The sequence below is a fragment of the Odocoileus virginianus genome, chromosome 15 (genome assembly GCF_023699985.2).
Source record: "Odocoileus virginianus isolate 20LAN1187 ecotype Illinois chromosome 15, Ovbor_1.2, whole genome shotgun sequence".
NCBI lineage: Eukaryota > Metazoa > Chordata > Mammalia > Artiodactyla > Cervidae > Odocoileus > Odocoileus virginianus.
Window position 1 is genome coordinate 14812574 of NC_069688.1, and position 144179 is coordinate 14956752.

The following is a 144179-nucleotide window of genomic DNA, read 5'->3' on the forward strand; positions in this document are numbered from 1 at the left end:
CTTCCTTGAAGGCGAATATGAACAGTGCCTGCCATGATGCTGTGCCAGTGCATGAACTGCAGAGATGGGAGGAAGGGCTAGAGCAGCATGTACGCATGCTGGGCCAAGAGATGCGTGGCCTTGAGGAGCCCAGCACCTCGGACTATGAGGTAAGGAGGGACGATGACGGTGAACCTGGTGAGACCGCAGGTCTCCGCTTGTCAGTGAGGCCCCAATTGTGCAGAAAGTGAAGCGCAAGCAACCTATCACCCCCGGGTGGGGGGAGCATCCTCACAGGACCCCCAGTGTGACTGAGTTCACAATGTATCGACCAAATACTCAGGCAGAGTTGGTTGACTTGGGTAAGCAGTTGCGGCAAAAGCAAGGGGAACCCTTGGTAACATGGCTTTTGTGACTCTGGGACGCAGGGGCGGACAGTATCATTTGTTCTGGGGAAGAGAGAGAACAGTTAGCCTCTATAACCACTCACCCCTCATTGAAACAAATGTTGCAGAACGCTAGGCAACTCATGCAAAGGGCACGCCTCACCAAACGCACACCCTGATGGCATGGATTAACACTGCCATCCGCACCACGTGGATGAATGTGGGAGAGCTCCGGGATATCCTGAGTAAATGGTATACCTATGCTGAGTTGACCCAAGTGATGAGAGAACTGGGCATGAAGCAGTTGATGTTTAACCTAAATACCCGAGGCCCAGAAGACCAGCGTTTTACTGGGGGCATGTGAGACTACATTTTGAACAATACCTTGTCCACCTCGTATATACATATATGTGTATATATATACACACATAGGTATAACTGAACCACTTTGCCATACACCTAAAACAGTGTAAATCAGCCAAACTTAAAAAACAGACTAGAGGGAAAAAACACTCACACAGGTGGCACTAGCAGTGAAGAACCTGCCTGCCTATGAAGGAGATGGAAGAGATGCAGGTTCAATCCCTGGGTTGGGAAGATCCCCTGGAGAAGGACACGGCAACCCACTCCAGTATTCTTGACTGGAGAATCCCATGGACAGAGGAGCCTGGTGGGCTACCGTCCATAGGCTCTCAGAGAGTCGGACACGACTGAAGCGACTTAGCACACATATGCACACAAACACTCATATCCATACATACAAAACATTCCCTGGTGGTCCAGCGGTTAGGACTCTGCTCTGTCACTGCAAGCGCCTGGGCTCAATCCCTGGTTGGGGAGCTAGGATCCTATAAGCCGTGTAGCATGACCAAAAGACAAAGAAAACACACATATACTGCAAGTGTGTTCACATCTCCAAACCTCGTTTATCCAAAAAAAAGAAAAAAAAAGGAAAGATTTGACTTATACAGGGAGACAAGATGGATAAGGAAGGAAGAGGAGAATCAAGCACAATGATAAGTATCAATATACATCTGTTTACATACACATGGCCTGCTTTGGATCCTCAACACCTTTGAGATTGCAGTTTTCATCATGTGTTGTCCTTTTCTTTACTTTCCTTAGCTATTCTTTCCCCTTAGTTATTATTTACAATTTAGACATAAGTGTATTATTCAGGTCCAAGATAGTTTCTATTACAGTTTGTATGGAAAAATGTCAGCTAGATAAAGTTATTTGCATATTATTTCTTAAGAGAAAAGACATAATCTTCTAATAACATCCCACAGTCTTTCTAAAATAAACCTTCCTTCTTAGTTATTCCTGAATGGACATCTCGATCTGTTTCATACGAATGTGAAAGTGTTGATACTGATTAAGGAAAAAAACAAAGCACAAGTAATTAGCAAGAATTTAAAATTCTTGCTTGTGTTTGTATGGAGCTTCACAATGAAAGGAAATATGATTTTCCAGGTTTTATTTTATTTAATGACTAAAGCAACCTGTTGGAGAAAGTAGATGAAGTAATATTACAATCCCTGCTTTATAGATAAGAAATGTGAGGCTCATGGGAATTAAGTATCTTACGTAAAGTTACACACTTAGAAAGTGGCTGAGTTCATTTATAGTCCAGATTTCCTGACACTGAATTCCATGCTCTGTTTTGTAAGATTCCTGATATTTGCGATCAACAAATTTATGTGTTCAATACTGAGGTTTATCCAAGTTTACAGTTTTCTGGCAGATATAATAAGTTTCATTTTGCCTGATGGAAAGTTTTTGTTTTTATTTTTTCAGGTGTCAGTGTTAATTTCAGATGTCTGAAAACCTAGTATCTGTTAACATGAATATCAAGTCCTACTCTTTACACCCTTAGCCAGGGCGGCCGGTGAGGAGCCACGTTTCACTTTGATGTTTTAGTGACATCAGCCACACTGTGGCTTGCTTTGTGCATTGTCAGGCCTGCGGACAGGGCAAAAGAAGTGCCAGTGCGACAGGGAAGTACCTTTGTATTCTAAGTTAATTGCTAAAGGGATGTTGCCTATAAGCTTAAATTATACACGTCGGCCCATCTCTGGGAAACTTGCTTCCCAGGGAATAAACATTGAGCTAAAATACCTTTGTTTGGCTCAGTGCCTCCTGACCAGGCCCACCTGTGCATGACTGCAGGGAGGAAGAAATGAACACATGCCCTCTGGGGGCTGATGGCAACCAGGAGGTGTTTGACTTTACTGCCTCCCCTTGTAATATTAAAGGAGCCTGAATTCTAACTCAGGCAAGATGGTTCTTTGGGGCACGAACCCACCATCTCCTCAGTTGGCTTTCCAAATCATCATTCCTTGCCCCAAGAACTTGTTTCTGTGATTTCTGGGCTGTTGAGTGGCGAGCGGTGTGATCTTGGATGCAGTAACACCAGGTGTGCTAGGGAAGGCCACGTGGTGGTACCTGGTTGACAAGTCTGTGGGGACAGAAGGAGGAAGGGATCATTATATCCCTGGAAAGAAGAATTGGGGGTGGCTCCCTGGGGGAGGTGATGCTTGAGGTGGGCTCTTCAGTGTGAGCAATCTTTCCCTGGTGGTCAGGGGTCATAGAGCAGGCATTTCAGGAAGGAAAGCAGGTGTATGGAGGAGGGACACAGTGCCTGGTGGGACTGGACAAAGGGGACAGGGCTGCTCTGAGACAGAGGTGAAGGTCAACCCAGCCAGAATTCAAGGGACCCTCCAGTCTAAGAGCCAGTCCACTTCACAGGAGATTTGTGCAGACCTTCTGGGCCAGTGTTTCTCAATCCAGGTACACATCAGAACCATGCCCATGGTTCTGACTCCTTGGTCTTAGGTGGAGCCTAGGCTTCCTCAGAATTAAAAGACGTGCTCCAGGTGTTATTAACTGTTAAATAATTATTCCAACACTTGTTAAAATGATAAGGGAGACATTTATGACTATTGGGGTGGGATATTGCAACAGGGGAAAGACATGGAGTTCAACTCCAAATATGACATAGACAAATGGGGATTTTTAGACAATATGACAAGGTAAAGAATCTGCCTGCCAGTGCAGCAGATACAGGTTTGACCCCTGGGTCCTGAAGATACCGTGAAGGAGGGCACAGCAACCCACTCCAGTATTCGTGCCTGGGAAACCCCATGGGCAGAGGAGCCTGGCAGGCTGCAGTCCATGGGGTCGCAGAGAGTCAGACAGGACTGAAGCGACTGAGTACGCACATGCCTGCAGCTCATAGGTCACTGGGGCACCACTGGTGACCTTAAGAAGTAGCTGACTTTATTTATTTATTTCATTTAAACAAATTTTTAGACTTCCCTGATGGTGCCGTGGATGGGGAGTCTGCCTGCCACTGCAGGGTCACAGGTTTGATCTCTGATCTGGGAAGATCGCACGTGCTAAGAGAACCCTTGCATTACAACGACTGTGCCTGATCTCTAGGGCCCATGTGCGGCAACTGCTGAGGCCTGAGCACTTAGAGTCTGAGATCTGCGGCAAGAGAAGCCGCGGCGAGAAGCTCCTGCACTGCCTGGAAGAGTAATTCCCGCTCTCTGCAACTGGGGGAAGCCCACGCAAAGCAATGAAGACCCAGCACAGCCAAAAATAAAATAAAAGTTGTTTTAAAAAAAGAGGTAAAATACCTATATTAAAAGTATATGTATTTGGCTGCCCCAGGTCTTAGTTTCGACATGCAGGATCTTAAGTTGTGGCATGTGAACTCTTAGTTGAGGCACGTGGAATCTAGTTCTTTGACCAAGGATTGAACTCAGGCCTCCTGCATTGGAAATGTGGAGATTTAGTCGCTGGACCACCAAGGAATTCCTATGAAGGAGCTGACTTTAAGGTAGGATTCTGAGTAAGGAAGTTCAGAAGACCTCAGTTTCCTATCCTGTACTTATGCTCTGCTCCCTCACCAATAATAACCATGATAATGATAAAATATGTATGATAATGATAAAATATGTTGTGCTTAGTCACTCAGTCATGTCTAACTCTTTGAGACCCCATGGACTATAGACTGCCAGACTCCTCTGTCCATGGGATACTCCAGGCAAGAATACTGGAGTGGGTTGTCATCCCCTCCTCCAGGGGATCTTCTTGACCCAGGGATCAAGCCTGCATCTCCTGCATTGTAGGTAGGTTCTTTACCCCTGGGTGGCTGGGGAAGCCCAATATACTATTTAACATTATTTAAAAAGCAAAATATAAGCAATATTTTGGATGCTGTTGCAGTCATGAAGCCTCTGAGATGTGCATCTACTGGAGAAGAGTAGGATTGTTAAGTACAAGGAGAGGCCATCTGCGGTTGGGTAACATGATTTGACTTATTAACATGATTTCTGATTTGATGCCAGCAAGCTGGTTGGTCCAGAGGTAGACAGTGGGACAACAAATCCATAAGCTTGCCAATAAGCAGAGCAGAATTGTAAACAAAGCACACATTTTGAGGAGGCTGGGAGGATATTACTAAAATGACTGACCGTGGGGGCCTAGATAAAAGGAAAGAGGGAGATTAGGACAAGTTTGAGGGGCTGGGGTCCATGGAATCTGACACTTAAACAGACAGGAGGTCACTGATTGCTCCCAGTAACCTTGTAAGTGGGTAATATTATTATCCTCAATTAATAGATGAGGAAACTGAGGCTCCAAGTAGTTGTATGATTTGCTCTGGCTCTAAAGCTTGGAAGAGGTAGCAGCAGGATAGGGACCCAAGTTTGTTTAACAAGTAAGAACAGTGTTTTTTTCACGGAGAGGGAGAGTGAAGTCATAAAAAGACCCATTGAAGCCAAGGAGGCCAATACCTAGCTAGGCAACCATCGTTACCATGGCACCTTCCCATCCCAGCCCTAGGGAGGCCCAGGGTGCCCTGTCCACGGGCTCTGGAGACTGGCATCAAGTTCTCCTAGTGTCATCTGGATGTGGTCCTGTGTGCCAACATGACAGGTAAAGGGCACGGCTGCAGCGAGGGATTTCCCATCTGTTGAAAACAAGTTCTTCAGCCAACCACTCCAAAATTGAAATGCATGTTTAATAAGCTGGCTCTCTGCAACAAAGCAATTTAACTCACTGATAATTATGCAGGTCCACCTCTTGCTCTCAGGATGCTGGCTTCATTCACAGTGTCCTCGATGTGGCATATTGAAAACCCTTACATCTGTCCTGGGTGCTTAAATTCCCAGAGATGTGATTATTATTTTGGAAATGTCAAGAATTCAGAGTCCCACAAAAGGACCAGCTTTCCACTCGGTTTGGCAGTTAAATATAGGATGCTCAGTTACACTTGAACTTCAGACAATGAAGCTTTTTTTTTTTTTAGTATAAGTAGGTCCCAAATATCACATGGTGTAAATTTTTTTTGTTAAGTATTCAAATTTGATTGGGCATCTTGTACTTTTATTTGCTAAGTCTGGCAGCCATATTTTGCACATTGAATTAAGATTTCTACTCAGTCACAGATTTCAGCTGAATCTTTAACTCCAGAATAGCAGGAACCTTGAGCATGTGAAAGAGCTGTGGAATTAGTGTAGTCCAGTTTGTACTGGCCTTCGTTTTTGGTAGTTGCTCAAAGCAGCCATGTTTATTCCATGGGATCCAGACTCTCAGCAAGAGTCAATTGACTGGCGTGACCATGTGAGTCAAATTGGTCCAATCAGATCTGTTTCTGAGAACTGGGAGTCAGAGAAAGCCAGTTAGTCCTCGCAAGTGGTTGAAACTGAGGGGATGGCTCATGAGATAGCCCATTCATTATTTCTTCCACAAATATTTCCCTTTTCACTGAGTTAAGCTGAGTTTATTTTTGTTGCTTGAAACCAAGGGGGCTCACCTGAGAAAGGGTGGTAATCCTAGGTTGTGTTTAGTAGAAGCACGCAAGAATCCTCTCCTGGGACTGCCATGCTCATCTCATGCCCACTGTCTTAGTTCATTCAGGCTGCTGTAACAGAATATCACAGACTGGGTAGCTTATAAGCAATGGAAAGTAATTTCTCACAGTTCTGAGCCTGGAAGTCCAAGGGCAGGGTGCCAGCATGATTGGGTGAGGGCTCTCTTCTGCGTTGTAGACCTCTTGTGTCCTCACGTGCAGGAAGGGGCTAGAGATCTCTCCAGAGCCTGTTTTATAAGGTCACTAATCCCATTCACAAGGGCTCCCCCCCCACCCTGGTTTAAGCATCTCAGAAAGGCCCCACCTATTAACACCATCCCCTTTAGGGGTTAAGAGGACAACATATGAATTTTAGGGAGACACAAACATTTCAGATGATAGCACCCACTCGCCCAAATGCTACTCATTCTTCAAGACTAGATTAAGTCCCATTTTCTCCATCTTAATCATCCAGCACATTTAAAAAAAACTGATTGATTACCTGGTTATCAAGGTCTACCTGAACTGAAGGGCTTCCCTTGTTGCTCAGACAGTAAAGAAACCACCTGTGATGCAGGAGACCCGGGTTCGATCCCCGGGTCGGGAAGATCCCCTGGAGGGGGAAATGGCAACCCACTCCAGTGTTCTTGCCTGGAGAATGCCATGGACGGAGGAGTCTGCCGGGCTACAGTCCATGGGGACATGACTGACACGACTAAACAGTACACACCTCGACTGAAATGTGAGCACATGAAATTCTATCAGAGAAGCAGGACTTAGTGGAAGCTATAAAGAAGACTTTGAAACCTTTTTCAACCTTTTTATATTTCTCCACTTGAAAACTCCAATACTTTCATTACCTGAGACCTTTCCAGGCTGCACCCTCTCTGAGGCAGGACAGAGAACATTGTATCAGGATGCAGTATATTAACCTTCTGGTTGACTTCCACTTTTTAACTCTTTGTTTTATACTGGGGGCTTCCCTGGTGGCTCAGATAGCAAAAAATCGGCCTGCAATGCAGGAGATGCGAGCCTGGTGGGCTACAGTCCAGGAGGATCTTGGCGGGCTATCGTCCATGGGGTGGCCAAGAGTCGGATATGACCTAGAAACTGAACAACAACAAAGCATCATAAACCACCCTTCCCCCCAAAGAAAGCCTTCTTTCATAAAAACTGGAAAGGGCACAGGGCCTCAGGTCAGGAGGAAATACGGAGTTTCCTTCTTGTTTCCTCAAATCTAGACTGGCTGGAAACCACAGAGCCTTCTCTAAGCCCACTTCCCCACTAGCCCTGTGGGCCAGGCTGGCCGGCTTGCATCACAGACCCAGCGGTGGGCACAGAATCACAGGAAGGGAGCCGGGTCCAGCAGGCTCTGCTCTGTGATGGGGTAACTGGGAAGAGGCTTGTGTTCTCGGGTCCCGGATGTGTGGGGGCTTCATAGGTCCACCCGACAATAAACGTGATCCGAGGATCACTGCAGGCTCTGAGCAGTGACAGGAGCTTGTCCCCTTTCTTGGGCTGAAGTTATTAAGGGAGGGAGTAGCCAAAGACACCACAAGTTGATAAAAAAGATGAAAGTCCCTCTAATCCTATTGTGAGCAAGAAAAAACAGAGAAGGGCAGGAGGGCTGCCCCCCACCCCGCCCCTCCTAAAAATCAGAAAATATTTCTTGAGTGAATGTAAAGATTTTCTATAGTCTTCCCCTCTCCTTACCTAAATCCTGCCTGAATCTTACCTCAAAGGATGGTCAGAGAGCAAGAAACAATATCAAAAAGGACCTAAAGATCAGAGATTAGAAAGCAGTATATACACTGCGTTTCCCTCCCCCTTTTAAAATCTGCTGATAATTTCATAGAATCAACTCCTTTTAATCTTTCTTCAAGCAACATAAATCAGCAGGTAGCCCTATTAGAATGATTCAACTTTGGAGATGGAGAGATTGACTGAGAAAAGCATTTAATTTCCTTCTCTGGTTGCAGGCTGTATCTTCTCAATGGGAAAACCCATGTGATTTTAGAGATGCACATGGCCCAGATGGGCTACTTAGAGGTTAGAGGTAAGCTGATCTCCCAGAGGGGACTGACAGCGGGACCTCTCAGATCAGAGAACAATACACACCCATTTGGACAGGCAGTTAAGTGATGCTCCCACTTCTTGTAGATTCTCTGCTTTGGCAGCCTGGTGCTGTCAAAGCCACCCTTGAACACATGAACACTGTAAAATATTTTGAAAATACTGATAAAAAAAGAAAATTAAAATACAATTCAACCACTCAGCTATTACCACTATCATAATTTTTTTCTTTTTTAAAAAATTTACTTATTTTTAATTGAAAGATAATTGCTTTACAGTATTCTGTTGGTTTCCATCAAACATCAGCATGAATCAGCCATAGGTTTACCCATGTCCCCTCCCACTTGAACATCCCTCCCACCTCCCTCCCCATTCCACCTCTCTAGGTTGTTTCTGAACCCCGGTTTAAGTTCCCTGAGTCTTGCAGCAAATTCCCATTGGCTACCTATTTTACATACGGTCATGTATGTTTCCATGTTACTGTCTTCATACATCCCATCCTCTCCTTCCTCCCCCCACCCTCAGGCATGTCCATAAGTCTCTTCTCTAAATCTAATAGACACAGACTAATTGCTGCTCTGAAAATAGGTTCATCAGTACTATCCTGTCATCATTTTTAATCATTGTCTTTCCGGGTCTCTCTCTCTGTGTATATGTGTGTGTGTGCGCACGTGTGCTTGCTTAACATGACAAACCCTTATTAGGTCATACCATATATATTAGTTTCTGTGTCTATGTATCTGCTTTTAAAAAATGACCAAACAATAGCACGGGCACTTTTCTGTGACATTAAAAACTCTCATACAAAATCACTTTCAGTGGCTTCTGGGTATTTCAGTGTGGGAATGAGCCATCATTTAATTATTCACTATCCTGTTATTGGACATTTAGATGGTGTCCAATTTTTCACTCTTATAAACAATCTTGGGAATGAGAATTCTTTTAGCCATGCTTTTGTTCACATCTGTGATTATTCAGCTAGGATACATCCTTGGAAGCAGAATTGCTAAATCAGATCTTGTAAGATTTTGAGGTTTGGGGGACAGCTATTTGCCACTGAGTTGTGTTAGTTCCCTTTGGCAGCGGTCATTTTCTCCGAAACTCTGTGACTGGGCAGTACTGGGTCTTCAGCATGTCCTTGTCTAATTGGGAGATGAGGCCCTTTCCTGGGGAGCTCTGCAGTGGACAGTGAGCTTCACACCAGGAAGATACCCTTCCTGTGAACACGCTCTTTGTTGGTCTCACTTCCCTGTCTCACTTCTCTTACTTCCTCACTTGTCTTCCTGGGATCATGTCCCAAAGAAACTCCTTGCATCCAAGTCCTTATCTCAGAGTATGATTTTGAGGAAGCCAACCCCAAGTTTGGGCTTCCCTGGTGGCTCAGTGGTAAGGAACCCGCCTGCCCATGCAAGAGATGTCAGTTCAATCCCCTGGTTCAGAAAGGTCAGGAAGATCTCCTGGAGAAGGAAAGGCAACCCACTCCAGTATCATTGCCTGGGAAATCTCACGGACAGAGGAGCCTGACAGGCTACAGTCCATGGGGTCGCAAAAAAGAGCGGGTCATGACTTGGCGACTAAACAATACCACCACCAAGTTGAGGAAACCCAAACTAAGTCACATGGAAACACACCGGAGGCAGGAGGCACTCTTCCCCAGTGTCCTAATCTGCTGTGAGAGAATGCCACAGACTCGATAGCTTATAAACAACGAGAGCTTATTGTTCCCAGTTCTGGAGACTGGGAGTCCAAGATCAAGGGACTGGTAGATTTGGTGTCTGGGCTCGTTTCCTCCTAGAGGGTGCCTCCTCGCTGTAGGGTCAAATGGAGAAAGGGAGTAGGTTTTTCTACAGCCTCTTTTTTTTTTTTTAAACCAACTTTATTTTATTTTTTAATTTTATTATGTTTTTAAATTTTTGACTGCACCCATGGCATGTGGGACCTTAGTACCCCCACCGGAGATTGAACCCATGCCCTCTGTATTGGAAGGCTGAGTCTTAACCCCTGGACTGAGGAAGTCCTTCTTTCCAGCCCTTTTTATAATAAGGGCATTAATCCTATTCATGCGGGCTCCACCTTCAAGGACTAATCACTTCCCCAAAGTGCCACCTCCAAATGCCATTGCACTGGGCATTAGGGCTTAGCATATTAATTTGGGAGCGGCAAACAAACATTCAACCTATGAAGATTGGGTGAATAGTGGCAGTAGTAGCAGTAATTGTAATAATGATGATAGTTATAAAAGAAATAAGTCATGGGGATGTGATGTACAGCACAGGGAACATGGTCAATAATATTGCAACAACTATGTATGGTGACAGATGGTGATCAGACTTACCGTGGTATCTTTTCGAATGTATAAAAATATTGAATCACTATGTTGTACACCTGGAACTAATATAATATTGTAGGTCAACTGTACTTCAATAAAAAAATAAACAGCTTTAAAATAAAATTTTTTAAAGTAGTAGTAATAATAATAATAAAAATATGGAGTAACAATGCTTACTGTGCACTTACTGTGTGCCAGAAACTGTGCTAGGCTCTTCCCATGTATTAGTCCCCCTCGATCATCACAATTCCAGGAGGTGTGTCATATTTATTGGGCTTCCCAGGTGACGGAGTGGTAGAGAATCCACCTGTCAATGCAGGAGGTGCAAGGGACACAGGTTCGATCCCTGGGTCAGGAAGATTCCCCAGAGAAGGGAATGGCAACCCCCTCCAGTATTCTTGCTTTGAGAATTCCATGGACAGAGGAAGAGAAGGGAATGGCAACCCCCTCCAGTATTCTTGCTTTGAGAATTCCATGGACAGAGGAACCTAATGGGCTGCAGTCCACAGGGTCTCAAAGAGTCAGACATGACTGAGGATGCACGCGCACACACACACTATTTGTTATCAACCCTCTGGCTGGATGAGGAAACCAAAGCCTTGGATGGTCAGGGAACTTGCCCCAGAAGCCTGGCAGGAATGGCAGAGCTGGTGAAGTCTAATCCCAGGACCAACTTTGAGGCCTGTCCTCAGAGAAAGGGACATCTGAGCTAGTCCTTTAAGGAGGAGTATGTGAGGTCCACTAACTGGACAAGATAAGGAACCTCCCAGGCAGATGTGGGAGGTACTCTCCAATGGGGTTCACTGCAGACAGACAAGGAAGGAAAGTGTGATGTGTTGGGAAGAGTCTAAATAGAAAAAAGGGTGGAGACTGAAGCATTCGGCTGAGGCCAGGCTGAGATGGACTCCATTTCCTGCTAGGAACTTTGGGCTTGGAGCTATTGGATGGAGCACTCTTTTTATAATTAATTTTTTGGCCATGATGAGCAACATGTGGGATCTTAGTTTTGCAACCAGACAGCAAACCCACATCCCCTGCCTTGGAAGCGTGGAGTCTTAACCGATGGACTGCCAGGGAAGTCCTGGATGGAACACTTTTAAGAACGGAAATAACACACTGAGACCTGTGCAGCAGAGTGGAAAAGGGACAGTAATGGGAGAGGTGGCAGGGAAGCCAATTAGGAAGCGAGTGCGACTTGATTTGCCTCCATCCTGCCGTTTCTCTCACTCGCTCGGTGGAGAGGGACCTGGGCTGACTGGCAAATCAACTGGGCAGCTCCCCTGGGATGATCATTTTAGCAACTGGCGGTTCTTCCTATAGATGAGCCAGGTTTGCAGAGCAGCCTACAGACTGTCCTGATCTATAAATATCTTCCCAGCTCCTTTTGGTTCTCCCCCAAGTGCTCTAGGTAAAAGCCTTTTCTAGAATTCAGACAACCAGAGAAACTGCCAAAGCCTCTGCCTGGGGAAGGAGAGGGTGGAGAGAGGAGCAGTACTCAGGGATACAGGTGGTGGAGCCCTGCATGTTTGAGCTGGTCAGGACTAGAGAGAGGAGACCTCCAAGAGGGGAAACTGAGGCTCAGAGATGAGCCCCTTTCAATCATACGGCCGCACCTTAGGTCCTCTGCTGTTGCTGCTTCTGTTGCCTCATGTTCTTCCCCCAGGGGGTCAATGGGAATGCTGTGCATGTGTGCGTGCTGTCTCTTCCGTCGTGTCTGACTCTCTGAGACCTCATGGACTGTATGTAGTCCACCAGGCTCCTCTGTTCATGGGACTCTTCAGGCAAGAATACTAGAGTCGGTTGCCATGCCCTCCTCCAGAGGATCTTCCCCACCCAGGGATTGACCCTCATCTCTTAAGTCTCCTGCGTGGGCAGACGGGTTCTTTACCACTAGTGCCACCTGGGAAGCCCTGGAGTACTGTGCCCCGCTCTTCAAGTCTGCTTACACTGTCATCTTCTCAGTGAAACCTACCATGACCACTTATTCACCGTGGCACCTGCTCTTCCCTCACCTGCACTTTCTTCTGCCTTTTGCTACTGTACTTCTCACCTCCTAATATACAAGGTCATTAACTGTCTGTTTCCACCCCGTTAGCTTCTCAAGGTAGGACCCATGTCTACTTTGTTTGCTGGTGGTCCCAAGTTTCTAGAAAGTGCCTGGCAACAGCAGATGCTCAATAAATATCACCTGGACTAACCATACTCTCTGTCTTTCTCTTGTCATGACTGCCTTTAATGGCAATTTCCAACTGGTCTCACTGATGTTAAAGACAGGTATAAATATGGCAGAGGGATAATAATGATGATAATATCTTTAACTGAGTCACAATTCAATTAGTAAAGAAGAACTTTAAAACCTGTAAATCCATTCTCAAACATTTAATGAATTACTTCTCTAAAAACATTGGTCCCTAGGCAGCTTTGTCCGATAGAAACATAAAATTTTAAAATATATTTAAAAATAAATTAGAAAATTTTTGTTTTAAAAATTTTAAGTATATGTTTAAAATTTTCCAGTAGCTACCCTAAAAGTAAAAATAAACAGGTGAAATTAACTTTAATAATTATTTTCTTCAATCCAACATAGCAAAATATTATTTCCAAATATAATAAATATGAAAGTAATTGATGAAATAGTTTACATTCTTTTTTTTCTTTTCCCAAGTCTTTGAAAGTCAGTCTGTATTTTATGCTTTCAGCACATTTTGATTTGTACTAGCCATGTTCTTTTTTTTTTTTTTGAAGTATAACTGATTTACAATGTCATGTTAGTTTCTGTTGTACAGCAAAGTGATTCAGTTATACATATATATACCCTTCCTATAATCTATTCCAGTATGGTTTATTACAGGATATTGAATATAGTTCCCTGGGTTATGCAATAGGATCTTGTTGTTAACCTTCTACATATAATAGTCTGCATCTGTGCCACAGCCACATTTGAAGTGCTCAGCGGCCACATGTAACTAGTGGCTACCGACAGGGTAATTTGAGAAGGAAGACATTAGTCCTTTCCCTCTGGGAGTCACATGTGAGCCAATAACTGCAGCTCTGTGGTGTGTCCGTATCCAAGAACAGAGACAGGAACTAGGTACTAAGAGGAGACCAACAAAGAGGTGATTAGTTCTGCTTTAGGGGAGGGAAATTGGCAAAGACATAAAAAGTTAGGTCATATAAGATATATATTAATACTTAGCAGGTACATATGGGAGCATGTGTAGCTTTCTCTACTATCAATGAAATGAATTAAAACAATGACAGAGTTTTATCTGATACAATTAAATTAGTAAAAATGAAGAAACTAAGGAAGCTGATACACTCATGAACCAACCTTCCCTGCTGGCTCAGAGGGTGAGGAATCTGCCTGCCATGCTGGAGAACTGGGTTTGATTCCTGGGTTGGGAGGATCCCCTGGAGAAGGGAATGGCTACTCATTCTAGTATTCTTGCTTGGAGAATTCTGTGGACAGAGGAGCCGGCAGGCTACAGTCCATGGTGTTGTAAACAGTCGGACACCACTGAGCGACTAATACTTCTACTTTTTTTCACACTCATGAATGGCTAGTGGGGGTGACAGCGGCACAGCACTCTTGGAAAGCGTTTTGGGAACATGTCTCAAGCACTGAAAGAGGCCCTTATATCCTTTACTCCATCAAACCCATTTCGGGGAATTCAGCCTTAAAAAGAATTCAGACTGAAGGGGAAAAAGATAATGTGTGATGTTGCTCATTTTAATGTCACTTAAAAAAAGTGGAAGTGACTTAAATGAACAATAAAAGGATGCCCCTATTTGGAAGACTATCTCAGAGAGAATGTACCAACTTTGGAAATGCTAACGATGATAAGGGGAAAAAATTGAAACTAATGTTATATCTATTTCGTGTCTTTAACTCTGTAAATATTACCCAAGCATCCTTAGAAAAACTGCAAGGAAGCATGGAATGATTTTCTTGTATAGTGAGATTGTGGTCATTAAAAATGACCTGTCTACCTCAGGGTCCTCCATGGGGCCCAGTCCATAGGAGGCCCTCAGCTGGGAATCATATCTAACCTTCTTAACAGTGATACAGGGGTGAGAGGCAGGGTAATCATTCCCATTTTACAGATGAAGAAGATGATGCCCTGAAAACTGCCCAAAGTTTTTGGCAGTGAACAGTCAGGTCAGGGCAGACCTCACACCCCCCACCCCCAGGCCAGTGCCTTTCCAGTCCCCATAGGGCTGCTCCGTCAGTACTGCAGACAGAAAGGGGACCGACTCCTCCCCATCCACCCAGTTTCCACCCCATCTCTGGAGACATAGCTGGGGTAAGTGGCCCGCAAATGTCCCAGTCCCAGAATCTGCAAATACATTAGCTCCTGTGAAAGGGAAATTAAGGTGCATGGAATTAAGTTTGCTAATCAGTTGACCTTGAGATCGGGTTATTTTGCTGGATTATCCCAATGGGCCAAGTGTAATCACAAGTCCTTATAAGTGGAAGAGGGAGGCAGGTTAAGAGCAGACTAGCAATGTTAGCATGAGAAAGACTTCTCCCAATGTGGCTGGTTTTGAAGATGGAGGAGGGACTGCCAGCCAAGGAATACTGGTGGCCTCTAGAAACGTGAAAAGGCCAAACAGTGGATTCTCCTCAAGGCCTCTAGAAAGAATTCAGCCCTGCTGACACTTTGATTGTTAGTCCAGTGAGACTCAGTTTGGACTTCTGACTTCTAGGACTGGAAGATAATAAATTTTTGTCTTAAGCAACTAAGTTTGTGGTAATCTGTTATAGCAGCAATGGGAAGCTAATATGGTGACTATTTCTGGGTTCCTGGCTGGCCACCCCTGAAGAGAGAATATTAATGACCCCCTCAGTGAAGGAGATGCGTGGGCAAAGCTCCCTGTTTGTCATTAGTCATCATGCTTGTGTGTGTGTGTGTGTGTGTGTGTGTGTGTGTGTGTGTGCATGCGCTCAGTCATGTCTCCTTGCGACCCCATGTACTGTGGCCCACCAGGCTCCTCTGTCTACGGGATTTCCCAGGCAAGAATAATGGACTGGGTTGCCATTTCCTCTTCCAGGGGATCTTCCTGACCCAGGGATCAAACCCACATCAAACCTTGGTCTCCTGCATTGGCAAGTAGATTCTTTACTACTGCGCCACCTGGGAAGCCCAGTCATCATGCTTAGTTTAGCTATTTACTAAAAATCCAATGAACAACTTACTCTTCAACTGTAATTCCATCACCTTTAAGCCTAAATCTCTTGTTTTAAGGTAAAGTGCCCAGGTAAAGTTCCTAAAGAAGCATTGATGGGAAGGACCCTAAAGAGAAGTCTGATGAAGCCTCCGGACAAGCCTCTTCGATGGGCATTGTATTCCCATTTCACAGATGCAGAAACTGAGGCCTAAGAGGGGAAGGTCCCACACTGTCAATGTGGGACATTGAGTGAATGACACAGCCAGGGCTTGAACCCAGGTCTGCCTTGCCTGTCTGTTTCTCATACAACACACTCTGGCCTGAGCTGCCTTTTTCCTGAATGTGTTTTAGAAGAACTTCATACTCCCTCTGTAGAGACTCACTCCATCACTCCGGTTCTGATGCTAAGTTACCACGCAGGCTTTCTGTATTGCCTGGACATCAGCCTTCATTTCCCCCAGGGAGGCCTTGCCTCCTTAATTAGATCATATACTCTGAGAGGCAGCTCCAACTCCTTCCAAATTCTGCTTGGTGCTGGGAGCCAGCATCAGGGGCTCACAGGATTCCTAGTGGAGAAAAGAATGAAATCTACCAGGACAAAGGAGAGACCCTTTCTTTTATTTTGACTCTGTGGGGAATTCTCATCCTCCTTCTGTGAAATCCTGAACCCACTTTTACAATTGGTCATTGCTGGATATTAGCAAAAGTTGTGTGCATTAATCTAGAAATTCTTTCAGTAGAAGTTTTAAAATTTCAACATCAAAGGCGGGAAATGCTTGGTAGTCTTTGATGTGCATGAGGGAAGTCAGCTAGACTTTTGAGATGGGGGCATGAGCCACACATACTCACACACACTTTTTTTTTTTTTTTTACCAAGTAGGAAAGATTCTCTCTGCTTCCTCCATCTTCAAATATTGGTCAGTTTAATTCCTGGGAGACTCTGGCTATCCTAGGTGGGTGGAGAAAATTTCTTCAGATCTTTTGCTTTACTTACTTAGTAATCCCCTTCAAAGAGAATTCCTGCTTCCCTCGATTGCAAATGGTGCTACAAAAAGGGCTGGCAGAGGTTCTGCAGCGACACGGAACAGCAGAAAATACACTGGCTTCCAAAGCCAGAGAACTAGGGCTTCTCTAAAGTCATGCACCTAATCCGTCACCTCAAATACGCCTTCCTATTTCCATGAAAGTTATACATGTGAGCGCTGAAAGTCCACTTAATTGACAAACTGATGTGTGTCCCAGGGATGGTTTGTGCAACCAACTGCTTGTGAATCTGAGAGGCGAGGGCGTCAGAAGGGCGAGCATCTGAGATATTTTAATATTCAGTATTTCCAGACTCAGCAGGCAGGAGGCTAAATCTGTCTGCTGATGGGCAGGCATGAATTATGAAACCACTCACGTAGGTTGAGAGGTTGCCCGGAGCTGGGGAAGTGTTGCTACCAGTGTCTCTGCAAGTGGGTTGGGGGAGGGGTCGCTCCCTGGTCAGGAGGGAAGATCTGGGGTGGACAGATGGGTGATCACAGTGAGGGTGTGGCCTGCTCACAATGGGACCAGTAAGGGCTTCCCAAAGCCTGGGCCCTAAGACAGGTGGGTGGTGGGATCAGAAAACAGAAGGGGACCCACAGGACAGCCCCCACTTTCTGCAGGGCTGGAGGGAGATACTGCCCCCTAGTAGCTAAAGTTCACAGGGGACTGACCTTTGAGGGGTCCAGGAACTAAATAAGACCTCCTTTCTAACCTGGATCCTGATGCCTCCTGGCAGACTGCAGGATGCCCCAGTGCAAAACTGTGGGCTGGGAATCAAGGTTTAATCATCAGGGGGAGGAAATTGAAGGCTAGGGGCAGGGCAGGAGATGGTGGTGGTGGGTTGCGAGCCAATTATCTGAGATAATATTTAACAAAAACACATCAATAATAAGCCAGTTATTGATGTTCTGTGTCTGTGATGGTGCTAAGCACATTAGACATATTTTCTCAATTCTTCATGACAATCCTGCTCATTAGATATCATTACTCCCACATTTCCAGATGAGAGGTAAAGTGGAAATTCCAGTATCATCATTACCATGTCTTTGGTGGTTAACAGTCATGTAATTCTTCATGTAACACAGGCATTTTATGCACATTATCTCACGTAGTCTTCACACTTAATTTGAGAGGTAAATTTTATTATTCCTACTTTCATTATACCACTGAGAAATATGAGGCTTAGAGTGGGTAGGTGACAGTTATCTTTTCCAACGTAGCAAATCACCCCCAAATTCAGAGGCTTGAGTCAACAATCACTTATTTAGTTTTTAATTCAGTGACTTGGCAGTTTGGGCTGGGATCTGCTGGGTGGTTCTTCTGGTCTTGGCTGGTGCAGGGAGAGCATTGTGCATCTGTGGTCAGATACTGGTCAGCTAGGTGGCTCTGCTTTGAGATCATGATTTGCTGTGGGTTGGGATAATGGTGCAGACTGGTCCATGTGTGTCTCATCAGCCAACAGGCTAGTTGAACTTGTGGCTGGGCAGGAGTTTGAGAGAGAGAGAGAGAAAAAAAAACCATGCAAGGTCTCTTGAAGCTCGAGCTCAAAACTGGTACCACATCACTTCTGAATTTTATTGGCTAAAGCATGTCTATGAGTAGCCCAGAATCAAGGGATGAGGAGTATAGACTCCTGACGGGAGGGGTTGTGTGAAATTCCAGAGCAGAGAGTGAATGTAGGTATAGGGTGGGGGTGGGGAACAGGGGTCATTTTAGCCATATATCACTGGGAGAATATGGGGAATGGGTCCAGGTGAAGTGGGTTTCCGAAGCAGAGAGAACAGAATGAGCAAAGCCCCCTTAAGACTCCTGAGCAGCTAAAAGTATATGTTTTTGAAAAGTAGGCTGATGTGTTTGCAATATAGGAGGAGGTGGTTGGAACAGTTAGGGGTGATAGGCTATTCTCAGCACATCAAGGTTAACTCAGTCCTCACAATAATTCCATAGGTTAGCACTCTGTTTACCTCCCCTCTTTCTAGACAGGGAAACTGAGCCATGGACAATACCACGAGTCACACATTCAGAAGCAGCAGGCTTAGGTTTCCAACTCTAGTCCAGCTAGGAAGCCCACATTCTGAACCACTAGCTGCATGGCTGCCACCACAAAGGTAGAAGAAAGAACTTGGAAAAGATGGGCCTGGTATAGAGTGTGAGGGCCAAATGCTGAAACCACTTTCCTTAGAGACCTAGGGAGAATTCAGTTCAGTCCAGTTGTCAGTTGTGTCCGACTCTTTGGGACTCCATGAACTGCAGCACACCACCAACTCCCAGAGCTTGCTCAAACTCATGTCCATCAAGTCGGTGATGCCATCCAACCATCTCATCCTCTGTCGTCCCCTTCTCCTCCTGCCTTCAATCTTTCCCAGCATCAGGGTCTCTTCCAATGAGTCAGAGATTCCTTGTCACTTTCTATTTGCCCAAGATTAGGACTGTTTATTTCTCCTTAGAGGTGGAAAGGAATGAGTCTTTCTGACTTTATGACCCTACCCATGGGTGTACAGCAGTGTCAAACATATTCTCTAAAAGGCTTTTGTTTTAAAGCAACAGAAACTGATCCTACCTAGCTTAAGTTTAAAATGAAGTATTTCTTAGGAAAGTCCTGGGATAATTCACAGAATGAGGTGACCTTAGAAAGGGCGAGAACAGACAGGCCCCTGGGACCTCAGTGGCAGGAGTTCGTGGGCTCCATTTCCAGTTTGCTGCCAGCCACATGACTCAGTTCTAAAGACTACCCATCACTATGTCTTTCTGTTTACATCCTGACTTCCCATGAGAGAGAATCTGGCACAATCTGGGTCATGTGTTTTTACACTGGATGCATTGGGTCTGGCTAGTGGAATAGTGATGTGACTGTAGCTATGGCCACTGGGGGCATCACTGCAAAGTCATTCCACCCGGAGTCTATGGCTTGGTGACAGGATTAATTCTAAGCAACATTACCTGCCTCTAACCTCACAGTTCCAAGGACACATCTCTTCCCAAGGAAAGCATTAGGCCTTTCTCTCCTAAGGATCCTAAAGTTCCAGAGATTCTGATTAATCTCACATCCTGCAGATATAAATTCTCAGCAAGGGCATTTGAATGTGACTTTATTAATTTATTTACTAATTGCTTTTACTTATTAATTGCATTTTTTGAGTCCAGAAAATTGCTTTAATTAAATTGTAACAATCCAAGGCAAATGAGAACTTTAAGCTCAAACAATTTTGCCATGCAAAGATTATATTTCTATAATTGTGCTTTTCAATCCTGACTTCCTAAGTGATCAGGTTATAAAATATTTATTAGTAGTTCAAGGCATTACTTTTGTGAATTCAATATCTTCTCTAGCATAGATGTCAGGGCAGGCAGTTCTATTTGTTTGATTTCACAATGTGGTGTTCCAAGTGTTTCCTTGAGGGGTGAACCTGAGTGCTATAGATGGTCAGCATTTCGTCTGAGCATTGTGTATGATTTGTTCCAAGACTGAAAAGTCCACTTGCACAGATTAAACAAAATCCAAGTTTCCTAAAAAACTGGCTACTTACATTTCCAGAAGTGAGCTTCTTATCCATGGCACAATTGGCTACCATAGAAATATTTTATAATAGTGATCATTCTGATTCTTGACATAAATAAAATTTTTGTGGGGTAATAGAATTGATTTGGAGGGCATTTGAGTTGGGAATTTAAGACTCAGATACTCAGCAGACCTGGATTTGCCACTAATCATTCCTGATATGACCTTGGACAAACAGCCCAGCATCTCTATACTATATTTATTTCAATACATCAAACTGGGATTGGTAAATATCAGTTAGGAAAGTGTTCAGCTATAAATAATGGAAAACCTGATAGGGGTTTATTTTTCTAACCCAATAAATCAAGAGTCAGGAAGTCTAGAGTTGGTGTGTTGACCAAAGGATGTTATTAGGACCCTGGCCCTGTCTCTATTCCTGTCATCAGCCCATGGCCTTTGTCCCCATTGTGGCAAGATGGTTGCCACACCTTCAGAAGGAAGACGAGACGAAGGGCAAGGGTCAAAGGCAAATGTTAGCTGAGTGTGTTACCCTTGTTTTTAGGGAAGCGACAAATGTCCTAGAAGCCTCCCCAAATAGTCTTATCCTTGTATCCTATTTGCCAGAACTGAAGTATGGCCACCTGAACCTGCAAAGGAATCTGGGAAGGTGATTTTCTAAATCTGGGTGTTTTGAAGCCCTGAATGAAATCAGGAATCTGTTGGTAAAGAAGAAGAATGAATATTAGTTAGGAACCTAACCACGTTCTTTTAATCCCAGAAGAACAGAAGGAAACTGTCATTTTATTGGCTCACTTACTGGTCTTCTGCCAGGTGGCAAACATTGTGTGAAGCCCTTTTCACCACTCGTCTCAATTTTATTTTATTTTGACTCTGCAACATGGCTTGCGGGGTCTTAGTTCCCTGACCAGGGATTGAACCCAGACCCTTGGCAGTGAAATCTTGGAGTCCTAACCATGGAACTGCCAGAGAATCTCTTCAATTCAATTCTTACACATGCATATATGATGGGTCTATAGAGACGAAAAACTGAGGCTCAGAGACTTGATGTGAATTGCTCAAAATTGCAGAGTGGGATGAATTAAAAAAATCTCTCCTCTCTTTGTTGGTTGGGAGGCCTGGAGGGGGTCTCAAAGTTACTCTGAATGTTGTTGGCCTATGGCAGAGGGGCTTAAAGCATTTTTTCCTCCCTTCCCTTTTACTCCACCTCCCCAAGGGAGGGCTAGGACTGGGGGTTGGGAAGGAGCCCCCAGAGGCCCAGAACCTCCCCCATGAGCTCCCATGTGATGTTTGGAGTTCCTGGGGCTCTTGTCCAGATCTGTGATTCCCTGATGACATCATTCATTGTAGGTTTTCTGGAGCAGCGGAAATCACTGTAGATTTCCTGTGGTGGTCTCCATCACCTCCCTACAACATGGGAGCAAGATCACCTGGTCATGGCCTCCCCAGTGCAGACTTCATGCTGGCCACCTGCAGTGATCTGAGGGCAATGGAACAGGATCCAGCTGCTCAAACAAGCAGATAACATTGATTAATTGACTCGCAAAAGGAGTGATATAAATCAGCGGTCCCCAACATTTTTGGCACCAGGGATCAGTTTCATAGAGGACTATTTATCCACAGACTAGGGGAGGGGTGATTCAAGCTCATTACATTTGTTGTGCTGCTGCTGATCAGAAAGCAGGAGGAGCTCAGCCACTAATGAGAGTGATGGGAGCAGCTGTAAATACAGATGAAGCATCGCCTCTGGCTGTGCGGCCTGGCTCCTGGTACAGCCCCAAGACCCAGGGGCTGGGGATCCCTGATGGAAACAGTCCAGCACACGGTGTTGGAAGTAAGGTTGCTGCCTTTGAACCCCTTTGCCACTTGCCAGCTATGAGACTTGCCAGTTACTTGATGACTCTACCCTCAGTTTCCTCATCTGTAAAATAATAATAAGGCCCATGTCATGGAGCTGTTGTGAGACTTTTCATACATAAAGCACTGAAAATAATGCCTACATGAGTGCCTAAGGGAACTCTTCCTAAAGGGCCTCCCTCTCTTTTAGTGATCTTTGTGATTAACCTGCTTTTGTAGATTTATTCTTTTGAATTTTGAAAGTTACATTTCAAGATGGGGTGGTTCTTCAGTTACTATTTGTTTTTAATGAATCCTGTAGTTATCAATGAATGCCTCAGTTCCTGCTGTGAGTGCAGAACAAGAATAATAATAGCTAATATTTGCGCTCTTACTCTTCCACCTTTCTAAAATACAGATGAATGGTACTGTGTGAGTTGGGCCCCCTGGAGTTAAGCAGTATGGTGGCCCTGGGATTAGCCAACTTGGGAAGGATGGCTTGGTAAATAGCGAAGATCACTTTGTTTTCTTCACAGTTGGGGCTAAGCCTGCAGGCTTTAGATCCACTGTTTTCCTTGGCGCCAACCCTAGTTTCTGTACACATTTTTTAGTCATGTGTGTATATATGCACAGGATGGTAAAATTTGCACCTTTCTCAACAGGAATCATCACCTTCAGCATGCCGCTTTCTGCTTGTCCCCAGTTCACAGCTCCTGCCCAATAGAACACCCCATGGGGACAAGAGGTCAAAGCACCCCCATTGCCATGGTAGCAGGTAAGTCACTCCCCCACTTGGGTCTTAGCTTTCCCCTCTAAGGGATGATCTATAGGGTCCCTCTCAGCTCTATACTTTTCCAATATTCACTGAAAGATTCTCTTGGATTTTGGAAGCACAGCCTGCCTGGGAGATTTTAGTTTTGAATTTTTCCTTTTGAGGATTGCCTTAATGGATTAGGCATCTTGGTGTTGCTGAAAGAAACTATTGAGAAAACGAAGACTGAAGCGCCTTTTCCTTCCCCAAATATGATGCTTAAATAAAATTCAGTTTCATGGCAGAAACACACAGAGTTGAAACGGCTGAGGCCTCTGCTATCTTCGAGCAGTCCCAGAGGAGGCTGCAAGCAGCGGGATATCTATTCCACCAGATGGGCTGCTGGGCTTGGAGAGCCAAGCAGACAGAGAATAGAGAAATCAGTTGCAGAAATGAGGAAAGGCTGGTTTGCTGGGTTGTCAGTTTATTCTCTCCACTGAATATAACCAGCCTGGAGGCCACAGAGAAGAGGAAGATCAATCATGCTGAGAGGCTCTCAAATGGGAGCTGGTGGGCTGTGACGTCCCCAGTCACAGTTCAGGGTCTGATGGGAAAATGGTCCATTGAGCTAACTTTGGATGCAAGACCCTGAGGGCAGGGCTAGCCCTGGGGAACTAGGGACAGGGCAGGTTAGCTGGGACCCCATCCCCCTTAGGTGGCATTGCCTCATTCTTCTTGGGACTGTGAACAGCCTTGGCTATCCAGGGCTGCTCACAGCCTCCAGAGCCCCTTCCACCAGGCCTTCCTTAGGCCAGTCTTAATTTTCCCGGTGACACCCTTGATTTCAATTTTTTTTTTCTGCCCCTTTCCTTTCACCATCAATTTTCTTAAAAATTTCCTTGGGAGATAAATACGGTGGAGGAGAAAAAACAATGGATTCAGTCTTGAATAGTAAGCTTGGGGCTTTTGCTTATAATGATGGGAGCTTGGGGGAGTTACTTTATTTCCCTCAGCCTCAGTTTTCTTATCTTTGAGATGGGTACAGTGATATGAAACATATAACAGGGTGGAAAGAATTGAGACACGAAGGTTACCTAAACAAAACGAAACCCCAGGAAGTGTTATTTCTTCCCTCCTGTTCCATCTTATACATCCTACACATTAGAATCTATAGAATTAAAAAAATATATACTGCTGCCTAGGATCTACCCTATTCCCTGCAGGAAATCAGCACTCTTTAATAGCTCTTCAGATGATGGTGTGCAGCCTGGGATGAGACCCACTGCCCTCCGACACTGTTGATTAAGGGTTTGCTACTCTGTACTCAATGCCGATTCTATTCCCATCCCATGGGGCCCGACTCCCAAAGTCAGTCTGTCTTCTGTGTTTTAGTCTGATGAATAGCTGGGAATTAATTGAGGTTTGAGTGCTGGAGCGTTCCTCTGAGTCCTGGACATTTGTTTTCAGTGGCACCCTCACAGGAGCAGAACCATATTCTCTTCGGGCACTAAGAGGAGGGAGACGGTAGATAAAGACTTCCTGAAATGTTGTGGCAGAGATCATCGGCTGAAAAATGAGACCTTCTCTGGGATGTTGACTGAGAATCAGAGGGGCAGGTAGGGCTGGTGAGATGGTTGGGTGGATTTCCTGTTTTCATTCAGCACTGCTGACGTGGGAAACTAGGCGTCCAGGCTGAAATAAACTTGGTACATTTAGAAATCAGGGGACTGATAGTCACAGGGACTCCAAGGTGCTATGGAAGATGAGAGTGTGTCTGATCCTGGCAAGGAAGGCAGGTGTTCATGACTGAAAATGGTTTCCTGAGCTGCTCCTTCTCCCTCCCGGTCACATACAACAGGAGACCTTCGAACTGTATCCTCCTGACCCAGCTGGAGGCCATCTGCAGACAATTCCCATACAGCCCAAATCTTTCTGCATTTCTCTACCTGAGGGTATTCTCCAGCTGTGGGCACTTGGTCCTCACTTGGTGGCAGGTGGATGTATTGGGAAATTAATGGCTTTGGGAACCTGCTTCCAAGGAAGGATGCAGTTGGTGGATGAACATCCCAGTGTCCCTGCCGTTTGGTGTGATGATCCTGAAGCATGTTCTGCAGCTGTTTATCAGCAGGTGTCCGGTCTGACCGAGCCCCAGATGACTCATCAAGAACCCTTTGCTGGCCTTCCTCCCTTCCCCATCTCACTTTCTCACTTCCTCCCTGGCCTTCCTGGGATCATTTCACAAAAAAGCTACTTGGGCTCCCATCTTTGTTTCAAGGTCTACTTCTGTGGGGAAACTAGTATCTTTTATCAGCCTTTTCTTATTCACAGGAGTGTTACATCTCTGTTCACACATCCATTTGGTGAGATGGTTTGGTTGATGTTCTCTGGAGGGACATTATGGAGCTCACCACTTTATGCCTTCACTGTTTTACACATCTTTTCTTCTGGAGTCTTCACGGATAAGGAGAGGAAGGAAACCATGGTAAGTGCAGTGTGCAGGTTCTGACCCAAAAAGGGCTTATGACATCCATTTTCTAAAAATGGAAGGAAATAAGTGTGACATATCAGACTGTACTACACATTGTAAGGGCATATAATGTTAAATGAAAATTTCATTTTGGTCATATGTGAATATACTTACATGTTGGTGAACTATTAATAGATTTTTTAACGTGGATCATGCTCAAAAATGTTGGAAGTCATTGCATTAGTGGGCATCTTTTTTTTTTTTTTTTGCTGTCCCAGGATCAATTCTTCCCATTTTCCTTTAGTAATAGCACCTTGATATTCCACTCAAGAAGGAAAGGAGACTATGCCCCTTAATTGGATATAGTCTTGGTGGGGCTGTCAATGAAGGTTCCATCATTCTTTGGGCAACAGATGGTCACATGACCCACAGCAGGTCAATCAGATGATTGCTCCAGGAACTTGAGCCTAGAAAGGGCATAAGCAAGGGATGAAAATAATTGAAGATGCTTCATTCAAATGGGATATCTCTATTTTTCCTGCTAGCTATATCTTTGAAGTTCATGACTTTTTCTCTTCCAAGATATGGTGGTTCAGTCATTGGGCTGGTTCTGTGAAATATCTGTGGACTACTTCTCTATTTTTTTTTTTAACCACTTAGGTAGACTGAGCTGTTTCCTATTGCTAGAAATGAAAGAAACTTCCCATACCTGAGAGCACTGGAGCTATTGAAACCTAACTCTACTATTTCCTGCCTGTGTTGCTGGAAAATTGCTTAACTTTTCTGTTTCAAGTTCTTCTCCTTTATTGGAGAATATAGATAATATTAATATGGCCACTGATCCTAGACCCTCAATTAGTAGCAACTACTATTGTGGACCAAATTGTAGTCATCTTTGTTTTACTGGTGATGACTTTCCACTTATTAAATGTCTATGGAGTGAATGAGTGAGTGAATCCATAGGACAATGTGGATTTTCATAACTAAAACCCACAAGTTAATTTCTTTGGATAGTTATAACCCCTTGGGTATTAAACATGTGATTTATTGTTCAAAGACTTAATATGAGAAAATCTCCATGACCTGGAGTTAGGCAAAAGAGTCCTTATTAACGATAACAAAGTCATCATTCATAAAAGAAAAAAGCCAATAAATTGGACATCATTAATATTAAAAATTTTTTACTGTGTGAAAGACACTATTAAGAAAATAAAATAACAATCTAGAGACTGGGAGAAACTGTTTTGCAGATCACATATCTTACAAAGAAATTTGTATCTAAAATATATAAAACTTTTATTTATTTATTTTTTCTAAAATATATAAAATTTTAAAGCATAGAATCTAATTTAAAACTGGGCAAAAGACCAAGACATATCACTAAACAGAATACGAGAAAGGCAAATAAGCACACTGAAAGATGCTCAGTATCATTAGTCATCAGGGAAAAACAAATTAAAGCTATAATGAGATACAACTACCTATGTATCAGATGTGCCATGTCACTTTAGTTGTGTCTAACTCTTTGCAAGTTTAAAGACTATAACCCTCCAGGCTCTTTTGTCCATGGGATTCTCCAGGCAAGAATACTGGAGTGGGTTACATATGTATCAGAATGGCTAAGTAAAAATACTGACAATACTAAGTACTGACAGGGATGCAGAGTAACTGGAACCCTTCCACATTGTTGGTGGGAATAAAAAATGGTTCAACTTCTCTGGAAGACATGTTGATAGTTTCTTATGAAGTTAGACATATGACTCAACAATCTCAGTCCTGAGAAATGAAGCAAAAACTTGAGTTCATAGAAAATCTGAACACACACACACACACACACACACACACCTGAACACATGTAACAGCTCTCATCGTAATCATCCCAAACCAGAAACAACTCAAAGGTCCTTCAGCAGTTGAATGAAGATACAATCTGTGGTACATTGGTACAATGTAATAAAACTCGGTAATAAATAGGAATGATACAATAAGGCAGAAATAAATATTGATGCATACAACAAACTTGGATGAGCCTCAAAGGCATTATGTTGAGTAGAAGAAGCTAGTATCGAAAGGTTACATATAGTATGATTGCATTTGTGCAAAGATTAGGGGAGGGTGGGGGGTAACAACAGTAAAGAGATGGCACCCTGGCAGTCCAGTGGTCAAGACTCCATGCTTCTACTGCAGGGGGTGTGGGTTTTGTCTCTGGTTGAGGACCTAAGATCCCACATGCCAAGTGGAAAGGCCAAAAAGTAGAAAAAGTAAAAGAGAGAGACATAACACCAAGGAGTCCTTTGAGGGTGATGGAAGAATAGCTCTGTATTCTAATTATGGTGGTCATCACATGAATCTATACTTGTGTTAAAATTCCTAGACTGCACATCCAAAAAATCACAGATAATGAAAAAAAAAAAAAAAGCCTTTTCATGTAGAGTGAGGTGATATTCATTTGGATATTTTGGTATCCCACAGACCTGCCCCATCCAATACAGTAGCCACCTGCCACATGTGCCTAGGCTGGTCCTAATGGAGGCGTGGAATGAGTGTAAAGTGCATCTGGATTTCAAAGACTTAGAATGAGAAAAAGAACATATGCTATCTCACTAATGTTTTAAGTTGGTTTTATTGGAGTTGGCCCTAAAAGTTCATTCGGGGTCTTATAGAAAAACCCTAATGAACTTTTGGGCCAACTCCAATACATTGAAAAAATACTGTTTTAGATAGATGGGTTCAATAAAACATATCATTAATTTTGGCTCTTTCTTTTTACTTTTAAAAAATGCGGTTACTAGAGAGTTATAATTACAAGGTGTACCTGGGGTTGTGTTTTAACTGAACAGTGCTGCTCCGAATGACATGGTGAGGGGGGAATCGGAGGGGAGCCTGGGTTCTCCCTTCACCTGGATGAGCAGGGCAGGAAAGGGAAGGTAAAGGGCGGCAGACGACCCGCCCGGGCTCCTGCAGCTGGGGGCCAGCCTGGCTGAGAGGTGGCTGCGCTCTCCACATCTGCTCTGCTTCCTGTCTGTCTGGCTCTTCCTAGTCTCTGGAGGAGAAGGAGGGCTGGGTGAGGCACAGTTTCCCAGAGAAGGGGTAGGGCGATGGATTAGATGTGGATGAGATTTGGCTCTTGTCAGTCATGAGCTTGAATTCCATTGCAGCCACTAGTTAGCTGTGTAGCTCGTGTTCTTTCTTAACCCTAGTTTCTTCATGAGCCAGAGAGAATCATCGTTCACCCCTGGGGTTTCCTTGCCTCCTGGGGCTGTGAGGAAGACGGCCAGGGAGCCATGGAAAGCACCCAGTAGGCCTCCAGGTGATGAGAATTCTGCTGTCGCTACCACTGCCTCGCGTGCCGTTTGCTGTCCCACCTCAGGGTCTGCTTTTTTATTTTCTCTCTCTCTCTCAGTTGAACCCCGCAGGCACTCTGCCCAACTTTTCTCCCTGATTCAGCACTGAGAAATGCCGAGGCAAGCTTTCCCATGAAGCTGCTTGTCAGCAAACACCCACTCCTGTCTCTGCATTCCCCCATGTGTCAGAGGCCGGCCTGGACTCCACGCGAGGCCCAGGGTCGTGCCAACACTGGGGCTGACTCACACACACCCTGCCTCCCCGAGACCTCAGGGCTGTGCTCCCAACCTGGGAGATTAGAGACTAGAGACTCCCAAACTGTGCAACAATGCAGGGGGAAAACATCCTCCAACAGGCTACAGGGGGTGCAGCAATTTTCCCAGATTCTGTTTCAAAGGCATCAAAGCCTTGGTTTCAAACATTTAGTCGACGCATGGTCTGCCTTTCCCACTGTGTCCCCTTTACCTTTAGCTTCCATTGAACGTTTACTATGTTATTCGTGTTGCTCGCCTCCCATCGCTCCGTGTCACCATCAAATATTAGGTAGATACAGAGTAGCTTGATCAGCTTCATAGATTTTCATCAAACGAGCTTGTTAAGCTCCTGTCTGGGCATGGCCCAGCGTGGGGCTCCACGGAAGGGAAGTTAAACAGACATGAGTGGTCTCTTGGGGCTTGCACATAATGCTGGTCACGGTCGCTACCTGGTAGGCCTACCTTGATCACCGCCAAGACTTTGAGAGCTGTGAGGCCCTGTCAGATCCCTGGTTCACAGGGCCGTGGTTGAAAAACCTCAGAAGCAGGACTGGGGTGGGACCTCGAGCCACCAAAAGAGGCCCTATTCCAGAGAGTGGCAGCGGTGGTCAGCCACCTGAGTTTTGCAATCTGGCAGCTGTAGGTTTGCGCCTGGGCTGTTCCGCTCAGGAACCTCCAGGGTGCTGGACCTAGTCTTCCTGGGCCTCAGTTTCTCATCTGTGACCTGGGATCACAAAACCAGTCTCCCAGCTGCTTGTAAGAACGTAACACCTGCCATTTTCTGAGCTGCTGCTCTGTGCCAGGTGTGGGGCTAACTGCCCTACAGTTTTTGTTTTTTTTTTTTGCTGTGCTGGGTCTTTGCTGCTGTACAAGGGTTTTCTCTAGTTGCAGAGAAGAGGGCAACTCTCTAGTTGTGGAGCAGGGGCTTCTCATTGTGGTGGCTTCTATTGTTGCAGAGCATGGACTCCAGAGTGTACGGGCTTCAGTAGTTGCGGCACATGGGCTTAGTTGCTCTGTGACATGCAGGATCTTCCCGGACCAGGGATTGAACCCATGTCCCCCGCATTGACAGGCAGACTCCCAAACACTGGACCACCAGGGACATCCCTCTACAGAGGTCTTCTCATTTAATTCTTAGACAATTCCATGAAACAGGTATTGCTTTTACTGTCAGTTTACAGATGAGGAAATGGAGGCTTAGAGAGGTTAAATAATATGCCCAAGATCCCACAGGGGACAAATGTAGAAGAAGGATTTCAATTTGAGCCCGCTGCTCCACGGGGCTTCCCTGGTGGCTTCCCTGGGTCGTGAAGATTCCCTGGAGGAGAGCATGGAAACTCACTTCAGTATTTTCGCCTGGAGAATCCCATGGACAGAGGAGCCTGGTGGGCTACTGTTCATAGGGTCGCAAAGAGTCAGACACGACTGAGCAACTTAGGATGCAGACCCATGCCTCTGCCCCACACGCTGTTCCCACCCAGACCTCCATGCCCGTGCTCAGGAGGGGACAGGGCAGGTAGTCTGGAGCATTCAGGCAGCTGAAGGTCCTCCCCCGGATACAAGGAGGTGGCAGGAGCTGGGGCTCTGTATGAGCTAAGCCTCTAGACTCTCTGAAGCAGGATTTATTGCCCCTTCCGGCTTCACTTATAAAACACAAACTCTAAGGGAAGTTTGATAATTTCAATATGGTGACCAGAGAGCCTGAAATCCCAAGTTTGAGGCGATCTGAGCACTGGGCCCAGCGTGACTGCACTGGTCAGATATTCATGAGACTGGCATTGTTTGAAGTGCTTTTTAAAGGCATGAATTTTTCTACAGTGAGAAATAAATGCCTCCGTTTTTCTTGGCTCTGGCTCTTGGGAGTGGATGTATCTCCATGGACGTGTATTTTAAAACACCCAGCACCAGCCTAGCCCATGTGATTCGGGGAAGATGAGCATCCGGGAAGCCTGCTTTATGTAGCTTCTCTGTGTTCCCTTCAGTGGTCACACTAAGGACTCCTGAGCTTGCAGTACTTCTCCCTGCCCAGTTCAAGGAGTGTTTAATTCACACCTTCCTTGGGAGTAGAATAGAACTGTGGCTAATGATTTTGATTCCAAATACTTGGGTTTCTATTCCTCAAGAAGTTCAGATACTTGGGATGATTGACTAAGCTTCCAACTCTGCCACTTTCTAGCCATTTGACCTTGGGCCAGTTACTTATCCTTTTTGAACCTCAGTTTTGCTATCTGGAAAATAGGAATATGGTACCCATCTCCTGTGACTCTTTGAGGATTATAAGTGACAATGGCATGATAAACACCCAGCACAGTGCCTGACTTGTGTTGACCATTCAATAGCTGTTGACCACTATTCTCATTCCTGAGCTTAAGAACAGCAACAGAACTTAAAAACTGTGTTTGTGTGTTTGTTGATGAATGGATTCTGAATAAATGAAAAGCTTATCATCTAATAATGATGCTTGAGATGTGTTCATCATGTTATGGTTCATAGCCACTTTAGCCCCTTAAGAGGTGGAATATTAAGAAGAGCAAGAAATCTCTTATCCTGCTTTATATTCTGGACAATAGAGACTTAGAGATTAATGACTGCTCATTTATTCAATAGTCATCTATTTATTTTATTTTTGGCTGTGGTGGGTCTTCATTGCTGCACTCGGGCTTTCTCCAGTTGTGGTGAGCGGGGAGCACTCTTCGTTGCAGTGCGTGGGCTTCTCGTTGTGGTGGCTTCTCTTGCTGCGGAGAGCAGGCTCTAGGCTTCCGTAGTTGCAGGACGTGGGCTCTAGAGCACTAGCTCAGTAGCTGTGGCACCCGGGCTCAGCTACTCCGTGGCATGTGGGGTTTTCCCAGATCGGGGATCGAACTGGTGTCTCTTGCAATGCCAGGTGGATTCTTAACCACTGGACCACCAGGGAAGCCCTCAGTAGTCATTTAAAGAACACTTACTATGTGCAAGACACCCTGTTAGGATAAAAACGAGTGATAGTTTTTTCCCCAACCCTTTTGAAGAAAATTACTCTGGGTCAGGATACCTGGAGCAGGGTTGCAGGAAGATGCAAGTGATGGTGCAGAAACAACAACAAGTTTCAGTGGTTTCAAAGCAGAAAGATTCATTCTCATTCATGCTGTTGGTTCATCCTGGGTCAGCTTGTGGCTCTGCTCCACCCAGTTTTCACTCCAAACCAGACAGATGGAGGAATTGTAGGTTGGAACATCACTGATAGTAGTGACAGGAGAAAGGAGCTCTGAGATCAAGAGAATCTCATGCCAGCAATCAAATTCTCCACTCATGAGACAGACTTTTAATATGGCCCCACCCAGCCACACACCTGCCAGTGCATGAGACGCGAAAGACCTGGGTTCAATCCTTAGGTCAGGAAGATCCCCTGGAGCAGGAAATGATAACCCACTCCAGTATTCTTGCCTGGGAAATTCCGTGCACAGAGGAGCCTGGTGGGCTACAGTCCATGGGGTCACAAAGAGTCAGACATGACTGCACATGCATGCACACTTGCATCTACCCAACCACAGAGGGCAGGGCAGGAAAATAAAATTATAGATACCCAGCAGGCAGGGAGCTGGACATGCTTGGTGAACAGATTAATGAACAGATGCCAGCTGGGCAGGCTCTGGATGATGGGTAGGAGTTAGGTGAACACTGGTGGAGGGGGATTGGGTGGGAATAGTAGAAGAAGGATGAAGATGAAGAGAAGAAGTGATGGAAGACGGGGGATGGGAAAGGACAGAAGAGACAGGAGGCATAAGTGGGTGAGGTGTTGGGAGGAAGAATAGTGAGTCTGTCAGTCTGGTTGGAAGAGTTTGATTCAACAGTTTAATAAATACTGACTCAACTTCCTTTCGTGTTTTAAGTGCTGCGGATACAGAGAAGAATAAAACAAGATACCTACCTGGCAGTCTAGTGGGAGAGAGCTTTTGCACAGAGAACCAAGAAAATAAAAATATCAGAAAGAGTAGAGAGTACTTATGTTTGCCAGGCACTCTTCCACGATTGGTATATATCGTAACTCATTTAATCATCACTGTAGCTCCTTGAGGTAATTGCTGTTGGTCTTAGCCATTTTGGAATTCACTGGTGGCTCAGGCAGTAAAGAATCTGCCTGCAATGTAGGAGACTTGGGTTCGATCCCTGGGTTGGGAAGATCTTCTGCAGAAGAAAATGGCAGCCCACTCCAGGATTCTTGCCTGGAGAATTTCATGGCAAGAGGAGCCTGGCAGGCTACAACCCATGGGGTCAAAAAAGAGTTAGACATGACTGAGCAAGCAGCTAACACTTACCCGTTTTACAGGTGGAGAAACTGAGGCATGGCATGGTTGGGCATAGCAAAGGTGGACTTCAAATCTAGGCACTCTGAGTCCAAGGTCCTTGCTTTTGGTTGTCACTTGAAATACTGCTTTTTGCTTGAAAATTTGTGAGCTGGGGCTCTGCCTATAATCTTGGATAGCAAGTAGTTTTGCCTTGAGACCCAAAATGATAGATTGTTATTGGCTGTGTGGAGCTCCATGTTGGGAAGGCTTCCAAGACCAAGCTGGGACTAGGAGAAAAAGAATGATGTGATTAATTAGTAATGCCTGCCGTGGGCATGAGAGGTGGTATTGTCAGCACAATATTTTCAGTAGTCCTGGTTTGTTTAATGCCTACAGCAAAGTGAATTTTATCAATTCATTAACAAACAAAGAAGTCAAAACCAAACTACTAATTCATTGACTGTTTCCCTCACTTTTCAATCTGTTGTGTAACTTTAAGGCTTCATCATATTTTTGGCAGCATAGACACTCCTTGTTTGAAAAGCTAGCTTTCCTTTCTGGAGATTCATTTTTAAAGTATCAAAACTTCAGCCCGCTAGGCAAGCATATACCTTAATTGTCAAAACAATAAAAATATCAGCCACAGTGAATGCTCATACCATTGTGCCCCTGGAGCAACTGTCAGGTGGGATGCTATGGCAGTGATAATATTAAATAAGATTCTAATTGCAGAATCCAAGTTCTGTACAAGGAAGACTCTACAACTAACTTGGGGAATTTAGCTGTAAGAGAAACCAGCTGTAGAGTGTTTCATTAGTGAAATTTCCTGTCCTGAAATGTTGTAGACATTCCTCTGCAGGGAAGGTTCTAGAAACATTGTCTCCCCAACCCCCATCTCCAATCTCTTTCCTTGGCTTTTTTCCCAAAAAAAAGCTGGGCATCACTTCCAGGGAGAAGTCTATGCTTAGACTTTTGCCTCTTTCATATTCTTTCCCCATACATTTCTTGGAATGGAGACTAAATCTAGTTGCACTGAGGTATAGATACCAACTAGGAGCTTAGAGCTCTACTGATGAATAGTCATCCTCTGCTGAGATAGTTTTGATCAATTGCTTGTGCCTACTAAAATGCTGAGTCAAGAAAGTTGTCAATGGACTCAGCCTGAAAGCACACTGGGGTTGATTAGTAATGTCTGCTATAGGTATAGGCTAGGGACAATTATTTACAAAGCCCCCACTGACTTTGCAGCTGTGATGTTAATGAATGAGCTTGGAGTTTGGTCCTAGGGGATGCTAGTTCAAGGCTTCTCCTTTTCTATGTGAATCTTGGATGTATCACCTATGTTCTCTTTGTCTGAACAAAACTTGTATAAAACGAATTCTCCTTATGGAGTGGTTGTAACTATCATAGAGATGATGCACATTCATTCATTTAACCTGTTGAGCACAGTGTGAGGTGCTGGGGATATGCTGGGGGATACACTACGGATGTGGTTTCTGCCCACACAGACCTTACAGGCTACCCCAGGGGATTTATTAGCTTTCTATTGCTGTGTAAAAAGTCACTGCAAGTTTAGAGGCTTGAGACAGCATACACTGTGACACCGCACTTTCTGTGTGTTGGGAGTCTAGGCACAGCTTAGCTGATACATCTGCTCAGGGTCCTAGAAGTTTGCAGTCAAGATGGACACCAAGCTGTGTTCTCATCTGGATGCTCGGCTGGGGAAAAACTGCTTCTAAGCTCATTTAGTTTGTTGGAAGAGTTCACTTTCTTACTGTGATAAGACTGTGGGCTCTGATTTTGGCTGGCTATCAGCTGGATTCTGCCTGTGGGCCCTAGAGACTGCCCATGACACCTAGAGGCCATCTGCATTTCCTTGTCTCATGAGCTTCCTCATGTCCAGTTAAACCTCATCAAGTCAGCAAGGAAGGTCTCTCACTCCAGTCTGCCGAGATCGAGTCTTATGTAACCTAATGTAACTATGGAGGTGACATCCCTCCACCTTGCTCTGTTCTGTTGATTAAGAAGTAAGTCACAGGCTCTGCCCATTCTCAAGGGAAGGGGGTTATTCCAATCCTCTTTCTGTTCTGCTGTGGTTATGATGTCCAAGTCATAGTCTTTGGGGAAAAATGGCAAGTTACCAGTACAATTTTTTATACTCTGCTCCTATTTGTGTAAAAAATATATATACATATATATACACATATATATTGTATTATTATATAATTATATAATTAATAAAATTATTTCTGGAATAATACATAAGAAAGTGATAACCTACTATTGGTTCTGCAGAGGGAAACTGGATGGCTGGGGTACAGAGGAAAATTTTCACTTAATACTCTATGACAGCTGTCACATTTTAAAATACGTGAGTGCTCCAATTCAGTGGTAAGCAAGTGCTGCCTGTTGCTTACCAGGGAAACTCCAAATCCTTGAGCCTGATCTGGCTCAGCCTTTGTTTTCAGACTTATTATTTACTCTTCTTACTATATTCTAAAACTGATGTGATAAACAAAATGATATGCCACTCCCACCCCCAAGATGTCCATGTCCTACTCCCTGGAATCTGTGCATGTTACCTAAAATGGCAAAAGGGACTTTGTAGATGTAATTCAATTAGGATCTTGAGATGGGGTGGTGATCCTGGATTTTTTTTTTTTTTTTTTGGGTCATGTCATTTAGTTTGTGGAATCTCAGTTCCCTGATCAGAGATTGAACCCTGGCCCTTGGCAGTGAGAGTGCAAAGTCCTGACCACTGGACCACCAGGGAATTCCCCATCCTGGGTTATTTGAGTGGATGCAATACAATCAATCCCGAGTCCTAGGAGTGAAAGAGGAAAATGAAAGTGTCAGAGTCAGGTTAGGAGATTTGAGGACAGAAGTGCAGGTTGGAGTGATGTGATTGCTGACTCTGAAGATGAAGGAAGGGGCTATGAGCCAAGAGATGCAGGTGGCCCCTGGAAAAGTCAAGGAAGCAGACTCTCTCCTGGAGCCTCCAAAAACCATACACCTTGATTTTGGCCAAGTGAGATCTGTTTCAGACTTGTGACCTCTAGAAACTGTAAGAGAATACATTTATGTTTTTTTTCAGCCACTACGTTTGTGGTAATTTTTTTACAGCAGTCATAGGAAACGAACTCAGTGGTGCTTCTCAGATGATATTTCAAGAAATTAAGCCTTTTGAGGAAATAGTAATGAAAAAAATTCTCCAAAGTCAAATAAAAAGCAATTATAATTACATTGCTGCTGCTAAGTCACTTCAGTCATGTCCGACTCTGTGCGACCCCATAGACGGCAGCCCATCAGGCTCCCCCGTCCTTGGGATTCTCCAGGCAAGAACACTGGAGTGGGTTGCCATTTCCTTCTCCAATGCATGAAAGTGAAAAGTCAAAAGTGAAGTCTCTCAGTCGTGTCCGACTCTTAGCAACCCCATGAACTGCAGCCTACTAGGCTCCTCCGTCCATGGGATTTTCCAGGCAAGAGGACTGGAGTGGGCTGCCATTGCCTTCTCTGATAATTACATTAAATGAGGTATAATTTACACATAAAAAAATATACATTATGTGTACTGCTCAATGCATTTTGACATATGTATACATCCATATGCCTTCAACCAGAGGATGAAGTGGTTAGATAGCATCACTGACTGAATGGACATGAATCTGAGCAAACTCTGGGAGATAGTGAAGGACAGGGGAGCCTGGGGTGCCGCAGTCTATGGGGTTGCAAAGAGTAGGACACGACTTAGTGGCTGAGCAACAACAATGCATCCATATGTATATGTTGCATACAATCCCAATCAAGGTACAGAATATGTCCGTTAGCCCAAAATGTTTCCTTTTGCCCCTTTGTAGTCAATCCAATCCCCACCTCTAGCCCTAGGCAGCCACGGATTTGCTTTGTGTCACTAGACAAATTATTTTAAACCACAGGGCTTCTCAGGACCTTTACAATATTTAGAGTATTGTGACTGTCCAAGGGTCATTAGTCAAGGTGTGTATCTTCAAGTAGCAGACCATAGCCATTCCCTTGGCTTGGAAAAGGGGCAGGAAACGTCTAGACTGAAGCCATAGTGTGGAAGATAAGCAGGAAAGTCTGAATATCAGGGAGCGGAGACTCAGAGAAGTGAGAAGACTACTTGCTCCAGGGTGCCGGGTAGTGACAGAGTCTGTATTCGAACTCATATAGGTTTCTATTGCGGAATCCCTGAAGCTTGCTCCTGCTTCTGGCAGCCTCCTTTTCCAGGGCCATTTCAACACTCAGGTATTTCTAGTTGCAGGTTTAAGGGGTCAAGAGGGTTAGAAATTTCCTGGTGGCCCAATGGTTAGGACTCCAATCTTTCACTGCAGGGGCCTGGATTTGATCCCTGGTTAGGAAACTAAGATCCCATAAGCCTTGGGGCATGGCCAAAAAGGAAAAAAAAAAGGGTGCTCCATGTTTTCAGGGGAAGGCCACCCTTCCCAGGCCTCCTCCCCCGCTGCCCGCAGTCAAGAGGTAGCAAGCTCTGGTCCTTTCCTGGCCTTTATGTGATGTCAGGAGGAAGTGAAAGGGATGTTTCAGAATTCTCTATGCCACAGGCAAGAGGTCTGTTTCTCTTTCAACACTCACGGTTTCTCCTACCTACTGCTTAGGGACGAACATGATCAATCTTGCTGTGTTATTGCTGTTTACATAAGTTGCCAGGAAGAACCCAGGTTCCCATGATAACCCTTATCTTGCTGATCTTCATCCCCATCCAGCGCTGCATCTCCCCTTACATGAGCTTATTGAATGCTGCTCCCTGTCTCCTGAAAATGTTTTGCTATTGCTCTGGGGCCCATGGTCAGTGATCAACAAAATCTCCTATATTCTCAACAATCTTTGAACAGCTCCTTCACTTTCTTCCTCCTACAGACTGAATCTCACCCAAGGGCATGGCTTTCCCTGTAGCCCTTTCCTGTAATCTTCGAGGCACATTTGGCCTAGATATGGGGTTGTTGTTCAGTTGATAAGTTGTGTCTGACTCTTTGTGACTCCACAAACTATAGCACACCAGGCTTCCCTGTCTTTCATTATCTCCCAGATAATGGGAGAGTTGCTCAAACTCATGTGCATTGAATCAGTGATGCCATCCAACCATCTCATCCTCTGTCGCTTCCTTCTCTTCCTGCCCTCAATCTTTCCCAGCAACAGGGTCTTTTCCAATGAGTCGGCTCTTCACATCAGGTGGCTAAAATGTTGGAGCTTCAACTTCAGCATCAGTCCTTCCAATGAATATTCACAGTAGGTATCATGTCTATCCTAATTGTTGTCCCTGTGGTCCTTCTAGACAATTTGACTGTTTCCTCACTAAAAAAAGCAACCTTTAGTGTTCTCCCTGGAGCAGTTGGAGTGCTGATTGCACTCTAACACCTTAAGGATTTTAGCTCCTGGCTCATTGTTGTGCTCTCCAAAGCTACTCCTGTCCTGGTTCCTGGTGATTTCACTGTCTGTGTAGATGGTCCAGGGCCCTCCAGTGGTCTTCTCATCATCTTACCTGAGCCATGAATGCCCATGACACACCCTAGAACACTGCTGCCCAACAGAACTGTCTGTGTTGATGGAAATATTCTTTATCTGTCTTGTCCAATAAGCCACCAGCCACACATGGCCATTGGGTACTTGAAATGTAGCTAGTGTAATTAAAGAACTAGATTTTAAGCTTTAAAATTTAAATAGTCACCTATAGTTAGTCTCTACCATGTTGGATAACACAACCTGGACCATGGAATCAGCACTAATTGTACCCCCTTCACAATTCCAGTTTTAAGAATCCCATTCTCTCTGGCCATCTAATTTTCCAGTTTAATTCTTCCATTTGTTGACCCTAATGCTTGTTTGAACTGTGGTGTTGGAGAAGACTCTTGAGAGTCCCTTGGATTGCAAGGAGATCAAACCAGTCAATCCTGAAGGAAATCAGTCCTGAATATTCATTGGAAGGACTGATGCTGAAGCTGAAACTCCAGTATTCTGGCCACATGATGCTAAGAACTGACTCATTGGAAAAGACGCTGATGCTGGGAAAGATTGAAGGCAGGAGGGGAAGGGGATGTCAGAGGATGAGATGGTTGGAAAGCATTACCGCCTTGATGGATATGAGTTTGAGCAAATTCGGGGAGTTGATGATGGACAGGGAAGCCTGGCGAGGTGTAGTCCATGGGGTTGCAAAGAGTTGGATATGACTGAGTGACTGAACTGAATGCTTGTTTGACTTCACTGGGACTTGTTATCCAGTGATCCTATTACTTTTTCAAATAAGTCCCTTATTTGTTGTGTCTTTATGTCCTTTTAACTGAGCTTAAATTCCATGATACTTCATAATCATCACTCTTGCATATAGCTGCAACAAATCTGCCGCTTTCTCTTCATTCTAGGTGTCTGGCTAGACCTCAACCCTTGTTAAATCCAACTCTGTTCTCTCCTCGAATCTGAACGTGACCCTGAACATGGCTGGAGAAGAAGGAAGGATGGTGATGTGTCACACGGGTGGAATCAATGTTGCTTAAAAAACATCCCTTTTCTAGACAGCTATTTAAGAGCTTATCCTCTCTCCTCATGCCTCTAAGAGTCTCTGTCCCCTCCCTCTCAGTGGATAAACTTGATTCCTATTTCAAGGAGAAATCTTAAGCAACAGAGTAAACTTCCAAAATTCCCACCACCTTTTCTACCGGTTTACTCATATCTGGTCACGTGTAATCAGTCTTCCTTAATATTATTGGTTGAACTGTTCATGCCCATCTTTTGGGCTGGCTTTTCTTTTATGAGATTTCTATCCCCTTCTGCTTATCAAGGACAACCTGACAATTTCCCCCTCTCCCTCAAGCAGCCATCAAAGACTCATTCTCACCAGTGTACACACATACTACGTACACTGTGAATTCCTGTTCGTCAGGGCTTAGCGTCTGCTCTTCTCTTTACCTACCATTCTGTTCCAGTCAGTACTCACACAACTTGGCTCTTCATTTCCTTTGGGTCTTTGTACAACTACCACCAGCTGAGTGTACTATTTAAAATTGCAAAAGATATCCCTCCCTAATTCATTTTTATTTTTCTTCATGGTACTCGCTACCACCAGCATGCTATAGACTATTCATTGGATCCTCAAGGGCAGAGATTTTTCATCTCTCTTTTTTCATTGCTATATGTCAGCACCTAGAATAGCGTCCGGCACAAACTGGGTCCTGATGAATGTTTGTAGAAAGAGCTGTACAGTGACTTGCCGTCTTTGACATTCCTACCGGTTTGTAGTGATGGTGTCATTTTTTCCTTACAAAGAGGGACAGCTATTCAGAATGCTTACCAGCCACCATTCTCACTCAGAAGTTCTTAGGGCTGAACTTCTCAAGCTTTAATGTGTATTTGAATTACCTGTGGATCTTCTTAAGATAGGGCTTCTGATTCAGCAGGTCTGAGGTGGGGCCTGAGAGTCCGCATTTCTATCAAGTCCCTAGGTCATATAGATGCTTGCTGCTGATCCAGACCGCAGTTTGTGTAGAAGGCTGCTTGAATCATAATAAGCCTTGTTCTGTTTTCTTTTTTAATAAACTAGAGTGAGCATGAATATTTACATGACATATTTACATATTTACAGTGTAAACATGACTCTGAGTTCAAGCAGCTCTGTGGTCAGCATCTCTGTAGCTGCAGGTTACAAGATTTGGATGGAGAGCTTCATCCTTCACTACATATCCTGGGGGAGGAAATGTTGGCTGGTTAGGCTGTTACATGATGATTGTCCATTGTTCTGGGGAGAATTTATTTGTGTGTGTGTTTAAGAGTATTGGGGCTTCCCCAGTGGCTCAGTAGTAAAGGATCTGCCTGCAAAGCAGGAGAGTCAGGAGACATGGATTTGATCCCCAGGTCAGGAAGGTCCCCTGGAGGAGGGCATGGCAACCTACTCCAGTATTTTTGCCTGGAGAATCCTATGGACAGAGGAGCCTGCTGGGCTACAGTCCATAGAGTTGCAAAGAGTTGGACACGACTGAAGCAACTGAGCACATAAGAATATTACTGTTGATTGTAATAAGTTTGCTATCAATTGTCTAATGCAATTTGCCATGTTTTGGCATGAAATCAATGCAAAGACAAGTCCTGCCTTTCTGCTTAGGTTATTATTATTACATCACTCTGCTTCTGTCTAGAAAACAATGTGGAGTGCTTCCTATGATAATTGCCATTATCCGTTACTTTTAAAATCATAGTCAGGGCCTTGCTGTGTGGTTTGTACATGACACGAAGAGGCCCAGCTTGGGGCAGGGGGTCAGGAAGAGACTGGAAACCAGCTAGCACCTCTCTGCCAAGCCAGGTACTCTGGTTAGTTTGCATTGCCTTTTTCACCTAGAGGAGGGCTGTTTTGCAAATTTAATAAGGTACCTGATGTTTGATGGCTCTGGTCATAAAGCTAGGGAGGGCTGCAAAGGAAGTTAGAGAGTGCTGAGCACAGCGCCGTGACTTTAGGGATGTAGATACTGAAGATAGAGTGCTTGTCCCGCTTCTCAGCTAAGTATTATTATTTTCATCCTCATTTATAGACATATAAACTGAGACCTGGAGAGGTTAAGCAGCTTGCTTAGGGTCACAAAGCTATGTTGAGTGTACTTTTCAAAAATGTAAATCATGACTCTCTGGCAAATATTGAATGATCCCACATCACAGATTTTATTTAACTTACTAATTAGTGAGGAAGGAGTAAGATATTAAAATGTATTCAAAGAGCATTATTAGAGTATTTAGGTAGATCAGTCCTGAGTATTCACTGGAAGGACTGATGCTGAAGCTGAAACACCAATATTTTGGCCACATTATGCAAAGAACTGACTCATTGGAAAAGACCCTGATGCTGGGAAAGATTGAAGGCAGGAGGAGAAGGGGATGACAGAGGATGAGATGGTTGGATGGCATCACCAACTCAATGGACATGAGTTTGAGTGAACTCCGGGAGATGGTGATGGACAGGGAGGCCTGGAGTGCTGCAGTCCATGGGGTCGCATGCAGTTGGACACGACTGAGAGACCGAACTGAACTTGTGACTTAACAAATAAATATAAGGAAAGTGTGGTAGCCTGAGTAATAAATAGTTTCCCCAAAGATATCCAGGTCTGGCTCCCTGGGACTTGTCAACATGTGACCTTATGAGTGAATAGGACTTCAAGGGTGTGATTAAGCTAAGGATTTTGAGATGGAGAGATTATTCTGGATTATCTGGGTAGGCCCAATGTAATCACAAGCATTTTTATGAGAGGGAGGCAGAAACGTTAGCGTGAGAGAGATGCAGAGGGAAGCAGAGATTGGAGTGATGTGCTTTGAAGATGGATGAAACGGCTACAGGCTACAGAATGTAGGTGACCCTAGAAGCTGTAAAAATAAAGGAAACAGATCTTCTTCTAGAACCTCCCAAAGGAACCAGACCTGCTGACACCCAACTTTAGCCCAGTGAAACTGATTTTGGACTTCTGACTTCTAGAACTATAAGATAAACTTACATTGTCTTACTGTCTAAGATGTGATCATTGCTTCAGCAATAGTAGGGAATTAACATGGAAAATTACTGAATTAGATAGAAAGCTGGTTAATGTCCAACAGGGCCATAAACCCTAACCCTTGGAACTAACTCTTCTACCAGAGTTAAATTATTTGCATCTTTACTGAACTGAAATTTACAAATTAACCTCATGTTCCTACAGAGATGCAAATTGCACGGTCAGTATAAAATGAGGTCCAGCACTTCACTGAAAGAACACCCAGTAATCTCCTATATATTTGCAAGTTTAGACAGCAAGGAAGTGGAGGAGCTAGGATTTGAATTGGCTCTTGCAAGTGTAGAACTTCTGCACTTAACTCTTAAGGGACATCCCTTCTTACTAGCATTGTTGGTAAACTAGCAAGGCAAACCAGTATAAAGAAGATTAAGTTCTCATAGGAACTAAGAATACAGCTCAAAAATTGCCAGGATGATTCCCTAAACAGGGAACTGTAGGAAAAAACCGTGCCCCTTCTTAAAGCCAGCAATGGAAATTCCTGCTCCAGCTCTTCAAAAACTTGTGTCAAATTTTTAATAGGTTGTTTGGATAGGTTCCTAGTTGGTGTAACTTGAGAACTTGGATGGGAAACTGAAATACCCTTCCCATCCCTCCCCACCTTACTCAGGAGCAAAGCTCCCTGAAAGCCCCTTCTTTAAATACACACTACTTGATTTGGCATCATACTACCCTATCTAGTAAATGCTTGATAAAGGGTTGAATTGCATGTGGTTTAGTGGAAGGGAGAGGTGAAGACTTTGGGGCTGGAAAACAGCCTACAGGAGCAAATGAATGATGACAAGAACTTGTATGGTAGGATTTCCCTTGTGGTCAAATGGTTAGGAATCTACTGGCTAGTGCAGAGGACATGGGTTTGATCCCAGGTCTGGGAAGGTTTCACATGCCAGGTGGCAACTAAGCCCATGTGCCAGAACTATTGAGGCCTGAGCACCTAGAGTCCATGCTCTGCAACAAGAGAAGCCACTGCCATGAGACAAAAGGAAGTTTGTGTGCAGCAACGAGGACCCAATGCAGCCAAACATATATACACATATATATATTAATTAAAAAAAATAAAGAACTAGTGTGACAGTCTTAAGAGATGGTGCAATGAAGGTTCTGATTATAGTTGGGGACTTTCATAGGAAAGTGGGATCTGTGATTGGACAGGCAGAGTGGCTCGAGTGTTGAGGACTGGGGGAATGTAGGTTTATGTTATAGGCTGATCATTCTTGAAACTGAGCTTGAAAATAAGCTGGGGAGAGTTAAGAACAACTAGTGCACAGACCTTGCATTGGTTTGCTAGGGCTGTCAGAACAGAGTACCATAGGATGGGGGGACTTAAACCATAGAAATTTATTTTCCCATGATTCTGAAGGCTAGATGCTCAAGATCAAGGAGTCAGCAGGGTTGATTCCTGATGATGCCTTTCTCCTTGGTTTGTGATGGCCATCTTTCCTTTGTGCCTTCACACGGTCTCCCCTCTGAAACTAAATTTCCTCTTCTTAATAGAACACCAGTCAGATCAGATTAAGGTGCATCTGAAAGAACTCATTTAATTAAACTACCTCTTGAAACCCGACACCGTCTCCTTCGGGGTCTGTGGCCGCGGACTTTGGGCCTCTGGCTGCACCTAAGGCTCTGGGTCTTTGGACAGATGCCTCGGGCCCAACTCAGCCCTTGCTTGGGCTGCCTGCCTGGGCCTGTGTGCCGGTTCTTGCCTGCGGTTCTGACTGACCCAACACGATCCGCCCTGCTGCTTCCAGTCTCTGGCTCACCCAAGGGTGGTGAGGCGAGGCGGTGTGGGTCTTCTGTGCTGTGCACTCCCAGACACGGGCGCCTGGTGGTGGCTGAACGATCCCACCTGGTAGGCTCCATGCCACGCATCAGGCCTTCTCCTCCCAGAGTCGTTGGCCTGCCGCCCCCGAGAGAAGAGCGTGCTGGTGAGGCTGAAGCAGGCCCTTCCTGCGACTATCCTCACCACACCTCCTCTTTGGGATTTTTCCCATTTTCTAAAAAAAATTGATGGTTGCGGGGGTGGGGAGCTTCCCAGACGGTGTTAGTGGTAAAGAATCTGCCTGCCAGTGCAGGAGATGCAAGAGACTTGGGTTTGATCCCTGGGTTGGGAAGATGTCCCGGAGAAGGACATGCCAACCCACCCCAGTATTCCTGCCTGGAAAGTCCCAGGGACAGAGGAGCCTGGACGACTACAGGCCATGGGGTCGCAAAGAGTCAAACACGACTGAGCGCACACACCTCTTTAAACATTCTATCTCCAAATACAGTCATATTCTGAGATACTGGGGCCTAGGACTTCAACAGATGAAAATAGCAGGGAAGGCCCAGTGAGGTCCCTAAGAGACTCCATCCCCAGAGGCTGATTCGAGTGATAAGAAATAGGGCTGAGGCTTTGGTAATGAATGCCCAAGATTGAGAACCACTGCGGTAGGGCCTACAGTGGGCAACTGGGAATGAAACACAAGGATGCTGTGAACAGTGCTGTCAGCTGGGGAAAGCCTTGCCCCTGGCCCTTCCCTGCTCTTACTGGTGGGTGGATTTGGGGAAATTACTCAGATATGTTGAACTTCATCTGTGAGTAAAGACAACGCTCTGCCTGCCTTCAAGCTTGAGGCTTCTTCCAGTTCTAAGATTTCTTATTCTAGAAGTAGTTGTAAGGTCTCAATTTATGGTGGTGATGAGGGTTGCAGCAGACAGGTAGAGAGACAATTTTAGCATGCTATGACAACCACCGCAGGTACCCCAAACCCTGCCATCAGTATCAACCGTTAGCAACATCACCAACACCGCTGGTTCTCTGTTGTCGTAAACATTACCCCATCTCCACTGCGCCCCCATCACCCCTCCCCCAGTGTCATCAGGGTGGGCAGCTGTCATAGCAGAAGCCGCAGCAGCTAGTTCCAGGCCAATAGAGACACAGGCAGTCAGTCACCTTTTAGAACTGGATCACTTAGACCAAATTATTAATTTCAAATGGGTTGAAACTAAAATCCAGAGAGGCCAATAGGCTTATTCCAGGCCACAGAACTCTTAAACAGAAAAGCTAAGTCCAGGATCTTATCCTTTGACCTTACATCAAGGGTCCTTTCTACTAGCCCACCAGACCTCATCATAGCTCATCAGAGGGGAGAAGGTGGGGCTACTGGAGACCCCACTGTCCAAGCTTCCTGTTCCTTCCTGTCAGGAGCACATCACCACGGCAAGCAGCCTCATGAGAGATATGAGAGTGAGAATTTGCTATATGACAGCAGGGAGCTCAAATCCCGTTCTCTGTGACAGCGTGAGGGGGTGGGATGGGAGGGGAGGTGGAAGGGAGGTTCAGAGGGAGTGTGTATATGCATACCTATGACTGATTCATGTTGATACATGGCAGAAACCTACACGACATTGTAAAGCAATTATCCTCCAATTAAAAATAAATTTAACAAAGAAAAGGGATATCATATTCACTCTAGATGGCTTGCTAAAAAAAAATACTTGCATAGGGTTGTCAGGTCAGTTTATTTCTCTTCCTCAGTTCTTGTCTCACTGCTTCAAAAATTTGGAATGACAGACTAAAGGGTTTAAAACAACAGAAAAGTTACAGCTCTGTTCAGCTCAAGCAGACAGATCTTTCCTAGACAGACGTGCCCAAGATATGGGAGAAGACCAACCCCAAAGGAGTCATCATGGCCGTCCCGCTTGGCTTCCCCCTTTTTATACTTCTATCTCCTCCTATGGTTGTGCCCTCTAGGGCTTGTATGAACCACCAATCAAGAAAGGGAACGTAAATGGGCATACGCTCAAGGCCGATTGACAACTGCAAGCTATAGAACAACAGGCTCTGTTATGTGTATCTTTCCATAATTCAGACTGTTATAATCAGACATAGGATATCTACATAAATATATGTAGAATATTTATGAACCCTTAATGGGCTTTTGGCTGCCTAAGGTTACTTGGAGAAGCCCATGTATTAGTTTGTATCCACTGTGTGCCTAGGGCCCATGTGCAGGTGTTGGAAAAGTGTGGTTATTTTTGTAGCATATCTATCAGCTCTCTTGGGAGTGTCAAGATGGGGTTTAGAGATCAACTTGCATCCTTTTTGGCTAGGCCACCCCTCATTGCTCACGCCTAACTTCCTACCTAACAGTGTGTTTCTTAGCAGAACAAGAAAATCCTGCTTATTATTCAGAGGACCATTAGAAACAAAGCTGAAGTTGTAAGTTGCTTCCAGAATTGTCCCTGGGGTCAACATACCCAGGGGTCACTCCGGGCATCACGCTTTGAGGAGTTTATGAAAGGAGAAACAGAGAGAGCCCACAGCTGGCAGATAAAATATGTTGACATCATTATGTAAATGTCTGCCACTTACACCTTTGCATGTTCAGCGTCTCAGTCTGCTATGGCAGCCAGGAAACCTTGGTCCCCGTTGTTTCGTTCTTGGGCACAGCTTCTTAGTTCCTCTGAGAACGGCTGCCCTTCATGTTCATGTTATGCGGATTTCCATTGGTAAAAAGGTACAAGGCAAGAAAGAAGTCTAGAAGAAAAATGCAAACCTCCAAAACTTGTTAGGCAAAAGAGCCTTTTATTGGTCCTAAATTCTAAAAGTTTGTTTCTGTCCATCTTGTACAAAACCTAGGTGGTCAGCAGGAGTGTGTGTACTTTTAGTCATTTCACTACTCAGGGAACCACATGCAGAGGACACATTGCAAGAGGCAAGCTAAATTATTAAGAGGGACCTACATTTGAGCAAGAACACAGAGATGGACTCAGTTATGAAAGACCAAAGCTTTAGAGAAATGATCAAGTCCTGTGAATTTCTGAAGGGCATAGAAAAAGACGCCTATACATAAACTTGTTCATCAAATTCCAATACACCCAAATCAGAGGGGCACCCATGAAATTTCAAAAGGCCAAAAGAATTACAAATATTAAGTGTGAGTGATTTCAAACAACAGTGGCAAACAAATGGAATTCATTACCTTTAGATGTAGGGCTATATCATTGTGCTTTTAATTTGCATTTTCCTAATGGCGACTGCTGTTCAACAACTTTTCTTTTGCTCATTTGCCATCTGTATCTCCACTTTGGTGAAATGTCTGCTTGTATCTTTTGGCCAGTTTCTAACTGGATTGTTTGTTTGCTTTTCTCCTGCTGGGTTTTGGGAAGCCTTTATGTAGTTTTGATACAAGGCGTTTGTCAGATATGAGACTTGCAAATATTTTCTCCTAGCGTGCAGCTCGTCTTTTCATTCTCTAAACAGGATCTTTCACGGGACAAAACAAGTGGAGGTTTTAAATTCCCATATAGAAAAGCCTGACTTTGACTTGAGAGTGCTGAACAGGGCCACTCCATTGGTTGCCGCTCATGAGGGCAGATTACGGGTCTAATGCCTGTTTTGGCTCTGCTCACTCAGCTGTACAATAGCTCACCCCCACCATGGGCTTAACTCTATTCAGTGACCACAGGTCAGTGTTTTTCAGGATATCACAAAAGGATGAGCCGAGAAAGAGCGGTCCACTGCTGAGAGAACAACTTGAAGTCAAGTCCCCACTGATCTGGGAAGTGATCTGTAGCCCTCATCCCCTTCTTAGAAAACTGGAAAATGCACCGTCATCAGTACAGAGGGAAAGACAGCATTCAAAATGCCAGGAGGCTTCTCGGGCCATTTCATCACAAAATAAAGCAACAAACAGACGTGAATTCATCACATGAGTTTAACCAATGCTCAGAGCCAAAACACACATGAAATTCCAAACCAGAAAGAATCTCACATTGGAGGCATACAGAGCCCTTGTCTACACTGATTGCTTTTGCCAGATAAAAGTCAAATCCTCACCATGAGGCAAAGGCTGCCCGGGATCAGCTTGAGGGCCGCTGCCATGGAGACCACAAGAGGGGAGGTTTTTCTAACATGCAACCGGCATGAACAGAATGGATTACAGACAGCTCCATCTTATGTAAATTTCCACTGGGGAGAAAAAGATGGAAAGGAAAATAATCATGCTTTAGTCATTCTCATTTAAGGTAATAAGATCCTTTCATTCCTTCTTGGAAAAAGAGGCAACAGCTGTCCTGTCATAAGTGGTAAGACACTTCACTCGACATTTTGCAGGAACCAAATCTTTAGCTGACACTTTGACCTAATGGCTGCACTGAGTTTATGTTCTTAAGAGGGAGATAGTTTTTCTTTAAACATATGACATAAGCCTATTGGCCCCAGATGTGAAGAATTAAGAACGAATTGTACTAACCTCAATTTCTGAAGTGGACAGAGAAATTTTCTCCTTCCTGCCTCACCATGTCCAGGCCGAGGAGGTCTGAAGAAGGGTGAGATATTAGGTGAACATTATTTCACAGGGTCCTCAAGTGAACGCTGAATGTTTTTGCCTACAGCCTTCATTCTCTTTTCGTTTTGGCTGCAACACCCAACTTTCATGTGGAATGCACCTCGTATCAGTTCTCAGCCCACGTGATCACTGTAAGGAATGGGCATATCTCACTTATGTAGCTCTTTTAGCCTGGTGGGCTATAGTCCACAGCGTCGCAGAGTCGGATACTACTGAACGACTTCACTTTCACTTTGATGTAATTGCTATCATCACCATTAGTATTATCATTATTTATCTATTTATTTTTGGCTGTTTTGGGTCTTCACTGATGCTCTGGCATTTCTCTAGTTGCAGCATGTGGGGGCTTTCTTGTTGTGGAGCACAGGCTCTAGGGTGCATGAGCTTTAGTGGTTGCGGCTCTGGGGCTCTAGAGCGCAGGCTCAGTAGTTGTGGTGTGTGGGCCTGGTTGTCACAGGTCACGTGGGATCCTCCTGGACCGGGGATCGAAACTATGTCCCCTGCATTGCCAGGTGGATTCTTTACCACTTAACCACTAGCGAAGCCCCCATCATTGTTGTTATTGAACTGCTTCTCAGGCAGGGTAACTTGCTCAAAATGTCAAAGCTGGTAAGTGGGAACTCCAGAATCGGAATCCAGGTGGTCTTATTTCAGAATCCACATACTCAAGTCTTCCTGCTCCCTTCTTCTGCTGGGTTGAATGTCCCTCTCTGATCTCCACCTGTCACCCAGAATAATAACTCCTCTCAGTTGTGTTTTTTTTTTTTTCTTCTTCAGGGACACAGCAGAAGTATGAAGTGTTTTTTTAAGTGAATCATCTAGAGAAGTTCATCTTATTTTGGGAATTCTACTGGCAGCTGAGGGTATGGGAAATTTTATTTTTCCCCATCACCCGGAAAGTGAAGTTGCTCAGTCGTGTCCAACTCTTTGCAACCTGGTGGATTGTAGCCTACCAGGCTCCTCTGTCCATGAAATTCTCCAGGCAAGAATACTGGAGTGGGTTGCCATTTCCTTCTCCAGGGGATCTTCCCTACCCAGGGATCGAACCCAGGTCTCCCACATTGGGTGGATGCTTTACCCTCTGAGCCACCAGGGAACCCCAGCCACCCTCTAGGTTCTTTAATAAGGAAGAGAAAAGGATGATGAGGGGGTGAGATAGAAATGATTGTATTCTCTCTTTGCCCAGGTTATGGGTAAGCAGCCTGTAAACTGTGAAGCTGACAGTAATTCAGGCAACCAAACTTCCAGCTGTCAGAGATGGTACCCAGTGTCTAGGTACATCTGCCTATGGGCCCAGAAAGAGCTGGAAGTGGAATGCATAGCTTAAATCTCCAGGAAGGTGGAAGAGCCTGGACTCCTGTATCAAAGACATTTAATACCCCCGAGAGTAGAGGTTTTGTCAGTTTCAATCACTGCTGGCTCACTAGCAGCTTAACTGCTTCCTGGCCAAGTTGTGAATGAATACAGCTGATGCTGGCAGGACTTCAATTTCTTCAGTCATCATGAAAGCGAAGGACATCAAAAATGGAGGATTTAGACATGCCTCAGAAATTTTGATGCTTTTGAACTGTGGTGTTGGAGAAGATTCTTGAGAGTCCCTTGGACTGCAAGGAGATCAAACCAGTCAATCCTAAAGGAAATCAGCTCTGAATATTCATTAGAAGGACTGATGCTGAAGCTGAAGCTCCAATACTTTGGCCACCTGATGTGAAGAGCCAACTCACTGGAAAAGACCCTGATGCTGGGAAAGATGGAGGGCATGAGGAGAAGGGGACGACAGAGGATGAGATGGTTTGATGGCATCATCAACTCGATGCACATGTGTCTGAGCAAACTCTGGGAGAAGTAAAGGACAGGCCTGGTGTGCTGCAGTCCATGGGGTTGCAAAGAGTTAGACAAGACTGAGCAACTGAACAACAGAAATTTTCACCTGCCATGCATCCTGATTGACACTCCTAATTATTGTTATTTAATTCAATCTTTCTTTCTAAAAAGTAACTCCCTTTTCTTTCTTTATCTTCAGGTCCCCATCCCACCTGCTAACTCAAGTTCTTTATAGCCTAAAATGTTTTACTCTGATCCTGTATCTTTGCTTATAACTTATTTCTATTTCTCCTTTCAGCCAAATTTCTTCAATCATCTATAGTTTTGTTTCTCTTTTTCTATGTACTCTTCAAACCCATTGCTAACTCTCCCATCCTCCCACCTAGGCCCCACAACCTCATCAAAGTATTGTTATCAATGTCCAACATTTTTTAGCAACCTAGTGAAGACACTGCAGTTCTTTATAATAAAATGTAATACTTTATAATAAAATATGAGTTCCCTGGTAGGTCAACTGGTAAAGAATCCACCTGCAATGCAGAAGACCCTGGCTTAATCCCTGGGTTGGGAAGATCATCTGGAAGAGGGAATGGCAACCCACTCTAGTATTCTTGCCTGGAGAATTTCCATGGACAGAGGAGCCTGGCGGGCTACTGTCCATGGGGTTGCACAGTGTAGGACACGACTCTCCGTTTAAGATCCTCTGATTGCTCCCTGGAGCCTACTCAGGGAGGCAAACTCAAAAGCCTTAAGGGAACAGGCAGAAGATGTAACTAAGGGAAGCAGGCCAGGTGGAAGATGATAGAAAGGGATGCCCTGCTCCAGCCATTGTATTCAGAATGCAAACACCACATGCCTGCCAAGCACAAGCCTGAAGTTTGGGTTTGGCCTCTAGTCTCCAAGTTTGAAACTTCTGGCCTTTGTTTACAAGTTCAAACTCCTGCACACATCCCAGGAGGAATTTGTGATCAAGCCCCTGATAATGCCCAAGACACATTTTCTGCCACTAGATGCTCTCGTAATACTAAATTGGTGCTGACACTTTTTTTTTATGAATCCATGTTTTTGCTTATGCTGTTCCTTTACCTAGAACCTCATTCCACCCCACCCTTCTATCATCATCTTCATCTTGCTAACTCCAACTTGTTCTTCAGTATTCAACTTAGGAGTTATCAGGTCCAGGGATCCTCCTCTGGATAAGACAGTTGTACTTCCTCCACAGCTCACCACATTCTTCTCTGTCACTGGATCCTATATGTGTGTCAGATTTTGTTGATTTCTGACCCAGAGTCATTGCTTCTCTTGTTTACTTGCTGGAAGAATTTGCCTCTTACAAAGGCTGAAAAAATGTGATATTCTCTCCCAGCCTGCCTTGAAGCTAAGGTCTGGGATGTGATCCAATCCCACTCAAAGGAGTGGATGGGAAATCTACTAAGGGATTCTTTGGAAAAATTTACCTCCCTGACAACAAAGAAGTGATTTGGAGAACACCTGTCTTTTTCATTTCTTCCAATGAATGTAAATAGTTCTATGAGGAGTGATGTTGGTAGCAGCAGCAGCCAACCTGCAACTATGAGGAAAAAGTCAAAGAGAATCACAGAGAGGATGAGGCACATCCCTGAAATCCCTGAGTTGCTGAACCAAACTGAGAACTATCTTTCAGACTTTTTGATATGCGAGATATAATAATAACCACCTGTTGCCCAAGTCACATTTTAGGGGTTGTTCTGTCATTTGCAGAATAAATGATTCAACATATCATGCTTACATTTCTATTGTGTTTTTCTCTTCTATTATCCTGTGAGTTATTTGTGGGGAAGAATGACCTCATATTCATATTTTTATCACTGATGTCTAACAGAGTAGGAACTCAGTAAGTTAAAAAAAATTATTGATTTGCATTTCTCTGATAATGAGTGATGTTGAGCATCTTTTCATGTGTTTGTTAGCCATCTGTATGTCTTCCTTGGAGAAATGTCTGTTGAGTTCTTTGGCCCATTTTTTGATTGGGTCATTTATTTTTCTGGAGTTGAGCTGGAGGAGTTGCTTGTATATTTTGGGATTAATCCTTTGTCTGTTGCTTCGTTTGCTATTATTTTCTCCCAATCTGAGGGCTGTCTTTTCACCTTGCTTATAGTTTCCTTTGTTGTGCAAAAGCTTTTAAGTTTCATTAGGTCCCATTTGTTTATTTTTGCTTTTATTTCTGAGATTCTGGGATGTGGGTCATAGAGGATCCTGCTGTGATTTATGTCGGAGAGTGTTTTGCCTATGTTCTCCTCTAGGAGTTTGATAGTTTCTGGTCTTACATTTAGATCTTTAATCCATTTTGAGTTTATTTTTGTGTATGGTGTTAGAAAGTGTTCTAGTTTCATTCTTTTACAGGTGGTTGACCAGTTTTCCCAGCACCACTTGTTAAAGAGGTTATCTTTTTTCCACTGTATATCCTTGCCTCCTTTGTCGAAGATAAGGTGACCATAGGTTCGTGGATTTATCTCTGGGCTTTCTATTCTGTTCCATTGATCTATATTTCTGTCTTTGTGCCAGTACCATACTGTCTTGATGACTGTGGCTTTGTAGTAGAGTCTGAAGTCAGGCAGATTGATTCCTCCAGTTCCATTCTTCTTTCTCAGGATTACTTTGGCTATTCGAGGTTTTTTGTATTTCCATACAAATTGTGAAATTATTTGTTCTAGTTCTGTGAAAAATACTGTTGGTAGTTTCATAGGGATTGCATTGAATCTATAGATTACTTTGGGTAGTATAGCCATTTTGACAATGCAAATCAAAACCACAATGAGGTACCATTATACGCCAGTCAGGATGGCTGCTATCCAAAAGTCTACAAGCAATAAATGCTGGAGAGGGTGTGGAGAAAAGGGAACCCTCTTACACTGTTGGTGGGAATGCAAATTAGTACAGCCACTATGGAAAACAGTGTGGAGATTTCTTAAAAAGCTGGAAATAGAACTGCCATATGACCCAGCAATCCCACTTCTGGGCATACACACCAAGGAAACCAGATCTGAAAGAGCCACATGCACCCCAATGTTCATCGCAGCACTGTTTATAATAGCCAGGTCATGGAAGCAACCCAGATGCCCATCAGCAGACGAATGGATGAGGAAGCTGTGGTACATATACACCATGGAATATTACTCAGCCATTAAAAAGAATTCATTTGAATCAGTTCTAATGAGATGGATGAAACTGGAGCCCATTATACAGAGCGAAGTAACCCAGAAAGATAAAGACCATTACAGTATACTAACACATATATATGGACTTTAGAAAGATGGTAACGATAACCCTATATGCAAAACAGAAAAAGAGACTCAGATGTATGGAACAGACTTGTGGACTCTGGGAGAAGGCGAGGGTGGGATGTTTCAGGAGAACAGCATTGAAACATGTATATTATCTAGGGTGAAACGGATAACCAGCTCAGGTTGGGTAAATGAGACAAGTGCTCGGGCCTGGTGCACTGGGAAGACCCAGAGGGATCGGGTGGAGAGGGAGGTGGGAGGGGGGACTGGGATGGGGAATACATGTAAATCCATGGCTAATTCATATCAATGTATAACAAAAACTACTGTAATGATGTAAAGTAATTAGCCTCCAACTAATAAAAATTTAAAAAAAAAAAAAAGAAAAAAAAAAAAAATTATTGACATATAAGTTGATTTACGATGCTATGTTAATTTATGCTGTGCAACAAAGTGACTCAGTTATAGATATATGCTTTTTCATCATGACTTTTTGCAGGACATTGAATATAATTCCCTGTACCATACAGTAGGACTTGTTGCTTATCCATCCTATGTATAATGGTTTGCATCTGGTAATCCCAAACTCCCTCCCCTCCCCTCCCTCAGCACCCCCTTCCCTTCGGCAGCCACAAATCTGTTCTCTTTGTCTGTGAGTCTGTTTCTGTTTCATAGATAAGTTCATCTGTGTCATATTTTAGATTCTGCACGTAAGTGATATCATATGGTATTTGTCTTTCTCTGACTTTGCTTGATCTGATAATCTCTAGATCCATCCATGTGTGATGTTTGTTGAAGGATTTATTTTTTCACAATTTTCCCCTAGGAGCTACAGTAAACAGTGTGTGCCAGACAGTGTCTGTCCCATTTAGGAGATAACCCCTCAGTGTTGGGAAGTGGAAATATGTCAGTGAATCTTATGTGGCTAATCCCCTGGGGATTTAAGGGAATGAAGGATCTGGTACAAGTGTTGTGTCATCTCCTTGGAATTGACTAGTGCTATTCACATTGTTTATTCAGATCTTATGAAAGCTTTCTGCAAAGTCTAGCACATAAGTAGCTGAAAGGTGTTTGGGGTGGAGAAGGGAAGGGTGCTGGGTGTTTACAGACCCTTCCTCTGTGCTGGGCCATCTCATCTCCTGTTGTTCTTAAGGCCCCTTTTCTGACCCTATCCCTGGAGCTCAGTGAGACAGAAATGATCGCTTTTTCCATAATCAAATCCATCAAATGCCTTGGACTTCACTTGATCCTTAGCTACTGCCTAAACTCTGTCACTAAAAGTTGGAGTTTGCCCTTAGCTCCTTGGAGGCTTATGAGATTCCATTGTTATGAAAATGTTCAGAGCATTACACTAGCTTTGGCTAAAATTGGGGCAGCAAATAAAAAAAGGCCGAGTTACTTCAGAGAATCCATTTGGCAGCCTCATTTCTCTAAGTCCATACATTTAATTTTATGGTTTGTTACACAAATCAGTTGAATTCATTGAATCAGAGGGAGCCCTGTAAACTAAAAGAGCAGACATTCCTTGGGCTGTTATGTTCTTACTTACAAGGGAGAAGTCACTTTAGATTTCAACATTGACTCACCCAGAAGCCATTCTTCTTTTCTCATTTCCAGAGCCATACTAACTTAAGTCCTAACAGCCTCAGATCTTCTTGGCTCTGAATTTTTAAGAGTGGAGTCAGATCTTCATGGAATCTGAGTCTCAGAGTTTGGAACTTCTGCAGCAGAAAAGTGCCTTATATAACAGTGTTGTTACGGTGGAGAGTTTGAGTGGAGGGTAAGGGTGGAGGCTGCTATGGCCTAGATGGTTATTCCTAGATCATTAATGACCCCACGCACAAGAAGCCCAGCATCTGAGTATGCGTGGGTGTGTGCATTTTCTAAGGAGAGGAGGTAGGTTATGTTTCTGTTGTTTTCACGGCCACCAGTTTGCTACTATTTGATTTCGGAAGAGTAAATTTAAGCCTTCATCCTAGAGGAATGGCAACCCACAGCCAGCAAACTCCCTGCATCTTCAAGCTCTTGGCTGAGTTTCTCTCAGCTTTCCCTGAATCCTGTCTTTTCTCCAAGGAAACAATATTCTTGAATCCCCTCAATTTGCCTGCTTTTCTTCTCCCATATGCCATGTAACTCAGGGTGGGAGGAGACTTTTTGTTTCCTCTTCGATTAACAACACAACTTGGAAGTCTTTGCTTTCCTGGTGGCTCAGACGGTAAAGAACCTGCCTGCAACGCGGGAGACTCGGGTTCGATCCCTGGGTCAGGAAGATCCCCTGGAGGAGGAAATGGCAACCCACTCCAGTATTCTTACCTGGAGAATCCCATGGACAGAGGAGCCTGCTAAGCTAAAGCCCATGGGGTCTCAGAGTCGGGCACAGTTCAGTTCAGTTCAGCTGCTCAGTCGTGTCTGACTCTGCGACTCCATGGACTGCAGCATGCCAGGCCTCCCTGTCCATCACCAACTTCCAGAGTTTACTCAAACTCATGTCCATTGAGTCAGTGATGCCATCCAACCATCTCATCCTCTGTCATCCCCTTCTCCTCCTGCCTTCAATCTTTCCCAGCATCAAGAGTCGGGCACAACAAACACTTTCAGGTCCTTTTCAGCCCATTCCTTCCATCCATCCATCCATCGACTCATCTACACATCCATCCATCCACCCATCCATCTAGTCAACAAATGTTTATTGAGCACTTTCTATCTATTCCACCAGGAGTTTTTCTAGGAGCCGAGGATACAGTAGTGAACAAGCCGAGCGTGTCCCTGGTGTCACAGAGATTACAACAATAAACCAAGAAGCATTAAACACAACGTCAGAGAGTGAAAGTGCTATGAAGAAAAATTGCAGTGGCTATGAGACTAGGCCTCTCGGATCTCCGTCTGCCGCCTGTGTAAGTGACCGAGAGCTCCAGCAGCCGCATTCTGAAATCCAGTGCTGTGTTTTTGCCTGGGACCCTGCTTCTCAGGTCTGTTGTCTGCCAATAGTTGAGCAGGGCAGGACACTAAGACGGAGGCAGGGCTCATTGATGCGGGACTTCGGCTTGAATACTCTCTGAAGGTCTTGTGGAAATTTCCTTTGAAGTCTATTATAGTCTAAGACTTTCCTCCTCCCGCATATTCTCCCTCCCTTCTTCCCTTTGTCCTTCCTTCTTTCCCTTTCTCCTTCACTCATGAGCAGACCTTCATTGCAGCTTTTCCAGTCCATCCCAGTTACCTCCCTTCAATTTCTTATGTTTCCCCTGATCATGTTCGGTAATTCTTATCCCAGCTTGGCATCTTTTTTTCCTAGAGGACCTGGACTAACACAAGACTAAAGCAGCCTGAAAGAAGACTTGGGATGGGGGCTGCTTTAGATAAGTGGCCAGGAAAACACCCCACCCCACCCCACTCCACCCTGCCCATGACAGGGGGAATTTGTTTAGGGACTTGATTGGTGTGAGGGGATGATCCAGGCCAACAGCTCGGGGAGGTGCTCTTCAGGCAGAAGGAAGAAGGGAGAGCACATGTGGAGACTTTGAGCCTTGGCTTTCAAAGGGCTCCCTTAAAACTGCTGAGGGGTGGGGAGCAAGATCGGGCGGATCTCTGGGTTCCCTCCAAACTCACTCTCATTTCGAGTAGTTCTGCCTTTATCTGCTTTGCATATTTGGCTTCTTTAGAGGAATTTTAGATGAACAAAGAGTTCCAGGTTTAAAATATAAGTATTCTGAGAACCACTCTTCTGTATGGGCTCTGTGATCTCTGCCCTGTTCTATCAGCCTGTTGGCCATGGGAAGTGGAAGAAATTGCCTCTATTTGGAAGCCTAATTGTTCCATAGAGATACTGGATTAGTGCGAGCTAGGTGTAGATAAGGGGAATTAGAGTAAGTGATTAAGGAATTTGGTGCATGGAGTCTGATGGAGAGAGCGGGGCTTGAAAATGTGGGGGAATTTCATGCTAAGCTCTGAAGCCCTATGTTGGATGACAGCCGGAGGGAACTGGCGTAGATCAAGTCTGCAGAAGTGGACAAAGGACAGCCAGAAGGGGGTGGGGTTTAAAGGGTTGTCCTCCATGTGCGGTGGTGTTTAGAGGAACAGTGGGCGAAAACAGCTACTCAAGAACTCTGATTTCAAAGTTTAAAACATTAATACTGCCCAGAGGGAAGGTGACAGAATTTACCTGTTGCCAGAAGAGTTGATAACTGAATTTATAAAAATTTCTTGGCACTTTTTTTAGTGTTAAAATTTTGTATTTTCCGCCCCCTGAGTTTTCAGGAGGAAAAGAATCTGGCAGCTGTAATGCAAAGACTGAGCTGGGTGTAAGAGGCATTTTCCCCCTCCAGTCCTGTTTTTTTAAAAGTTGTATAGTTAATTTACAATGTTCTGTTAGTTTCAGGTGTATGGCAAAGTGATTTATATATGTGTGTGTGTATACAATATATTTACTTTTTCAGATTCTTTTCCATTATGTTAGTGTTAGTTGCTCAGTCGTGTCTAACTCTTTGTGACCCCGTGGACTGTAGCCTGTCAGGCTCCTCTGTTCAAGGAGTTCTCCAGGCAAGAATACTGGAGTGGGTTGCCATGCCCTTCTCCAGGGGATCGTCCTGACCCAGGGATTGAACCTGGGTCTCCCGCATTGCAGGTGGGTTCTTCCACCGTCTGAGCTACCAGGGAAGCTCATCACAGGTTATTACAAAATGTTGAGTATAGTTCCCTGTGCTATATAGTAGGTCCTTGCTGTTCACATATTTTAATGTATAGTAATGTATATATGTTAATCTCAAACTTCTAATTCATCTCCCCTCTCCCCACCCTCCACTATCTCTTTGGTAACCAAAGCTTTGTTTTCTACATCCTTGAGTCTATTTCTGCTTTATGAATAAGTTCATTTTAATCATTTTTTAAAACTCCACATACAAGTTATATTATGATATTTGTCTGTCTGACTCTTCACTTAATATGACAATCTCTAGGACCATCTATGTTGCTGCAAATGGCATTATTTCATTCTTTCTTTATGGCTGAGTAATATTTCATTGTATATATACCACATCTTATTTATTCATTCACCTGTCAATAGACATTCAGGTTGCTTCCATGTCTAGCTATTGACAATAGTGCTGCAAAGAACACTAGGGTGCATGTATCCTTTTGAGTTAGAGTTTTCTTCAGATATATGCCCAGGAATAGGATAGCAGGATCATATGGTGATTCTACGTTGAGTTTTTTAAGGAAACTCCATACTGTTTTCCATAGTGGATGTAACAATTTACATTTCCACCAATGGTGCAGGAGGGTTCCTTTGTCTCCACACCCTCTCCAACATTTATTATCTGTAGGCGGCTCGTCCTCCTGAGAACTTCTGCTGTGAGAATTACATGCCAATTTCTTGGGGTTCCTTCAGCCCGTGCTCCAGGATGAAATGCATGGGGCAGACCTGAGCTTGACCCGCAGCTTGAAGCTGAACTGTGACAGCCGTCCCTCAAAGCCATGAGCAACAAATAAATGCTTAATTTGTTTGCCTCACAGATTTGTAATTGCTCATTAGGCAGCATCACTGTAGCGCGTGCATGCGTGCTCAGTCATGTCCAACTCTTTGCCACCCCATGGATTGTAGGCCACCAGGCTCCTCTGTCCATGCTATCTTCCAGGCAAGAATACTGGAGTGGGTTGCCATTTTCTCCTCCAGGGGGTCTTCCTGACCCAGGGAAGTGGTATTCTTACTGCCTGCCCCATTGTAGTAAGAGCCTACTAATACACCTGGTAATTAGATTCCTCTGTATCATCTCACACTGTGAGTGCTAGACAGGGGGGTGTGGCCAGGCCTACCTGTTGGTATACCAGATGGCTCTGGAGATAGTGGGAAGGAAATGCTTCACACAAAATAAGGATATAGGGTTTATCAGGATGTGAATGCTGGCTCTCAGTGAATGCCAGGGTTGGTCTGGCATTCTGAACCTCTGAAATACTGATTTTTGGGGTGTGTGTGTGTGTGTGAGTGAGGCTGTTCTGTGCATAGGAGTTTAGAAGCATTCCTACATATTAGATGCTGGTGGCACATTTTCCCCTAACCTGTGACAATCAAAAATATCTAAAGATACTGCCAAATATCTCTTGGGTGGCAAAATCACTACCAGTTGGGAACCACTGATTTAGCTGACCTGGCTTCAGTTTGTCTGTTAAAATAAGCACAGAAAATGACAATGAATGATACCATTTATCAAGCAATTAGTCCTCCAGACATCCAGTTAAGCACTTTCAGGAATTAATCTAATTTTGTTGTTGTTCAGTTGCTCAGTTGTGTCCAACTCTGTGACTTCATGGACTGCAGCACACCAGGCTTCCCTATCCTTCCCTATCTCTTGGAGTCTGCTGAAACTCATGTCCATTGAGTCAATGATGCCATCCAACCATCTCATCCTCTGTCACTCCTCCTGCCCTCCATCTTTCCCAGCATCAGGGTCTTTTCTGATGAGTTGGCTCAGTTGGCCAAAGCACTGGAGCTTCAGCTTCAGCATCAGTCCTTTCGATGAATATTCAAGGTTGATTTCCTTTAGGGTTGACTGGTTTGATCTCCTTGCTGTCCAAGGGACTCTCAAGCATCTTCTCCAGCACCAGTTTGAAAGCATCAGTTCTTTGGAGCTAAGCCTTCGTTATGGTCCAACTCTCACAGCTATATGTAACTATTGGACCTTTGTCCATAGCAAAGTGATGTCTCTGCTTTTAGAAAGAGTTTTAGTTAGCTAGGGCTTCCATCATAAATTACCACAGGCTAGGTTTCTTACACAACAGAAATTGATTTTCTCACAGTCCTGGAGGCTGGAAGTCTGAGATCATGGTGTCCTCAGGGTTAGTTTCTTCTCAGACCTCTCCCCTTGGTGTGGAGATGGCATCTCCTCAGATGGTCCTTCCTCTTCGTGTGTCTGTATCCTAAGCTTCTCTTCTTATAAGGAGTTTGATCTTACGGGATGAGGACCTACTCAAATGATTTAAACTTCATTACCTCTTCAAAAACCAATGCTCTAAATGAAGTCATATTCTGAGGCACGGAAGATTCAACACATGAATTTTGGCGGACACAGTACAACCCTCAGAGAAAGTTTACAAATGAGGATGCTCAGGACACAGAGGGGAAAGTAAGACTGGCTTGAGGAACACCTTTAGAATGCGGGGGAAGCAAGACTGATCTGTCCAACTCCAGAATCTGTGCTATTGACCACACTTCCCCCAAGAAATATTGCTTCCCCAAGAAATATTGCTTCCCCAAGAAATCAATTCCATGAGGAACTTAGGAAGGTAAGCACTATATGCAAGTATTATGCAATGAGTTTCTCTCTCTCTCTGTTTTATAGTTGGTTTCTTCAAGAGTGATGCTCACTCCCCTTACATACCTGTGCATGGGAAGACCTCCCCAAGAGTAACTTCTCTCTCCTGAGAAAAGCTATTTAGGTTGTAGAAAATTATCAGCTACTGCAGGGCTGGTCTGGACAACTCAATTCACTTACTAAAAACATGTTTCTAGACCTCTTCAATAAGACAGAGAAAAAGCCTTGAAAATTTTTACCCATTAATCTAGCAGTTCCATTCCTTGGAATTTATCCTTAGGAAGGAATTAGATATGTGTACAAAGATTTATGCATAGTATATTTGATTTTAGCATGATTTGCAAGAGCAAACATTGGATAGATATTGGATAAATAAATGACGGTGTGTCCATATGGTGCAATGTTCAACTTGTAGATGAATATTTTCTTCCAAGGGAAAAACTTCATCCTATATTATTCTTTGAGGAAAGAAAAAAGATTGGAATGCTACAGGGAGCATGATTCTGACTTCTGAAAGTGTCACTATCACAGTGGACGAGAAGGGACCTGTAAGATGCAATGGAAGTGAATTGTATCCTTGGTCTCCCGCCGTCCTGTCAAATTTTCTGTAGGTTTTATCTGGCTCCTTGATAAAACTGGACTTCTTTTGTCACTCTTATCTACAAAACAGTCATCCAGTTACTTTTCCACAAAAACTCGGACTCCATTTAGTAATTAATAGGTCCACTCCAGTGTAAGGACTCGACAACCCCAATCTTCATTGTGAGTGACAATTTCTTCCTTCTCCAGCTTGGCTGGCTCCTGGAGTGAGTGAGAGGGGGTGGGGACTTCTGGGTCTCTTTTTCTTCACTTGGTGTTTCTGTTTCCTTCTCATCTTCCCTGAGCCCCTGGTTCCTCCATAACTGGGAAGGGAGAGAGAGGAACAAGTGTCTCAGACGCTTAGTTGTGTCTGACTCTTTGCGGCCCCCATGAACTGTAGCCCGCCAGTCTCCTCTATCCATTGGATGCTCCAGGCAAGTATACTGGAGGATTCCTCCTCCAGGGAATCTTCCCTCCCAGGGATCAGACCTGGGGTCTCCTGCACTGCAGGCAGACTCTTTACCATCTGATCCACCAGCGAAGCCCAGAGAGGAGCAGAAGGGCAGGAAAAGATTTACTGCACTGGTGCTGTTCTAGCCCTCCAGGTCTGACAGTAGACTGATCTCAAGTGTTCCTTCCTGGGTTTTTTGCAGCCAACCCCTCCCTCTTCCCGGGGGCACCTGCAGTTTGCTTGACCGCGCACCAGGTGTCTTCTGTCGGCTCCTGAACAACGTCTTCACCCCGGCATCTGGCAGTCACCTCCTGCAGGGCTGGTTCTGGATCACAGGAAACTCTCCCCTATCCACTGCCTTGACAACTTGGGGAGAGCAGGCCACCTTCCATAGAACTGCTCCTCAGTCCATCCGCAGAGCAGCTAGCCAGCCGGGGCCCTTAGGTTTCCCAGGGTGAGTCAGGCACCAATCTACTGTCTCCTGTGTACTTGCATTCAGCCTTCCAAGAGGTCACCTCAGGCCCTTTGCCTCGGCTTTTAGTGAGACGACGAAGCCCCTTCCCCACAGGGATCATGGACACATGGACTTGACGACTCTCTCCAAAAAACCCCTTCACTTGGTTTTTTTCTTTTTAAAGAATATTTATGTATTTATTTGGCTGCCTTGGGTTTTAGTTGCAGCACGTGGGATCTTGGGATCTTTGCTGCATCATGGGAGATCTTTCATTGCAGCGCATAGATTTTGCTCTGTGGCATGAAGAATCTTAGTTCCCCAACCAGGGATCGAACCTACATCCCCTGTATCGCAAGGCAGATTCTTAACCACTGGACCACCAGGAGAGTCCCTTACCCTTCACTTTGAAATGGTAAACAGCCAGCTCTTGTTCTCTTGGGGGTATGAACTGATACTGAAACAGAAAGAATACATTTTTAACATCCTGTTTTGCATACAATAAAGAAAAGATGGCATGCGCACCTGTCTTGCAGAGGCATCTGGGGGAAAGAAGAGGTCGAGGGTCTGGCTAGAATAATCTTCAGGGTCCTTCTAATTCAGAGATCGCATGGCAGGCTGACAGTGAACAAGAGAAAGTATCAAACAAACTCCCTGTCCTGCTGGAGGGACTAGGCTCCCACAAAGCATCTCAGTTGTAAACTATTGCACACGTTCTTGAGAGTGATAAATGCAGCAACAGAAAGTGTAAATAACCAAGCGTTAAAGCTCAGAACAAACTATGTTTCAGTATAGAGAAGAGTTAGTCCACTGCTGCAGAAATACTGTCTTCCCTCTTGAGAAGAAGAGCGTTAAACTAAACGGGAAAGGAAGATGCACTCCTTTTAGCCTCCACGGCCTCTCCGCCCAGGACCCCAGTTTCCTTGTTCCCCCAGATGCCACCTTGCTAGGATCCCACCCTTCCTGGTTCCTGTAGCTGGAGGTGCACTTGGCCTCCCTCATTCCACTGCCTTTGATTTACGTGCCTGTTTTGCTCTTGCACATGGAGGGAGAGATGGGCAAATGATTACTGCTGTTATTGTTGTTATTTGTATTTCCAAGGCTGGTGGCTCAGACGGTAAAGAATCTGCCTGCAATGCAGGAAACCCAAGTTCGATCCCTGGGTTGGGAAGATCCCCTGGAAAAGGGAATGGCAACCCACTCCAGTATTCTTGCCTGGGGAATTCCATGGGCAGACCAGGGGGTCGCAAAGAGTCGGACACGACAGAGAGACTATTGCTTTTTGTTTACTTTCTTTCTGAGTCAGGATGAGAGCTGGGTTTCTGGGTTTTGACGATCAGGCTCTCCCCACTTTTCAGGCACCAGAAGCCGCCGAAAGAACTTTGCTGGATATTCTGATCCTGCTAGCATTTGTGATGGGGCCTTGTGCTCAAATCCATCTTGTGTGTTTCCAACTTGGAGTCTCCTGGAAGGGGGTGCTTCCCAGGGATAAGAGCGGTCACCGAAAGCTTAACTCCCAGCGTTGGTCCTGCTGGTGTGGGGGGCAGGGGCTGGCACTTCTGTTCCCACAGCCCTCCCTTCTGTGTATCTTTAATGAGTCTTTGGCCTGTGTTTCAAGCAGACCTGGGCTTGGGCGCTGGGCATGGAAATGAACTCCTGAGTTAGCTCTCGGAGAAAAGTCAAGGCCTGGCCTTGGGCCTGATTGGAGCCCTGCTTCTCTGCCAACGCTGCGTAGAGAAAAGAACAGTTGTACTGAATAACTACATTCTTAAGCAGAATCTGTTTGAAGCGTCTTATTTTACAAGATGGAAGCCAAGCCTTGGCAAGGGGCAATGATGCCCAAGTTCATGCATCTGGTTTGGTAGAGCCACTTCATAGGCCAGCTGAAGAGAGGTCTTAATTTCTTCCAGCTTTGCCCCAGAGCCATCTCATCTGGGGTGGGGAAGGGGTTCCCTGCTCCCCCTGGGGCTGAGTCAGAGGATCCTGCATGTACCACGGCTCTTATGCTTGACTGTGGAAACCCTCTCTCCAAAGCCATGTGCTCCTAAAAGGCCAGAACCGTGCATTTATCATCCCTGGGTCTCCAGGAGAGGGTCCACTGAGGGCCTGCAGGGATCCCATTGATGGCATGGGAGTTGGGATGGCGTTGGGAGGGTCCTGGGATGGGTTGGCTTTCCCTTAGGATGTCAGATTCAGACTCAGTTCCACCTGGTATTGCTCCTTCTGCCTCCTTCCAGCACAGCAGGCCTCAGAAAGCTGTGCGATTTCTTCTGAGAACACCACCCTGTTCACACTGGGTGGAATTTCCGGCCAGTTTTCAATGGAAAGGAAAACTGGAGTGGCTTCCCTCGTGGTCCAGTGGTTAAGACGCTGCGCTTCCAAAGCAGGCAGAGTGGGTTTGATCCCTGGTCGGGGAACTAAAATCCCACATGCCGCTCAGCACAGCCAACCCCTCTCCAAGACAAACAAACAAACTGGAAGAGGATCTAGAAGAGTGTTGTTTGCTAAAAAAAAAAAATACCGCTGACCCTTGAACAGCATGGGGGACTAGGGACCTCAACCCTTGAAGCAGTGGGAAATTTGAGTGTAATTTATGATTGGCCCTCCAAATCCATGCTTCCTCTGTATCTGTGGTTCCACCTCTGCAGATACTACCAGCCAAAGACTGTGTAACACTGCAGTATTTACTGTTTAAAAATAAGCATATAAATGACCTGTGCAATTCACCCTGTGTTGTTCAAAGGCCAACTCTTAGGTGAAAAAAGAAACAGGTAAAATTAACTTTAGTAATATAGTTTAACCCGAGATACCCTAAACAGCATATTCACGTGTAATCATATGAACCACTATGAATATGACCGTTTTGTGTTCTTTTTGTTCTATGTGCTCAAAATCTGTTATCTACAGAGCATCTCATCTGGAGTCTTAAATTTTCAATAAAAATACTTGATATGTATTTCGAATTTATAAAATTTACAGTTGAAAAAATATTCATCTTGCCCACATTGTCCCAGGCATAAAGTTTTCCAATAACTGAATTGTTTTTAAATCTAGCTGAATTAAAATAAAACATTCAACTACTCATCACACTAGTCACTTTTCAAGGGCTCTGTAGTCACACCCAGGCTTTGGAAGGCACTGCTCGAGCTTAGGGAATTGGTGACTGAGTCAGAGAAGAAAGCCCAAGGGCTCTAGGGGGTGGTGGCAGCTTCATTCATCATTTCTATGTGTCCAAATTTGCATTTCATTTTTTTCTCCTCAAGACATCAGGGGCTGAAGGCAGGTGGCAGGCATGATGGGAGACATGCTATTGGGTGCCAGCTCCCAATACAGTCTTCATTTTGCTACATTTTCAGCAGAGATGGAGTTTGGACAGTGCTGCCACTGCTGTGGGCCACGGAAGATTGAAACTCTGGGGAGAGTCTTTTAGGTCTACGAACCCTGGAGAATAACTGGAGGCTGTGAAGGTCTCTGGAGCTGATGAAGGGAACAGCTGCTCCCCCTACTGGGAGGCAGAGGAACAGCAGTCCTGCCGGGGGGAGTGAGGAGGGCAGTTCCAGGGCTGAGTCAGCTGGGTTTTTTCTAGACTCACCCTTTGCGGGCAGGAGGCAGTGATGAGTTTGGTGGAGTGTGGTGGGCAGGGCCCAAGGAAAGGCTGCATCCTTTTTGGGTTTCAAATCTCAGAACACTGAGGCTCTTGACTTCGGAAGCATAGAAACACCATTAGTGCAGAAACAAATCTTAGTGTGGATAAGATTATTTAATAAAACTCTGTAGTTTACAAACTCAAAACAAAAATTATTTGTTTTCCTCTAGACTTAGCCACCAACTATTCCACAATCATATGCAGAAAGACCTCACATGTGAAATATACTTTTTCAAAATTGGCATATCAAATCTCTTCGGGGGTCTTTTCTAAGATGTTTATAAGCTGAAGGTAGTAATGTAAACTGGCTTCCCTGGTAACTCAGCAATAAAGAATCCGCCTGCAATACAGGAGATGCAGAAGATGCAGGTTTGATCCCTGGGTGGGGAAGACCCCCCCCCCGAGGAGGGCATAACAACCTATTCCAGCATTCTTGCCTGGAGAATCCCATGGACAGAGGAGCCTCATGGGCTACACTCTATAGAGTCAAATTGCAAAGAGTCAGATATGATTGAAGAGATTTAGCATGCCTGTAATAATATAAAAAAAAAATCAAATTGTACCAAAGGTTATACAATGGAAAACACAAGTCTAATCTTCTCTTGAGACTCTTTCTCAAATTCTCAAAGCACAGATTATAGTAGCTGCTCAATGAATGTTCATTTGCTACTGATGAATGTTGAAGATGGACCAGAAAACTAACAGCAACGAAAGCAGTACTGTTAAATCATGGACCAGCTGGGCAGTGTGTGAGGGATGGGATCAGAGAGCCATAGAAGGGGGTGTGGAATCCAGGTTCAGCAAGACTGGCTTTGAATTTGATAATTTAGAAAGATTAGTCCAGACACTTCCTGAATGGCTCAGAGGTAAAGAATCTGCCTGCCAATGTGGGGGACGCAGGAGAGTCAGGTTCGATCCCTGGGTAGGGAAGATCCCCTGGAGGAGGAAATGGCAACCCCTTTCAGTATTCTTGCTGGAGAATCCCATGGACATAGGAATCTCGTGAGCTGTAGTCCACGGGGTCACCAAGAGTCTGACACAACTGAGAGACTGATCAGGTACACACAATCCAGATATTTCACTGAACATTTAGAGAAGACACTCAGTTATTCTGGGAGGCTCTGGAAGCAGAGAACTCAGGGGTGTGGAGCAGATAGGGACACTGATTTTCAGATGAAGGGCACATGGGGTGTTGTGGCTGGAGTTGGGTGTGACAGACTTGACCCCAGAAAAAGAAGCTTTAACCTGGGTTCTCTCCCTTGCAGAAGGGTTAAGAGACTTTGGGCCAATTCAGTGGATATCCAGGTTAGTGGGTGAGTATTAAAAGGGACTAAAAGACAGTCTTTTAAAATTTATTATTTTTTGTTATGGTAGCATTGGTTTATAGCATGAAATAGATTTCATATGTACAACATTATATTTCTACTTCTGGGTACACTAGACTGTGCTCATCCCCCTAAATTTAGCTTTCATCTGTCATTGTATAGTGGATCCTCTTTACTCATTTTGCCTTTCCCCACCCCTTCCTATCTGGTAACTACTACTCTGTCTTCTGCATTTACATGTTTCTTTTCATTTAATTTGGTTTATTAGTTTATTTTGTTATTATTGTTAGTTTTTTATTTTCTACATATGAATGAAATTATACACTGTCTTTCTCTGTCTGACTTACTTTTTAGTAAGCCTAATTAATACCCTCACTCAAGGTCCTTCCATCTTGTTGCAAATGGCAAGATTTCACCTTTTTGATGACTGAGTAATATTCCATTGTACGCATGTATATACTATCATTCATCTTTTGGTGGGCACTTAGGTGCTTCTGTACCTTAGTTATTGTAAATAATGCTCTGATGAGCATAGGTACGAATATATCTCTTTGAGTTAGTGTTTTTGCATACTTTGGATATATACTCAGAAGTGGAATAGCTGGATCATATGGTAGTTTTAGTCTTAATTTTTTGAGGAATCTCCGTACTGTTTTCCATAGTGGCTGTGCCAGTTTACGTTCCCACCAGTCCTTATCTTCAAGGAATTTGCATCTGGGGGAAGAAAAAAGTATAAACCCCTGGTGGATAATGTAATGTGGAGCATGATGCTAGCTGATGGCAAATTTCCTTGGGGTTCAAGAGCGAGGCCAGCAAAGTACCACCCTGCCATGAAGGCTAACTCCAGCCCACTGTTGGTTTTGGTAAATAAAATTGGGTGGGAGCACAGCATGGCTGGTTTGTTCGTTTCTGTGTTGTCCATGGCTGATTTTGCCCCCTAATGGCAAAGTTGGAAAGTTGGTATCTGGAGACACCAGATGACCCTCAAAGCCTAAACTATTTACTATTCAGCATTTAAAAGGAAAAGTTTGTGAAACCTTGGGTTTAAAAGAAGGAATATTGCTGGAGTGGCTTCTGGGCATAAGGACAAGAAGAAAGGGAATTCCAGGCCCAGACAACAGCCTGGGGAAAGGCACAGTAGCCTGATACCAGAATGCAGGAGCTGGTCAGGCTGGGAGACTTGGATTTCAAGCAGTGCATCATCACCTCTGAGCTGAAAGGAACTGGATCCATTTTTCCACACCTTGTAAGGTGTGAGAGAGAGAGTCAGGGATGGAAGGAGAGAGCGAGAATGAGTGAACTGATGTCTGTAAATGCTTTGAAAATAATATGAGAAAACAGCCATTAATGAAGACATTATATCCATTGTATTGTTAAATGGATGCTAATTTTCCTTTTCTTTCGTTTTTCTTCCCAGCCCTGGCTGCCAAATTTCTTCTTTCCTGTTGCTTAGCCTAGAAAAACAAGACAGAAAACAAAAAACCCCCAGGCATACCACCACAAACCACAATGTGTTTACTTCAAGAAATGTATTTTTGTTCTTTTTCAGATAGGTTCACAAGATCCAAATAGGTCCAAATAGGTTTCACAAGGTCCAGGATTTAAAAGATTTAAAGAGTATAATAAATGCCTCGCTTCCAATCTACTCAGTTCCCTGTTCTCCACTCTGAAGGCAGCTAATAGGACCAGTTTCATATTTTTTTCCTGAGATATTTTGAAAGTGAAGTCGCTCAGTCGTGTCTGATTCTTTGCAACCCCACGGACTGTGTAGCCCACCAGGCTCCTCCGTCCATGGAATTTTCCAGGCAAGAATACTGGAGTCGGTTGCCATTAGGCAGGTGCAGATATTTACACGTGTATTATTTTTTGTTCCTTTTAACACAAGTGATTATCTCCTATATATACTGTTTTGCGCTTTGATTCCCACCCCCTCTTACTAATACCTGGCAGGCAACATACAGTTCATGGGGTCTCAAAGAATCAGACACATTGAAGCAACTTAGCAATGCTTTTTGGAAGGTGTTTCACATCAGAATGGGGCTTCCCAGGTGGCTCAGTGGTAAAGAATCCACCTGTCTATGCAGGAGCTGCAGGAGATTCGGGTTTGATCCTTGGGTGGGGAAGATCCCCTGGAGTAAGAAGTGGCAACCTACTCCAGTATTCTTGCCTGGAGAATCCCATGGAGCCTGGCAGGCTACAGTCCATGGGGTCGAAAGCAGTCAGACACGACTGAGCACAGACGCACAAGTCAAGAAATACAGAATCCTTAATCTCTTTTATTGCTGTGCAGCATCCCATCATGTAGATGTACCAGATTATATTTCAGCATTTTAGTGGTAAATAGGGTCTCCCCTCTTTCCTGCCAGCAAAAAGCCCTGGGTAGCATTGCTGGATTCGGGGGGTGGGTGCCAATAACAGTGACTAGGTACAAGTTGACGGTGCTGATGGCCTTTTATTTAGTTATTTGGCAGCTCCTGGTCTTCGTTGCATTGCCTGGGCTCTTCGATCTTCAATGTGGCATATGGGATCTTTAGCTGCAGCATTCGAAATCTTAGTTGCAGCGCCAGGGATTGAACCTGGGCTGCCTGCATTGGGAGCTTGAAGTCTTAGCCACTGGACTGCCAGGGAAGTCCCCATGGTGCTGATGGCTTTAGACACAGCTGGTCTTTAGTAGCTAGATTCTAGCAATCATGCTGGCAGGAGCTGCTGGTCTGTCTGGGCTGTCTGCAGAATTAACCCTGGCCCAGGGATGCCCTACCTCAGGCTGCAGTGGGAAAAGCGCCCATTGTAACTGGAGATTGAAGTTGCGATTGTCCTGCTGGAGTGGGATCAGGTGGTAGCAGTGGCCTTTGGCAGGTGTATGGGTCATGGCTTTTTTTCCTGAAAGTTGCAAACATCTACCTCCAACTGGCTTAAGCCAAAAAGGAAGATTTGTGGATCTATATAGCCCAGCAAGGCAATTTAGGAGTCGTGGCAGACACCACCCACTGCCTTCCCAGTAGGCATTCCTTGTATCTTCTTATTGTGCCCAACTAACACCCCCTCCAGACTCCCTTGTATCTTATGTGTGGGGGGGGCACAGGACCCTTTTTTGAACACTGGGATGTAAGCTGAGGTATACAGGATGCGCCTGGTGGGAATCCGGACCAAAGGGGACACTTAGCTGGAGAAAAGGGCAGGAGGAGAGGGGGCAGGAGAGGATGAGACGGTTGGATGGCATTGCTGCCTCAGTGGCTATGAACTTGGGCAAACTCCCGGAGACAGTGAGGGACAGGGAGGCTTGGCGTGCTGCAGTCCATGCGGGCGCCAAGAGTCAGACATGACTGAGCGACCGAACAACAACAAGCTGGCATATGCTTTTCATCCTTCTTGTCTGGCATGTGGATACGATGCCCAGAGAGTCAGCAGTCATCCTGGGAGGTGAGAAGGAGAGGTGATAAGGAGGGTGAGGCAGGATGGTGGGAGGAGGTTGGTCTTTGTCATTGTTGTGGAGCCAGCGTTCTAGATTTTGCCTGCTGACATTTGACCACTTGTTACCTGAGAAAAAGAACTCTTTGGTTAAGTCCCAGAGCTGGGCTCTTGTTACACACAGTTAAATACAGGCCTGGCCATAATTCAGTGTAACTGCATTCTGGGATTTGCATCGGGTCACATTTCTCTGCCTCTTTCTCTACAGTTTATCCTCTCAGGATCCTCAAGGGGGCAAGGGAGTTGGCACCAGCAGCTTTGAAATCCACACTGACAGCTTCCAACCCAGAGACAGAAGGAGCGACGCCTCTAACTTCAATGGGAGGGCAAAAAACTCCAGAGAACTGGTCTGATTGGTTTAGAGGATACTCCCTGAACCAGTTACCATGGACAAAAGGAAGAGATAATATGACTGGCCAGCCCACTGGGGAAGGTGAGTAGAGAGCCATTTCCAAAGGAGGAGGGGGTACATTTTCCCAGCAGCAGGGAAAGGTAGGCAGGCAGATGAAAACAATAGATGGCCCTCCAGTAGGCAATGAAGGTTTAAATATATGGTGAGGAGAGAAAAAGGCATTTCAAGGGGATGGTCACCGCCTCCAGGAAGCCTTCTAGGACAGCCTGATTAGCCACGCCTCTTTCCACCCCATTATCTCCCTTGCTTACCCTCAGTGTAGCATACATCACCACCTCACTGTCTGTCTCCTCCCGGTAGCTGCTCAAAGGTGACCATTTCTTCTTACCGATCCCGTATCCTTCCCTCTCATCACCAGTATGTAGCAGTCACATGGTGTTTGTTATAGGATGAGTGAATGAAGGGACAGCAGGAACAATGACATTGAGGAAGGAAGTCATCCTTGGTTTGGTTGGAGTATTCAGTGTATGATTAAAAACAAACACTAATGTCTAAGATAATTAAGGTGGGTTCTGTCTAGATCATTGTAGGGCCTTGGATGCCAGACTAAGGAGCTTGGGTTGTGCAGTGGAAATAGGGACCACTGAAGGCATGTGAGCAGCGGAGTGGCATGATCAGGGCTGCCTCATTCCTGATCCTGGGTCCTTTTGACTGGCTGCTCTGTCCATCCTCTGGCTTCTCCACGATTCTTCATGGCTTTGTGCTTCATGCGTCTCAGCTGCCTTTGGCAAGGTGACTCACCATCGCATCTCCCCTTTTCCATCTCCTTTAGCAGTCAGTCCTGGGCAGATTCTGGCCATCTCTGTGCAGGTGGGGAGGATGGTTTCTCCTGACTGGTGCCCAAGGGGTGACCTTCTGAGGATGACTCCCCCTGAGTGGTTCTTGCCTGCCCTCTCCTGGGCACTGGTGGGTACGGCTCCCTGCTCTTCTGAACTGGATGTCAACTGGTCACAGCCTTCCCTTGTGATGTGGCTTCTGCCTTCTCTGTGTGTGTTCAGTCGCTCAGTAGTGTCTGACTCTTTGCAACCCCATGGACTGCAGCCCGCCAGGTTCCTCGGTCCATGGAATTTTCCCGGCAAGAATGCTGGAGTGGATTGCCGTTTCCTGCTCTAGGGGATCTTCCCGACCCAGGGATTGAACTCACATCTTCTGCGGCTCTTGCATTGGCAGGCAGATTCTTTACAACTGAGCAACCTGGGAAACCACCAGATCTCCCTTAATTACTTACAAATACAGTTAGAAGTTTGCTTTTGAGGGACTACCATGGATGCAGATTTGTCTGATGATAGTTACGTAAGGGAAATACTTCTGACTTCCACTGATCTAGATATTTTTCATTGCAGGATTTAAGTGTTATGTAAATGTTAGAACATTAATTTTTGCTAATTTACATATCCCTTCTATTTATTTGTCTGAACTGAAGTCACTACTTTATTTCAGCCATTGAAGAGGTAATGTATTTGAACTTTATAAAAATTACATATTTATATTCCCTTGAAGAATACTCTCACCAATAAATCACACCCCATACTTTTATTGAAGTACAGAAGTCCACAAACATATTTTTATTTTTATTATTCATGATAAAATCAAGTCAGCCCTAATTAATTCTTTTGCTAAGAGGTAATTGCCGTTTACATGTAATTTGGGCCTGTAACATTGATCAGAAACCTTTCCTGGGTTTTTCTTTTAAAAATCTCATAAAAGGTGATATATACCCTAGCAGGGCACCTGGTTGGATTCTTGGCCTCACTGTGGGTTATGGAATTTTGTTTTTTTTGAATTAGTGGCTTTCCTCTGGCCAAAGGCTAAAACTTTGCCTCTGAACTCTGCTTAGTAGACTTGCATTCTAATGTGTTGGCTCCAGACATGGAAATTTTTTCATGGTGCCAAGACCACATCTTATATAAATGGATCTACATTTTGAATTCCTCCTTTCCCACATCCATTCGTGCGCAGCCCATCTTTCAAGGCCTACTTCTCATCTCTTTCCTCTGAGATCCCTTCTCTGCATCTCGAGTTCTCTTTCTTCTATACAGTAACACTTCTGTACTTTATTTAGTGAAAGTCTTGCATAATCTTGTGACATCTTTTTACTTTTTGATGAAGTATTATTTATAAATTGGTACTGTCATTTAACTTTACAGAAATTTATGCCCCATGTCTTTCCTTGAATAATAACATCTTTAGTGCCAGAAACTTCCACTTGCTTGTTTATTCCACAGAAGGTTGACTATCTGTTGCTATATATTCAATAGATGAGCAGTGAGGCTGTTGATTGATGGGTTGCTGTGTCATTTGCCTATCCTAGCTCTAATTAGTATACTTCCCTGAGAACTATTTACAAAAGACAGATTGGCCCAGGCCATGATTATCACTTCCCTGAAATATTTTCATGCATTTAGATGCTTTGCAAAATGTATTGCCCAAATGGTGCCATGTATCTGTGTGCACACAATGAGGGAAGCCAAATTAAAATCATCCTTTTAATTTATTGTTGATGCATGATCATTTCAAAATTTGGTTTCCATTTTCATCAAAGTTATATACACATAATTTAGGTGTTGTCAATCTGTTTGGGCTGCCATAACAGAATACTATATAGGCGGGGTGGTTTAAGCAACAGATATTTTATTTCTCATGGTTCTGGAGGCCAGGAAGTCCAAGATCAAGGTGCCAGCAGATTTGAAAGTTTCCTGGTGATGACTGCTTCCTGGCTTAGATTCTCTTTTTCTTCTTTCTTTCTGGTTGCGCTGGGTCCTCCTTGCTTTCTCCAGTTGCAGTGAGTGGGCACTAGACTTTGTTGTCGTGTGCGGGCTTCTCTTTGTGGTGGCCTCTCTGGTTGCAGAGCTCAGGCTCTAGGCGCACCAGCTTCAGCGGCTTCAGCGGCATCAGCAATTATGGCTCATGGTCTTAATTGCTCCACAGCATGTGGAATCTTCCCAGACCAGGGATCATATACATGTCCCTGGCATTGGCAGATGGATTCTTATCCACTGGACCTGACTTGGCTTCCTGCTGTGTCACCTAGTGGTGAAGAGAGGAAGAGAGAGAGGGACAGAGAGTGAAGTTTAAGGCTTTCTTCTTCCTTTTTAAGGAAAACTAGAGGCTCACCCTCATGACTCGATCTAAACCAAGTTACTTTCCGAAGGTTCGATTCTTCAACATGCTGTCAGCACGTCTCTGCCTTTTCTTGGAGTGGATAGATTTTTGGCATATTCAAGAAACAGCAACAAAGGAAATGTATTAGTCAAGGTTCCCCAGAGAAACGGAACCAATGTTTTGACTTTGGAGGCTGAGAAACCCCACGATCTGTTGTCTGTAAGCTGGAAACCCAGAGGAGCCTGTGTTGTAATTCAGTCTGAATCTGAAGGCCAGACATTCAGGACTCAGGAGAGCCACTGAGGAGTAAATGCCAGTCTAAGAGAGGAGACCCATGTCCCTGCTCAATCAGCCAAGGAGAGGAGGGCAAATTTTCCCTTCCTCCACTCTTTCTGTTCTTTTCAGTCTTTGAATCAACTGGATGAGGCCCACCCATATTGGCAATGACAATCTGTTTTACATACTCTGCTGATTTAAATGCTAATCTGGAAACATCTTCACAGGCACACCGGGAAATAACCTTCAGCCAAATATCTGGGCATCCTGTGAAACACTCAAGTTGACGTGTAAAATTAACCATCACAGCCAGTGTGGAGCAGAGGAGTGAGCAAGAGGAAGATGGACAAGAGATGCTATCAGAGTGATGGGGAAGGACTCAACCAAAAAGGGGTTATAGAATACAATGAGCAGGTTGGGTTTTAGTCTGAGTTCAGCAGAAGCCTTTGGAGGACTTTGAGTGAGGAACCAACATGATCTGATTTACCTTTTCAAAATGCCCCTCTGTGGAGTGTTTGCTGGCCATGTGGTGGGGGAGGGGGGTGACGTAGAAGTAGGGAGTCAGTGTTGGTAAGTGTGTTGGTCAGGATGGGCTGAGTAAGACCAGAGTAATGATGCTTCATGTCTTATAGCTCTACTCCACATCATCTCCACTCTAGAATATGTGCCTCTGTATGCAACGCTCATTGGTCTCCTGGTAGAGACAAAAACGATGGTGGTGAATCACATACAAATTCTGCACTCTTTCGCCTCAAAGTGACACACATCACATCCTTCACATTTCCTTGACTGAGTGAAGTCTTGTGACTAACCCTGGCATCATTGGAGGTGGGGAAATATAATACTCCACCAAGAGGAACAGTGAATACTTGGAAACTATGGTCCGATCTACCACAGAAGACTTGCAATAATCAAGCCAAATGAAGATAACTAGAGTGGTAGTGGTTGAGGTGGTTGAAAGAGGTCAGATTTGGAGTAAGCTGGGAGGACTTACTGATTGAGTAAATGTAGACAAGTAAATAGGAATGAATGAAGATTTAAGAAAGACTCCAAGGTTTTGGTCTGAACATCTTGGGGAATGGTGGTATCATTTGCTGAGTTGGAGAAGACTGAAAGAAGGCTAGGTTTGAGGGGAAAAATTAGGATACCATTTTGGGTGTGTTGAGTCTGAGATTCCTAGTAAGAGAAATGATGGGTTTGAAGGTAAAATTCAGGAATCAACAGCATACAGTTTGCCTTTGAAGCCTTGGGGTTGGATGATATCACATGCTTGTACGTGTCTGCTCAGTCTTGTCTGACTCTTTGTGACCCCATGGACTGTATGTAGCCCATCAGACTCCTCTGTCCATGGGATTCTCCAGGGAAGAATATTGGAGTGAATTGCCATTTCCTCACAGAGAGGAGACAAAAAGACTGGGATTGAATTGTGGGGTATCCCAACATACAAAGGTCAGGGAAAAAAAAAAAAAGAAACTAGCAAAGGAGAAAGGGACGAGACAGACTGGCAGGAGGGAAACAAAACTGATGGTGCAGAAGCCAAGGGAAATAGTGTTTCATGAAGAGAAGACAGTGTCACTTGCTGTTGAGATATTGAGTAAGACAAGAGCTAAAATCCATCACTGGATTTGGCCAGACACAAGTGCTGGTGATCTTGAAAAGCCACTGGTGATTTGGTTATGCAAGTCTTATTGGAATGGGTGGAGAAGAGCACACAAAAATCACACTTGTGATTTAAAGGCCAATGCTGTCTTTGCTTTGCTACACTGCATAGAAAGTTTTCATGTACAAAATGGAGTTGTTGAAAACCTTATAAAATCAAGGAACTTGTACCTTATTCTTTGACTCACTTAGCCTGGGAGAACAACCCCCTAAAAATGTGAATAAAAACACCTGAGCATAACTTGTTCACTGCCTTGTCCTCTGTGAATATGTGGAATAAAATGTGTGCAGAAATTTCTGTTTCTCTCCATCCAAGCTTCAGGCCAGTCTCCATAAATGACAGGGCATGTTATAAATGTGTGAGCCCTCTTAACCACAGAGATACCAGGGGAGGCAGGAAAGGAGCATGGGGAAAAAGAGAAGCTTCTTGTTTACCATCCAGATTCAAGTACAGGAAATAAAACTTGCTTCCGGGAGCAATGCATTGAATTAAATGAGGTAATTTTACTCCTGAAAATCCTCCAAGGGGCATTCCAAAGTAATAACCCCGACAGCAAAAACAATGAAATAAAGTGAGAAAGAGGTGAGACAAGGAAAGGAAAAGGAAATGTGTGACTTAGTGGGTGCAGTTTTGTTTGGCCTGTGGGGCATGCCTGCTGACAACTGTTTCTAGTTGTGCGTGAGATTTGCATGGAGGTGTGGGTAGACCAGATGGCACTTTTGTGCCTCAGCTTCAGGAACTGATACCTCCAAAGGGATCCAGGTTGGAAAGACTGCAAAAGCAAGGCTGGGGGTGTTTTCTATAAACTTGAAACACTTCCAAATATTTTCCAAAGGTGGTTGTGATTCTTGCCTCTTATAATTGTGTGTTCCCAGTCCAGGGTAGTATTTCAAATATTTAATAACTAATGAAGAAGAGGCCCCAATTATTCTTTTCCTATTTTTGCTTTTGTTATTATTTTTTAATGGGAGAAGAAGGAGAAATTGTTTGGAAGAAGCAATGGGGAGCCAAGAGAATACCGGTTCCACCTTTCCATTGTGAGGCTTAAGAATTATGAAAAAAAAAAAAAAAAAAAAAAGAGAGATTGTTTGGGAGAACTGTGGAAGACTTAGTGTCCCCAGGGGCTGGCTACATTTTAGGTAGTAGAACAAGGTGGCAGGAATGTTCAGAGAAGAGGTTGAGGATGAAAAGGAGAAGGAGTTTGCTGGGGGAAAACCCGAGTTCCAGAGGGTTCTGTGGAAAGGTTTCAAGGGGAGAGAAAGGGTGAGAGATGGCTTTGATTAGGAGATGTACTGCTGCTGCTGCGTCACTTCAGTCGTGTCCGACTCTGTACGACCCCATAGACGGCAGCCCATCAGGCTCCCCCCATCCCTGGGATTCTCCAGGAAAGAACACTGGAGTGGGTTGCCATTTCCTTCTCCAATGCGTGAAACTGAAAAGTGAAAGTGAAGTCGCTTAGTCGTGTCCGACTCGTAGCGACCCCATGGACCGCTGCCTACCAGGCTCCTCCATTCATGGGATTTTCCAGGCAAGAGTACTGGAGGGGGTGCCACTGCCTTCTCCATAGGAGATGAATAGGCAGTATGAAAACAAGTGTTAGGATGGGGACTTCCCTGGAGGGCCGGTGGTTAAGTGTCTGTCTTGCAATGCAGGGGATGTGGGATTCAATGCCAGGTTGGTGAACAAAAATCCCAAATGTTGTGGGGCAACTAAGCCCGCATGACCCAACTAGAGAGAAGTCCAAGCCCACAGTGAAAGATCCCTCGGGCTGCAACTAAAACCTGAACAGCGAAATAAATAAATATTTAAAAAAAGAGGAGTGTCAGGTGATGCTGGGACTTCTATGGTGCCTGAGATGACTTGGGGTTTTATTTTGCCATATTAAATTCTTTTTGCCCTTTTTTAGAAAATTATTTTTTGTACAATTTTTAAAGGTTATAATCCATTTACGGTTATTACAAAATATTGGCTATATCCCCCATGTTGTACCACACATCCTTGTAGCCTATCTCATACCCAATAGTTTGTAACTCACACTCCCCAATTCTTATACTGCTCCTCCCTCCCCCCGGTAACCACTGGTTTGTTCTTTATATCTGAGAGTCTGCTGCTGCTTTTTTTTTTTTTTTGTCATTTTCACTAGTTTGTATTTTTTAGATTCCACATGTAAGTGATATAATACAGCATTTGTCTTTCTCTATCTAACTTATTTCACTCAAAGTCCATCCATGTTGCTTCAAGGGGTAAAATATCATTCTTTTTTTTATGGCTGAGTAGTTATCTATCTATCTATCTATCTATCTATCTATCTATCTATCTATCTACGTCCAAGGAGCGGCGGCTGTGTGGGTGCAGGAGGACCGAGAGGAGCTGCTTCACGTTTGAGGTCAGGAGGGGGGGTCCGTGAGGAGATACCCCTCCTCCAAGGTAAGGAGCAGCGGCTGCACTTTGCTGGAGCAGCCGTGAAGAGATACCCCACGTCCAAGGCAAGAGAAACCCAAGTAAGACGGTAGGTGTTGTGAGAGGGCATCAGAGGGCAGACACACTAAAACCGTAATCACAGAAAACTAGCCAATCTGATCACAGGACCACAGCCTTGTCTAACTCAGTGAAACTAAGCCATGCCGTGTGGGGCCACCCAAGATGATTGGGTCATGGTGGAGAGGTCTGAGAGAATGTGGTCCACTGGAGAAGGGAATGGCAAACCACTTCAGTATTCTTGCCTTGAGAACCCCATGAACAATATGAAAAGGCAAAAAGATAGGACACTGAAAGATGAACTCCCCAGGTCGGTAGGTGCCCAATATGCTACTGGAGATCAGTGGAGAAATAACTCCAGAAAGAATGAAAGGATGGAGCCAAAGCAAAAACCATACCCAGTTGTGGATGGGACTGGTGACAGAAACAAGGTCTGATGCTGTAAAGAGCACTATTGCATAGGAACCTGGAATGTTAGGCCCATGAATCAAGGCAAATTGGAAGTGGTCAAACAGGAGATGGCAAGAGTGAATGTCGACCTTCTAGGAATCAGCGAACTAAAATGGACTGGAATGGGTGAATTTAACTCAGATGACCATTATATCTACTACTGTGTGCAGGAATCCCTTAGAAGAAATGGAGGAGCCATCATGGTCAACAAAAGAGTCCGAAATGCAGTACTTGGATGCAATCTCAAAAACGACAGAATGATCTCTGTTCATTTCCAAGGCAAACCATTCGATATCACGGTAATCCAAGTCTATGCCCCAACCAGTAACGCTGAAGAAGCTGAAGTTTAAATGTTCTATGAAGACCTACAAGACCTTTTAGAATTAATACCCAATAAAGATGTCCTTTTCATTATAGGAGATTGGAATGCAAAAGTAGGAAGTCAAGAAACACCTGGAGTAACAGGAAAATTTGGCCTTGGAGTACAGAATGAAGCAGGGCAAAGGCTAATAAGAGTATTGCCAAGAGAACGCACTGGTGATAGCAAACACCCTCTTCCAACAACACAAAAGAAAACTCTACACAAGGACATCACCAGATGGTCAACACCGAAATCAGATTGATTATATTCTTTGCAGCCAAAGATGGAGAAGCTCTATCTAGTGAACAAAAACAAGACCGGGAGCTGACTGTGGCTCAGATCATGAACTCCTTATTGCCAAATTCAGACTTAAGCTGAAGAAAGTAGGGAAAACCACTAGATCATTCAGGTGTGACCTAAATCAAATCCCTTATGACTATACAGTGGAAGTGAGAAATAGATTTAAGGGACTAGATCTGATAGAGTGCCTGATGAACTATGGACAGAGGTTCATGGCATTGTACAGGAGACAGAGATCAAGACCATCTCCATGGAAAAGAAATGAAAAAAGGCAAAATGGTTGTCTGAGGAGGCCTTACAAATAGCTGTGAAAAGAAGAGAATTGAAAAGCAAAGGAGAAAAGGAAAGATATTCCCATTTAAATGCAGAGTTCCAAAGAATAGCAAGGAAAGATAAGAAAGCCTTCCTCAGTGATCAATGCAAAGAAATAGAGGAAAACAACAGAATGGGAAAGACTAGAGATCTCTTCAAGAAAATTAGAGATACCAAGGGAACATTCCATGCAAAGATGGGTTCAATAAAGGACAAAAATGGTATGAACCTAACAGAAGCAGGCAATATTAAGAAGAGGTGGCAGGAATACACAGAAGAACTGTACAAAAATGATCTTCATGACCCAGATAATCATGACGGTGTGATCACTCACCTAGAGCCAGACATCCTGGAATGTGCAGTCAAGTGGGCCTTAGAAAGCATCACTATGAACAAAGCTAGTGGAGGTGATGGAATTCCAGTTGAGCTATTTCAAATCCTGAAAGATGATGCTGTGAAAGTGCTGCACTCAATATGCCAGCAAATTTGGAAAACTCAGCAGTGGCCACAGGACTGGAAAAGGTCAATTTTCATTCCAATCCCAAAGAATGCTCAAACTACCGCACAATTGCACTCATCTCTCACACTAGTAAAGTAATGCTCAAAATTCTCCAAGCCAGTCTTCAGCAATATGTGAACTGTGAACTTCCAGATGTTCAAGTTGGTTTTGGAAAAGGCAGAGGAACCAGAGATCAAATTGCCAACATCCGCTGGATCATCAAAAAAAGTGAGAGAGTTCCAGCAAAACATTTATTTCTGTTTTATTGACTATGCCAAAGCCTTTGACTGTGTGGATCACAATAAACTGTGGAAAATTCTGAAAGCGATGGGAATACCAGACCACCCGACCTGCCTTTTGAGAAACCTATATGCAGGTCAGGAAGCAACAGTTAGAACTGGACATGGAACGACAGACTGGTTCCAAAAAGGAAAAAAGGAGTATGTCAAGGCTGTGTATTGTTACCCTGCTTGTTTAACTTACATGCAGAATACATCATGAGAAACGCTGGGCTGGAAGAAGCACAAGCTGGAATCAAGATTGCCGGGAGAAATATCAATAACCTCAGATATGCAGATGATACCACCCTTATGGCAGAAAGTGAAGAGGAACTAAGAAGCCTCTTGATGAAAGTGAAAGAGGAGAGTGAAAAAGTTGGCTTAAAGCTCAACATTCAGAAAACCAAGATCATGGCATCTGGTCCCATCACTTCATGGGAAATAGATGGGGAGAGAGTGGAAACAGTGTCAGACTTTATTTTTTTGGACTCCAAAATCGCTGCAGATGGTGACTGCAGCCATGAAATTAAAAGATGCTTACTCCTTGGAAGGAAAGTAATGACCAACCTAGATAGCATATTAAAAAGCAGAGACATTACATTGTCAACAAAGGTCTGTCTGGTCAAGGCTATGGTTTTTCCAGTGGTCGTGTATGGATGTGAGAGTTGGACTGTGAAGAAAGCTGAATGCCGAAAAATTGATGCTTTTGAACTGTGGTGCTGGAGAAGACTCTTGAGAGTCCCTTGGATTGCAAGGAGATCCAACCAGTCCATCCTAAAGGAGCTCAGTCCTGAGTGTTCATTGGAAGGACTGATGCTGAAGCTGAAACTCCAATACTTTGGCCACCTCATGCAAAGAGTTGACTCATTGGAAAAGACCCTGAAGCTGGGAGGGATTGGGGGCAGGAGGAGAAGGGGACGACAGAGGATGAGATGGCTGGATGGCATCACTGACTTGATGGACATGAGTTTGAGCAAACTCCGGGGGTTGGTGATGGACAGGGAGGCCTGGCGTGCTGTGGTTCATGGGGTTGCAAAGAGTCAGACACGACTGAGCAACTGAACTGAACTGATCTATCTGTCTGTCGATGGCTCAGTGGTAAAGAACCTGGCTGCAAAAGTAGGAGACATGAATTCATTCCCTGGGTTGGGAAGATCCCCTGGAGAAAGGTATGGCAACCTACTCCAGTATTCTTGCCTGGAGAATCCCATGAACAGAGGAACCTTGTGAGCTACAGTCCACAGGGTTGCAAAGAGTTGGACAGGACTGAAGTGACTTAGCACACTTGCATATAAAAGATATAAATATATACACACATACATGGAGGAGATACATATATAAAAATATAAATCTAATATTAAGTATATTATATATATTATATATATATATAAAGAATATCTAAATAAGATGGGGTATATGTATCACATTTATTGGGAGGCATTTAGGTGGTAATTGTAAATAATGCTGCTATGAACATTGGGGTGCTTGTATCTTTTAATTACTGCAGTATTGTTTTTTTCAGATACATACCCAGGAGTGGAATTGCCAGGCCATATGGTAGTTCTAGTTTTAGCTTTTTGAGAACCCTCCATACTACTTTCCACAGTGGCTGTACCAAGTTACAGTCTCACCAACAGTGCAAGAGAACTTCCCTTTTCTTTACGTCCTTCCTGATTCTTGTTATTTGTGGTCTCTTTAATGATAGCCATTCTGACAGGTGTGAGATGATACTGAGATGATGGAACAATCCTGAACATCTGGTAGGAGAGGGTGGATAATCAGCTGAAAATATGGCCCAGTGTTTATCTGAGGCCAGGGGGCAGGTGCTTGTTCCTTGGTTCGGGGAGTTAGGATGAGAAGCAGGCAGAGGGACATGACTTAGGTGGCTTTTGAATTGTGGGCAGGACTTGGGCATGACTCATCTTTCCCTTAGCTGGAGGTGTCATCAGGGTGAATACTGAGTAGCAGTAAATTTTTCCTCTGGTGGGAAGGGGGTTGGAGGTCCGGGAGGGGGCAGTTCTCTCTCTTGGTTGGGGTGTGGCGTGGACGAGTTCAGAATGGAAGCAATGGTTTGCCTAAGGCCATGTAGACCTGGAGTAAGTGTCAGACTTGGAGTTCAGATTCAGTTCTTCTCTTTTAGTTCATTTTCACTTTTCATTACATTCCTCTGAGAGGGTGGGGGGTGGTGAGATGGCCCGAATGTAGGGAGGAAAGGTAGCTGGGGAAGGACAGAGAGAATCAGGCAGTTGGAATGTTCGCTAGAAACTCCAGATGAATTTTCAGGCATCTACCAGCAGAAATAACTCTCTTGTCCAGGACGTGCCCTGCATGACCACAAACCTTACAGAAAAATCCAGCTTCATCAAGGTACCTCCTGGTTGGTGGGAAACAGCTGAGAGGGGCTTCTCATTAGATAAGAGGATTTCTGTATGCCTGTAAGTGTGGGGAGGAGTGTGTGTGTGGGGGGGTTCACTAATTCCCAGACAGTCCTTGGAAAGTATACTGGGTTGAAACGTGGACCCCAAAGGTATGTACAAGTCTTAACCCCTCCATTTGTGAATGGAAAAAAAATTTAGAAATAGAGTCTTTGCAGATAAAACCAAGTTAAGGATCTAGCAATTAGATCACAGTGGACAGAGGGCGAGCCCTGTGTGCAATGAGTGGCATCCTGAGGAGAGAGGAGGGGGAGACAGACACAGCGCAGGGTGGAGACGGCCCTGTGCAGACGGAGGCAGACTGGAGTGTGCCAGTCCAGGTCCAGCGAGGGGAGGGCGCCTGAAGGTGGAAGACGGAGGGAAGCAATCTTGCCTTTGAGCCTCCAACTTCGCCAAGAGTGAGGTCCTGCTGACACCTTGATCTTGGATTTCTGGCCTCCAGAACTGTGAGAGGATACATTTCTGTCGTTCTAAGCAACCCAGTTTGTGGAAGTTTACTACGGCGGCCCTAGGAAGTGAATACAGTAGGGGAGTTGGAACTGGAAATAAATAGTGGCTTGTTCAGCACGGGCTTGGGTTCGGGACCTATTAACCCGAGACTTTTCAGCCAGAGGCAAAGCGCCATTACCAGCCTTCAGGAGGTGGTGGTGGCTTATTGCCTCGAAGGTTGGGAGGGGATTCCCTGCGCCTGAGGAGACATCCAGGCTGGGCTCTCGGGCTCCAGCCCAGCCCTGCTCCCTCCCAGGGAAGACTCCCCGGCTCCTCTGGTCACTAGTCAATGTGCCACACAGCAGGCAGGGGAGACAGCCCGGCCGACTGAACATTTCGCTCCCGGTGGCTCAGCCTCAACGATGCTGTTTGCAACTGGAGGAGACCGAGAGCCCTTTAGGTGGTGAGTGCCTGCTCCCTTGAGGAAGAAGCTGGTGAATAAGTTTAGATCAGGTGTCCAAAATAAAACGTTGGCCATCTGGTGGGGTGGGGACGGTCACAGTTTAAATTTGTTGTTGTTCAGTTCCTTAGCCGTGTTCAATCCTGCGACTCCACAGATTGCAGATCGCCAGGAGTTTACTCAAACACCATTTAAGTTACATATATCATGTATGCATACAGTATTTATTAATAATTCATATAAAATATAGTTATTTTTTGATCCACCTGGAAGAAGTCATGGCAACCCACTCCAGTATTCTTGCGTGGAGAATCCCAGGAACAGAGGACCCAGGCAGGTTTCAATCCATGGGGTTGCACAGAGTCGGACATGACTGAAGCGACTTAGCATGCATGCATGCACACAGTCAATTATTTATTTATCACATATGATTGCTATTTATTATTCAATTATCCTTTATTTAATTACTATTAATGAAAGTGTTAGTTGCTCAGTTGTGTCCGACTCTTTGTGACCCAATGGATTGTAGCTCGCCAGATTTCTCTGTCCATGGAATTCTCCAGGCAAGAATATTGGAGTGGGTTGCCATTCCCTTCTCCAGGAGATCTTCCTGACCCAGGGATTGAACTGGGTCTCCTGCATTGCAGGCAGATTTTTTTTACTGTCTGAGCCACCAGGGAAGCCCAGTTATTATTACTATTTAATCAATAATGCTCTTATTATTACTTATTAATGATCATATAACATGTTATTAAATTATTATATAAATCATACAAATCAATACAATATATATATAAATTTGTATAATATAAAATTTATATACAAGATTTAATAATGTGTATATGTAGTGACATAAGTGTGTATCGTGTCTAGTTATATCTATAGTCATTCATATATATCTGACAGTCTCACTCCCATTAACACTGTAATGAGAAGCAAAAGGAATTTCATCCTGGAGCCACGTTTGCAGTCAGTCTCCCAGCGTGTGAAGAAAGCACCCTTAGTTGCCGAAAGGTTATGTGTGGGTTTAGTTGCTAGGCTGTGTGGAATTACTTTCCTAGGCTTGTTAGGGAAAGGGACGAAAGGGAAGACGAGACTAGCAGAGGCTTGGCATTTCTGGGACTTAGGTAAATTATATAATTGTTCTTTGCATTCAAGTCTGGTCCGCTTCCACCTGATATTTTGCTGAGGGGACTAGTGAGATCCCAAAGTTCAGTCCGGCGGAGGGGGCGTGGCTCCCTGGAGGAGAGGGGCGGGGCGAGGAGCGCAGGACTGGGAGCTGGGAGGAGTCCGGCTGACTCAGCCATCCTGGGCAAACGCACGTTCCTTCCAGCTCTCTTCGTCCGTGACCTCTTTTGGGTGGGCAAGGGGAGGACTCCAAACAACTGTGGTTTTTTTTTTTTTTTTTTTACCAAGAAGATGATGTGAAAGAGGGTCATTAGCAACATGATGGAGGGTTTGGCTATGAGATGGCATTTGAATGGCATGTGGGAAATGCTAGTTTGGGGACATATTTCCGTATTTCTGCACATGTGCCCCTCCAAGTCCCAGTGAAATTTGGGGGAAAACCCTGGAGATTGGCTACCGTCCTTCCCCTCCCTCAGTGGCTTTGAGTCTGGCACCTATCAGGTGCTCAGCAAATATTTGTTAAATGAATAAACAAATGAATAGAGTCCAAGGGCTTGGTTTACAGGCGAGAGAATCAAGGTTTAGAGGAATCAAGAGGTTGGTCAAGGTCATGTGTCAAGTGTGTGGGACATTCAGGCCCCTGAGTTCCAGTACACTGATCTCTCAGCGGGGATTTTCCTTCGGTTCCATCTTGCTGCTAGGACACCTGTAGCCACCAAAAGGATGCTTCAGTACTCTTGAAAGTTCAGCTGGATGTTGCTATGATACAGGCTTGCAAAGAGCTGATTGCCCAGTGGCAGGGGCAAGTGCTGTTTATGTTAGGTCAGTTAGAAGAAAGGCCGCCTGGCAGATACCGTTAACTGCCTCTTTAATATTTGTGAGGAGGCTGCATCGATAACATTTTGTGTGCATATGCTGGTAAAGTTTACTTTTTAGGGGCTCTGATACCCTATTGCTATTTCATTTATTTTGATTTTTTTACATATTCAGTGTTTTTATTTAATTTTTTTCAGCAGACAATTTACATACCTCCCCACCCCTTCCTTTAAGTTAGTGTTGACAACGTTCCATAATAAACTACTTAAAGAGAAGCTTTGGTCAAGAATGGAATGAAATTGCAAAACAAAACAAAACAGCCCCCCAAACAAAACCCAAATCACTGCTGCTTTAAAAAAACCAACACTTTCACCAATTATGTTCAAACGAAACACACAAGGAGGTTTGCGCCATGTGCGTCTCCAGTGTTTGCTGGCGGCGGGCTCCCCTCCCCGTGCCCCGGCGCAGCCGGTCCGTCCTCATGCTGGGTCTGGAGGCACGCTCAGCTTCACATTATCCGAAGACCCTGGATGGAAGACTCTAAGGTCTTGAAATCCCAAATGGTCATGGTTCCGTCGATGCCGGTAGTGCAAAATTTGCGACAATCTTGCTTGTCCGCCTCATAAATAGACACTTGGGTGATGCTGTTGTGGTGCAGCGTTTCCAGCGCCGTGTTGCGGTCCTCGGTCGTGGCCCGCTTGTCCATGTTGCGGAAGCTCTCCATGGCCGACATGTTGCGCTGGATGCTCTGTTTAGGGATGTCCAGCTTGGAGACAAAGGTCAAGCAGCCGCGGTCGTCGTAGTTAAAGAGCATGGGGCAGCAATCGTGGCCAGCAGCCACGACGCTGTTCTCTGAGACGAACGACACACTCAGGAGGGGCAGGAACTCCGTCTTCAGAGTTGAGACCTGCACGCTTTTTGAGGCGTCGGCAACAGACACGGTGCTGTCGTGGCTGACCCAGGCCAGGCGGCTGCCGCTGGCCGAGAAGCTGACCCCGTGCACCCAGCCGCCAGTGCCGCTGCCACCGAACTTGGACATCAGCTGACCAAAAGGCATCTTGCTGCCCCAGGGCGTGCTGGCTGGCTTCTCATCCACTTCTTTAATGTAGGCAGAAAACGCTCTGCATTTGAAGTCGCAGGATCCCGCGGCCAGCAAGACGTTGTTGGGATGCCAATCCAAGCTGAGGACCGTGGAGCGGATGGGCTTTTTAATGTGCTTGCTCACCCACCAGTCATTTTCAGACTCGAAGTAACAGACGGAGATGAGTCGTGCTCCGCTACCCACAGCAAACTTGTTCTTTAGCGGGGACCACTTCACGAAAGTGGCCGCCCGGTTAATTCTCAGGATCACCAGGGTTGGCTTCCAGACACCATCCTTCTGACTCTAGACGTAGGCGTTGCGGTCAGCCCCGCAAGTGACGATGCGGTCACTCTTGGGAGCCCAGTCGATACCTGTGATGTGTCCACTGTGTTCCTTGAGTTCATGAGCTTCCACCCACTGGCCCCCGTTCTTCTTATAGATGTGGACTTCGTGATTAATGGGGCTAAGGGCGATCTGTTCCAGGCATGACAGGTGATTGGCTCCAGTAAAAACTGATGCAGGGACATTATTCTTAGTGTTTTCAAAGGATAGAAAGCTGGGATCAGGGCCTTCCGGACGGGCTCGGAGTGTTGAATTCTCGGACTCTGGTCAGTCGACGCGAACAGGCTCCCGCTATTTCATTTAAAAATCCTTTCCTTCATATTTACCTACATGAAGAAAAAAAAGCCAGCAATGGGGCAGGGATGAATATGTATATTAATATTATATTAATATATAATTATATAATATTAATATTATATATTAAAGTATATATTAATCCCTGGCCCCTTGCTGGCTTTTTAAATTTATATATATGTGTGTCTGTGCTTAGTCATTCAGTAATGCCTGACTCTTTGTGACACCATGGACTGTAGCCCACTAGGCACTTCTGTCCATGGGGATTCCTCAGGCAAGAATACTGGTGAGGGTTGCCATGCCCTCCTCCAGGGAATCTTAACAACCCAGGGATCGAACACAGGTCTTCCTCACTGCAGGCAGATTCTTTACCATCTGAGCCACCAGGGAAGCCCATGAATACTGGAGTTGGTAGCCTATGCCTTCTGAAGGGGATCTTCCTGACCCAGGAATTGAACCAGGGTCTCCTACACTGCAGTTGGATTCTTTACCAGCTGAGCTACCAGGGAAGCCTGTATATATTCCAGGACCAACCAGTAGATACCAAAATATGACAATGCTCAAGTCCCTTAGTTGGCCTTCCCCTATCTGTGGGTTCCATATTTGTGAATTCAACCAACCATGGATCATGTAGTACTGTATATATTTATATATATTAAAAAAAATCCGTGTGTAAGTGGACTGGTGCAGTTCAACCCATGTTATTCAAGGGTCAACTATAAAGAGGTTGGAGATGACCATTTGTTGAATCTTTGCTTTCTTCCAGGCCCCATACTAAAACTGTAGACATGTGAAATCTTATTTAATCCGCATGACAACCCTGAAGTGTACTATCACCACCTGTTAGCAGATGATGTCTCTGCCCCACTCATACACTGTCGCCCACTCAGGTGACCAGCAGAAGCTTTAGCAGACAGCTTCCATCTTCCATCCATGGCCAGGGCACCTTAACCCCAGCATGTTTCTTTGACGGGGGGTGTTCCCCAGCCGAAGAAGGGTGCTGGGAGCACTTGTTGGGGGTGGGGAGGCAGGTCAGAAATACCAGAGACTTAATTCCCAGGGGCAGTCATCAAACATAGAGGGAAGGGAATTGGTGGATAGGTGTCCTTGGTTTTTTTTTTTTTTTAAATCCCTGATTCGGGCTCTTCTGAGGTATAGTCGATGGAGGCTTTCAGAGGACACCCAGAAAGATCTGGGTCCAGCTGCCCACCCCTGTCACTCTCTCATTAATGCTCCCTTCCTTGGCCTTCTTCTCTTTCCTGTCTGTCTCTTCTGCCTCTTCACTACATGTCCTAGGTTGTGTTCTCCTGAAATAGAATCTCAAGTGGAGATTTATATGTAGGAGGCTTATTGGAGAATGCATGTTATTCTGACACACATAAGGAGGGGGAAGGCAGGCCTGGGCAGAGAGAAAAGTTCAGTGTGGATAGAGTTGCAAAGGAGCCCTCAATCAATCTGTAGAGAGCTTTGGAGCTCAGAAGGCTTTTCTGAGGCAAGGGAGCCAGGCTTTGGGACACCAGGCATGAACAGTCCTCCTCTCCTTTAGAGAGGGTATAACCTGGGCTCAGCAATTCCCTTAGGCTGAAGACAGGTCCCAGAGAGCGATGTCGTTAGGACCCAGCAGCAGTCAGCTCTCTGGAAGCTGGGGAGTGAGTACCTGGGTCCTGAAGATGGCTTCTGGATCCACCAAAGTGCACCCTTGTTCTTCCATGGCTTCTCTAAGTTCCCAGCAAGTGTATTCCTGAGAACGACTGTCAATGGACTATTCCCACTTCCATCCTTTGGTTCCTGAACCCATGTATTCTATTTGCTGGGTACAGAGCACCAGAGAATGCTCATTGATGTAGGGTACATATCACATCTTGAAGGATAGCACTGCAGGATAATATCTTGAAACCACGCCCTCCCATTGCTCTATGAGGCTGGCATTTCTGGACTTCATGATGTGAGCTATACCTGGTGGGTCCAACAGCCATCTGCCCATTCCTGCACCCCTGTTGCTTTATTTATTTATTTTTATTAATGGTCGTCCTGGGTCTTCATTGCTGTACTCAGGCTCTCTCTAGTTGTGGAGAGAGGGAGCTACTTTCCTTTCGGGCTTGTCATTGCAGTGGCTTTTCCAGTTGCGGAGCAGGGACTCCAGGCATGCAGGTAGGCTTCAGTAGTTTCAGGGCAAGGGATCAGTTGTTCTGGCTCTTGGACTCTAGAGCATGGGCTCTGTAGTTGTGACACAAGGACTTGCTAGCTCCGTGGCATGTGGGATCTTCCTGGGGCAGGGGTTGAACTTGTGTCTCCTGCATTGGTCAGCAGATTCTTAACCGCTGGACTACCAGCAAAGCCTCCTCTGTTCCTTGGACCAAAACGATGTACCATAGAGTCCATTTTGGTGAATCTAAGACTGAAAGCCCTTGGATGGTGGTGTTGGCCACGACCTGAGAGCTGTGATGGCGAATGTGCACCTGCAATGTGTGTTGATTTCATTCAGTGTGAATTCCTGCCCCTTCCTGACCTCCTTTCCCCCAATCTTTTGATCTTTTCCTTCCCAGGCCCCTGGTCAATTAGGCAAGTCTTTTGCCACTGCCCATATGACTGCCTGGGCTGTTTACACACACAGTGGATGACTCTCATTCACAGCTCTGACCATTGAAGGGCTTCTCCTCACTGTCTTTCAGGGCCACGTTTACAGGGGGCTGTAAGTCAGCTGGGCTCCATATTGGCTTGGATACACACTCTGAACCAACCTGTCTGAGGTCAAGCTTGGTGTCTTTTCTACTCCATCATGTGTTATAGGGAAGAACAAAATCTAAGTATTGGAGCTGTTTCTTTTACTTTAACCTTTGCTTCCTGTTGCTTTTGTTCACCTAAAGGATACTGTTTATACCATAATGGCCTTCCTCGGAGAACCCTGTCCCTCTGCCTGTATGCTAAACCAAGTGCCTTTGTTCAGGGAAATATCCTGACCCTGTTCACCTGTGGGTGGCTACAGGAAGGAAGAAATTAACACACCCTCCCACCCTCCCAGGCTGACTATTTTAGGAGAAATTTGCAAGATTAACAATCATTTTGTTTTATTTTCTCATGTCCCCCAATCTGTGTCCTATAAAAGATTCTGGCATCCAGACCTTTATAAGATGGTTACTTTGAAACTTTAGTCTGCAGTCCTCTCTGTTGACCTGTTGTGTGGCAAGCAGCGATAACTATTGTGCCTATAAATTCTTCCTTATTTTGTTGTAGCCACGCATTCCAGGAAACAAACTCACTCAGAAGGACAATGCAGACAGTGGAGTGCAGTTTATTACACCGGGGGGCCCAAGGCAGAGTCTCCTATTAGCCAAGGACCCTGACCAGCATTTGTGAAAACCTTTTATACCCCATGTGTACGTGTCCGAACCCACCACCCCAAATTCCTTGAGACTTACATAAACTAAGGAAGGGTAAATACAATCCCAATAACCCCATCACTCACGTGCCATGTGCTCAGACAGTTAAACAATTAGCCAATAATCAATAAGCACGAGGTTACACTCCGACAGGTACAGAAAAACTTATGGCCTGTCTGGAGGAAGGGGTGATTAGTGTATGTGTTCTCTTAGGCAAGGAGTAACCTGGATACGATCTTCAAGGTTCCCCTGTCCGGAGGGGGTCTTATCCTTCTGTTGTCATTTCCATAGGCACTAAACACAGAGTTCAGAGTCCATTGGAGAGGTGGCCGAGCATGATCAGCATGAACAGGCCTGAGATGGAGTCCAGGCCCTATGAATTCCTTCTTCAATTTGACTTTATTATTATTTTTTAACTTAATACTCTTTTTTTTCTTTGGACAGAATATCCAGTATCTAGTCCTGTACATCGGAGAAGGCAATGGCACCCCACTCCAGTCCTCTTGCCTGGAAAATCCCATGGACGGAGGAGCCTGGTAGGCTGCAGTCCATGGGGTCGCAAAGAGTCGGACATGACTGAGCGACTTCACTTTCACTTTTCACTTTCATGCATTGAAGAAGGAAATGGCAACCCACTCCAGTGTTCTTTCCTGGAGAATCCCAGGGGCGGCGGAGCCTAGTGGGCTGCCATCTATGGGGTCTCACAGAGTCGGACACGACTGAAGCGACTTAGCAGCAGCAGCAGCAGCCCTATACATTCCTTCCTGGATCTTGTTGGTGTGGTTTGGCTCGATCTGGTATCCCCTGTGGCACTTAGGCCTCTTGTAGCAGGTCCAGCACTTCCCTGGGCTGATGATATTGTGACTTGATGTTACTTGTTGTTCTGGTGGCCAAGAGAGGAGGTGGAGTGAGATCCCAGGGTGGGCGTATGTTGTCTGGCAAGATGATGGTCTATGTGATAGGGCCCACATGGGGTCTCATTGATAAGATGGCTTGTTATGTTGACCTTGCAAATGAAGAATAAAATCAGAGTGAGACTGACCAAATAGCCCAAATGGCATCCTGTTATCTCACTGGTGCTTATCTTCTTAAAGCTGCAAGATCACCAGATTCCAGACCTCCGGCTACGTGACCATCCCTTCAGAGAATTTTTCATTTGTGGGGTATAAGAAGGACTCTGTCAGAAAGGGAGAACGCTGGTTCTCCTGAAGAGCCAGTCACCCTCTCTTTTCCCTCTAATAAATTTCCTTTTCTTGCCTGACTGCCCAGCTTGCTCTCTTTTTCTCTGCACTTGCCTTACACTATGCATTCGAGCTGTCTTCAGCAAGGGCTGGGAGCACTAACCTGTAACAAGGAGAAATGGGCTACTTCTTCAGGCTCGTATGGTTTTGGAGGATCTCGTGGTTCAAGGTTTCTTAGTGCACTGACCCTGTTACTACCCATTTTATAATCAATTCCCATTTTCTCCCAATCAGAGCTCTACTCCAGACACAGCAGCCTTGCAGCACTGGGGATTCCAACCTTCTCTGGGGCTTTGCTACCTTGTAATTAAGTCCTGGGCTTGATGCTCAAATTCTGCCTCTGGCTGCAGGAGGTGAGTCTACTTACTGCCAAGGAGGCCCTCTGACTTTTGCTCCTTACCCAGTAACACTGATGAATCACCTCAGCCTTTCATTGTCTTTCTCTAATGCATTTGTAGCTTCCAGCAGCAGTCATTGGGTCCATTGTACTCATAATTACTACATCTCTTTTCGTGCCTCTCAAACGTTTTGTATATTCACCGCCCTGTGCATTTCCTTTTAGAGGTATCTCATCCAGTTCAGAAGAAGTGTTGTAGTGAAAAGGAAAAAAAAGAGGAATCCCCCCCCCCCCCCCCCCCCACCGCGACCCTTTCCTGAGAACAAAGAAGATAAAGAGAACAGTGAGCAGGCCTGAACATTCCTGGTTTTTTTTGCTTTAACTGCTCATAACTCTGAATGTCTGTAACTAAGTTTGCTTTTGCGCCCCCTAACTCTGCAGGAGGTACAAAGCACATTTTTTTCCTTTGACTCTATGCTAAATACAACCTGTATCTGGTGTTTACCCTCGAAACACCCTTCCCCTTGTAGTTAGTTACATATCAGAGAGAACTGAACTGCCAGACTCAGTTACTGGGTTACAGGTTACTGACGCCAGCCTCTGATTGTCTTTGAAACAAGGCAGGAGGAAGAAACCAAAATCCTAACACCTTTGTGTCTCATCACTGACTCCTGACTGCTGATTGTGAGCCCTCAAGTCATATAAGCCCTTGGACGTCTCATGGGGGAGGTGGTGCACAGTTCTTGAGGCATAAGCCTGCTGTTTCCCTCTCTGCTGGCTGAGAATGAAAGCCACCTTTCTATTTCCTCCAAACTCTGTCTCCATAATTTTTTAAAATTTGGTTTGGTGGGCAGAGAAAGCCAAGATTTTGGCCAGCACAACACCATGGACAGAGGAGCCTGGCAGGCTACAGTCCATAAGGTCACAAAGAGTTGGACTGAAGCCACTTAGCACGCACATGTGGGGAGAAATATTCCTCTTAAGCTACTAGACGTGACATGACGTGAAGTTGCTCAGTCGTGTCGGACTCTTTGCCACCCCATGGAACATAGCCTGTGAGGCTCCTCCGTTCATGGGATTTTCCAGGCAAGCTGAGTTTCCATTTATTAAAGCATTTGTTCATTCATTTATTCTTTCCCTCTCCTGTTCATGACCTCATTTGATAGGTAGTTATGCTTAGTGGTAAACACTTCTATGTCACAGACATATTTTAGAATTGAAAGAGGCTTCAGTTTTCATTGTCAGGTGCTTCTACCAATGATGGAAATGAAAACCCAGAGAGGATGAGTCATTTTCTTGAAGATCATAGAGCTCTTCCAGGACAGAGTTAGGATTAGAACCAGGTTCCAGAGGGGGACAAATATGCCGAGGGAGGACAGCCCTACAGTCTTTACTGCAGGAGCAGAAATGTGTGACTCATGTCAATTCGTGCTTTATTAATATGCCTATCAGGCTTCCCTGGTGGGTCAGCTGGTAAAGAACCTACCTGCAATGAGGGAGACCTGGGTCCGATCCCTGGGTTGGGAAGATCCCCTGGAGAAGGGAATGGCTACCCATTTCAGTATGCTGGCCTGGAGAATTCCGTGGACTGCATAGTATATGGGGTTGCAAAGAGTCAGACGCGACTGAGCTACTTTCACTTCAATATGCATCTCATATTCACTCTCTCAGCCATAGCTCAAAAGTACAGAGGTGTAGCCTTTTCCTCTGTCTATAATTCTCTGGACTGGGAGCTTTTGAGCTAGTAGGTCTCATAGTTCTGGCTTTGATTTAATTTGAACCAAGGGAGCTGTTTAGATCCAAGAAGTTCCTCTTCCAGCTGAAATTCAAAGCACAAGAATGCGAATGTTCCCTTATCTTTGGGACATGAAAGCTCTAGCTTGCCATTGAAGCAAATAATCGGTGAAACGACCTGCTTTTCTCAAACATTAAACCAAGCCAACTTTAACTTTTGCCAACCTTAATTGTAAGCAGAGAAACAATGGTCAGGAGTCTGTGAATTGAGATTCTCTTCAGGCTTGAAACCTTGCTTAGAAACCATGTTACTTTCCCACTCCGCCCCAGTCCCTGCACAAACTGAATTTTCTCAGTCTTCTGGGATTGAGGTAGGCACTTAGGATGTCGGCACAGTACTGGGGAGAAATCTGATTTTGCTTTTCCTGACACACAGACCGAGTTTACTCTGCTTAATTCAGATTTGAGTGCTGCCAATTCCCAAGCTTATAATCCTGTTAAGAGTATTATGCTATCATTACCACTGAGGTGCCCTTCCCTGGCATTTGGCTGCTGGCCTCGTGCCAGAGCTTCACATGAACTGCAAGGAAATGGTACCCAGTGCCCAGTAGAGGAAGTTAGAAGACGTTATTACCATAGGAACTGCATCTGCCGGGTTGATCATTGACTCCAAATTTACTGCCAGTGGAGTTAAGCCTAAGCTAATTATATAGTGAATTATATAGTTCTTTTTTTTTTTAATATTTACTTTTGACTGTGCTGGGTGTTTGCTTCTGCTCAGGCTTTTCTCTAGTTGTGACGATCAGGGGCTCCTCTCCAGTTGCAGTGCTCGGGCTTCTCATTGCAGTGGCCTCTCTTGTTGCAGAGCGCGGGCTCTAAGGCGTGTGGGCTCAGTAGATGGGACACGTGGGCTCAGTAGCTGCGGCTCTGGGCTCTAGAGCACAGGCTCAGTGGTAGGGGCGCATGAGCCTAGCTGCTCCTTGGCATGTGGCATCTTCCTGGATCAGGGTTGGAATCTGTGTCTCGTGCACTAGCAGGTGGATTCTTTAACCACTGGGTCACTGGGGAAGCCCCAGGACCCTGTACAGTTGATAAATATTTGTTGAATGAAAGCAAGAATGAAGACACTGCCTTAGAATGTGGCAAGTGTGCAGTGGATCATGTGTTACAGTGGTCTCCCTCCGGGACCCTGGTGCTCTTTCCTTCTTCCTCTAAGTGTTGTTGGCTGCTGCTGGCTCTCAGCTGAGCCCCTCTCTAGGAATTGCCTTTGGTGGGAGAAGGCAGCCTCATTCAAGATCATGTTCCCTTCTCAAGGGCTGCCCTTGACTGGGCAATGGAAGGTATGAAGGCCTGGCCTCTGGGTTTCAAAGTGGGACAAGTCTGAATGGCTAGTTCAGCTCCAGACTTCCTATGGGTGAGTGATAGTCTGTCAGTCGTGTCCAACTCTTTGTGACCCTGTGGACTACAGTCTGCCAGACTCCTCTGTCCATGGGAGTCTCAAGGCAAGAATACTGGAGTGGGTTGCCATTTCTTTCTCCAGAGCTCCTGTAGGGCTGGCGTGAAGCTTTTATGTGACTTTATCACAGTTCAGCTTCTTCCTTGGGCCAGTCCTGCTTCCTTTAAGTACTGATCCTGAGAGCATCCCATGATAATCTTCCTGCATGTGAATTTCCATTCCAATGTCTGTTTCTAGGAATCTGGTTAAAATATAAGTGCAAATGTTACGGGATTATAGGGGAGGGACTATCAGGTGAACCTTGGGCATTTGGTGAAGCAGCGACAGTACTGGGAATAGAGGAGAGGATGGAAGTTTGGGCAAAGGATGGCAGAGGCTTGCTAGAGAAAGTAGGGAATGGTGTGGTTTGGGAGAGGGAGCTGGAGCAGAGTGGGGGTGCAGAGCTCCTGAGACAGGGAAGTCATACCCATTGCTGTGATGAGATAGATGCTTCCCACTTGCTGTTGCTCTCGATTTATACCACCCTGTTCATGGAGGCAGCCCAGCCAGAGAGACGTATGGACAGATGCTTTGGCCCTGGGCTGGAAAGCTGGTGGAGTTTATCCACACCGATGAGGAGGGATAAGTGTAGGGTCAGGGATCTGAGGGCACTGAGAGGGTAGCATGGCATGTGAGTGGGGATTCCTGGGTGGGGAAGACCAGGAGGGCCCACAATGTCGTGGCTGACTCTTGGGAGAGCTGGCTGTCTCTGCATGACTTGGGTAGGGCTTGCTGTAGCTCCTGGGGTCCCCTGACATAATGCCTGGGCATGCACAGCCTGCAGGGAGTGGGGAGGTACCAGGATGTCTGCGGTGGCCAAGCAGGGTTAGCCAGGATAGCATCTGCTCCTTCTCCGCAGGTGCCAGGGCAGGGGGATGAAGCCAGTGAGGAGCAGGCTGCCCAGAGGGCAAATGAGACTGGAAGAGAGAGGCTGAAGGGGAGGGCCCAAGGAGAGGACCAGGCAGAAGCAGGCACCTCTGACATTATTTTCTTGGTTAGTGATACAAAAAGATAGTTCCCCTCTCCTGCTCCCAGAGCTGCAAAAATGAAGAGCAAGTAGCTAGCTTTCTAGATGGCTAAAGTTTTTGATCATGCTCATTGCTTCTACCCAATATAAATTTTGTGAAATTAGAATGGAATTCAAATAACACTGCATAACTAATATATGCCAGAAACTGTGCTAAGCAGCCTGGCTTCATTTGCTAGTAATTATAATCAAAGAAGCAGTTCCTAAAATAATTTAATGAGAGAAGGATAAACAGAAGTGCCATTTGGTTACTGTTCAGTCAATTGTTTTTACCTTGCTGTGGATGTTAGCTCGGTTGGTTCCTCTTTAGCAGTGAATACCTAATATTTCATGAATTTATGAAACAAAGTGTTATTTTGATGTCTTTGTGACAGACACTGTGTCAGGTGCTGGAAATGTACGTGACCAGTAGAGTGAACTGCAAGGAGATGAACCTTTTAACACCCAAGGACAAAATAATTTGTTTTTGGGTATTAATTCTTTCAAATTTGAATAGCTTTTACTTTCAGGAGGATTTACTTTTTCCTAAATTGAAGTACAGTTGATATACACTATTATGTTTCAGGTGTACAACACAGGGATTCAACATTTAAGAACATTATGGAATGATCACCACAGTAAGTCTAGCAAACATTTGTCACTCTAGGAAGTTATTTACATTATTATTGACAGTATTCATTATTCTGTTTATTATATCCCTGTGACATTTATCTTACAACTGGAAGTTCATACCTCTTGATCCTCTTTACCTGTTTCATTCAACCCCACCCCACTTCCCTGTGGCAACCACATTTGTTCTCTGTGTCTATGTATCTGTTTTTGTTTTATTTTGCTTTGTTCATTTGTTGTTTTTAAGATTCCACATAGACTCATGGAATCATACGGCATTTGTCTTTCTGTGTCTCACTTATTCCATTTATCAAATTACCCTCCAGGTTGATCTACGTTGGAAATGGCAAGATTTCACTCTTTTTTAATGACGGAATAATATTCCATTGTGGATAGAATATTCGTTATCTATTCCTCTGTGGATAGGCACTTAGGGTGAGTCCATATCTTGCTTTTTATAAATAACGCTGCAGTGAATATTGGGATGTGTGTATCTTTTCGAATCGGTGTTTTTGTTTACTTCATGTAAATACCCAGAAGTGAAATTGCTTGACTGCGTGGTGGTTTCTTTTTATTTTTTGGGAACTTCCATACTGTTTTCCACAGTGGACGCACCAATTTACATTCCCACCAGCAATGCATTAGGGTTCTCTTTTCTCTACATTCTCACTAACACTTAATTATCTTTTTGATGGTAGCCATTCTGACTGACAAGTGTGAGGTCATATCCCTTTGTGCTTTTGATTTGCATTTCCCTGATGATCAGTGATGTTGAGCATCTTTGCATATTTCTGTTGGCCATCTGTATATCTTTTCTGGAAAAATGTCCAGAATGTTCTTTGCCCATTTTTTAATGCTGTCATTCATATTTTTGGTGTTGAGATGAATGAGTTCTTTATATATTGTGGATATTGACCCTTTATCACATACATCACTAGCAAGTTTCTTCTACCATTCAGTAGGTTGCCTTTTTGTCTTATTGATGATTTCCTTTATTGTGCAGAAGCTTTTTAGTTTGATATTGTCCCATTTGCTTATTTTTGTTTTTAGTGCCCTTGCCTGTGAAGATAGATCCAAGAAATATTACTAATACTAATGTCAGAGTTTACTGTCTATGTTTTTCTTCTAGTTTTATGGTTTCAGGTATTGCATTTAAGTTTTTAATCCACTTTGAGGGTATTTTGTACATGTATATTTTTATGAGTATGCATATTATTATGTGTGTGTGCATTAAGAAAGCACTCCAGTTTTATTCTTTTGCATGTAGTTGTCTAATTTTGCCAACACTGTTCATTAAAGAGGCTATCTTTTCTCCATTGTGTATTCTTGTATCCTTTGTCATAGATTAATCAACTGTATAAATGTGGGTTTATTTCTGGGGTCTCTATTCTACTCCACTGACCTATGTGTGTGTGTTTGTGGCAGTACTATACTGTTATGATTACTATAGCTTTGTAGTATAGTTTGAAATCAGGGAGCATGATACTATCATCTTTGTTTTTTCTCAAGATTACTTTGACTATTTGAGGTCTTTTGTGGTTCCATGCAAATTTTAGAATTGTTTGTTCTAGTTTCGTGAAAAATGTTATTGGTATTTTGATAGGGATTGCACTGAATTTGTGCATAGCTTTGGGTAGTATGGCCATCTTAAAGATATTAATTCTTCTAAACCATGAGCACAATATGTCTTTCCATTTATTTGTGTTGTCTTCAATTTCTTTTGTCAAATCTTATAGTTTCCAAGTAGAAGTTTTTCACCTCCTTGGTTAAATTTATTCTTAAGTATTTTATGCCTTTGATGCAACTGTAAATGGGATTGTTTGCTTAAGTTCTTTCTGATAGATTGTTGTTAGTATACACAAATACAACGTATTTCTGTATATTAATTTTGTGTCCAGCAACTGTACTGAATTCAACAGTTGCAATTGTTTTTTGGTAGAGTCTTTAGTGTCATGTCATCTGGAAACAGTCAGTTTTACTTCTTCCTTTCCAGTTTGGATGCCTTTCATTTCTTGTCTAGGAGGATTTAATGTTTGACTATGTATTTTATTCTAAGAAATTTGATAATGGGCCATCTCTAGGTTATAGTCATTCTGTTATGTGATGTCTGTAAGCAGTTCATTATTAGTGTATTGTAATGTTGTTGTTTAATCTCACTGTTGAATCTTGGATATGCTGCGTTGGACAGAGTGACTGCACATGTTATGATTTGGTAAGTGGAACAGGGAGTGAATTTTTAGCCTTGGGTGTGGAGTCATCCTGGCATTGAGGGAATTTTGTTTCTGTTCTAATGCATTTCAGAGCCTTCTGAAAGCAGTGTCTTAGCCTCCCATTTATTAGTGGCCCTGATACTGTAGGCTCGGCAAAGTTTTCTGGTGACCTCCTATGAGGGCCATGGCCACACTGTGGTTGATGTTGACCATGGACTTAATAATGAAGCTTATTGAGTCCAGAGCAAGAAGCTAAAGAATGATACAGAAGAACATTTTTCCTCATTTCTGATGTTTTCTTCTGTAGTAAAGAAACTCAACTTGACTTTCACTCTTTCTCTTCTCCAGGGGAGGGAGAGTGACTTATCTGATTGGGTGCTGTGGGAGGAACAAGCTGGATGTATCTGGATCATATTCATCTTTCTCCATCATGGGAATGAACAGGGTTCCTCTTGGTTCTTCTAGGGGAAGGCTTGCTATATTTCAACCCAGAACCTGTGTCAGAATGGCCCATGTTTTGTTCTAGCCTGTTTCAGAGACTGCCAGGAGCATAATCCATACTGTCCACCGCAGACTCTTTACTATCTGAGCTACCAGGGAAGTCCCTCTCCAGGGGATCTTCCTGCCCCGGGAACTGAACTGGGGTCTCCTGCATTGCAGGCGGATTCTTTACCAGCTGAGCTACCAGGGAAGCCCACCAGTGTTCTCCGGAGATCCCAAAGGAGCAGAGCCCAGTCAGCAGGTCCATCTGGCTTTTGCAAAAATCCTCATCTTCCTGTCTTTTTATGATAGTAAGAGAGGGAGTATTTTGAAATCTCAGCAAGAACTCCTATTTTCCAGTTTGAATTCAAATGTGGAAAAAATAGAGCTATTTATTGCTCTCTCAAAATCTAGTACCCTAGCCATGCTCAGTGATTGTCTGGGAGCCCCTGTGGGTTTCACGGTATTTGTGGAGGTGGCAGCTGGGGGATGTAGCTATGCTCTCTGCATAGAGCCTCTCAAAGGAGGTCTGAAAGGCAGTTTCCATGGACACCACGGGCTCTTTCAGGGTTGGAACTGGACTTATTCTGTATCCTCCAGGCTTAGATAGTGGGTGGGTCTGGAAGACAAGACACTTGATAAATATATGTTGAAACATTTTCAGGAATATATTGTGGAAGGATTTGAGATTGGATGAGTAACTTGAATTAATTCGAGTGACTTTGAATTAAAGTTATTAAAGGTTTCAGAACAGAATTTCAGAGCTGTACTTAGAGAAAAATGTACAGTGGATTAAAGTATGACTGTCTGACTTTTGTAACAATGTAGGAATGTGACTGGTGGTAGGCACAGGAAGGGAGACAGGGACAACAAAAGATTTTGGATGTGATGTTTTTAAGACTTGGAAACTTATTTGGCCTTGAGGTGAGGCATGCACGACATAGAAGATGACCTTGAGGTTTGCAGCCTCAGACTGATGCGTGGGAACAGAGGATGAAGAGGGTTGAGCATTGCAGGGGAAAATGACGACTCTGTTTACCCAGCCATGGCGGGTGGGGGGAAGTGTAGCGGGAATGAGGCATCATCTCTTTCTCTCAAAGGATTCATAGTTCGGGGGGAGGGGTGTGGAACAAGGTTAATAGCATGCAATAATCAGCAAACACTATACATCATAGCTAATCCTGTCAGATGTGAACAGGAGGTCACTTTTTAATGCCATGGTTCAGAGGGAGATCCTTGGAGTCAGACTGCCTGGGATCCTATTTTGAATCCGCCTGCTTGCTAGCTTAATGACCTTGGGCTAGTTCATTTAACAAATAGGTACTGAGTACCTAATATATGGGCTTTCCAGGTGGCACAGTGGTAAAGAATCTGCCAGCCTATGCAGATGAAAGAGATGCAGATTCCACCCCTAGGTCAGGAAGATCCTCTGGAAGAGGAAAGGGCAACCCACTCTGGTATTCTCGCCTGGAAAACCTCATGGACAGAGGAGCCTGGCAGGTTACAGTCCAGGATGTCACAAAAAGTCGGACATGACTGAGCACACACATATACACATACACCTAGTACATGCCAAGCACTAGACCAGGCACTAAGAATTCTGCAAAATAGACCTCCCCCGAAAATCCCCTCCTGTGCCATTACACCGCAGCCTCCTGCACATGTCTGACAGTTGGGAACCCTTTGAGAGTGAGGAGATGCCTCATTCTTGCCGTACTTCCCTGACTTGCCTTTGCTGGGTAAACAGTAGCTACAGGTTCCGTGTTGATTGGTTGCTTGGTTGCAGAGATGGCCTCATACCCCAGGCCGGGGTTGGGAAAGGCAGCTGCAAGCCCAAGCAATTCCGTCTCCCATCTGCCTCCTTCTGGACACACAGCTGGTGTACTTTCTCTGCTCCGCTAGGGGGACCCAAATGCAAAGGAAAAAGCCTCTCCTGCCTCCAAAGGCAACGGGATCCACAGCCCTCCAGAGGAGTGGGTTCAGTCAGCCTCAGTCCTTGAGTGCGTGCCCCCGCGCCCCCCCCCCCCCCCCCCCCCCCGCCCCCAGCTCTGGTCCTGCTTTCTCCTGGCCCGATGGCAGCTTTTACAATCAGGGCTATTGGAGCACTTTCCACCCTTGTGGGGACTGCTCAGTTCCTGGGAACCCTGCCGCTCCTGCTGGTGCTGACATATGGATTTGCCTTAGGAGCAAAGAAGATGGATTGTGAAGGGCTGCCAGCCTGGTGATGAGGTTGCTCTGGATTCATTCACATGGGAAGCCCCCGAAACCCAGATCTAGTCAATCAAAGATGCTTTGTCTTTCCCAGCTCCCTTCTCTACCTCTCTAAAATCAGGGGCCCTTACCACGTTGATATTTCAATGCAAGACCTTTCAAAGTTTAATGCTTCCTGGTCTACAACAACAAGGCCTGGAGAACCAAGATATGGTTCTCACTAGGACCACCTGACCTGCTGAGACAGAGAGAATGATCTATTTTGACAACTAATCTTACAGAGATGGATGTATTTGTGAAAGATTGGGCAGTTTTGTTTTATTATTATTATTATTATTTTTTTTAACACTATGCTGTGGGGCACTTTTCCTCTTTTTGAACAGCTTGCAAGCATTTTGGCAGCATTAGGGAAAAATTCTCAATTATATGCTTTCTGCAATAAAATCTGATAGCAAGTTATTTCTTTTCTTTGATCTGTAATTAAACCATTGGATTCAGTTTTTGTTGTAGAGATGTTATCTCTTTCAAGATCCGAACTTTTCCTTGGGGGAGAATAATATAGATGTTTTATATGAAACATATTTAATATTTTGGGGTTTAAAAAACTTTTAGAAATAACTGCTGTAGATAAATTGGTCCAAACAGAGAAGAGGTTCATGATCTCTTCATATTAAAGTTGGGGTGCACTCCTTTTTTTAAAGACTGATGGGCATTAAAGTCCATGCCCATGTCTAAAATGGGCATTTCTTAGACTGTCAGCTTTAGAGGAGTCCTTAGAGATTTTTCTCATTTAAAACTCACATTTGAAAAAAATAGAAAAATCAAGCTTTCAAAACAAAAATCAGTTTCAAAATCAAGAAAAAAATTCAAACTTTCAAGGAATAGTTACTGATTTGATTATTGTATCATTTTTGTGTTGTCTTACTGTGTTTACTGAATAAAGTAGAAAAGATTTTGAACTCTTCTCATTATCAAAATAGTAAAAATACTTCTAAAATAAGTTAAAAAAAAAACACCTCATATTTGCCAGATGAGAAAAGCATGGTCCAGAGGGGCAAATGACCTGGCTTATCATAGCCCTTCTGATCCAGAAGGGCTCTGGACATCACTGTTTGAATTATCCCAGAGATTTTTGATCGGAACTGAGGGTGAAAGTATTTTTGCTCCCCCATGACTTTTAATTTTCCTTGAGTCTGCCAAGGAAGTGTCTGGCATAAAGGAAGTAAAGCAGAGAGAAAGAAAAGAGAGAGAGGGCTTTGCGTATTGTGTAAGAAAGACATTCTGGTGATTCAGTGCCCTGTGACCTGCAAGATGATGTGAAGGGGAAAGGGTGAGTAACTCTGTCCAGGAGAACAAGGAAGGTCGCAAGAATCTCTGGAAGGTCGTGTCCCAGCACAGAAGGCACACTCATCAGGCTTGTTCAGTGAGCATTTAGTGAGCCCGTTAGGTAGTAGACAGTGTGAGATGTACTAGAAAATGCCATCTGACATTGTATACATCCTTTACATTCTCTAGGCACTTTTCCGTGCATCATTTCCTCATTTGACACCTCCTGTATCGAGGGATTGGGGGCAGGAGGAGAAGGGGACAACAGAGGATGAGATAGTTGGATGGCATCACCAACTCGATGGACATGGGTTTGAGTAGACTCCGGGAGTTGGTGATGGACAGGGAGGCCTGGCATGCTGCAATTCACAGGGTTGCAGAGTCAGACACGACTGAGGGACTGAACTGAACTGAACCGTATCAGCCAAAGTTCCTGGTGACTCTGGCTCACTTGAACATGGTGAGGACTCTTTTGGAAAGAAGCAAGTGGGGCATGCCATGATAGTTCCCAGAGGTGCTCTGGGGATGAGGGAGTAGAAACATAAGGGCAGTTTCTTCAGGGCTCTGTCTTTGCCTTGCCTTGTCTCTGAGTGATTTCAGTTTATGTCAGTCTCCTTAGGATAGCCATTCCAGGCTGAGAGTGTCTGGTTGGCCTAGCCTGGAGCGCATGGGCCCTCCTTGACCAAGGATATAATGATGTGTGAGTCCTTCTAGGCTGTATCCAAAGCTGGAATCTAGATCAGTGGTACTGATGGACTTATTTTCGGGGCAGAAACATAGACACAGACGTGGAGAGCGGACTTGTGGACCCAGCAGGGTAAGGAGATGGGGAGACGAGTTGAGAGAGTAGGACTGAGAGATAAACACTAGCGTGTGTAGGGTAGATAGCTAGTGGGAAGCTGCTGTTACAGCACAGGGCATGCAGCTCGGTGCTCTGTGCTGACCTAGAGGCGTGGGATGGGAGAGGCTGGGGGGAGGTTCAAGAGGGAGGGGAGATTCGTATACTTACGGCTGGTTCGTGTTGTACAGCTGAGACCAACACAACATTGTAAAGCAATTTCCCTCCAATTAAAACAAATTAAAAAATAAAACCAAACCTCTACCAGATTGCTGAACATAAAAATCCTAGAGTCAAGCAAAAATGCCAAGGACTAGTGACCCAGCAAATCTATCTGAGATGGTTCACAGGCTTGGACGCTTCTGGCTTCTTTCAGGTGCTCACTGTATTTGTCCGTTTCACTGTTGAGTGAGGCCAAGCGATGAAAAAGAACGGACCCTGAATCTGACTCTAAACTGTGACTCTCTGAGTTAGCTACTTCACCTGTCTCATTTGTCTATATGTGAAAATAAAGGCAACACTAACAGCAACAAGAACAAAAAAGGAAATTCTGAATGTTCTGGACAAATGTCCCCTATAAATCCAATGAGGAGGGATGCTTGATGAAATGATTATTCCTCCTTAGTATAAATGGAGAGAGACTCAGAGAGGTGAAGTGACTTGCCCGAAGTCACACAGCTGTATATAGCAAAGTTATATCTCTAGATCCTGCTCTTTCCACCAAAAGGAGTAGGTGAAGTTTGTCTGCACTCCCTTCTCCTTTCTTACTGCTTGCACACTCTCCTTTTCCCCTTCACAGGAGCCTCCTCACCACACCACCTGCCATGTCTTACTCCCCTCCTCTTAGATCCCCGGGTTTCCAGGTAGCACTGTAATCAATTGAGGAACTGTTCATTAGCTGTGTGCTAATGGAAAGAATCTCTCCCAGGTCAGTCTTCTGGACACTATGAAAGTCCTCTCTCACTTCTTATTCCACTGATGCTTCATTGTTGGGGATCTGGACCTCATAGGAAGGAGGCTCAGGGAACCTGGAAAGGCATCTCTTCATGTTTCCTTGAGGTGAGGGTAAGGTCTTCCTGCGAGTGAAGCCTGGCCTCGGTTCTTGGCCCCATCATAGTATCACTGCTTAGAAGTGAATGAACACTTAGGGACAGTGGTTCAAAAATACATGGTTCTCTTGCATTCTGTAGAAAAAAAAGCCCATACTCCCTTGGTTAACTATGGTGTGCCACTTCTGAAATCTGGGGTACTTCCTATGGAAGGGTTCTGACTATCTGAGAACAGTGGAAAGAATTCGACTAGTGATGTCTGCTAGGAGCACAGCATGGACAGGGGTCGGATTGATGTTCCTGATGGAAGCTTTCCGCTCTCTTGCTCCATCTCTCCTCCCTCCTCTATGCTTTCACTAGTGGCTCAGATGGTAAAGAATCTGCCTGCAATGCTGGAGACCTGGCTTAGGTCCCTGGGTTGGGAAGATTCCCTTTAGAAGGGAATGGCAACCCACTCCAGTATTCTTGCCTGGAGAATTCCATGGACAGAGGAGCCTGGCTGACTACAGTCCATGGGGTCGCAGAGAGTCAGACATGACTGAGTGACAAACACAGTTTCACCCATTTGGTGCTATGGTTTGACAAAGTGAGATAAACTAAAACTGTGTCTTTAGGGACTTACCTGGTGGTCCAGTGGTTAAAACTCCACACTTCAGTGCAGGGGGAACAGGTTTGATCCCTGGTCAGGGAGCTAAGATTCCAATGCTGTGGGATGTGGCCAAAAAACCAAAGCAAAACTATTTCTTCAAATGAAATTGTATATGGAAGCCCAGTATGTAAAACAAATAAAAATGGAGTTACTCTAGAGATACAGTGGGAGGGGCCTTACAGTCTACTGTGACCCCAAGGGTCTGCCTGGGGATTCTTGGAATAATCCTTTAACCACTTTTCCTTGGACATATTCCCCTCTTTCCCCATCTTTTCTTCTCTCTGTTCCCTTAATCTGGAATGATGTCCTGCCAACCCTTAACATTCTGAGGTCACTTCTTCTCTCAAAACTTCCCTAACGCCCTCAAGTTGAACATATCTTTTCTGAAAACCAGAGTTTTTTTCTTGAACTCTCCTATGGCCTCTATAGTTGCTTGTTGGAGTCAACGTGCCCTGAAAGGCCGTAGATGTCACTGGGGAAGTCCCTGCCTGATGACGGCTCTGAGGTCTCTGCAGTCATTTCTGGTAAAAATGGTCATATTTTCATGTATGAAAGTGAAAGTTGCTCAGTTTTGTCTGACTCTTTGCGATCCTATGGACTGTAGCCTGCCAGGCTCTTCTGTCCATGGAAATCTGCAGGCAGGAACACTGGAGTGGTTAGCCTTTCCCTTCTCCAGGGGACCTTCCCAACCCGGGGATCGGACCCAGGTCTCCTCCATTGCAGGCAGATTCTTTACCATCTGAGCCACAAGGGAAGCCCAAGAATACTGGCGTGGGCAGCCTATCCTTTCTCCAGCAGACCTTCCTGACCCAGGAATCCAACTGGGGTCTCCTGCATTGCAGGCAGATTCTTTACCAGCTGAGTAACCAGGGAAGCAACATTTTCATGCATAGATATAGTTTATTTTGTCTTACAGCTTATACAAACTCTTTGTAGGTTCCCACCATCTACATCCACCTACACTTAACCTTTCTGGACATCTTTTTGTTTTTGTAAAATTGGGGTAGTGGTGGTGTTGGCTCCAAAGAGTTTCTGAGATGGGTTAATTTATGCTTATGACAGGGCCTGGCCCAGAGGGTGTGCTCAGTGAGTTTTATCACTATTGTTGTAACTGTTCTTACCTCAACACCATTAGGATCACAACCCGCCACCTTGACTTCAATCCTAATATCCTGCCCTAAGGGGAAGGCCTGCATTTACTTTTCCCTGGGACGCAGGAAAAAGTGAAACTTTTGACTCTTGGCTTGGCTTCTGGGTGTACAAAGTGAGAATTAGTCGTGGCCTCGTTCATGATCTGAGAACATTCACACTGTCGCACCTGCCCGGAGAAGCTTGGATTCAACCAGCAAATTTCCCAGCCCCAACCTGTGCCCTGGGGAAGGGCTTGACTTTCAGAGTCTTGCAGAGGTCTCCTTGCAGTGGACTGCATTTGGAACCACCCCTCTGGGGAGCAAGGGGAAGAAGGTCTGTGTGAGGCCAGGGAAAGCTGTGTCAGCTGCTATCCTGTTTTCTCAGGCTGCATTCTCCCAGGACACCCATCCTCTCCTGCTCCTGGCCTGTGCCTTTACATCCAAGCAGTATGAGTGTCCTTTTCCTCAAGAGACCGAGAACCTCTCAGAACACTGAGCCCGCCACCTCCCCCCACCCATCCACCTCACCCCCCAACCCCCCTCTCCAGAGGGAACTTGTTGGGATGCCTGGCCCTTGGCTGGAGTCATTCAGTGGATTTACAGGCTCATCTGCTGTAACTGCAGCGTCCATCCTGTAAGGAACAGCTTTAGCTGGGTCCTTGATGTTCGTTTTGGGGGAATCTACTTGCTGGCCTTTACAGTTGCTGGACAACTTGCGTATACCATGTGCATTCTCTCTTCTGGGCTTCTACTTAGAAAAAATTCCCCCGCCTTTCTCCCATTCATCTTTAGGTTTCAGATTTATACACTCTTTCCCCAGAACTCTATCTTAAGCCCAGGGACTTTTGGACACTCTTTTTCTTCAGCACTGTGTGCCTGCCTCCCCCGTGATGCTCCAAACTCTGGGTGTCATGCACTTTTTCCTTGTCTATCTCTCCTGCTGGAAAGTGACCTTCATCTCCCCCGGGGACTGTGTGGTTTGTTCATGGTTGTCACTCTGGGACCTGGCTAAAAAAAAGCACAAATGAAAGAATGAAAAAGCTGAATAAATAAATGAATAAAGGAAGCAAGAAAAAATGATTACTTCTGTTATTCTAATTTCTAATGATCTGACCCAAGCCTGAGAAGGTGATTAGTGATACAGAAAAACAGATTTTCACATATTCTGTCACAGTAGCACCCTTCTGATAATGAAATTGTGTGCTGTATCTCAGTTTCTGGAACAGATGAAAGGAGGGCTTTTCTGCTTACAGGAGGAGTGAAGCGCTATGGTCTCACTTCCCCCTTTCTTCCTTGGGGGGATCTTGGCTCCTTGGGCAGAGTTTGAAAGCCATTGCCTCTAAAAGGACAGTACTGTCTTGAAAAGAACTGAACAGAAGGACCACAATCCAGCTGGGTCCTGATTTCCTTATTGTTGATCAGTTGCTCAGTCGTGTCTGACTCTTTGCCACCTCGTGGACTGCAGCAGGCCAACCATCTCATTCTCTGTTGCCCCCTTCTCCTCCTGCCTTCAATCTTTCCCAGCATCATGGTCTTTTCCAATGAGTCGGCTCTTCACATCAGGTGACCAAAGTATTGGACCTTCAGCTTCAGCATCAGTCCTTCCAATGAATATCCAGGGTTGATTTCTTTTAGGGTTGACTGGTTTGATCTCCTTGCTGTCCAAGGAAGGAGTATACTCTGAAGAGTATTCTCCAGCACCACAGTTAAAGCAGATGTGACGCATGTAGGCTGGGCCAGTTACTCTGCTAAGGGCTTTGTTTATAGCAGTCTTTCATCCTTACAATAGTCTTGTGTGGTATTTGCTTATTTCTCATTTGGAAAGGAGGGAACTGAAGAGTTTTCTGGAGAGGTGGTTAAGTAGCATGCCTGGGGTCCCCTGACCATGGAATAGCTAAGTCAGGAGTTTATCTGCCTCTGGGGGCTCAGTGCTGAGTACACAGTCACCTTCTGCAAAGTGGTAGAACTGCCAAAGGAACATCTGCCCTCTGCTGAGCGTGGTGGTGGCTAGCACTGTGCAAAGCTCTTCACAAGCATTAGCTCCATTCAACCCTCACTAGTGTAGCCAATTAACAATGTCATAAGAGTTTTAGGTGGATAGCAGAGGGACTCAGCCATACATATACATGTATCCATTCTCCCCCAAAATCCCTTCCCATCCAGGCTGCTACAAACATTGAGCAGAGTTCCCTGTGTTATACAGTAGGTCCTTGTTGGTTATCCATTTTAAATATAGCATTGTGTACATGTCCATCCCAAACTCCCTAACTATCCCTTCCCCCGATTCTTCTGCTCTGCACCTGCACCTGTAAGTTTGGTTCTCTAAGTCCCTGAGTCTGCTTCTATTTTGTAAATAAGTTCATGTGTATCCTTTTTTTTTTTGTTAAATTCTGCATATAAGGACTGTCATATGATATTTCTCCTTCTTTGTCTTACTTCACTCAGCATAATAATCAAAGTAGAGACTTTGTTGCCATGTTATCACCTGGGAACCAGACCAGCTCTATCTACCCTTCTCCATGGGTAATCAGGACACATATTGCCAATACAGGGGTCAAGGAAAAAAATGATCCATCCAACATTTGCATGGCTTTTGTAACAAACCCACTTTTTTCTTTTTTTTCTTAAAGAGAAGCATTGCTTACTTGAGACCAAGGATGCTAATTAGGTTTGGTAGCCTCAGCAGGAGAATATAAATTGACCAATCTACTTTTTGGAAGCAGAAGGTGGGAAGGAGGCTACTTCTGAACTGACTGTGCACTGAGAGACAGATCCTTGTTTCATATAAATTGTCTGTGAAAATTCCTCTAGAGCAACAGGGAAGGGAAATCTGGTCCATAGCCAGGATAAAGATGTTTGAAAATCCTTTCAGAAATTGTTAACTTAGATGCCTCTTCCATCTGCCCCATTTCTGTCTATTTCTGTCAAGAAAAAGACCCCCTGTTTCTTAGAATTCTCAGTGCATAGGAAGGGTCCAGAATGATATGCAGAGTGGGAAGTATGGCTGCTTCTCTCAGTGGGCAATTCAAAATCTCATGTAGCTTTTTCTGAACAGACTTTCCAGCACTGAGAACTCTGTGATAAGAGGTCTAAAGGTAGGTGCTTGTATATGTGTGTATGTGTATATATATATATATATATGGCAGGAGGAGAAGGGGACGACAGAGGATGAGATGGTTGGATGGCATCACCAACTCGATGCACGTGAGTTTGAGCAAGCTGCGGGAGTTGGTGATGGATGGGGAAGCCTGGTGTGCTGCAATCCATGGGGTCCCAAGGAGTTGGACATGACTGAGCGACTGAACTGACTGATATATCTATATCTATATATACTTTCCATGTTTTGACTCAGACAGTAAAGAATTTACTTGCAATGCAGGGACCCAGGTTCCATCCCTGGGTCAGGAAGATCCCCTGGAGAAGGAAATGCAATCCACTCCAGTATTCTTGCCTGGATGTCCTATGGAGAGAGGAGCCTGGTGGGCTGCAGTCCAATGGGGTTGCAAAGAGTCAAACACAATGGAGCAACTAACACTTTCACTTTCATATATATATATATATTCCATGTTTGTCTATAGATTAACTTCTCATTTTTTAAAAAATTGAAGTATAATTGATTCACAATATTGTGTTAGTGTCAGGAATACGGCAAAGTGGTTCAGTAATCCACATGTGTATGTGTATGTGTCTTTATTCTTTTTAAAATTCTTTTCCATTATAGTTCATTACAAGGTATTGAATATGGTTCCCTGTGTGATACATTAAGTCCTTGTTGTTTCTTTTGTATATGGCAGTGAACATCTGTTAACCCCATACTCCCAGTGTATCCCGCTGCCTCCCTTTCCCCTTTGATAACCACAAGTTTCTTTTCTGTTTGTGAGTCTGTTTCTGTTTTTGTAAATAAGTTCATTTGCACTGGTTTTTAGATTCCACATGCATTGATATCATATAATATTTGTCTTTTTCTGTCTGACTTGCTTCATTTAGCGTAATAATCTCTAGGTCCATCTATGTTGCTGCAGATGGCATTGGTTCATTCTTTTTTTAATTTATTATTCTTTGTGGCATATTCCATCACACATATGTACCACATCTTCTTTATCCACCCCTCTGATAGGTTGCTTCCAAGTCTTGTCTGTTGTCAGTAGTGCTATTGTGACCATTTGGTTGCATGTATCTTTTTGAATTAGTGCTTTCATCTTTTCTGGATATAAACCCAGATCATATGACAGTTCTATTTTTATTTTTAAAGGGAGCTCCACATTGTTTTCCATAGTGGTTGCACCAATTTACATTCATACCAACAGTTGTCAGAGGGTTCCTTTTTCTCCACACCTTCTCCAGAACTTATTTGTAGACTTTTGATGATAGGTGCTTATATTAGTGGCAGTCCCTGTCCAGTTTCTTGGCAAGGGTATCTTTGGATACCATGGAAGCAGAAAGCCTCATCTAGTATAGTCAGTAAGAAAAGGACTAAAGGCAATAGAATTCTTTTGAAAATCAAGAGGATGAGATTATGAAGCTGTGGTATGCGTTAAAACTAGTCATAACTTCCCAACCCAGAGATTGAACCCAGGTCTTTCACGTTGCAGGTGGCTTCTTTACCATCTGAGCCACCAGGGAAGCCTTTAAATACTGTAGTGAGCAGCCTATCCCTTCTCCAGGGAATCTTCCTGACCCAGGAATCGAGCTGGGGTCTCCCTCATTGCAGGTGGATTCTTTACTAGATGAGCTACCAGGGAAGCAGTCATAATTATATTGGTTCTGTTCTGGCCCATGAGAGGCTTGTGCTTCCCCACCCCAACAAGTAGACATGATCCTGTGACTTGCAATAGGCACTGAAATGTGAATGAAAGCGATCCGTACCAGTTCAGGAAGAAAATGTTAAAAACCAGTGTGAGTCATCATGTTTGCTTTCCCTCTGCCACAGTGACAAGTGATGATTGAGACAGTTGAGATGATCACTGATTCTTTAGCCTGACATTTACAGTTAATTTTGTGTGTCAGCTTGGCTAGGCTGTGGGCCCATTGTTTGAAGAAAAACAGTTTAGATGTTTTTGAGGAGGTGATTTTTTCTTGCCTGGGAAATGCTATGGACAGAAGAGCCTGGCAGGCTACAGTCCATGAGGTTGCAAAAGAGTCTAACTTGATTTAGTGAGTAAAGAACAAACAATTTCTTAGATGTGATTAATATTTGAATCAGTAGACTTTTTAAAGTGACATTTAAATCAGTAGAGAAAAGCAGATTATCGTCCTTAATATGTGTGGGCCTCATCCAATCAATTGAAGCCTTATTAAGAGCAGATTTAGGTTTCCCATAGAGGAAGGAATTCTCTAGACTGTAACATAGAGACCCAGCCTGAGCCTGCTGCCCTGTGGAATTCAGACCTAAGACTCTTAACAGCAACACTTACTTGAGTTTCCAGTCTGCAGGCCTGCCTTACAGATTTTGTGTTTGTGGCCCCAGCATCATGTGAGCCAGTTTCTTGAAATAACTCTCTTTTCCTCTATGTATATATCCTGTTGGTTCTGTTTTTTTACTCCTTTCTTACTAACACACTGGATAAGAATGAACTAAGGCTGAAACCATAGCCAACTCATAACACAAATGTAGGATGAACAAGAAATCAATTTTTTTTGTTAAAAGCCACTGAGATTTTGGGGTTGTTTGTCACTGAAGCATAACCTAGACTGTCCTTTCTGATAGGAAACTTACACATAATCTGTTCCTTTTGTCTGTTTTCTTTTTTTCTTATACTTTTTCAGGAGCACAACTTAATCTCATTTGGACTTCAAGATCCAGCTTGGCTTAAACAAACTTAAAGTCATTCTAATAATTACCCCTTCTCTAAATATCGACATGAAATATCAAAACCAAATCTACAGAGTATTAACTGAGAGAAAGTTTGAAAAGAAATTAACATTAATTGATGGCTTACTTCTAAACTGAAACAGGTACTGAGCCAGTGGCTTGGCATACATTATCTCATTTATTTCTACAACTGATTTATAAGGTATGTATTATGTTATTTTTATAAGTGAGAAAACAAAAGCTGAAGACACAGAGTAAGTGAATGCCAGATGTGGGATTTCATGTGAGAATTTTGTGTTCTAAAGGTTATGGTAATTATATCAATTAGGATTTTTAGCAGCAGAAAAGGAATGTATTGTAGTGGTGTCAGGTAGCTCACAGAATTGATGGGAAGGACTAGAGAACAGGTTCATCAAAACAGGTATGATGAGGGCACCAGGGGTCTAGGAAGCAACAATGCTTCAGCGGTCTCACTGGGAGCTGATGTTGGAATGAAGGGGCCTTTTCTAGTGTTTCTTGTTTTATGCCATTTCTGGTCAAGTTCAAAGTCCTCAGTTCAGCTGGTTTAGCTTGCATCCTGGGCTCACTTCCGGGTACTTGCACTGACAATCCCAGAAGGGCTAATTACAATTGAAGGATAAATGATTTCTCAGAAGGATATCAGGGGCTGTTGTCACCAAAATCTGTGTGTGTATGTGTGTGTGTGTCGGAAATGGAAGGAGGTTGATGTTAGGCAGCCAAACGGAAGAACTACAGTGTTACTTGGTTTTCCTGGAAAACTCCTAGTTTTCTGTTGTCCTGATGTAATATTAATAGAGTGCACTTTTATTCTTCAAAGTGTCCTAGTTTGGAGGATAAATTATGGGGTCACCAAATAGCATACCATATACCCAGCACGATCACTCACGTGAAGCCTTGAGTAGCTGAAATGGGGCATTTCATTAGACATGGAGGGCTATTACAGAGTTGTTTTTCTCTGGATTTATTTTGGCTCAGCTCACAGCAGAATATTTCTAAACTCCTGGATCATTTTTATCTGGCTGGCTATTATCTAGTTCTACCATCTAGAAATCGTATGTGCCCTTCGCTGGTGAAGAATTGTGCTGTTTCTGGGTGATACTCTGTCTCCTTTCTGATGAGAGGGGCTAGTGGTGATGGATACTAAAACAATTTCCAAGCTTTATGTAGGCTTTTGATTCTTCAAGAGACTGTAACAAGGGCAAGGGCATGTGTCAAGTTGGATATAACTGTAAGAAGGTCCTTTAGATACCACTCCTAGTTAGCTTTTGAATCCATCCATTCTACCTTCATTACTAACACTTCAATTCAAGCTGCCACAGTCTGTCACCAGGATTACCACCTCCTGATTGGCACCCAGCCTTCAGTGTTGTCTCTTGTCAATCTGTCACCACCTGGCAGTTGACGTGGTCTTTCTAAGGTGACATCTGATTACACTGGTCCCCTTGCTCGGATGGCTCCTCATTGCTCTTGGTTGAAGACCAGATGCCTTTACCTGGCCTCCCAGACCTGCCTGATCTGCCCAGCGTGTCTCCTCAGCTTCCTGTCTCACCCATCCCACCTGGTGCCCCTTCCTTCCGATGCTCTGAGACTCAGCCTTGAAGATGTTATTTCTTCTGTCTGGATATCTTTCTTCTTTCCCTTTCCCCATTTAGCGCTAGTAATGGTCATCCCATTAATAGCTCATCTACACAGAGCACTTAATTACAGGCCAGATGCCATGCTAAGTGCTTTACGGGGAGTATCTCCTTTGATCCTTTAAGCAATCCTAGCAGGTAGGTGTTATGATTATCATTGCCATCCCTATTTTATGGATCAGGAAGTTGGGGTTCAGAGAAGAGACCAGGATATAGAGCCAGTAAGAGGTGAAAGTGTTAATCACTCAGTCGTGTCTGACTCTTGGTGACCCCATGGACTGTAGTCAGCCAGGCTCCTCTGTCATTGGGATTCTCCAGGCAAGAATACTAGAGTCGGTAGCCATTCCCTTCCCCAGGGAGTCTTCCCCATCCAGGGACTGAACCTGCATCTCTTGTATTGGCAGGCAGTTGCTTTACCACCTGGGAAGCCAGTAAGTGGCGGAGCCAGGACTTGAACCTGGGGAGGATGTCACAGTGCCTGTGCATTGAGCTCTGTGCTGCATGGCTGGAGCATTTCCTCCAGGCAGCCTTTGCCTTCCTTGACCTTCTAAGTCTGCACAGGTGCCCTTTTCAGTGCTCGTAGCACAGAACTTTCTCTAGTCCTCACGGCTCTGTACTGAAATGGCCTGCTTACTTGTGTTTCTTTCCTTCTGGAGGGTAAGACATGGTGTTGGTTTTATTCTTTTTTAGTTCAAGTAGGCATAGTTCTTGTCACATGGCGGGTACTAAGTGAAAAGTTGGTTGAATGGATGATTAAAGATAAGATGTTGTTATTTCAGTCTTGATAAGCCATCAGATGCCTCTTCTGCCCTGCCTCTCTGCCTTGTTCCTCAGGTTACTCTCCATTGGTCCAAGAACTGTTGCACCTACCACTATTAGCTTTTGAATCTTTTATTCTAGGCCTTTGCTTGTCAGATTTCTTCCATGTGAAAGTCCTTCCTTCCTCTTAACCACTAATTCACGTTCTTTTGACTTCAGGTGCCATTAGGGCATGAGCCTTCTTTGGCTTAACTCACCTGGCTTCTCTTGCTCATTTCCTTTAACAGGACTGGAGACTTAAGGACCACCCCTGGGTATGACCTGGACCCATATCTACCTTCCCTTCATCATTAGGGAGATGGCATCTTACCGATGATTAAATGGCCACCTCCTCTAGCCTCCTTTGCAGCTGGAAGGAGCCTTTGGTTGTCCTAGGTCTTGACCAGTGATGTAGTTATTGTCCATGAATTTAGGAAGCATCCTTACCAGGAAGAGACACACCATTTTTCCTTATTTTTCCTCCACCCTATGGTCAAAGGTATAAGCTGCAGCTCAAGCAAGCAGCTTGCACCACGAGATCAAGAGCTGCACATCAGATATAGATAGCAGCTCACCAAGCTACGGGACAGCTGAGACCCAGACAACTTTGTACAACTTTCCTTCCATCCCAAGACTGTGTCCCGGTGACTTGTTCTACATCAGTGAGCAATACTTTCTTATTTATAGCTTCTCTATGATATGCCATCAGACCAAATCCTGTCTGATACACTGGTTGATGGGAGTCTCCACATGTTGAGAAGTCTTGGGATGTTGGGTGGTGACTCTAGGTAACAGCTGTTGAGGGAAAGAGGTGGGTCCCTTACAAGTATGTGAAAGACGGGCTTCTATACATGAACCCTTGAGTTCTGTTTGTGGCTCTTCCCTGAGTTGTCCATATCCATATACTCTGGAACAAGCCACAGCATCTTTCTAGATCTTATTTTCCCACTGGGGATAACAGGTTTGTGGATGAAGTTGGAACATGACTTTAAAAAGGCCTTTGGTGCCAAAAGTCATGTTCTCCAAGATAAGAATTAGAATTGCTAAAGACAGAGACCTGGACCAATAAAAACTGATCTTGGCAGAAAATCTTCTCCTCCCATTTTTTTTTTTTCCTGAGACCTCTCGTGTCTCCTCCCTTGATCTTGCCCAGATGTGTTTTCCAGGTCCTAGCTTCAGCCTGGGCTGCAGCAAATATTAATGCTGTTTGTGAGTGATGGCTCTGACCCTGTGGTTCAATCTTTAGGTGTCTTTTAGATCTCAAAGTTTCGTTTGTTCTTTTGGACTATCTGGGATTTCATCTCTGTCAAGCCCAATAAAAATGTTTCCTTTCTAAAATTCTCTTCCTCTACAGTTCAGTTCAGTCACTCAGTCGTGTCTGACTCTTTGCAACCCCGTGGACTGCAGCTTGCCAGGCCTTCCTGGCAACTCCTCACCAACTCCTGGAGCTTGCTCAAACTCAGGTTCATCGAGTCAGTGATGCCATCCAACCTTAATAGTAAGCTATTAACAAAAGCAAAGCTGGTAGGGCCACCCTTATCCTGCATTTGTACACACTTCTATCTGCACATAACTGTTGTGTGTGTTGTTTGCTCTTTAAAATTTTCCTGGCCTTCATTTGCTTGTTTAGATTTGACTTTGTAGGAGTCAAGTGCATACGTGTATGTGTGTGTATGCAAGTTCATGAGTGTTTGAGGGGTGTAGGGAGAAGGGAGAGGAGAGAGGACAGGGGGTGAGTATTCCGAGGTTGAAATCTAGCTGGCCCTGGTCCAGAACCTCCCTGGAGCTAGTCCTGAGGCTTGCAGTCTACTTCAGCTATCTCCGCATTAGAAACCATTCCATCCTATGTATCTGGGTCATTCCGTGTGTACCTTACAACTCTTACTCCTTCCCAGCCCCTATTACCAGCGCCCTCATCGCAGACGGTGATGGTCCTCTGCCCTCTCTTCCTCTGCACTGGATGGTTTCTCCCAAGTTGGCTTTGACATGTCCTCTGTTCAGCCTTTGCTGGTGAATTAACGTTGTCTCCATCTGCACTGACGAGCTGTGGTCTCTCCTGGTAGAATATGCTGCCCTCAAAGGCAGGGACCTGTTCAGGTGTGCTGAGCAGACGGTGCGCACCCAGGAAATAAGGTGGCCACTGAAAACGCACGGGGAGGCGGAGGGCCCTGCAGATATATTTCCATGACATCCCTCATCTGTACCCACTCCTGTGTCCTTTATAGCTCAGTACTCTGGGGATGCTCTTTCCAGAGTCGAACAAAAGAAACCAGGAAATTGGGGTTTGATGTATTAGTTTGAAGGTCATGTGAGCAAGAGTGATTTGAAAAATGTAATGTATTGATGATGGAAAGAGCCTAGGAGTCAGAGAAAATTTGGGTCCAAAGCCCAGATTCTGCCATTTCCCTTGGGCACATGCATGGGCACATTTTTCTAATATTCCTGATTAATAAAATGGGAATGAAACTAATGATTAACTCCTAATGTAAACTCAGGTTGGAGGAACACAGCTTGGTACCTAGAAGCCCTGGATTTAAGCACTGCTTTTTCTCGTCTAGATGAACAAATCTTAGTATCATCTATCTCTCTGAATCTCCCTTTCATAACTATTAAATTGTCCTAACTATTAAATTGTACCAATAAGAGCTTCCACTTCAGAGCAGATTGTGAGTGTTAAATGAGAAAACATAGATGAATGGTCTATGATACTGACGCATTCATTATTATCATCACTAAGAATGGCAATAATGACTTTGTTCAAAGTCCCACCTTGAAACTGTCCATATATGTCTCTTTCCAGTTTGTGGGGGTAAGGGTGATTTGAATTAGGTTTTATAGATGTATAAAGTTAGGTTTTTTAGATGTATAGCAGCATGGGGAGAGAAAGTTTTGTTATTAGGGATAGTTTCCTGGGTTTTTTGAGTGTGGTATTATTAGCAGTATAGAAATCACAGTAGTCGGGAGATGATACCTTGTCCCGTGGGCCAATGGGCTTAGCATTGCTAGCCCCATTCTGACTTATACCTGCTAATCTTTGAGTACAGGGCTTGTTAGACAGCAGAGATCATGCATAGACACATGATAGACTATGATGTGATGGATGCCCTCCTGGAATAACGCAGTGCACAACATGTGCAACTGGATGTGGTGATTCTTATATCAACCTGTCCGTCTATAGACCTCTAGATTTTCTACCTCTGGAGTGATAAGTAGGCAAAATATCCATCTCTTCTGTTGGGGTTTTTATAGTGCTAGAGGCTATACTGCAGAGCTTTCCTCACCTGAGTAATCAGAGGACACCAAAATCAAGGCAGCATGCAGAAACAAGAGCCAGGATGGAGGCTGAAATTAGAAGCCAACAGGTGAAGCCATGTGTTTTCCTAAGTGAAGGGGCCTAAAGCAGTTATCAAAGTTGAGAGTGGAAATAAGAAATTCCAGAACAAGGGAAAAGAAAGAGTCAAATAGAGTGCATAAAGAAGACTGAGCCAACTCCCCAGAGAAGGCAGTATTGTTCTGAGATTTACTTTCATGTACAGGCCAAGGTATAATGGACCATGGATCTGCCAAGTTCAAGGGCTAAGGATTTGGTTTGGCTTTTTATAATGGAAATCATTGTGATAATTTAGTTTAAAGGTTTTACTTTCTCATGTAAAAGAAGACCAGAGGTAGGTGTGGTAGGGCTGGTCCGGTGGCCTTACAGAATCATCTGAGAGCCAGGCTTCTTCTAACTTTCCATGGCTTGCATCTCAAAGTCACCTCTTGGCCCAAGATGGCTGTTGGAGCACCAGCTATTTTTAAGAGAGAGGATGGAAGGAAGGGCAAAAAAGACAAACTTCCTGGCTGAGTCAGCTCCTTTTTAATCAATCCTCCTGGAAGCTCCCTACACTTCTGCTAACCACTTTTGGTTAAAATTAGTCTCATGGTTATATCTAGCTGAAAGTTTGTTAAGTCACTTCAGTCCTATCCAACTCTTTGCGGCCCCATGGACTGTAGCCTGCCAGGCTACTCTGTCCATGGGACTCTCCAGGCAAGAATACTGGGGTGGGTTGCCATGTCCTCCTCCAGGGGATCTTTCAGACTCGGGGATTGAACCTGCCTCTCTTTCGTTTTCTGCATTGGCAGAGGGGTTCTTTACCAATAGCACCAAATATGGAATTTTAATTGGGTGCATTTCTGCCCCCAAATAAAGCTGGGGTGTTATTTCTAATGAGGAAGAGGAAAATTGTTATAGACAAGTGACAATCTCTGCCACAGAGACCTTTTTACCTGTCTCTTTTATGCAATTATTTTTGATGGAATTACCCCTTAAAAAGCAAATACCAGGCACAGGTGACTGTGCTAAGCATACAGTTACTGCTCAGTAGATTCCAACTGGGTTATTGAATTAGAACATTTATTCAGTCATTACACTGATGAAGGGCAGAGGAAAATATGAACTCCTCTGTTTGAAGACTTGGTGATGATGGCCAGAACAAACATTCTCTTAATGTCGATCTGGCTTGCAGAAAGCCCAACTGTTCCCAAAACTCAGCATGGGTTAGAACTTGATCTTTCCTTTGTTGCTGTTTCAAATGACAGTTCTTCGTTAGCACATTGTGCAAGGTGGCTACTGGTGCCATAAGAAAGTGGTTGGTGACTCATGAAATTTACTTCTTAGCCAGAAACATATTAAGCTAAAGTAATGAGGCAATGACATTAAAAAAAAAAATCTATATTCCAAAGCATTACTTGCCAGTGATTGCTCGAGGAGACTTGGCCTTGACGTGGCATACCAGCATATATTGAATACTGCAAGCATTTTAGGGTCACCCGATCAATGCTAAAGCCAGACCATATGTATTAGATCATTAGAAGTCCAGTTTGGTTGATTTATGCTTTGAAGTGTCAATCATTACAAGTACAAAAAATTATTGAGCATATCACTGTGGTATGGGTTTTGGGAGGGGCAGCTACAAAGATAAATGATGCTTGTTTTTTGCTTTCAGAGACTTTATCATTTAGTGTAGACAAAGAGATGTGAGCGGCAGAATTAACAAAATTAGTAAGGTAGAATGTGAGGAGGGCTCTGATAGAGACGCAGAGGGACTCAGATTGGGTGTGGGGAGAGGGCTTGGGGAAAGTTGCATGAGAGGAGGTGGGAACTGCATCTTGAAGGATGGGGCAGCTTTGGTTCCTGGAGACTGGTTGGAGGACAGCAGAGCAAGGGCAATGAAGGGAGCAACTGAGAAAAGCCTGGGAGAGAAGATAGCCCAGGGCATCTTCAGAGGCTGCAGATGTAAGTATTTATACTTTGGGAAAAGGGGCCCCCTAAGCACATCAGTTGAGGGAAAATGCTGCCATTTTAATTAAATATTAGCATATTGAAGGCTCTGAGAAGGCCCTTTCTTTAAAGATGCAAATTTACATCTATGTCAAAGCTATGGTCTTTCCCGTGCAAGCATGCGTGTTTAAATCGCTTCAGTTGCGTCTGACTCTGTGCGACCCTATGGACAGCAGCCCACCAGGCTCCTCTGTCCATGGGATTCTCCAGGCAAGAATACTGGAGTGGATTGCCATGCCCTCCTCCAGGGGATCTTCCCAACCCAGGGATCGAATGTATCGATGAGAGAGTTGGACCGTAAAAGGCTGAGCACCGAAGAATTGATGCATTTGAATTGTGGCACTGGAGAAGACTCTTGAGAACCCCTGGGACAACAAGGAGATGGAACCAGTCAGTCCTAAGGGAACTCAACCCTGAATGCTCACTGGAAGGACTGATGCTGAAGCTGAAAATTCCAATACTTTGGCCACCTGATGTGGACATCCAAATCTTTGGAAAAGACCCCAATGCTGGGAAAGATTGAAGGCAAGAGGAGAAGAAGGAGGCAGAGGTTGAGATGGTTGGATAACATCACTGATTCAGTGGACATGAACTTGGGCAAACTCGGTGAGATAATGAGGGATAGGGAGGCCTGGCATGCTGCAGTCCATGGGGTCGCAAAGAGTCAGATCCGACTTATCGACTGAACAACAGTAACAACTTTATTAAACAAATTTACAGGATCAGGAAAGCCCTTTTTTACCCAGGTGCAGAGTGTTGGAAATGTGGTTTGGCAGTGTTTCCCGGAAGCAGTGGGTTTGCTGGGTATCTAGCCAGTCTCTGCTTACATATACACTAGTTAGACTGACATGCTAGCCCAAGAGCAGAACAGGGCTCTGAAGCCAGAGTTTGTTTCTTTACCACCTGTTCTATTGGTCATCCAAAAAGAAAGTAAAAAGCAATGGTCTTCAAAGTTCTTTTGCTCCTTTATGCCCTAAAAAGGGTATTTTTGAAAGTTTTGTACCCTCTTACATATTTATTACCTTGCAAGTTTTTAACTCATAAATTTAAATAATTACAAAGGATGAAATTTCTATTACATTACAAATATTGAAATTTTAAAGAAAATAATGAATCACTCTTTTATAGTAATTCAGTGGCATATATACACCATAGTCATTAAAATATTTTTAAATTTTACATTGGCATACAGCTGGTTAACAATATTGTTTTAGAGTGTACAGCCAAGTAATTCAGTTATACATATACATGTATCTAGTCTTTTAAAATTCTTTTCCCATTTAGATACCATAGTCATTTGAACACCGGCTATCATCTGATTTAAAAAAAAATACATGGACAAGCTTTTACTTAATAGCAGGAAATTCTATATATTTTCACCTTAAAAATCACATTTCATTCTTCTTCCATCATAGAATTTTCTCTTATTATAACATAGTTTCATGTTTTGAAATCTTTTATTGATCAACCTATAGTGCTTTTCTACCACAAAAATATGTTTCAACATTGAAACACATCACCTTCTGTGACTCCAAGTCTCTAAGTTTCAAAACAAAATTCTTTTGGATTGAGTTATCATCATAATTATTATTAGTTCACAGTTGGTCAAAATAGCATGTATATATACTATACATTTTAATACATATTAGTCATAAGAGTAAAATATTATTGTTGATGTTTCCCTTACTGACAAATATGGGGTGAGAGTTATATTTCCCTTCATGGAGGCTCTGCAGATATAAAAATTTTCAATTACTCCTTTGTTGGGCACCTTGAATTTGTTGCATCCTTTGTGTAGCTGAACAGTGCGTCTTTCTCTTTTTTTAAGAATGTGTAAAGAATGGGGAAGGAGGCTGGGAAAAGAAAATAGGCTTGCTGCTTCAAGATGCTTTCAACACAGATTGATTTTATAAAAGAATACACATTTGAAAATTGCAAATCTGGAACTTGTTACCTCTAACAACATATTATCTGTGCCCATAGAGGCCTTGGGAGGTCTTCAGGCATTTAGAGCCCAGTTTGAAGATCACTGCTGTATGGAAAAAAAATTACTCTGATGCCTCATTTTGCTTTAAAACTGGCCATCTTCCCCTAAATAAGTCATGTATCCTCAATGGGGGCTTCCCAGGTGGCATTAGTGGCAAGGAACCCACCTGCCAATGCAAGAGACTTAAGAGACACAGATTCGATTCCTGGGTCAGGAAGATCCCCTGGAGGTAGGCAGGAGTTTTGTTGCCTGGAGAATCCCATGGACATAGAGGCCTGGGGGGCTACAGTCCATGGGATTGCAAAGAGTGGGAACCGATGACTGAAGCAACTTAGCATATGTGCCCCCCACCACCCCCCACATCCTCAAGGGGCTCAGCCTCCTCCTGTTTCTAAAAACTTTGAGGCCCTCCCAGCACCCATTTATTGATTCCCAGGCATCCTTCTGGGGTCAGATGTGGTTGTATAACTGAGGCCGCATTTGTTACTGAATATATCCGTCAGATCATCTTTTCCAAGCACTTCAATTCTGCAGCAGTCTCAACATACCAAACAGATTTGTGAAATTAATCTTTGACCTTTACAACTAGAAAGGAACATAGATGAAGGGAGCAGAGCTTTTGAGAATTTCTTTTCTGCTCTGTTTTTGGCTTGATTAGATGTTTGATTTCCACAGCTTGCATGACTAATACTCTGCTCCAATGAGTCCCTCATAACCTTAGCATGTAAAGATGGAAAATTCCCCTGACATTTTCAGGAAACATTTATTACCGACTATTTTATGTGTCTAGTCAGAGTGGGCTAACTGATTTTTCACAAGAACAGAATTTGGCAGAAAGCCTGGCCTCTTTGAGTTCCGTTCTTGCCAAAAATCACTCTGGAGTCAACCCATAGGCCTGGTGAGGTCCCATATAAGATTTGATTGAGAAATGGCTTAGGTGGGAGTAAGCCTTTCACCTACAATGAGAAACAAGCTCCATGGAGAGACAGAGGGCCTCTCCCCACCTGTGTTTCTGGGGATTTCACGGTAAAGCTCAGAGGCTTTATCTTCCTGGAAAGGGAATGATGACAACTTACATATGGAAGACTGGGAAAGGTGCAGGGAAGTCAGGTGACAGTCCATCCTCTTAACTATCAGGAAAGAGTGCAGAAGATGGGCACCCATTCTTCTTCAGATCTCTCCAGATTCTATGGTTTATCTGGCTCCGCCACATACCCCGCCTTTGCATCACCTCTCTCCCCCACTGGCATGGCCATTTGATCTCCTTCTGAAGGTTCAGCTCTCCCCTGGCTCCTGGGGCAAATTTTAATGAGATGCAGGGGGTTCTTAAGCCACCAGAAAGGTTCAAACAGGGTGTGCCAGGATCAGATTTCACTTCTGGATTTACTGCTTTGGCCGCAGCTGTGTGGAGGATGTTCGGCTTAGGCTGAGGGGGTAAAATGGTCATTCTGCTGGAGAAACCCGATGAGTTTCACATGTGTCCTGCCTGTTCTATGCGGTGAACAGTGACTGCACCTCTGGCTGTTTGCAGAAGACCGTTGTTATCATCTTCACTGGAGATGAGCAAATCAGACTGAGCTCCCAAAATGGAATTTTTAAGAGGATCTCCTCTAAGTCAGCCTGGTGGGCCTTGAGCTTTGGACTCAGCCCAGGATCTGATGGCTCACTGTGCTGCTTACTGTGTAACCTTGGACACGTTCTTAAACGTCTCTCAGCTTGCTCTTTATCTGTAAGCTGGGGAGGATAATTGTGTCTACTATACAGGAGTATCATGATGATTTTGTTCCTGGACCATATAAATATTACATTATCTATTTTCTTTGCTGAACCAGTGCTGAGGAAAGGCAGGGAGAACTGTGGTTAGAAGGGGAGAAGGGGAGGGTGCTTATGAGGGAGGTGTGGGGGCAGGAGGATCTGACGTCTCTGAGTTGGATGAGCAGAGATACGTAGTTTTGCCCAAGAGTAGCACTGGCTCATCTGTCTCAATGCTTGCTAGCTCAGACGTTTTAATAGATGGCCCATAGGCTGATCATGGTATCAACCTATTTTTGTTTGGATTAACTGGATTTGAGTAATGGCTGGTTTCTCAAGGTGTGGGTATTAGGATTCTCCAGAGAAACAGAACCAACAAGGCAGGTTGTGTCTATGTGTATTTATTTTAGGGAATTGGCCCTCATCATTATAGTGGTTTGGCAGGTTTGAATCTGCGGGGGAGGTCAGCAGACTGAAGATGTAGGGAAGAACTGTGATCTGAGTCCCAAAAGGCACTCTCTTGGCAAAATCCCTTTTTGCTAGGTAAAGGTCAGCCTTTGTTCAACTGATTAGAAAAAGTTCATCATACTGTGGAGAGCAATCTGCTGTACTCAGGGTCCACTGATTTAAATGTAAATCTCATCCAAAAACAAACAAACAAACACCTTCACAAAAACATCTAGAATAATGTTTAACCAAGTATCTGGGTGCCATAGCCCAGCTTTGGGGCTTCCCTCATAGCTCAGTTGGTAAAGAATCCGCCTGCAATGTGGGAGACCTGGGTTTGATCCCTGGGTTGGGAAGATCCCCTGGAGAAGGGAAAGGCTACCCACTCCAGTATTTTGGTCTGGATAATTCCATGCACTGTATAATCCATGGAGTTGACACATAGAGTCAGTCATCACAATGGCCACCATGGCCAACTGGCTCTGGCCTGGAACCCCCACCATTCATTCACTTCCCTTCCTGACTCTGGGAGGTATTTGAGTTTCTAATCCTTACTCTAGCATCCATCTTCCTGATTATGTAAAAGATTATATCACCAGACCCTGGACAGTAGTTTGATTTGCTGGACTTGAACAGCTTTCTGGGCAAAAATGCCCATCCTCCTTTTACTGGTCTCAAGTCTCTCCTTTATGATCATGAACTGGCCAGAGGACAAATGTGAGATGCATTGAGGTCTTTGAGTTGGATAGATGGTGCTGTAGCTCATAGAGCTCTGGTGTGAGGTGTGGTGGGATTGCACTATCTTGGCCCTAATGGTAGAGGGAAAGTGTGACATGGCAGGAAAGTGTGACATGGCAGGTAAGTGCTAGGGAAACAAATTTGGTAGGGGCCTTGGGTCATGTGTGGCTGTGAGAGTTGGACTATAAAGAAAGCTGAGTGCTGAAGAATTGATGCTTTTGAAGTGTGGTGTTGGAGAAGGCTCTTTAGAGTCCATTGGACAGCAAGGAGATCCAACCAGTCCATCCTAAAGGAAATCGGTCCTGAATATTCATTGGAAGGACTGATGCTGAAGCTGAAACTCCACTACTTTGGTCCCCTGATGTGAAGAACTGACTCATTTGAAAAGACCCCGATGCTGGGAAAGATTGGGGGCAGGAGGAGAAGGGGATGACAGAGGATGAGATGGTTGGATGGCATCACTGATTCAATGGACACGAGTTTGAGTAAACTCCGGGAGTTGGTGATGGACAGGGAGGCCTGGTGTGTTGCAATCCATGGAGTCACAAAGAGTCAGACACGACTGAGCGACTGAACTGAACTGAACTGGGGACCCAACCCCAGTGCCCAATGGATGCAGCAAGTGCTTGTGTGTTAGAGCAGCTTTGTGTTTGGACAGGGAGGTCCAGTCTGAAAGTGAGGTCCTGTCTTCACAATAGAAGTTTCTATGGGATTGGCAACATCGCCCTTGGCAGCAGGCAGGGCAGGGCGGAGACAGCATGAGCTACATGAGTGTGGGTTTTCATTCAGAGAGCTCAGGCTCAGGGAAGGGTGTAATGCAGACGGGTCTCAGGGTGGCCACCGTGGATGACTGGGGCTGGCTACAGGTAAGACTTCTGAGGTTCAGAGGCCATGTGGTAAAGCCAGGTTCATCCCACCTCAGCCAAATCCACCACAGTAGCAAGGTTCATCTCAGACCTTGTCTGTTGCTTCCCTCAGCTAGACTGACAAGGGGTTGGGGATGAGGTTGTGATGGACATGGACGTCACTGTCGACTCTGACATGCAGGCAGCAGGGCCAACCATCTGTGTGTGTATGTGTGTGTGTGTGTGTGTGTGTGTGTGTGTGAAAGTGAGTTGATGATAGTGGTGCCCCTGCTCACACAGTGATCTCTCTCATATCCCTGGATGAGACCAGAGGATGGAAGAGTATACGCTCAAGAGGCAGTGGTTAACTTCTCCATGACATGGTGCTTACAACTTATCTTTCTGTGTGCCTGTGGGTTTTGTTTCTTTTTTCTTCTTTTGGTTTATTCATTTATTTTTTGTTGTTGTTATTTTGCTTTGGTTAAAAAAAAACACATCCTGTAAATTAGACTCTGTTTTAAAATTCATAGATGTATGACTTGTCTTTTCTGATCTAAAAAGCAGGCTCACGTACTTTCATGATTTCTAGGGGACTATGTTTCTGATGGGCTTCCTGGTGGCTCAGATGGTCAAGAATCTGCCTGCAGCACAGGAGACCTGAGTTGGGAAGATACTCTGGAAGAGGAAATGGCAACCCACTCCAGTATTCTTGCCTGGAGAATTCCATGGACAGAGGAACCCACGAGGGCTACAGTCCATGGGGTTGTAAAGAGTTGGACATGACTGAACGACTAACACGCACACACATGTTTCTGATAGTTAATTTCTTTTTCCTTCTGGGATGTGGTGACAGAGGGAGGTGTGATGAATGTTATAATCTCTCTGCCCTGACACCCCTAAATTCCACTCCCTTCCCATGGAGCTTACAGTCTGGCTAGAACTGAAGATCCGTCTACTCCTTTGATTCAAAGTAGACTGAGGTATGCTGTGTTAGAGATAAAAACAAGATGGTATCACTGGATGAAGGAGGAAGAGATTAATTCTCTCTAGAAACTTCTTGAGGGAAGATTGGAACATCAATGGAGCCTGAGGAGGGATAATATTTATGGTGGAAAAGACTTTCTCTGAAAACTGTGAAGTCAGGGTATCACAAACAACCCAGATGTCACTGTGACAATGTTGCCCAGGGCAGACCTTTACTGAAGAGCTGTTTGAGACACAGACCTTGTTTATGAGTCTGAATTTAAATGGAAGAAAGTGAGAAGAAGGGACCGAAATTTAAAACAACCAAGAAATGCCTCCAGCTTCTGGAGAGAGGAAAGATCAGGTTAAGTACTAAAGCAGGGCTTTGGCCATTAGGAGCAAACATTCTCTTTTAACATTTTTAAATTTTATTTTTAATTTTTTAAATTAATTTTTATTGGAGTACAGTTGCTTTGCAATGTTATGTTAGTTTCTGCATGCATGCATGCTCAGTACCTGAGTTGTGTCTGACTCTTTGTGACCCCATGGACTGTAGCCCACCAGGCTCCTCTGTCCTTGGGATTTCCCAGGCTAGAGTAATGGAGTGGGTTGCCATTTCCTCCTCCAGGGGATCTTCCCGAGCCAGGGATTGAACCTGCGTCTCCTGAATCTCCTGCATTGGCAGGCAGATTCTTTACCACTGAGCCACCTGGGAAGCCCTGTTTACTGTACAGCAAAATGAGTCAGCCATACATACCCATTTTTCCCTCCCTTTTGGTCACCATTCAGGTCACCACAGTGCATTAAGTACTGTTGCCTTGCTGTCCAGGGAAGGGTCTCTATTTTATATGTAGAATCAATAATATATATGTATCAATTCTCTTTTGAAGTTCTTTTAGGCAAGAGTTAGCAAGAGGTGACGTGAAGATGCACAGCTTGGGGACGAATAAATAATTAAGAGCATATTGGTTTCATACTTTATAATTTAGAATGCAGAATCGCAATGTAGGAATTTTTGATATTTCTGTTTAACAGATGAGGAAGCAGAGGGTTGGCAAAGTTCAAGTGAATTACTTATGATCATATAAAGTTGTGAATTGGCCACATCCTAATGAGAGAGTGGGTTCTGGAACAATTCTTGATCTATTTTTAGCAACTTATAAAATGCTAATCTTTCTTCAGTAAACATTTATTGAGCATCTACTATGTACACATACTAGGGATCTGGTTTCTGAAACCTTGTTTGTTTTTTTTTTTCTATTGGGAAGCTCAAGCTTAGTGATTGATTCTCAACTGGAGTGATTTGCCCTCCCCCCACTGCATGGACACATGGCAATGTCTGGAGACACTTTGGTTGTTGTGACTGGGGGAGGGGGTGCCGCTGACATCTGCTACTCGTCTTATAATGCATCGATCAGCCCTCCACAGCAAAGAGCTTTCTGGCCTCAACTGTTGAGGCGGAGAGATGTTGGCCTAGTGCATCATCCATTTGTTCATTCTATTACTTATTCTATTAACTTTTGAGTATCTACAATGGACCAGATACTGTCCCAAGCATATGATTGGGAAGCAAGACAGAAAAAGCCCCTGCACTCATGTCACTTACATTCTGAGCATGTAGCAGAAGGAAAGAGAAGGAAGGACATGAGCAAGTCATGGAAAATATCAGGTGGTGATGAGTGCTATGTGGAAAGTTCAGACGTTGGTATGATTATGTGTAACTTGGGGGTGGCTTTTGATTGGCTGGTCATGGAAACCTTTAAAAAAATTAACATGATTTATTTGTCTTCAATGGTTTACAGTTGGCAAAGTGCTTTTATATTCATTACCTCATTTGGTCTTGCTCTCACAAGGTCGGTATTTTCGTAACTATTCTTGTTTTATTTATTCTTAAATTAATTTTTATTGGAATACAGTTGATTTACAATGTTGTGTTTAGTTTTAGGTATATAGCAAAGTGAACCAGTTATACATATACACATGTGTGTGCTGTGTTCTTATTCATGTCCGACTCTTTGTGACTCCATGGACTGTAGCCCGCCAGATTCCTCTGTCCATGGCATTTTCCAGACAAGAATACTGGAATGCGTGGCCATTTCCTACTCCAGAGGATCTTCCCAACCCAGGGATTGAACTGGTGTCTCTTGCACCTCCTGCATTGGCAGGCAGATTCTTTACCACTAGCACCGCGTGGAAAGCCCATATACACATAGCCACTCTTGTTTAGCTTCTATTTCCATACAGATCATGACAGAGTATTGAGTAGAGTTCCTTGTGCTCTGCAGTAGATTCTTATTATCTATTTTTTAATCTAGTAATGTGTATATGTCCATCTCAATTTTCCAATTTATCCCTGCCACCCCAAAAGTCTTTTAAAGAGGTTATATTAATAACTCAATCTGAATGGCAAGAAGTCATCTGAAGAAAGGGAATGTCAGGGTGTCAGGTCAAGGGAATAGCACGTGGAAAGGCCCTGAGATGGGAATGAGATTGGAATGTTCTTTCAGGTGAAAGGAAGAAAGAAGGTCAGGGTGTTTGGAGTGGGGAGGGAGAGGGAGAGAGTGATGAAGATGTTCCTGGAGAGGTGATAGGTGTTGCATCTTATGAGGGCTTTGTTAGCCAAGATAAGGAATATGGATTTTCTTTTAAAGCCTTACATGTGGCTGTTCTCATGGTGAAAAATGACAAATGTTGTGAAGAAAAGGAAATACAGATCTTCCTCCTTTCATGATGGGGTTACATCCTGATAAACCAGTTATAAATTGAAAATATCTTAAGTCAAAAGACATTTAATACACCCAACCTATGGACATTCAAGCTTAGCCTTGCCTACTTTAAATGTACTCAGAACACTCCCATGAGCCTGCATTTGGGCCAAATCATCTCACACAAAGCCTATTTTATAATAAAGTCTGAATATCTTGTGTAATTTGTTGGCACTGTACTGAAAGTGGAAAATGGAATGGTCATGTGCATACAGAGTGGTTGTCAGTGTTTTGTTTGGTCGTCGTCATGATTGCATGGTTGACTGATGTGACTTGCTGCCGCTGCCCAGCATCATGAAACAGGATCAGACCATATGTTACTGGCCAGGAAAAGGTCAAAATTCAAAATTAAGTAAGCTTCCCCCCCACCCTAACTGAATGTGTATTGCTTTTATACCACTGTAAAGTCAAAAATTCATTGAGTTGAACTATCGTAAGTCAGAGGCCATTTGAAGAGTCTTGGGGACAAAGTGACCTGGGGGTATAACATTGAATTCAATGGCCAGAGAAAGCTTCTGGGAGACCTAGAAGGAGCAGTTTTGGGAAAGCCTGAGGCACCTGGGAGATCCCTGGGGCTATGGGTCAAAGTGTGCACCCCTGTACCCACCTCCACACCACCTGGTAAGTTCATGTGGTGAAACCCTAGCCCCTGGTACTTCAGAACATGATTGTATTTGGAAATAGAATCTCAGAGAGGTGATTAAGTTAAAATGAGGTCAGTGGAGTGAGCGCTCATCTTTTCTGACTGGTGTTACTATAAGAAGAGGAAACTTAAACACACAGAGTAATATCGGGGATGAGCTCACATACAGAAAAGCCCCACTGAGGACGCAGGCGGAAGCTGGCTGGCTGTCTGCAAGCCAAGGAGAGAGGGGGCCTCAGAAGAAACCAGTCCTGCCGACACTTTGATCTTGGGCTTCCAACCTCCAGAACTATGGGAAAAGGAATTTCTTTGGTCAAAGCCCTCAGCCTGTAGTATTTTGTTGAGGCAGCCTGAGCAGACTATGCCATCCACGCAAAGTTTGGTTTTCTCATCTGTTGAATAAAGAGCTATAGTGGATCTTTAAGATTCTTTCCACTTCTAAGAGCCTTTGATTCTAAGAAAAAGACGAGCTCCTCCTCAGGGCTGCCTGCACTCTGAAGCCTTTGCTTAGTTCCTTAATCAGAGAATGACAGAACAGTCCCCGAGGAGAGAGGGGAGCCCAGGGGAGGAACTGGGAGTTAGATACGGGCTTCTCATCAATTTCAAAGAGTGCCCGGGCTGGGAGTGGCCCAGTCGCTCTTCTCACACAAGGAGATCTGAAACCCACGTGGAAGTCCACGGGATCACAGTGGCATGTGTGTCTCTCTCGAGGACAGGCGGAATTCTGTGCCACAGAGGGGAGATGGAACTTCAAGAATTTCCCCCTTGGAACCAGTTCACTGGAGCCGACAGGCTTCATGGAGGCGTGTTAGCTCCCTCGGTGCTGGCTGCAGGCACTCTTCCAGGCATCACAGGATCCCTGCCTTCTGTTCGAAGGACCTCTATGGCTCCTCTTGTTCTTTTTGGCCTTTTCTTGGAGGGGAAGGTTGGAGGATGTGATTGATTCCAGGAATCAGAACAAGATGGTTGAAGCTTCTGCAGAATTCACAGGGGCTCTGCTTGTCCAAAAAAAAAAAAAAAAAAACCAACCAAAAAACAAACCTGAAATAGTAGGTAGCTCCACAGTCCTCTAAACAAGAGCCCTTGAAGGATGGTGGTTATTATTTGAGCAATTACTTTTGTTTCTAACTTTTTCCTAACAAATTGAGATACATCAGAACATATTGAAGGGGACAGACTGTTCCTTGCTGGCCAGCCTTTCATACTTAACCATCTGTCCAAATACTATGAATTCAACAAATATTTACTAAGCAATGTGAATTGCTTGCAATTTTGGGGGGAAGATGGGGATGGGAAGAAGACTTAAACTAGTATTTGGTGCGTGTGTGTGTGAAGTATTTGAATAGAGTGACTGATAGGGAATAGCTGCTCATTATTTGGCTGCTAATTGAATAAATGAATGAATGATGAGAGAAGAAATGAATACATTGGGCATTTTATGCTTTAAGTTCCATTTCTGTCCTTGCCTTTAAGTACTGGTGTAAAATCTTAATAGAATGCGGCCCCCTCTGCATCCCACACCCAGAATGTAAGTTTTCTGACAGTAGAGATTAAAAAAAAATAATTAATTTATTTTTGGCTACGCTGGGTCTTCAGTGCTCTGAGCATTCTTTCTCTAGTTGTGGCGAGTGGTCTACTCTCTAGTTGCAGAGCTTGGGCTCTAGAGTGCAGGCTCAGTATTTGGAACTCACAGGCTTTGTTGCTCCGCAGCATGTGAAATCTTCCTGGAGCAGGGATCGAACCTATGTTCCCTGCATTGGCAGGCAAATTCTTAACCACTGGACCACGAGTGAAGTCCGGCAGAGGTTTTTGTTTGTATTAATCAATGCTGCATCCCCAACATCCAGAACCATACCTAGCACACAGTAGGTACCCAAGTAATATTTGTGGAATGAATAAATGCACAACCTTAAGAGAATAAATGGATCTCTCTGAGTCTCACGACTCTTCGGCACACATATGCTAGGTCTATGTTGGGTTCTGAGGATGCAAAGAGGATCACGCTCAAGTCCCTCGCCTCCAGGAGTGGTATACTGAGGGAAGCAGAAGAGAGAGTCCAATTCAGTACATTTTGATGATCTCTGTGATGGAGGAGAGCAAAGGCAGCATTGAGTCACTGCAGCCAGGACCGCAGCTTAGGTTGCAGTGAGCCAGGCAGGGAAGAGGTGAGGAAAGAGCCTGAGGAAAGAGCACAGAGCACAGAGGTGTGAGATGCTTGGGCTGCAGTGTGTGGGGCAAGTCCGGATTCTGGCCCTTTATGGGGACAGTGATAGGAGATAGGGTTCAAGTGGTAAAATAGGTGCAAGATCATGAAACGCACTCAACACCATGCTCAGAGGTAAGGTCTGAACTTGAACGTAGTGAGGAGCCATGCAGCTGGGGGTTATCAAGATGAGACATATTTTAGAAAAACCCCTCCATCTGCAGAGTGGAGAAAGGCCTGAAGGCGTTTGAAACAGGAAGCAAGGAGACCATGGGGGAGGTTACCAGCAATCCAGGTAACAGATGATCAACCCCGGGCAAGCAGAGGACACAGGGAGGTATTTAAGAGACAGAAGAGAGAGCACATGGTAACTTATCAGTGGTGGGATCAAGAGAAGAAAGTCTTGGGAGGGAATCTCTGAGGATCTGCATCTGAGTGAGGAGGGTGCCAATTACAAAGACAGGAGAGTGGTGGGAAAGATCGCTGTGCATGCGTGCTCAGTTGTGCCCGACTCTGACCCTATGGACTGTAAGCCGCCAGGCTCCTCTGTCCATGGGATTCTCCAGATGAGAATACTGGAGTGGGCTGCCATGCCCTCCTCCAGGGGATCTTCCCAAGCCAGGGACGGAACCCAGGTCTCCTGCATTGCAGGGGAATTCTTTACTGACTGAGCCACCAGGGAAGCCTGGAAAGATCGCTGGCCAGTTACAAATAGATTTAGAGCTTAAGAGGGGAACTGGTGTCATTGATACAGATTTGGAATTGATACCACCAGCTAAAACCTGAGAATGATGAACACAGCCCTGAAGATGGAACCTTGGGGAAATAGCAGCATCTAAATGGGGAGGAACATAGGAAGAACAGCAAGAGGTGATCAGAGAGGTGAGAGGAAAATGAGGAGATACTTCTTAAAATTCCTTCTTTACAATTTAGATCCATGCTGTCTTCTATGTGAAATCTTCTTTGATTCCACTGGGAAAGGTTAGTTAATCCCATGGCACTTCAGTTTTTCTCTTATTATGACCTTTATCACACTGCATTGTCCCTATTTACAAATGTCTCTCTATTTTGCCGAATGGACGAGTGATATTTCAAATGCATTCCAGTAAGATGTTAGAGAGAGAAGAGCAAATATTTATTTTATGTGTTTGCCTTGGCTTGTGAGTGGGCTTCCCTAGTGGCTCAGATGGTAAAGAATCTGCCTGCAACAAAGGAGACCTGGGTTCGATACCTGGGTAAGGAAGATCCCCTGGAGAAGGGAATGGCAACCCACTCCAGTATGCTTGCCTGGAGAATTCCATGGACAGAGGAGCCTGGTGGGCTACATTCAGTCCTTGGGGTCACAGAGTCGGACACGAGTGAATAACACTTTCACTTTGGCTTGAGGGTAACTATGTAATAGATTAGACCACTTGGGGTCATGTGATACAGAAGCATCAGTCCTCCAGGCTTGAATGAAAAAAGAGGCAAATATTGAGATTCTGAGACTATCTATTAATTTGACCAAGGCATTTCAGGAGGTCAACAGGCTCTGAGATTTGGCAGCAACTCTCTGTATTCAGAGACTCAAAGAATTTGCCAACCTCCTGAGAACCATTTTTGCAATAACTGTGAGTGGTCATCTTATCTGATATATTTGGCCACAAAGTGTCTGAGGAAGCTTACATTAATGCATGCCATATAAGTCTGATTTTTGTCATCTGACCATACAGTATAAACTCATACTTATTGACCCCTACTAAGTTCCAGAGGGACTTTCCAGGTGGTACAGCGGTAAAGAATCTGCCTGTCTGTGCAGGAGCCCCGGGAGCTGTGGGTTTAATCCCTGGGTTGGGAAGATCCCCTGTAGAAGGGAATGGCAACCCCTTCCAGTATCCTTGCCTGGAGAATTCCACAGACAGAGGAGCCTGGCAGTCTACAGTCTTTGGGGTCACAAAAGAGTCTGACACAACCGAGCGACTGAGCGTGCATGCGCATGCACACACATGCACACACCATGTTCCAGATGATATGCTAGGCATTTCAAAGAAAAATCCCTCCTAATACCAGGTACCCATTTTACAAATAAGAAAACTGAGACTAAGAGAGGTCAGATAATAGCTTCAAGGTCACAAAATGCATACGATAGACTTGGACTTTGACCTCAGAGTCTCTGACTCCCAGTCCAGTTTTTGTTTGTTTTCTGGTCTGTGAAATAGAAATAATGACATTTGCTTCGATCACCTTCCTAGGTTGCAGTTCAAATTATGTGAGATTGTGTAAATAAAAGTTCTTATTTAGGTAGCATTAAGATCAGTGGTACTTAACTGGAGTTTGTTTTTCATGCCTACCACCTGGTGTATTGAGGAATACGGCCTTTCTGGCATTCTAGGATGCTGGTAGGGAAATATATTTTGTGGGGAATGTGGGGCCACCCAGTCACTCTCACATTCATCACGGAGGAAGCTGTCTAAACTGCCAAGGTTGAGGTCATGCACTGACGGTGTCCTCATTGTTAAAAATCTAATGGAAATACTGGCTACAGTTTGGTTAATGTACATGGGCCTGCTGCTTTCCCTATATTATTTTGAATCTTGCAGTAAGATAGATTTTTTTTTTTAACCAAAGAAGACAGCAAGGTTCAGAGAGGTTAAGTAATTTGTACAGTGTAACAGCACAGAGTCTGCTCTTGAACCTAGGTCTGTTGATTCTAAAGAGCAAGCTTATCCTGCCTGCTCACCATTCTTACTCTAACAGGTTTGTATGTGGTCCTGGGCAATTCCTTTTCCCTGACATATGATTATGACTTAGGATCTTAAAAAAATCAGTGTCCTTCCTTAGGTGAAAATTCTGTGGTTTGCCATTTTATATATATTTAAAAACATAGTTTCAGCTGGTATAGATAAGAAACTGAATTTAATTCTATGTATATTGGCTATTTGTACTTATTATTTGAGCATGGGTTGAACAAAAGCATTTAATGATTTGGAAGTTAAATGGGTGATAACTCATTGCATCTTATGCTCCTCTGCCTTGATCAAATAAAGCTCAGTAAATTAGACACTAGAATGTGAAAAAGACAGATAGACCTTTGGTGGAGTAGCTGAGGGCAGAAGCTAGGGGTTGGTTTACATGGCCTGTAGGCCAAGTATGGCCTACTGCTTGTTCTTATATGGCCCTTGGGAGCTAAAATGGTTTTTATATTTTCAAGTGATTGAAAAAATTATGGAATTTTTTTTCCTTTTGTTATGTACATGCCTCTAAAATATCTTGATTTTTCTTGTGGTTGTTCAGTCACTAACTTGTGTCCTACTCTTTGAGACCCTATGAACAGCAGCACTCCTGGTTTCACTATCCTTCACTATCTCCCAGAGTTTGCTCAAACTCATGTCCATTGAGTCATTGATGCCGTTCAACCGTCTCATCCTCTGTCGCCCCCTTCTTCTCTTGCCCTCAATCCTTCCAAGCATCAGGATCTTTCTCAATGAGTCAGCTGTTCACATCAGGTGGCCAAAGTATTGGAGCTTCAGCTTCAGCATCAGTTCTTCCAATGAATATTCAGGGTTGATCTCCTTTAGGATTGACTGGTTTGATTTCCTTGCAGTCCAAGGGACTCTCAAGAGTCTTCTCCAGCACAGCAGTTCGAAAGCACCAATTATGGTTTTGCTTATGGGCCCTGAAAACCTAAACTATTCACTGTCCATCCTCTTACAGTAAAAGTCTGCTGACTTCTGACATAGCCTTTACTCCTCTGAAGTGAAGAAGGCAGCGTGTGCATCTCCTTCATTTCTGGGGCTTTTCTATTCTTTTTCTTCCAGTTCATGTTACAGTCCTGAGTGAGCTCTGTGTAGACCCTGGGCACTAGGGACATGGAAATAGATAAGACCCGTCTCTTGTGGGCCCTTGGACCCTGTGGCATTCCCTTTTTTAGAGAAAGAGGGTTTTGTTCTTGAAGGAAAAGAAAATGTTTCAGGAAAACCATCCTGCGGTGAGCAGAGTGGACTCATTTGTGAGTACCTGGCTTCTAATCACGGGCCCACCGTGAGCCGTGTCTGAGCTGGGCTCTGTGATTGCACAGATGCCTGAAGAATGTTTCATGTTTTTTTGGTTGTTGTTGGGAAAAGAAAGACTTCCTCTTTCCTCCGGGGCAGAGAAATTAATAGGGGAAAGTCTGAGAGAAGCTCTTCTTTCTACATCAAGAATGAGAGGGAGATTTTGTTTGAACAGGCTTCAAGCAAGACTCGGCGTTAACTCGTCACTTGGCTGGATAGCTGGGCTTTGTGGCTTCCAAGCTCTATTAAAACTTCCCAGCTCACTCCTCCTGGCAGTCTGTCTTCTTCTGAAAGCCCCGATGTTTGACACTGGACAGTGGGAAGAGAGCTCAAAGGGAAGGTACCCAGAGCACGAGTTCCTCAGATCCGTGGCTCCAGCCAGAGCCGAATCACCATCCTGCAGGGTGATACCTGCTTCCTCTCGCTGCCGAGTGGGCAGAGAACTTTGTGCTACTGGTACCCAAGGGCCCACAGCCTGGCTGCTTCCTTGTCATTGTTGGGGATGTAAGGTTGAATGTCTTCAGTGTGGTTTGGAAAACCAAATGCATCCAGACCTTTGCCTTTCACATCTTCGCTGGTGAAAAGATTCCAAGTTCTCTTTCTGTGGGACCTGCAGCCCTGTGCCTGGATTTCCTCCCTGATCCTGCCATGTCTTTATGCCCCAGTGGTCCTCAGCATCCCTCCTGGGCGCTGGCCACTCATTACACATTCCAGGTAACATGGGAGCATGGGGAGGGGGGTGGGTTCTTTTGTTTCTCTTTACTTCCTAGGTGTGAATTGCACGTGACAACACATTTTCCCCCAGCAATGCACTTTTAACATGTCTGAGAGTAAATAGCTACAAACTGGACATCCCTGGCTGCTCCAAACGAGGGGTACAAAAACCAAGTCACAATAACGGTGGGGAGAGGACTGCTCTCTGGCTCTGTTTCCCTTGGTTAAGCGGAGGCTCCAGGTCCCCTGAGATTTGCCTCTACTCTCTGGGAAGCTGGTGGTGGCTCCTCTGTGGTCAGGGGTTCGGACACTTGCCAGGATGGCCATGTCACCAGCCCTCTTCCTCGTCTCCTGCTCTGGTTTGGGCTTTGGATTCCTGCAGTGATGTCCCCAGCTTCGGTTTCTCAGAGGATAAGTTGCTTCACCACCAAGGCCACTGCTGGACCAGCGTAAGCCTCTCAGCCTGCAGAGGCTCTAAGGGCTTAGATGAAGTGCAGAAGCCTTGGCACAGTCCCAGAGGCGTGGGGAGATTTCCTCTTAATCCTTGCATCCCTCCCGATCTCTTCCGTCTCGTGGAGGAGCAGCTTCATGTTGTGACTTGGTGAGATTAACGGTGGAAATAGCCCTCTGTGTCTTGTAGCCCCTCCCTAAGGCCTTATGTAAGTTCCTGGGGGTCCAGTGGGACCCCAACCCAGAGAAGGCTTCTGGGTAGCCTCAGAGTCTCCCCTGATTCTGGGTGGGGCGCTGATGTCGGGCCATGTCGCCCACCTGGTTCTCTTGTTGCAGATGGCGAACCCCTCTCCAGAAGGTCTCTGTGGTCCTTCACAAAATAGACTGATGGCTGCTCTACACCCCACCCCCATCCCCAGCCTCTATCCTGCAGGCATATCCAGACCCCATTAGAAGAGAACCTTGGCTCAACCTAAGGCTCCTGTCTCCTACCCAGCTCATTTTTACTTCCTATGTGAAATGATCTCCAGGCCCCACCCACCCCCTTGCCAATTCCTGGAATGATAAAGATCGGTAATCCCGATGCTCAATTCACTCTCTTGCTGTGATGCCCCACAACGCGCCTGACAACCAGTGTATCTCCAAGACCAGTGTATTAGATAAGGAGATGAAGACGCGGATAAATCAAACAATTTGCCTCCTATTATATAGCTCATACGTAGCAGAGCTGGGATTTGAATGCTTCTTTTATTTAATCTGAAAGCCCAAGTCCTTGGGCCACACATACAGTCACTGAGTTAGGGAAAGCACCTACAATTTAGGATTTGATGTGCGTGCATGCTCAATCACTCATTCCTATCCAACTCTTTGTGACTCCATGGACTGCAGCCCTCCAGGCTCTTCTCTCCATGGAATTTTCCAGGCAAGAATACTGGAGTGGGCTGCCATTTCATCCTCCAAGGGATCTTCCCAACCCAGGGACCTCTTGTGTCTCTTGCATTGCAGGTGGATTCTTTACTGCTGAGCCACTGGGAAGGGTCCTAGACTTTGATAGATCTCATTAAGTTACATTACATTGCATTGTTACAATACACAAAATTATAATTTTTCCTTATATCTGTCTTCTTCTCTTTGGATTATAGATAGGTACTGGGCCTTATGAAGTTTTAAATCCTCAGAGAGAGGCAGAAGGCCTGGTACACAGTAGGTGCTCAGAAAACAGGTGCTGAATCAGTGTTACTAAGGGTCTTTTGTGAGCCAGACACATTCTGAATTTAATTATGAGTGGGAAATCAGTCTGGGAGGGAGGCTTGGGAGTCCAGGTGGAAGCTGTCAGACTAAAGGCGGTATAGGGGATGAGGTGAGGAACGGGGCTGCAGGGCCTGGGGGTGCCCCGTGGGGAGCTTTGATATTCAATAATCCAGGCTTTGATTTCCATGTGTGAGGTTCAATTGCTGCCTTTGTGTACAGATTCACTAGAAGAAGGGGAAGCTTTTTCAAGTGGGTTTTCTAGTGAAATCAGCACGGTGGGGATAGAAGTTAAGCCTATGGTTCCGGCTCCCTTTCCTGGACAAATTTCAGAGGAGATTCATGCAGGAGTTGGGGTTGCCGGAGCGGAAACTTGCCTGTGATTACTAGTGCCAGTCTGGGAAGGGGGAAAATTTGAGCTGGCAAGCACTGGGAGCCCCAGGGTGGGGGCAGGGAGAGCTCTTTGCTTTGATTTCCTTCCAGATCTTACCAGGGTCTTCAGTGGACATGAGTCTAGTGACAGCAGGACTGTGGGGTGGGGTGGGGAGGAAAATGTACTCACTTTCCTGCTTAGAAAAGCATCTGTGACTGTTGGTAACCTGGCCGAACTGTCAAAAGGAAATTGGGAAAGTTAAGCCATTGCTTCTACTGTTTGGTGACAATGTAAAATTGTAAATTATCTTCAACACAGAAAATGAAAAGAAAGACAAATTATGAGTGTCACGGTATGGAGACAGATGCTACATATTTAAGAAACCCAGGTTGCCTGTTCTATACACCTCTGCTCTGGGCCTGCCCGCAGCCTCTTAGCCATGCTATACCAATAACTACAGGGCTTTGCAGGTGGTGCAGTGGTAAAGAATCTGTCTGCCAATGCAGGAGACATGAGTTCAGTCTCTGGGTCAGGAAGATCCCCTGGTGAAGGAAATGGCAACCCACTCCTATATTCTTGCCTGGAGAATCCCACAGACAGAGGAGCTTGGTGGGCTACAGTCCATTGGGTTGCAAGGAGTCGGACACGATTTAGTGACTAAGCTACAACAGCCAGTAACTGCAAGGATTTAAAGAGGGAGGTTGTTGCCTTATTATTTGCTGAATAAGTTGGTCTTCTGCACATTTATGACTCTTCAAGTACATTATGTGGATCCATAAAACTGAGGCTCTTTCGAGCTCTGGCCCTTCATATTTGGCTGCCATGAGGTTAATTTATCATTGCACATAACCAAAGTGAATCTCACTGGGGAGCTTAATTCATTCAGTATCACTTACCACACTGAACAACTACAGAGGATAATGGCAGGAACATTTGAAGGAGATTCAAGTCATACATGTGTTACTAATTAGCCGTGCGACTTTGAACAATAAATATATCACTCTGGATATTTCTCCGTATTGAAAATCAGAGTGTTGACAAAGCACACAGGGAGGAAAGGTGAAAGGGAAATGAACATTTGACTTTTTCTAAGTTATGCTTATCTCTTGAATCTTGGAATCTCCAGAAGTGGAGAATATGAGCCTACCCCTGAATTGGCTCTGATAAAGTTAAAGATGATCAGAGAGGTGTTTATTATCTCCAGAAATGAAGAGAAGCCTCAGCTCTGAAGATTTTAAGTTATGGACACTTCTTTCATAAGGCAAGTGTCTGAGGAAGGTGTCTGCCTTGTGGAATGGATTATGATGAAATGCACAGCTATCTGAGTGGCTAAGATGTGGGCACTCAGCTTAAAGTCATTTCAAGGTTGAGATAGGATGTCATCATAGGATGTCATGAGATAGGATATCATATGAGTGGAAATTGGTACCCTCATACACCCTCATGGGCTGGTGGAAATTGGTACAATTCTTGTGGAGAGCAATCTGGTTTCACGTCTAGAGGTCATCAAAGTGCTCATAGCCACTGACTTACACTTACTTCTGGGAGTTTATCTCAAGCTAATAATCAAAAAAGAAGAAAAATTATTCATGAAGATATCATGAGAGGGTTGTTTTCAAATGGTGAAAAATTGGAACTGTATAAACCAGAAGTTGGTGAACTTAAAGGGTTGGATGGTAATCTTTTTTTTTTATTTTTGTGAGCCATGTAGTATCTGTCTCTCATGTTCAACTTTTCCTTGAACAAAGTTATGGATATATGGGTATGGCTGGGTTCCAATAAATATTTATGGAAACTTGAATTCAAATTTCATATAATTTCTGCGAGTCATGAAATATCGTTCTTTTGATTCCCTTTTCAACTGTTTAAATACATAAAAAACATTTTAGCTTGTTGCTGTTATTCAGTCACTAAGCTGTGTCTGACTCTTTGCGACCCCATGGACTGTAGCATGCCAGGCTCCTCTGTCGTCCACTATCTCCTGAACTTTGCTCAGATTCATGTCCATTGAGTCAATGATGCTATCTAACCATCTCATCCTTTGCCATCTCCATCTTCTTTTGCCTTAAATGTTTCCCAGTATCAGGGTCTTTTCCAATGAGTTGGCTCTTTGCATCAGGTGACCAGAGTATTGGGCCTTCAGCTTCAGCAATATTCAGAGTTGACTTCCTTTAAGATTGACTGGTTTGATCTCCTTGAAGTCCAAGGGACTCTCAAGAGTCTTCTGCAGCACCACATTCAAAAGCATCAGTTCTTCAGTGCTCAGCCTTCTTTGTGATCCAATTCACATTCGTACATAACTACTAGAAAAACCATAGCTTTGACTATACAAACATTTGTGGGCAAAGTGATATCACTGTCTAAGTTTGTCACAGCTTTCCTTCTAAGGAGCAAGTGTCTTTTAATTTAATGACTGCAGTCACCATCCGCAGTGATTTTGGAGCCCAAGAAAATAAAATCTGTCACTGCTTCTACTTTTTCCCTTTCTGTTTGCCATGAAGTGATGAGACTGGATGCCATGAGCTTAAGTTTTTTAAATATTGAGTTTCAGGTCAACTTTTTCACTTTCCTCTTTCACCCTCATCAAGGAGCTCTCTAGTTCCTCTTCACTTTCTGCCATTAGAGTGGTATCATCTGCATATCTGAAGTTACTGGCATTTCTCCTGGAAATCTTGATTCCTGCCTGTGGTTCATCCAGCTCCCATTTTGCATGATGTACTCTGCATAGAAGTTACATAAGCAAGGTGACAATGTTCAGCCTTGTCATACTCCTTTTTCAATTTTGAACCAGTCTGTTGTTCCATGTCTAGTTCTAACTTTTGCTTCTTGACCTGTATACAGGTTTCTCAGGAGACAGGTAAGGTGGTCCGGTATTCCTGTCTCTTTAATAGTTTTCCACAGTTTGTTGTGATCCACAGTCAAAGGCTCTAGCATAGTCAATGAAACAGAAGTAGATGTTTTTCTGAAATACCCTCGCTTTCTCCGTGATCCAATGAATGTTGGCAGTTTGATCTCAGCTGGTGGGCCTTATAAAAAGAGAGATGGTTGAAATTTGACTCATGTGTTGCAGTTTACTGAGCTTTGGACTAGACAAGAGGAGACTAGTTTACTAAATTGCTGTATAAGTAATAGAATGTTATGTAGCTGGT

The 144179-nt window shown here is 44.5% G+C and overlaps 1 long non-coding RNA gene and 1 pseudogene across 2 annotated transcripts; one reads left to right on the plus strand and one right to left on the minus strand.

Moving 5' to 3' along the window:
- The first annotated feature begins 5218 nt into the window (after window positions 1-5218).
- Window positions 5219-76267, plus strand: LOC110143361 (uncharacterized). 2 transcript variants are annotated; one of them, XR_002315563.2, is made up of 4 exons: window positions 5219-5309; window positions 22838-22950; window positions 71666-71890; window positions 75475-76267. It is a non-coding gene; the product is annotated as an uncharacterized lncRNA (long non-coding RNA). The 2 variants fall into 2 exon arrangements; XR_011491352.1 differs by lacking the exons at window positions 71666-71890; window positions 75475-76267 and adding an exon at window positions 25255-25403.
- Window positions 76268-87214: 10947 nt separating this feature from the next.
- On the minus strand, window positions 87215-88461 carry LOC110143360 (actin-related protein 2/3 complex subunit 1A pseudogene; annotated as a pseudogene).
- Window positions 88462-144179: the final 55718 nt, after the last annotated feature.